At 36.3% G+C, this 144,179-nt stretch overlaps 2 long non-coding RNA genes across 6 annotated transcripts; both read right to left on the reverse strand.

The window, feature by feature from the left end:
- Nucleotides 1–19,668: 19,668 nt before the first annotated feature.
- Nucleotides 19,669–117,956, reverse strand: LOC148007678 (uncharacterized). Of its 5 annotated transcripts, none has more exons than XR_015646441.1 (6): nt 117,866–117,956; nt 113,517–113,607; nt 82,236–82,330; nt 51,520–51,601; nt 51,023–51,113; nt 19,669–19,760 (listed from the first exon to the last, which is right to left on the reverse strand). It is a non-coding gene; the product is annotated as an uncharacterized LOC148007678 (long non-coding RNA). The 5 variants fall into 5 exon arrangements; XR_015646443.1 differs by having other exon boundaries at nt 51,019–51,113; XR_015646442.1 differs by lacking the exons at nt 19,669–19,760; nt 113,517–113,607; nt 117,866–117,956 and adding exons at nt 30,471–30,627; nt 82,737–82,874; nt 86,592–86,682 and having other exon boundaries at nt 51,019–51,113.
- Nucleotides 117,957–123,274: 5,318 nt separating this feature from the next.
- On the reverse strand, nt 123,275–124,452 carry LOC148007679 (uncharacterized). Its single transcript, XR_015646450.1, has 2 exons — nt 124,130–124,452; nt 123,275–123,588 (listed from the first exon to the last, which is right to left on the reverse strand). It is a non-coding gene; the product is annotated as an uncharacterized LOC148007679 (long non-coding RNA).
- Between the last annotated feature and the right edge of the window lie 19,727 nt (nt 124,453–144,179).

Raw genomic sequence — 144,179 nt, forward strand, 5'->3', positions numbered from 1 at the left:
GGAAATGGTGTGTCCCTGTGGGTGTGGACCTTAACTTCCTCATCCTAGTTGCCTGTAAACTAATATTACGCTAGAAGCCTTCAGATGAAGATGTAGAAATATCAGCTCCTCCTGCACTATACCTGCCTGGATGCTGCCATGTTCCTGCCTTAGTGATTATTGACTGAACTTCTGAACCTATAAGCCAGGCCCAACTTTATGTTGCCCTTTTAAGAGTTGCCTTGATCACATCAGGCACTAAGACTGGAACACTAAGAGAGGAACCTTGGTTATTTGTTTTGAAAAGTTAATTTCCTCTTCTCTACCCTCTCACTTGTTCCTCAAATTTACTTTTCACTGAATCACTAGGGATTTGTTTCAGGAAGTGTAACACACAGGGAATGCATGCTACTTTTTTTTTCTTTTTTCTTTTTTTCGGAGCTGGGGACTGAACCCAGGGCCTTGCGCTTGCTAGGCAAGCGCTCTACCACTGAGCTAAATCCCCAATATGCATGCTACTTTTATCTACACCTGTATATCTTAGTGGTTTTGAAAATCTTAATAATCATAAGATTTGTTTTGTACTGTCCTTTCGCTCAGTCCTATAACATGAAGGGATTGCAATTATTTATCTTATGTCTCAAATAAATATTTTTTCCTTAGTCTAATTCTCCCCTGACTTAATATCTTTTCTTTTGTTGTTTTTGGGTAAAGAGTCCAAAGCTGCAGTTTTATATTGACTAGTGTAATCAAGGGGCCTCACACACTGGTTCATCCCTGTCTACGTGGAATTACAAATAAGAATTAACATTGTAACTTCCATCTACTCTTTATTGGTTTCAAAAGTCATGTTTTAAAGTAATTAAAATAATGAAATCCACAGGTAAATAAATGGAACTAGTAACCATTATACTGAATGATGAAACACAGTTCCTAAAAGATAAATATGATATGTATTTGCTTATATGTGGAAAATAGCTACTAAGTCAATGATAAACAAACTCAAATGTGCAAAACCAGATTGGCTGTAGAGTAAGGGACATATAGGAGTGACCGATAGGTCTCCTGACGAAATTGAAATTAAATCAATTGATATGGATGGTCATAATGGGGAATGGAAGTGGAATAACAAGTAGTGAATTTGAAGAAGTGATTAGAGGAGTAAAAATGGGTATAGAGAGATAAAATTAAGGGCCTTTTGAGGATTAGCATGGAAATAAACAGTAGACCCTTCATTAAATATATGCATATATGAATCCAATTTAAATGACAGTGCCAAATAATATGAAAGTCAGAGCTACAATTGAAAAATTCTGTTACTAAATGTGATTTCCATTAAAAAAAAAGGCTTACACAAACAAAACTCATGAAAGAATGAGAAGTTGAGCTCATATCTACGTAGAGCCCACCTCTACCTTCCACCCATGCTCTATGATCTTTGGCTTAAGAATGTACTCTACACACTACTGAATAAAAAATACACACCAAGTAAGCCACAAGTATTGATCTATAATTGTATATCCTGTCTGCATGATATGGTACTGGAATGGTGAAACAAAGCATGTGTCAGTAGCCAATAAATACCTAATTTGAATTAAGAGCCATTTCTTGAGTTAGGAACAAGTACAGAGACATACAATGTTACACATTGTACAGAGTAAAAGTTCTTGGGATGCTCTGCCCTAAAGTTAATGACCCCAGCAAATCCATCCTTTCAGTGATGAGGTAACCCTGAAGAAGAAGAGGTAAAACATGTGTAATAGCCAGAGCACATGGGGAACTACAAGATAACAAGGCTATCTAAAACAATATAATATGAAGTCATACGAACTCTTAGAGTGTCTCCACTTGGTCCTCTGCATAAATACTATGTCTTCCATTTAAGCATTACTGTTGAGTGTTTGAGTGAGTGTGTCTCTTCCTCTTGTGCTTTTCTATCTTGGACTCTTTTTCTTCTGCTCATTTGCTCTGTCCATTTCAATTTAATTTGCATTTGCTTTATCTTACTACAATTTAGTATTTTCATTTTAATTTATTTGTAAACCTTAGACAATTTTATAACAATAGCTTTGCATGTGGGAAGGGACTGGAACTAGTGGAGGGAGAACAACTGTAATTAGATTATATCAATTTTTCATAAAATTATCTAACATTAAGTCCTTTTCCCTCAAATAATTTTAATACTCATGCTCTTTTTTTCCCAATAAGAATGTGAGTGCGTGGAGATTTTCTCCATTCTTATAATTCTAGCACATGATCCAGTAGGTCACACAGACTTCAGATGTTGCCAGTTTTGTCTACACAGTAACTGATGAAACAGACAAACACACAAACAATCCAATCCAAAATAAAAACTAACAATTTTTATCCAGAAATAAGTAAAAGAAACAAACAAAATATTTATTGGTAGATTTAGGATGCAAGTTAAGGAATATAGAAAGAACATCTTCGAAAACATTATGAAGACACTTTACTTGAGGTTGTAATGGAAGTAAGTGCAATTATTAATAAATCAAAGAAACTCACTTTGAATGATTAAATTGCCGTATAATGACTTCATCTTAGTTATTGATGGTATTCACCACATCAAAATTAACTAATAATTTTAAAAATTTTAAATCTATTTTGATATCCAGTATTGAAATATACTGTGATAATATTTTCATTATTATACTCAAAATGTAAGTACAAGCAAATTGGGAATTGTAGGGAGCCGTATTTGATTTGGGCCTGACCACTTTGTAACTGTATAACTCAAGGTGGCTATGTGACTCTGGGCTGTATGGACACAGATGCTCACCCCTAAGATGGCTGCTGTAAGATTATGAGATTGTTGGACAAAAGCGTCTCCCAGGAAGATTCAGGGAACAATCACAGGATGTTTCAGCCTGAGCAAAGCTAGTGTCCTGCCCTGTGCAGATTCCAGAGAAGGGCTCAACCTTTTCAAAGAATATGTCCCTGGAAGACTGTTGCCTCTTTGTATAAGGAGGATATCTTGCAGTTTAGTGATTTGCCTTATATCCTTGGGCACTTCTCAGTACTCCCCCACCCTAAGCTTCCATTCCTGCCTCAGAGCTTTAAATGCTGTACATTCCTCTCAGTAAACGAGACATTGACAACAGAACTTTGCTTGGTCTCCTTCTTTTCTCCCCCCATTGACCCTTAGGTAGCGCCTCTTCGGGACCATGAATAACTGGACCTGCTGGGCGAGTCAGGGAATGGTAAACTGATATGTTCTTAGAGTGTCATAATATGAATTTAGACTTAACAGAATAAAGAAATTTGATACATATAGGCACATATTTTTTGATTTATACATACATATTACTAGAAAAGAAAAAGAGATCTGCACCCAGAGCTGGAGTTTTCCACAACACTCAGACCCAAAACCTTCCTTCAGAGATCTGGTCTGCCATTGGTCACCCTCATAAGCTTAGAGCCCACATGAGTGACACAACTTTCTCTCCATTGAATAATCTGCTGAGAGTACACCATGCTGGGAGCTGTAGGGTGTCATAGGTTAGGATCCATCTAGTCTACATCTGTGCCCAGAGATGGGGATGTCCCACTGCTCTCAGAAACAAAACCTGTCCTGAGAGAACTGGTCACCAAGGAGAACTCTTACTCTTAAGATGACAGGCTGATTGGCTCTCAGGCTCACAGGCTGACATCCCCACAGAATGGACAAATTCCAGTCAGAGACAGCAAGACCACTTAAAATCAGAGATAACCAGATGGCAAGAGGGAAGGACAAGAAACAAAGCAACAGAAACCAAGACTACTTGGCAACATCAGAACCCAGTTCTCCCACAACAGCAAATACTGTATATCCCAACACACCAGAAAAGCAAGAATTGGATTTCAAATCACGTCTCATAATGATGATAGAGCACTTTAAGAATGGCATAAATAAATCCCTAAAGAAATACAGGACAACACAGGAAAAGAAGTAGAGGCTCTTAAAGAGAAAACACCAAAATTCCTTAAATAATTATAGGAAAACACAACCAAACAGGTGAAGGTATTAAAAAGCCTGTTCCCATAGTGACACACTTCTTCAAACCAAGTCACACTTTCTAACACTGCAATTCTCTGTGGGCCAATCATGCATTGAAAACACTACACAGGATTGTTACATGTACCCTTGGCAGTCCGGCATCTACTTCTGACAGCAAACTGGCCCTTAGCTCATAAAGGTCCTCCTGCTTTGTCTCCTGAGAGCTGACATTAAAGGCATGTACTACCACTGTCAAACACTTTTTATTTTATGAAGGCACAGAAAAGATTATCACTTTAAAATGCTAATAATGAAAATGTATACCATTTAAGAGTGATCAGTTTCAGGGCTGCAGAAAGGAATATCTTGTGGAGGCAGAGTATGGTGGATAGGAATGGCTCTCATAGATTCATATATTTGAAAGCTTGTTCTGTAGAGAATTGCATTATTAGTAGGTATGACCTTGTTGGAGTGAATATGGCCTTGTTGAAGTTAATATGTTACTGTGGGGTAAGTTTAAGGACTAAGCCACCTCACTTTCTCATGCTTGTGTATCATGTTGTTGAACTCACAGCTTCTTCTCACTTCCATATCTGCCTGCATGCCAACATTCTTTCTGCCATGTCAATAATGGTGTAAATGTATGAACAGTAAACCAGGCCAAATTCAACATTTTCTTTTATATGTGTTTCCATAGTCACTGTGTCTCTTTACCAACAAGAACATCAGGAATATCGGAGTGAATCTAGCTGGAGGTTCAAAACCCCAACTAAGAGAGAAGTTGTTACCAGGATTTTAGGGTATTCTGTGACAGCACTAACCATTTTTTGAGGAAGATTGTGGAAGATCTTTGGAGATTTGATATTCAAAAGCCTTTGAGTTTTCAGACCTCAATGAGAAGTTTTGGGAAGCTTGAAAGACAAGAATGTCACTGGCAGCATGGAAGAGAGAGTCTAGCTTGTGAACTTTCAGAGTGAGAATTTAAAGATTCCATTACAACAGTTTGCCATTTTGATCTGAGTCTATCATTTTCTTCAGCTGATGATAAAGCATCAGCCAGGATTAATGAGAGCCAAGCAACACTGAATTGAAACTGTTGTATCACTCAGGCAATTTATTTTGGTTAGTTGCAGCTAAGAAATTATCGGTGATTGATGAAGAGGGGAACAGCATCATTTCCTGAAAGCACAGAGAAACTGTGATGCAGTGGTCACCAAATTTGCACCATGTCTTGTCAGCTGGACTTCGTAATCTGTAGAGACACCCTGGAAGTACTGGTTCTGAAGACATGAAACAAGACTTGGAGACATGTAGAGCACCTGTAACTTGACACTGTGAGACACTAGGAGATTGGTAAAAGTGAATACTCAGTCACACTGAAGGCTAGGATTGACATGGTCATGCAAAGAAGGTTGACATGAAGAAGAAACCCTATGAGACATTGGTGAAAGTGTAGCTCAGTGCCAACAAAGGATGCCTGCAGTTTTGAAACTACCTGAATATACCATGGGAAAGCCAGTAAGAAAAGTAGCAACCGTGGAAAGAATCCATCTCAGTTCTAGCAGATAAAGTATGTGCTACACAGAACAGAGTTGTAGAAGTGACACGGGTCTATTGGATGATTTCAGAAGATCCTCAGCAGATACCAGTCACTGGGTTGTTCCAATCTGATTTTGCTATGATTTGACTGTGGATGCCCCGATTTTTACATTTTGAAGTAAGAAAGTATCTTACTGGAGCCCACAACTGAGATTTTTAATTTTAAAAGGCTTTTGATTTTAAAACAGATTTTTAAATGGTACTGATATTTTAATGTGTTTGAATGTATAGAGCATATTAAAGCTCAAATTTGTGGGACATCTAAAATTATTTATGTTTTTTTAATGTGAGATCTTAGGGATGAATGAGAAAGGAATAATTGTGACTTAATAGAGATGTACTTGTGGTTTAAGTAAACAAATGGATAGTTGTACAACCTGTCTTTGTGTATCAATTTGAGACAAAATCATCAAAGGAGAAGCAGTTTAAGTGGAAAGAATGCCTCCCTGAGAGGTAGCTATAAGTTATTTCCACAATAAGTGATTAGTGAGGAATGACCAAGAATATTCTGATTGGTACCCACCAGAGACGGTTTTTGTGGGTTTTATAGGCAAGCAGGCTAAATGGTTGGAAGCAGTCCTCCTCCATGGCCTGGCATCTGCCCTGCTTCCTACTTTTTACTCTGTAGTGTCTTCCTTTGGTGATGAAGAGCAGTGTGGAAGTGTAAGCTAAATAATGCCCTTTCTCTCCCATTTGAGTTTGGCCAGGCCATTTTTTTTGTAGCAATAGGAACCCGAAGACATAAAGATGAAAACTGATGGAGGACGTCCAAGTAGAGTAACAATGGCATATAGAAAAAATCTCTACGTTCAAGTTTCCCTGTGGGCTTTGGTATTATATTACTTTCCACTTTCAGATTAGACTCTTGTTCAAAGACTTTGCATATACATAGAGAATGTATAGTATCTATAAAATTACAAAAAAAGATGTGAAGAGTTTAATACCCTTAAGTATGTCAATAAATAACGTGTTCCCTAAAGGGGTAGGAAGATTCAACAAAAAGATGTTAACCAGCTGATAAGAATAATCATGATGGTAAAGGTAATGATGATTTTACTGAGAAAAGCTTTAAATCAGGATGATGCTAACCATCAGTTCTGATTGATAAATCAAGAATCCTTTAAAACGGAGGTAAAACCCTGTCAAAGCAGATGGAACTAGTTCTTATCACATTAAATTAAAAAGGCAATTACATGTACACAAAAATGTTTCCTTCATCAAGTTGATGTCTTGTCCACAATTATGTGATAATTCTTTTCTGGATGATTGACCATTAGCATGGTAATGTGCATTTACTTGTCCAAGTGAATGGCACTATTTGGAGGTGTGGCCTTGTTGGGGTAGGTGAGTCACTGTGAGCATGGGCTTTAAGCCTATCTGCCTGGAAGTGAATATTCTGCTAGCAGGCTTTGGATGAAGGTGAAGACCTCTCAGTTCCCCCTTTCCTCCTGCATTATGCCCGCCTGAACACTGCCATGTTCCTTCCTTGACGAGTATGGACTAAACCTCTAAATCTGTAAGCCAGCTCCAATCAAATGCTGTCCTTATAAGGGTTGTTTTGGTCATGGTGTCTGTTTACAGCAGATAAAACCTAACTAAGACAAATATACTATAAAAGACCCATGTTTCAGTGGTTAAAAGCATTTGGGTTTTTCTGTTTGTTTGTTTGTTTGTTTCTCAAAGAGTATGGATTTCGGTCCCAGTACTCAGATTATGGTTTACAACAGTTTGTAACTTTAATTACAGGGATTATACAACTTCTCCTGAATTCAATGGGCCCTAGTCCCACATGTAATACAAAAACATGTATAGCTAAGACAATTATATATATATATATATATATATATATATATAATAAACCATATACATTTGGAAATAATTTAGAAATTATTGTTTGGATGAAAAATTCGGTTTGTTTATTTCTTTACCAGTAGATATCTTGTCTTTCTCTAACACACAATGAGAGTATTCCCTACCTGTGTTTGATAAATGCTCTCCAGGATCCATTTCCGTGAAGGTGCAGTTTAATTATCTTGTTCTGCATTTAAGGGTAGAGTTCTAATTAATTTTTATAGTTTTATAGTTATTATAATAACTGTTAACTGTGGAGATGTATATATATATATGTATATCATGACAAACATATAAATAAACTCAATATTTTAAAAAAGAAAAATCATAGGACTCAGAAACATGCATAATTATATACAGCAATATAAGTATATCTATAACAAAACAGCACCATAAATCTAATCTTCGCAATATATTGTATTTCTGATGGTAGCAATCATAGTCACAAGGTTGGGTTTCCTTGTAAATTTCATTCCCCTTCTCCGTTTTTTCTGTCAGAATTATTTTAGGCTTTTTTTAATGAGATAGGATAGTTAATATGAATAAAAGTGTAAGAGTTTATTGAACATGATAGGTCAAATAATCAGAGTAGCAATATTTACTGATTTGTGTAAGAATTTCTTTTCTTTCTCCAAAATTTTCAAATATTGTTCAAGCACTTTCATCCTAAACTGTAAATTTGAGACAAAATAAAAATACTTTACAAATACATGGATTTAAGAATTAGTTTGGGACTATATAATCTACCAGTAGTTAACACTGAGGATATATTTGCAAGGTTCAGGATTAACTTGTCTCTTGAAAGCTTACATTGGTAAATAACACTTTAATAAGATGCCTTCAGGCCATGTCAGAATACTGCATCTATATTTCAATTATCACTGTCTTCCTGCTCCAGCTAGTGAAGACTAGTGACCTTGAATGCTGTAAGTATTTACTAAATGGCCCATTGAAATGGACAAATATATTGATTTGTTAATTATACATTTGTATCATACTTTTCTATGAAAAGGAGAAGTAAATGCAGAACACTGAGTTCAATGGATATGACAAAGTTTAAGGAATAATTGTTGCATAAGTGTCAGAGAAATTATAAAGTAATAGAATATATTAAGTCAGGATATAAAGCTGCCACTACAGGACTTGTTTGAAAATGAAGTGGGGAAATTTCTTTGTTGTAGAAATTATTGAAACCGCAGCCCAGGGTTTCTACCCAAACTTTGGTAACTGAGTTAGCTTCGTACCCCTGGAAAATTACCCACAACTCACACATAGTCTTTATTTTTTCAATAAGTCTTAATTAGCACAAGGGATAGGCAGATATTTCACCCCATCATATTAGATTCCACTTTCCTATTGATAACCCTGAATATGCACTGTTTTATCTGGGTGCTTCTTAGCTTAGGCAGCTCTCATGACCATGCTCTCTTGACTCTTAACCCATGGCTGATTCTCACTTCTCCTCTCCTGCACCTTCACTCCTGTTTTTAATGCTAGAGCTGAATTGCGTCCCTCAGGCAAAATTGGAAAGACAAGGAGAAGAATTGGGGAAAGCATGTATACTCAGGAATTCCTTCTTATCATAAAGGTATGATACTAAATACGTACATTCACATATTTGTGACTTTCCACAATGTCAGAATGTATTGAATGGCAACAAATTTAATGGTTGTTATCTGTTTTTTTAAGGGATTTTTCTGAATAGACCCAATTTCACTCAATAACAGGCAAATTACATAGACAAATATTTGCCTTAGACTTTATTTATTTTTTTAAGATTATGTATTATTGTTTTTTATATGTATGTCTGTGAAGCACTTATGCACAGAGCCTGAAGGTATCAGAAGAATTCTTCAGATTATCTGGGAAATTTTTAAACAGTCACGTGTATTCTGGGAATTGAATAGATGTATTAGGTAAGATCACTCAGTGATCTTAAATACTGAGTCTTCACTGAGGGCACAAGACAGGTTTTTACATTGTCTATCTTAATTACTAGTATTAACCTTCTGCCTCCGTGTGGTCTGCTTTGATCAAAATAAACTCTTTAAAACTTTTATCACCTTCAGATTGTAGTGGAAACAAAATATCTGTGTCAAGAAGTGGAGGGTTGAGTACAATATGCTAGAGATGGATGATATTTAAACTTAGATTGGAGAAGTAATTTCATCATCTGATGAAACAAATATGTAAAAGTGACTACATGGACCATGCCAAACAAGTCTTAGCTCTAGGTGAAAATTATTGACAATATGAAGAAAAACTTCGTATAAAGACAGAAATGTCAAAATGAATTACCAATAATTTTCACACAATATAGTGAGGAATACTAAATCTTTTTCCTTGTCCATAAGCTGTGTTATAATTTAAAGAGAATATAAATGTATGTTACAGTAAATAAATTTAGATTCTGAGTTATTAGCCCAAATTATGTAGAGACATTTCCTTTCCCAGGCTCCACTATTCCATTCCTGTCTCTTATGTTCGTCTAATACTTGAAACATGACATGATACTTTCACATCTCTTGAACACCAGTTTCATAATTTCCAGTGACAAGGAATGTTCAAGTAAAAGATTATTGGCCTCTAATTTGAACTTTTTATGTGATATTGGGAATCAGAGAATATTATTCATTGCTGGAAAAAGAAGATTTAACGGAAAGTGAAGCTATTACTTAAAAAATAGTGCTTTAAATTATTGAAATAAGAGAGGTGTTTACTTATAAATAGTTTAACAAACTTTTCCAAGGCTCTGGAGTTTTATCCACACAAAAATAGAAAAAAAGAAAAAAAAAAACAAACAAAACCAACCAAACAAACAAAATCATATATCCTGATAATGACATACTTTCAATCCTTAGTCAAATTTCATTTAGGATTATTAACTTTTTTAATGATATCTTTACTTTCTACATAATATCATTTTTAATGAAATAATTTTTCAGTGAACAAAGTACCCACCGGCCTCTACACAAATGTATGTTTCTTATCCTTCCCTGTTTTAAAGAGCAAAAGTCTCTTTTGTACTTAGTAATTTTCCATCCACTGCTACTTTACTATAAACAAAGTTTTAGCCACAAACAAAAATCCCAGTAACTTAAGATGTCCTCCCATTCAACAACTATGGTCATATTCCACAAGAATATTGTGTAATTTAAAAAAAATAAGACACAGATACTCAAAATAAATGAGACTACACTCGTGTGTGTGTGTGTGTGTGTGTCTGTGTGTGTGTGTGTGTATAATTGTATGAAAAATAGCATGATAATTTATGAAGAACTATGTGGTAATTATGTAGTAACAAGTAACTAATGTAAAATTTTGTATCTCACTTTTTTGTCAGACACATAATGGTAGAAATAGTACAGAATGCTAGAATTAAAGGCAAAAATTAGTTTCAGACATCCATATTGTATTTAAGGAATGATATCTAAATTGATTTTTTTAAAAAAATACTAACTTTCATACCAATAGAAAATGCAAATATATTCTTTGATTTAAAAAAGCCAAATTGAAATATTAGACAGCTTTTGCAATCAGAGACTTAATGCTAAACTTTTTGTTTCCTTATGTATGAAAGCAGAACTTTTGAAGGACAGGCATGTAAAAGTATATTTAAAGAATGTAGCCCCCGTTGAAGGAATCAGAGAAAGAACTGGAAGAGCTTGAAGGAGCTCGAGACCCCATATGTACAACAATGCAAAGCAACCAGAGCTTCCAGGGACTAAGCCACTACCTAAAGACTATACATGGACTGACCCTGGACTCTGACCTCATAGTTAGCAATGAATATCCTAGTAAGAGCACCAGTGGAAGGGGAAGCCCTGGGTCCTGCTAAGACTGAACCCCCAGTGAACTAGACTATGGGGGGAGGGGGACAATAGGGGGAGGGTTGGGAGGGGAACACCCATAAGGAAGGGGAGGGGGGAGGGGGATGTTTGCCCGGAAACCGGGAAAGGGAATAACACTTGAAATGTATATAAGAAATACTCAAGTTAATAATAAAAAAAATAAAATAAAATAAAATGAAAAAAAAGAAAAAAAAAAGAATGTAGCCCTAATATAAAGAGATGTGTTTTTAAAAATCTGTATCATTGTAAATTCATTATTTAAAAAACAGTTCCTAAAGTTGGAAGTGAAGCAGGTGACAGAGCCTGAGACTGGTCACCCTCTACAAAAAGAAAAGCAGGCCAGAGTTGTAAATGTTTTTCAGCTTGAGAAAATTGTATGCTGAGATGAACATTGCGCTATCTTATTTCCTAATGTTTCCTCTGCAGTCAAGTCCAGTCTGTGACCCAGGATTGTGAGGTTCTTTGTGTTGCCAGTATTGCCAAGAGGAGTTCAACACTGCAATGGGCTTTTAGTGAAGGTGGGCAGGGTATTGCAAAGGATAGTATATACTCAGTTACTCATCTCTAATGTTGGTTGTTGACATTCTGTGTAAATAAACACCCTTCCAATTTTGCTGTGTTCTAAATTCATGCCTCAAAATCATTTGGGAGTAAGATTCTAAAATAATTTTAACACCTAAAATAATATCTACCATAAAAACACTGTCAAGAATTAGTCATGGGTGGAGGAATAATGTATATGAAATATAACACAACAATTTTCAATGAAGCTTACTTGTTTTGATATTTTAAGTTTAGGAGTTTGATAATATCTATGACTTTAACTGTTGCAATGTTGGCACCACTTCAAGGCTATTCTCTGCAAATTGCTGAAACAATGTGTTAATAAAAAGATTCAAAAGTGCAAGTGACACTCCCCTGTCACTGGTTGGAGTGTAAACTTTTATATCATGTTGGAAATTATTTTGGCAGTTGTTCAGAAACCTGGGGATAACTCTACCTCAAGAATCAGCTACATACCCAGTGATATGCCTAGAAAATGCTCCAACATTCCACAGAGACACTTGCTCAACTCTGTTCACAGCAGCTTTATTCACACTAGCCAGAAACTAGAAACATCCTAGATGTCCCTCTGTTGAATGGTGGGCTGTGAAACGTAGCCAGATTACTGTTCAATATCTGTCAGATCCCCAGGGACCATAAGAGACAGTGGGAACATTCCCAGTCTCCCAGGAGATAAGGACCCTTTCATATAGCTACAGCCCCCACATCCCCTTGCAGACAATTTTGAGACACAACAGTCACATAAGGCAATGCCCTAACCCCTCATCCACAGGTACGGATGGGACAACACACAGTCACGTAGGCTCAAGACAGATCAGTCACATAGATGCAGGATCATGGCCCCAAATATGTAGATGCTGTATTCCCAAGCTCTCAGGTAAAAGCAATAGAAATTACCTGCTCTCAGACCCTGACCCACCCTGCAATATATTTAAGATTCCTATCCAGAAGGATTAAAGGTGTGCAGGAATTACTCCATAGTCTGAGAGCTTTCATAGGAGCTATAACACTGTCATGCAGGGAAGAGATCATTCCCTAAAATTGCACCAGAAGATTCAGTGTACCCCTTGCCACCTACTCACACTCAGACTGACTTAGCTGGCTTGAGCAACCGAAGCTGCAGAGGCAAAACTGGAGGGCGAGCAGCAGCAGCAGCATGGCAGCAGAAGCAACCTCCCACGACTTGTCTGAGTTTTCTCCACTTCCTCTGAACCTGTGTATCTAGCTGGACCAGAGATATCTGTGGAAAGGCTCAAGCATGAAGGCCAATATCGCTCAAGTGAAGAATGGATAAAGAAAATGTGTAACATATACAAAATGGAATACTAGCCATCTACTAAAAGCAAAGACATCATGATTTTTGTAATCAAATGAATGGAATTTGACAATATCAGGCTCAGTGAGGTAACCCAGTCCCAAATTGAGAGGAATGAGAAATACTCCCTTAGAAGTGGATATTAGCAATTAAATACATATTCCATGTTACAAACCATAGACCCAAAGAAACTAAACAAGAATGAAGGCCCAAACAGGAAGCTTGAATCTCACTTAGATAGGGGGTAAAATAAATAGAAAAGGCAAATTCAGTGAGGGAACCAAAAATCAGGGTAAATGGGAATGGGATTCAGGACCAGATGTTGGGAAGGTCAGGAGAAGACCATGGAAATGAATGGAAATCTGCAACTGACAGGTAGGAGGAGGTACACATGGAATGAGTGATTTTCCAAGATTCAACACGGGTGACATTAGATGTGACTCACAACACCGATGAAACCAGGAAAGACCCCAGTAGAGCAATAGAGAAAAAAACTAACCTAAAAATTTTCAACCCCAAATTGATCTGATCTCTAAGAAATGAAGGTACTGGGAAGGAAACAATAATAGGGCCAACTTGTGACCAATCCCATGGGCAAGCACCAGTCACTAACACTATTAATTATACTCTGTAATACTTGCAGACAGGACAATGACCTGTGAGAGACTCCACCAAGAAGCTGTCTCAGACAAGTACAGTAAACCACAGCCAAACAATGGATGGAGCTTAGGAACTCTTATGAAAGAATAGGAGGAAGGATTTCAAGCACAGACAGGGTAAGAACTAAAATCAAAGATGAATAGTGTCAACTATTCTGCACCCTTGCTTGTCTTGGAGTCTAAACTAAAAACTGTAACATAAACCATGTGGACCTAGGCCTCATTGCACATTTCAGCTTGGTTGTCATGTGGGTCCCAAAAAACTGGATTCAGGGAGAGATCCAAAGCTCTTTCCTCTGTGTCAGACATGTTCTTCTACTTGGACTGCCTTTTGTACCTTCAGTGGGAGAGGAAGCACCTATCTTTGCTGAGACTTGAATTGCCTGGGTGGCAGGATGCCTAAGCAGCCTCCTCTTGCTGAAAAGAAGACAGGGAGAATGGGGGAAAGTCTGTGGGAAGAGTCATGACTATGGATGGGGGACAGTGAGCAGAATGTAAAGGTAAGAAGTAAAATATAAAATTAAATTTTAAGGGGATAAAAATGATTTTCACATATACATGTTCAAGTTGAAATAAATATGTAAGTCAGGAAAGTAATGCCATGGGTCTCTATTTCATGGGAGGTGAGTGTTTACAAACAATGGTCTATAAAATATTAAGGGAAACTAGTGACAGACTAAGTGTCTTATTTAGGGTTTGACTGCTGTGAATAGAAAACTTGACCATGTCAATTCTGATAAGGATGACATTGAAATGGGGCTGGCGTACAGGTTCATAGATTTAGTCGTTTATCTTCAATGTAGGAGCATGTTAGTGTCCGGGCAGACATGGGGAGGCAAGAGTTGAAAGTTACATCTCTATTATGAAGGCAGCCAGCAGAAGATTGTAAACCAGATAGCTAAGACGAAGAGTATTAAAGCCCACACCAACAGTGACACACCTACTCCAACATTTCCTGACAGTGTCACTACCTAACCCAAGCATATACAATCACTCTGAATTAAGTGGTCATGGTAGTGCAAGCTGAGATTTGAGGAGTGAATAAGAGAAAGGATAAATATCCCTAAAGATATTTTGAAAAAGGTGTACGGAAGCAAACATCTGTAAGAGAGGCTTCACTGCATAAATATGCATATAAATATTTTCCAAATAGGGTTAACTTGTAGTAAGACAATGATTTCTCCACTGGACACTATAACCTAACAAATACATAGTTCAGTCCCATTATTAAGTTGTCTAATTTATATTTACTTTCCAGAAATTTCCCATTCAGTTCAGGCAATTGCAAACATTCTTAGCTAATGTCCAGACAGAATTTGAAAGTAAGACCCTATTGCTGAAGTCAAAACATGGTTCAGTCAAAGAACAGATAAAATTTTATCTAGTATTGATTGATCTATAAGCTGGATTCTACTGTGAATCTTAGTGGATAGCTTTCTTAGTACTAGAATATATGAAGCAGGCTACTGCAAGAGAAATGTAATCAGCTGTTTGTTCAAGCTTAGAAACACTTCATTCCAATGGATTCCATCTGATACAATGATATACTGCCTATCATGAGATTAAGCAACATTTTAAATTTGAATTGTGTCCCAAAATGAAATCTATAATCAGCACTGTCTTAAGGAGTAGGATCCTGCACCTAAACATGGCCTTCATACTACAGGCACATCTACCACTATTACTATGCTAAATCATCTTCATTTAAATCAACCCATAATAACTTATAATCATACCTATGCATTAGTGTACCCATGAAAAATATTCAGAGAATAGAAAATCATGCATAAACATGTATAAAGGAGTAGGCATAGTTTATTATTTATTTGGGAAGGCAGTGATTCTTGTTCATATTATATAAGTTAGTGTATGTAATTTTCGTATTTAGTACATGTAGTTGTTTCTGTGTCAAACTTTGTGGTATAATAATGATATCATCTATTAAGTTGATAGATTCCATAAACCTACGTGGATGGGCCTTTCCATGAATTTATGATCATTTAATAATTAAAACAATGAATACAGAAGAAAATACCATCATGATATACATAAATATCATTTGTGAGCTTATGGGGGAAGTATAAAAGCAAAGGCAATGTGAATAATGCATCATGATTGTAAATTGCTAGCGCCAATATACCATGTAAATTCTATAATGTTTCCCTTGACCCTTTGTGAGCATTCCTAATAGAGTTCATAGGCACATCCAGATCATGTCCAAGACAGAGGTTAATGCTAACAGCAAACCACACTACTGAGAATAGGACCCACTTGGGGCTGAAGGGGCTTGCAACCCTATAAGAACAACAATGCCAACAAACCAGAGCTTCCAGTGACTAAACCACTACGGAAAGACTATACGTGGACTGACTCTGGGCTCCAACTGCATATGTAGGAGAGAATAAACTTGTTGGGGCACCAGGGGAAGAGGAAGCCCTTGATTCTGCGAAGGATGGACTCCAAGTGCAGGGGATATGGGGTGCCAGTAAGGGGGATGGATGGGCGGAATACCCGTATGGGGGAGGGGAAGGGATTGGGGTTTATGGAGGAGAAACCGGGAAAGGGAATAACATTTGAAATGTAAGTAAAGAAATACCTCTAATAAAAAATTAAAAAAGAAAGCAAGTAGTATTGGAATTAATCAATTTGTTGTACTGCAATATTTTTTATGTGGCAGTAAATATTCTCTTAATCCCCTGAGAGTGCTGTGCAATAGTAAATGTAGGTAGAATCAAATTTTTTAACAACTCTAAAATAAGAAAATTTTGATCTTAAGTGCTATGTATGTTTCAGTTTAATCTATGAGTTACATCCTAACTACAGAGTAATCTTAGGAACTAAATTCGCCAATTTTGAATTTTATAATAAGTGCTTTATCATCTGCTTGTGATATGTGGGTGATTGTGGAGGCAGGTTTATACTATGGAGAATCATTTTTCTAAGGAAAATTAAACTGAGACAAAACTAAGGATGAAAAAGAGAGGACAACATCAAAAATCAGTCCTGTAGCTAAATAAAAATTAAGTTTCCATAAATGTTTATATGCTTGTGAGATTCAGAAAAATTTTTGCAATACTCATTTCATGTGTTTTCTAAATATGTAAGAAGTATTATTTTGAATAAGTAGGGAGAGAGTGGGCAGCCTTGTGTAGTCCCTGATTTTAGTAGGGTGAGAATGGGGAGGGGAACCCAGAGAGAAGGGGAGGGGGAGGGGTTATGGGGATGTTGGCCTAGAATCCTGGAAAGGGAATTACAATTGAAATGTAAATAAGAAATGCCAGTATATAGGTATATAGATGTATAGATGGCATATATAGGAAGTTGTAGGAGAGGAAATAAATATTTTAGAATCAGCATTATTTTTATTCTATAAAAGAAAACATGAGTTACCAATGTTGAAGCCCCAGTGAACTAGACTGTTGGGGGGAGGGCGGCAATGGGGGGAGGGTGGGGAGGGGAACACCCATATGGAAGGGGATGGGGGAGGGGGATGTTTGCCCGGAAACCGGGAAAGGGAATAACACTCGAAATGTATATAAGAAATACTCAAGTTAATAAAAAAATAAATAAATAAAGTTACTGGTATGCCAAAAAAAAAAAAAAGAAAGAAAGAAAACTGCACAGCAAAAATCTTTAACATGGAAAGGCAAACAATGCAGATAAATTGTAAATGTGAGATAGAGGTTGTAGCCTTTCTAATGTAATCATCATATAAGGAGGCTTCAGTTGTTGCTTTAACGTGGAACTCATTTGTCCAGTATGCAGGTGAGGAATAAACCTTGGGAGAAATAAACTCTCCTCTTGAGGAACTCTGATGCAGACATTCATTCAGAGGCAAACAAAATCCACTTTTTGGGCTGAATGTTTTTATATCATACAGTGAATCTACACACAGTACAGAGCCAATTTTCTGGCCTTACTGAAAACAAGTCTATTTCTTAGCAGTTATCTGAGAGTAGTAACAGACATAACTGTGAGAATCTGCATCTCCGGCTGTCAAGAGCACTGCCACATGCTTGGATTCTGAGGAAAATAACATGGTCATTCTCACATGGAAATAATGTTTTTTAAAGTGATTTGTCACCGTTATTTAATTAATGATTTTGTTTACATTTCAAATGATATCACCTTTACTTTTTATCCATTCACAATGCCCCAACTAATTAACCCCTCTCTCCATCCCATTTGACTCTGTGAGAGTAGTTCTCCACCCATTTATCCACTCCTGCCTCACCACCCTAACACCATCCTATGTTGGGGCATCAAGCCTTCAGAGTAGCAAGGCCCTTCCCTCCTGTTGATGTCAGATGAGGCCACCCTCTGCCACATATGTATCTAGACCCCTGCAAAACTCCAGTTTTCCTGCTTGGTTGGTGGTTTAGTCTCTGGTAGCTCTGGGTGTTCTGTTTAGTTGATATTGTTCTTGCTATGCTGCTTCAGTCCCCTTTAGCTCCTTTGGTCCTTCTAGGAGCTTTTCCATTGGGGTGTTTAAGGCTCAGTCTGATGATTGGCTGTATCTACATCTATTTTGGTTATGTGCTGGTAGAACACCTCAGGGAAAAACCATACCATGTTCCTGTCTACAAGTGCTTCTGGGCATCAGCAGTAGTATTGGGGTTTGATATCTGTGGACAGAATGGATCCCTACATAGCACAGTCTATGGATGACCTTTCCTTCACTTTCTGTTCCATTTTTTGTCCCTGTCTTTCATTTTGGCAGGAACATTTCTGGATTAAAAATTTTGAGATAGGTTTGTTGTCCCATCCCTCAACTAGGGATTGTGCTGATTTACTGCAGGTGGTATCTACAGATTCTATCTCCCCTTTGTTGGGTATTTCTGCTATTGTCATCCCTCTTGGGTCCCAGGAGCCTCTTGCTTCCCTGGGTTCTGGGAATTTTAGTGACTACCACCAGTTCCTCATTCCCCACTTCTAGTTACTTTTATTCAGTGTCCTGACCATCTGTACTTTACTTCTATCAGTTCCAAAACCTAATCCTGTTGTATCTTTTTCCTTCTCCCTCCTCCCTTCCTTTCAGTTCCCTCCCTTCCCCTATCTCCTGTGATTATTTTGTTCCCTTTTCAATGTAGTATTGAAACATCCACATTTTTGTCTTCCTTCCTCTTAACCCAGGTATTGCTCAACTTTGTGACCATAAACAAGTGATTAAATAATGAAAATATGGTACGTTTACACAATGAAATGTAACTCGCTTGTAGAATAATGGAATCATGCAACCCCTGCTTAAGTGGTTCGAACTAAAAAAAGTCATCCTGAGTGAGAAAAGTCATGGTGAGTGAGGTACTCAGAACGCCGAAGAGAAATATAGTATGTGGCAATTTAAAACTGCTTGTTAGGCTTTAAATCTTACAAATGCACATAAGAATTCTTAAATCCTCAGAGGTAAGATATAGAGTGAGAAACTAGAAAGGACTGAAGTTTTTCCTAAGTAAGTAAAAATATAATTAAATCTGGATGCTTTTGGGCTTATGTTGTTGTGGAATGGGATTATTAAATTGAGAAATGGAAGAAGGTAGACTAAGGGAGAGCAGAATCTATGGACTTTCTGAAGAATGTTATAGAAAAATACCTCAGTAGAAGCTCCTTAATATATTATATGCAAATGAATATTCTTAAAATGCATCACCAAATAATTGGGAGAGTACAACCATATTGCCTTCTCCCACAACCAATCCACCCCCGTCCCCAGTGTCATGTATGAGTTATATCTAACTGAGTTTTAATGACTGAGACTTCACAGAAACTCTCAAACAACTTACATTACTGCCCACACTATTGTCCACTTTACATAAACTGATGGCAAAGTCATATTGATGAGATAACCCTTACCCACCTCCTGAACATGAAGATGTTAAGCTCATGACTGGATGGAGTATTCACTCTTCTTGAAAGTGTTCATGAATTGGCAAGTTTATTCATACTTCCTGAGGAGAATAGTAAAGAAGAACTTAGCTGAAATCCTTCAATTTACAATGGTGGGCTCCGTACAGTGTACGTGTTTCAATATTGGTACAAATGCAATAAGCGTTAGTAACAATTATTGGTTGGATTCAATGCTCAGTCCATGAGGTTCATTCATGACATTGCTCATGTGCCCAAGAAAAGAGAAGTAAGTAAATTGTGGACCAAGGGACATACCCAACACCAGTTTTTTCTGGAAAAGCAATGTAGCGATTTAATGAATCCTAATGATGTTCTGTTATTCCCTTTAATAAGTATATTGCTCAACCATGGTCACAGAAGCTACTATTTGTTATAGATGTTATAGATGGGAACAAACACAGAGACACATATCTGAACAATGTGTAAAGAGTAAGAGAGATTCGATACCTCAGTCTTAAATGAAAATAATCTTCATCAATATTCTCCTTTCACCTCTCATGAATATTTGTGTTGGGAGAAAACTCAGAGCCAGTGCGAATGGAAAGAAAGTAAACAAGAAAACACTGTCTTCTAAATTTAAGAGACCTGACAGATGAAACCATATAGATCATGAAAACATGCATATGGTTTGCATACAATAAATTGAAATGCCTCCCTACTGAGACAAAGAATTAAACATGACCTCCCATCTCCATCCAAGAAGGTATGTCCAATATACAAGTGCTCCTGAAGGAGAAATTAGTTTAATGTGGTGGAGACTCTCTGATTATAGACACCACATTCATGGAAGATTTTCTTCAAAGCAATACACAGTCAAATCATATGAACTTAATGGTATTTTGACAATAATTTTTGATTCATAATGCTTTGTCTCTAGACATCAAAACAGATATCATTGAACAGAAAAGAATGTAGGAAAGACCCTCGGTTAGTCTCACCTGATTTCATGGTAAGATCATGTGTTAATGACACTATATACTTTGTTTCCTGGACATAGAGAACTCATCCTTGAACCATCCAGGAAAGCTATCCCTGGTGGTTATCATTCATAATGATAAAAAACACTAAAAAAATTCAACAGAAAAAAAGACAATGATTTTCTCATCCATTAATTAGCCTTATATGTTATAATAATGATCTGCCTGGTACAGTTCACGAACATTGAAAGTGTGAAAAGAACATTTTGTGCTTAGCTAACCACATTATTAGTTAGAATGGATGTCACTTCCACAGGAGAGAATTCAGGAGTGGTAGTACAAAGTTTGTCAAAAAACTTGGCTAGGGAATTTAAAGACCTTAGCAGAGAACACACTAACATTGTTTTTTCCAATGTCCATTTTGTCAAGTCCCATTTAAATATTTCTGTCATGTCTGTAGGTATGTGTTGATGATAATTTTAGTAGATTATTATCTTAATACTAATGGTATTCTTTGCACAAAAATAAATAACTCTGTGATGGTTTTGGAACATTTCGCCCAGGGAGTGGCACTGTTAGAAGGGGTGGCCTTGTAGAGGAAGTGTTTCACTGCTTAGGTGGGCTTGGAGACCATCCCCCTAGCAACTTGTGGATGCTCAGTTTGTTCCTGGTTTCCTTTAGTTGAAGATGTAGAACTCAGCCCCCCCTATACCATGCCAGCCTGGATGCTGCTATCTGCTATGCTCCTGCATGAACCTCAGAACCAGTAAGCCAACCCCAATTAAATGTTTTTCTTTATAAAACTTACAGTGCTCATGGTGTCTGTTCACAGCAATAAGCCCCTTATACAGACTACAAATAGCACTGTGAATAAGCAACTGAAAGTACTCAGACACAGTTGGGATTTCTAAAGTTCCCCATACTAGGTTAAAGCTCATGGACTGGAAGAAATGCTGTGGAATATCTCTATAAGTGGCCTTGTTACTGAAAACATGGCCTCCTGCAATTATGGTTACATGTTTGTCCTTCACAAGATTATGCACACATGCAGATAAGGAAGAAGGAGGGTGTCTCCATATTCCAACCCCACCTGCACACATTCTTATTGATATAGATGGGTTCTAGTTTAGCAAGTGTTCTGTTTCGTTACAAATGTGGTCTCTATTAAGAATAAACAGAACATATTTCAGAATAATAAAACAAGATACAAAAAACTCAGAGTCAGCATGAGGCTGAAAGGAGAGAAACTCAAAATATTTTCATTAAAATCAACAAGGAAGTTTTTTCTTCTTGTCTTATTCAGTACAGTATTAGGAGATTACTTGGATAGGGTATGCTTTTATGTATAAAAGTTACTAAATATGACAGCAGAAACTTGATAATTATTTTCAAGATTGTAGCAGTATGAACCAGTTAGTACAAAATCATGTCCTGAAATAAATATTTTGAGGAACAAATCATAGGAACAATATCTTTTATAAAATATATATTATATAACATTACATATAACATTGTTATAGGTAATACATGACATATAAAATATTACATATGCATATGTATAAACACCAATCATATCCTTCACAGAAATTAAAAAACAGTGTTGTAAAATTATGTGGAATCAAAAAAGACTCCCTTTAGAATAAACCTGAATAATAAAAAAATGATCCATAGGTATCAGCATGACAGATTTCAATTTACACTATAACACAGGGGAAGTAGCAAAACGGTAACGATTGGTGCCACTCTGTTATTTCTGTCTTCATTAACACCTCTTTAGGAGCAACAAACTTAGCAAACCTTCATACTGCTGTTGGCTTGGATCAACATAGGCTTGTTATTTAGAAACACTTTAAAAACCTTAAACCCAAAAAACATTTTTCGAATAAAAAACAAAATACCACGAGTTAAAGGAAAGTATATTCCTCTGAGGACCACTATGTCTTAAAGACTCTTATTAGTCTGCACTGGTACCTCAGTACACTCAGCTTACTGTTTTAATGGCATTCTTGAGTGCGTTAACAACTGGGAATCTGATTCTTGTTTCTGCTCCTTTTCCTTCTGTTTTATTGCTTTGTCCACCCCCAATATTATGTTCTTTGTTTATCTTATTATATTTTTTTTGGAGACAGAAAGGGAAGAGATCTGGAAGCAAAGAAAGGTGAGGTGAAACTGGGAAGAGTTAAAAAAAAGGAGAACTGTGGTCACGATTTAAACAGAAAAATTAAGAATGGAAATGAAAAACTAGGACAATAAATTTTCCTTAAAAATACACCATTTTATAATGAAAACCAAAAGCAATTGCAAAAAGACAAGAAAACATACAAACAAACAGAAACAAAAGAAAAGACATGCTTTTGTGGGTTTAACTGATGGAGCATGGAAAAAATCCCCCCCCAATCTCCCCCAAAAAAACACATCTGCATTTTTTTGCTTATTTATAAAATTCATCCAAATCAAGGAATAAAATCAAAGTATAGATTATATATCTAAAGATATTTCTTTCCAATCCAACACTTTATTCTTGAATCTGGGCAAAATTTAAAAATAAAAACATATTAACAAATGCCACATACTAAACACGGACTTATTGTCATAACATTCAAATTAGATCACCTATGAGATCACAGAAGAAAACGGTTTAGTACTTTGTAGTACTCTATACACTGTATGTAAGTATGTGTGTGAGTGATTGGCTGTGGGTGTGTATGTATATATGTGGAAGATACATCACATTTCCACATGTTTGCAGTTCACACACCTGTACTCTGCTAACTACTATTTCTTAACACAATTTTGCAAACCCCTTTCATGTATTATAACTACCATAACATAAAAACTCATTCTTATCTGATGCTCTAACCATTCAGAAACTAAGAGATGCAAGTCATCCAGGATCTGCTGTGTGCTTTCCCTCTGAAGATAATCTGTATGTTAACTCTCAAGTGTTTTAATTCCTTCATATCTTTCAGTCTGTGAGAGATACCAAGATACCATTTTAACTTCACTATGGATATTATTCTATGCAAAATACATATACCAAATTAAATGTTCTTTTTCTTTCCTGACTGCCATTACTCCCACACACCAATAATCCACATTATTGTCAGCTATTTGAAATGCTAGTATTCACCCTGTAAGAGAAGTGAGCTAAATTGAAAAGGCAGTTTGCCTGCTCAAGGGGAGGGGCACTGCAGCAAACACAACACAAGACAGGAAATAGGAAGGCAGGTCCTGATCTGATAGCTTTCTGATCTGACTGTTCAAAGTCAAAGAAATGAGTTCTATAGAAAAATCTTCTATCAAAACAAATTTGCCATATTTAGTGTGAAAAAAGTCATGTCTATGAAACAAATTATGGGGATATGAGGGAGCTGACCTTGTTTGCTGCATTGCCTTGCGGACCATTCTTAGGGTGGATGAGACAGGAGACACTGGCTGCCTCTTCTCTGAGCAGGTCCTGCTGCACTGACTTGTCTAATCACACTCCCAACCCCCAGTCTGTGCTAGTGAGCTAGCATAACCCTGCATCACGCATGCGTGCACGGTCGCCAGGCTGCAGAGATCAAAATCTTTTCTAAAGCTAATGTCAAGGCAGGCAGCCATGAGCTTTAAGCTGTCCTATTGCTAATATGACACAGGAGGCTTCATAAACCCCTGCATAAATTGGTCAGGGATAAATTCAAGGTGATTTCTGGCAATGGTGACTACATGATACTGAATTATATTCACATTTAGATCTGTATACAAAGGAAAGAAAGAGTGACTAGGAAAATGTAATAAAATTACGGAATGTACAAAAACACTAGATGCTTATAATATCAGGAGAAATCACTAGGGAATAAAATATGCTACTTTAACAACATTCTGTATTAGTCAGGTTTTACTTGATCAGGTGGATTTTTAAAATATCCTATGTGTTCATGTAAATGAATCACTTAAAATTAACATAATATCTGTTATATCATAAAAAGCATTGGTTTGTCATTCAGTGATTTTTTTTCTGTTTTAAAAATTATTGCTGTGAGATACTTAATTGTTTGTTTTTTAGATAGGGTCTTACTTCTTAGATTTAGCTCGACTGAAAATAAATTTGAAGACCAGGCTGGTATTTAACTGAGAAACTTAGGATCTTATAACTTGAAAGTGCTACAAGTAATCTCATATGCCACTACAATTATTTAGATTTTATTAATGTTATTTATTTGTGTGGTGTTTGTGTATATATATATATATCATACATATATACATATGTATATGAATATATGTATGTATTTCTCTATAACTGAGACGTTGTCTGTTATAAAAGCCTGACCCCATATGTCTGTCTGTCTGTCTGTCTGTCTGCCTCTTCTCTCTCTCTCTCTGTCTCTTTGTTTGTCTCTCTCTGTTCTGTCTCTCTGTCTCTCTCTCTATCTCTTTTTCTCTCTTTGTGTTTGTGTGTGTGTGTGTGTGTGTGTGTGTGTGTGTGTGTATGTAGAGGTATGTAGTTATGTATCTCGAGATCTTCATATATATATATATATATATATATATATATATATATATATATATATATATATATATAGACTTGAGGCTCCTAACATGAGTTCTGGGATATAATTTTTCAGAATAGTATTAGATTTTACAAACAGAAGCATCAGTCAGGCTCTTCTGTGAAACTTTAAGCCTTGGTGATTTTGATCCAAAATGAATATGCAAAGGGAGTACAAACGAAAATGTAGACAGACTCCTAATTTTACAAATTCAAGTATTTTCCAATAAATATAAATATGATATTGACTTAGTAATATTCTTTTCTTCAAGACAATGTCTACAAGGGAAAGGGAAATGCATAAGGAACTACTAAATGTGATTTGAATTTGGACAGTCTGCATTGTGGTCTATAGAGTCGTGGAAGGAAAACATTTGTAAAAATGAAAAGCTGACTTTGATTGAATATGGAAATACTCAGCTTCTTATCCCATAGTAGTAGTTCTATAAGGTATGTCTGAGTGGCTAAATTTGCTTCAATACAGGACTGAGCAGATAATTATGTCAATATATCACTTCATGACTTACCAAAAGCAAGGGGTGACCACCCTTAAACAGGCTGTGCTATTGCAGTTCAATCCCTCTGAACCTTCTGCCAGTGCTGAAGGAGTTTAAAGCTTGCTGAAAAGAAAGTTCTGCAAGATCCTCGAGTTTTAAAGTTACCTTGCAAATACTGATTCATATTAGGAAAAAAGCCTATGAAATTACAATCCTGTAGTGGATTTTTATTTTGCTTGTCAGAGGATACCCGGTATCAAGTACACAATAACTTATATTGATTTATTATCCATAAATACAATATTTGTATCAATAGATTTTTTTCTGGCTAGAAATAATCTGCATAGAATGAATTCGATTTAAACCTACAGTGTTCCATATTTATCTGCCACCGAGAAAGTTAAATACAATGGGTTTTAGTATAAAGGATTTCCTGCCTTCCAGATTTCATACAATACACACCAATGTCAATCTCTCCTGTGAGTCACATACAGAGCATGTCAAATGCAGGGGTGAATGCAAGCAGCAAACCACTGAACATTAAACAGGACCTCCTTTGGAGGAATGTGAGGAAGGATTGAAAGAGCTGAAGGGGCTTGCAATCCCATAAGAATACCAATGCCAATCATCCAGAGCTTCCAGGGAAAAAACCACTACCCAAAGACTATACATGGAGTGACCCAGCACTCTACCTGCATATGTAGTCGAGAATAGCACCAGTGGAAAGGGGAGCCCTTGGTCTTGCCAAGTTTGAACTCTTGGTACAGAGCAATGTCTGAAGGGGGAGGTTATGGGGATAGATGTGGGGAGAACGCCAATAATGGGGAGGGGAAGGGTATAGGGAACTTATGTACAGGAAACCGAGAAAGGGAATAACATTTGAAATGTAAATAAAGAAATATATCTAGTGAAAAAGAGAATAATATTGGGTTTTCTAAACAAGAAAATGCATCCAATAATTTTCCGTCTATACATATACTGCGTGTCAAAGTGTGATTAGGTAACTAAAATATGTAAAGAAATTCCTTTGTTTTAAAATGGTGTTTTTATCATATAAGGACCTAGTAATTGAGGATATACATGTGAAAAGATCAATCTATGGACACTGGGTTGCAGAGTTCTTGGAACGTAGAGTTCTTCACTAGCCAATGTGTTAGTGAAACGTCCCGCGCTAAGGGTCCTCAACCTGAACCCAAGGACAGGTTCACCTATGTCAATTAAATTAATTAAATTAACCCTGCTGAAGGATGAGTGAGGATTGCCTCTCACATGGTTCTACATATCACCAAGTTGGCAGATAGAATTGCCATTTCAATAGTATCTAAGTATAAAATCCTGTATGAGATCTAAACTATGCTATGAAATTCTACACATAATAACCATGCTTTCATAATATGTGGTTGGATCCTAATTCTGGCATTGAGACTGTTGCTTGAGAAGTTTTCGAAATGTCTGTTTACTGTTTATAGTGTCTGTGAAATGAAGAAGATTTGTACAGGTCCACTTCAATGGATACTTAACATGCAGTTTTCCTAACATGCAGTTAGAAGAGTAGTAAAAGTGTTGGATTAGTAGAACTTAAAATTAATATAAGGTATATAAGATACACTATCTGTGAATATAATGAATTCTGTACTTTCTGTTGTTGTCATTTGAATTGTCAGATGTATATTTTGTATCTGCTTAGTTTTCAAAACCCCTCCTTCCACAGCATAGATTTCTAATTTCGAAGTGTTATTCATTTTACTCATGTTTCTCTAATTAGTGGATTCCTCATTTTTCCTCCTCCTCCTCTTCCTCCTTTTTCTCCTCCTCCTTTTCTCTTTTACTTAATTTTGACTGATGTTCAAACCCTTTTAATTTTTGGAACTTGTGAGACAATTTTGCATTCTGTAGAGTAGGTTGGCCTAAAATTTCATTTGAAATTTGAATTTGACTGTGGTCATTAATTACTTTTAGATTTTTTTTTTTGGGAAAAGACCACTAATGTTGGCACATGCCCTTATATCTAACAACATAGAGGTGTAGCCAGAGAGTGTACACTGAGTTTACTTACAGCCAGTATTACATTTTAGAATTTTTTTGTAACAACCCCAAAAATATATTAATAAAATTAAAATTGTGGTTGTAAAAGATTATTTCTTCTCTTTGGTATCTTGAGTGGTAAGCCGCAGGTTGCTGAATAGACAGCTTATATCAAAAACCACGGAGCAGAAGCAGAGAGAGCTAATTAAAATATCTTGAGTTTTTTAAAAGATAGAAAACCATTCCTAGGGATATCTTTGTCCAGTAATAATTGGGAGTCAAATATGTGAAAATTAGAAACCAACAGTGGACATATCATTCAAACTACTGCATTCTACTCCCTGTTACCACAGTCTCACAAACAATTCATAATAAAAATGTATAGTATACAAATTTAAAAGACTCCATTAATTTTCACAGCATGAACATTGTTTAAAAGCTTAAAGTGTCTTCTGAGACTCAAGTCAATACTTTCAATGCTCCCTCAGTAAAGTCAAAAGCAAGTCACATATTTCTAGCATACATTAAATAAAATACACATTACTTTTCCTCTGAAATGAACTCAGGCTGTCCTGAGAAATGCTTAGGATGACCTCAAGCATCATATTTTTCTGCTCCACATCCAGGGTGCTGTTGTTCCTCGTGTGTAAAATATAACCGCATTTGTGATAAATTCAAATTCAAATCTGTTTATGTTAGGCAAGTATACTACCAAACATTGATACCAAGCATATATGTCTGTGAATTTTCAAGCTGCACAGCATTTCCATTTCCAAGTCTTTCACAATCCAAGTTCATCATAAGACTGCAAGTATCATTTGGAAAAAGGTTCCTTTAAAAGTATACTTTCTTACCTCAAGAGAGAAGAAAACGATGATATAAACAGAGAAAAATCAAACCATAATGGTGTTAATGAATTAACATCTTAATAATGGTGATCCATTTAATATTTTCTGGTATTATTGAAGGTCTGGGTAACTTCTCTAGCTCTGCCCTTTGCTGCATATGTGCAGCTGCTCTTCTAGGTTATGGCTCTCTCCACACCATGAATGCTACTGAAATTACTGGTCATCCTATGCTACTTGCATCCACCAAAATGTGGGATGCCTTTCACCAACTGGGCTGCACTTTTACCTGTAGACTCATCTAGCATGTTTCAGGAGACTCATCCCTCCTAGAGAGTGACAAGCCTTAGCTGCTCACTCTCATGTCTTGAAGCCTTCATAACAGTGCCCCTAGGTTGAATCTAGTTCCAAGTGAGTAACAGAGTTATAGTTTATCATTTTTGCAACACAATTTCTGCATGCTGAACCTGAGGCATGACTTTCCAGAATATTCACGTCTATGATGCTAGTCTCTTTTTTATCACAACTGATTGATTGTTTAGACTCAGGTGGCCAGGACTTATTATTCATCCAAAGTATGGTTTTTTAACTTTGTTTGCTCTGGTATTGAAATTTCTTCTTGGGAATTTCCTACAGTACATTCAAGAAACAGGGAAATTGTGGAGGATTCTGGCTAAAAGACTGAGTGTTAAATACAGTGTGCTCCTCTTAATTTCTTTTTTTATTTAGTGTGATGAAACAGAAATAAGCAGAGAAAGAGAGGGGAGGAGGAGAGATATTAAACAAGATAAACCTCAAGGATAAGTAGATTTTGAAAATGTTAGCCAATAGAGGATATAAATCATTTGAGAAGACATTTCTAACAAGGCATCCAAAACATGATGAAGAGAAAGTAAATTCAAGAACGAGACACGTATGAAATCTGATGGCAGCAGAAATTCTGCTTTTATTTACTAATGTTTGTTAGTATGCTGGATAAAAATACTATTCAATAAAATCTCAGAATTTTCAAATTGCTTGTCACCAGGTATACAGTATGGTCATGAAAAAATAAAACAAAAGAAAACAAAGCAAATACTTCATGCTGTTGTTCTGGACAGAGAAAGATGGTCAAACGAATTGAATTATGATTGCCTTGGAATCACAGTACATCAAATTCAGTGCATTACTAATGGGACATCTATTGAATCCTCTCCTCAGCCAACCAGTGGTATTCTGCAGAAGAAATTCAACCTGCATCATGAATTCCAGAATATAGAGTAAATGAGTATATATTAATAAAACATCGGTCTCTTATTTATTATCCTTTTGAATAGTATTATTTCTTTAAAACACAGCATGCCACCTGTTACCCATGTTCTTCTTTACAAGAATTCTGAAACACCAGACATTTTATTCACCATTATAAAACTCCTCATGAGTGAAACCTATATACCTTGTATGTATGAGGTTAAAAGGATTCTTTCCCTAGAATATAAGCAAGGATTGTTTGTCAGGAAATATTGCCAAAAACAATCCCCATCAAAATTCCTACTCAATTCTTCATAGAATTAGCAAGAAGAGTTTGCAAGTTCAATTGGAATAACACATAACCCAGGATAGTGAAAATTATCCTTAACAATAAAAAAAAGAACTTCTTTTGGAAATCACCATCCCTCACCTCAGGCAGTATTACAGAGTAATACTGATAATAACTGTATGATACTGGTATAGAGACAGGCAGGTAGTTCGATGGAATAGTATTGAAGACTCAGAAATGAACCCACTCACCTATGTTCACATGATCTTTGATAAAGGAGCTAAAACCATCCAGTGTACAAAAGATAGCATTTTCATAAAAATTGTGCTGGTTCAAAGGAAGTCCCCATGTAGAAGAATGCAAATTGTTGCAGTCATATCACACTGTACAAAGCTTAAGTCCAAGTGGATTAAGGACCTCCACATCAAACCGGATACACTCAGTCTAATTGAAGAGAAAGTGGATAAGATCCTCGGACATACAGGCACCAGGGAAATTTTCCTGAACCAAATACCAATGGCTTTTGTCTAAGATCAAGAATGGAAAAATGGGACCTCGTAAAACTGCAAAGCTTCTGTAAAGCAAAGGACACTGTCATTAGGACGAGATGGCAACCAACACATTGGGAATAGTTCTTTACCAATCCTACCTCTGATAGAGGGTTAATATTCAAATTATACAAAGAACTCAAGAAGCTAGACTCCAGAGCACCAAATAATCCTATTAAAATGAGGTACAGAGATAAACAAAGAATTCTCAATTGAGGAGTATAAATTGATGAGAAGTACTTAAAGAAATGCTCAAAGTCTTAGTAATCAGGAAACAGCAAATCAAAACAACCCTGAGATTCCACCTCACACCAGTCAAAATAGCTAAGATCAAAATCTCAGATGACAACAGATGCTGGCAGGGATGTGGAGAATCGGGAATACTCCTCTATTGTTTGTGGATTGCTACTGGTATAAGTACACTTGAAATCAGTCTGCAGCTTACTCAGAAAATTGGACATTGCACTACCTGAGGACCCAGCTATACCTTTCTTGGGGATATATTCAAAAGATACCCCAACATGTAACAAAGACACATGCTCCACTATGTTCATAGAAGAGTTATTTTTAATAGTCAGAAGCTGGAAATAAGACAGATGCACTTCAACAGAAGAATGGATACAGAAAATGTGGTACATCTACAAAATGGAGTTCTACTCCACTACGAAAACCAATGACGTCATAATGTTCATAGGCAAATGGATAGAACTAGAAAATATCGTCCTGAGTGAGGTAACCCAATCACAAAACTTAGTACATGTTATGCATTCACTGATCAGTGGATATTAGCCTAAAAGCTTGAAGTACCCAAGATACAATCCACAAACCAAATGAATCTAAAGAAGGAAGACCGAAGTGTGGTTGTTTCAGTTCTTCTTAAAATTGGGAATATATATATATATATATATATATATATATATATATATATATATATATATATGGAGATAGGGAGATAAAGTTTGGCTATTCAGAACCTGCCACACATGGGGATCCATTCCACATACATAAAGCTATCAAACGCAGACAATATTGTGAATGCCAAGCATTGCATGCTGAAAGGAGCCTGACATAACTGTTTCCTGTGATGCTCTGCCAGAGCTTGCCAAATTCAGAGGAAAATGCTCACAGCCAACCATTGAACTGAGATTGGGGTCTGCATTGTAGGGATTGGAGAAAGGATTGAAGGAGCTGAAGGGGTTTTCAATCCTATATCAACCCAGCAGAACTCCAGGGCCTAAACCATCATCCAAAATGTACACATCGAAAAACCCCATAGGTCCAGCTGCATATGTAGCTGGGATGGACTTGTAGGGCAACAATGGGTGTAAAAGTCCTTCATCCTGCCACAGGTGGACACTCAGTATCTGAGAATGTCAGGGTGTGGAGGTGTGAATGGGTGAGTTGTTTGGTCACCGAACACCTTCTTAGAAGGTGGAAGGGCAAGAGGATATGGCTTAGATGGGTTATGAATGGGAATGTGGGAAATGGACTAATATTTGAATTGTAAATAAAAGTATCCAAAAAAAAGCTGCAAGGTGAAAAAAGTATTTTATTGTTTGCTGCAGTATATTAGTGTTTGAATAGTTTTCTATGGAGCACATGTCTAAAGAGGATAGGAGAGTGAGTCTTCATCTCCACTTGCATCACAGATCATCACAAGCAGACATATAGATTATGTTAATTGAACAGAGTTTATCTGTATGAGTAGTTAATAGTTTTAACAGTTGACAAATCCTTTGGAAAGAAGGGAGGTATTTTAATAAAAATGGGAAAAAGTAATATTAAAGTGGCCTGTTTAAAACGTGAGGTAATAATTTGGAATGCTGCTATCATATTCAGAGCATTTTGCTGACTAAGGTATTGTGTTCACAGGTTGAGGATTGACTGCAAGAACCTATAGAGATATGTAATATTTCTACCTAGATAAAAGTACTTTATTTATCACATGACAAGAGTTTATGTATGTCCTACAATTTTTGGTTCCATGAGGAAATTACAGAAATTGAAAAGAATGACATAGTATTCGTACATAAATGTAAGAATGAATTACAGAATATTTCTCAACATTTTTCAACATCCCATGTTATGAGGACTAGGACTTAGTCCTTTCCAATGGACCTACCAGTTGCCTGGCTCTTAAGACTTGTTATAGATCTCAGAATCCTCTGTCATTAATTCAGTGAAATGGAATTTTTAATCAATTTTACATTTAATTTTATTTTACTATGATGAGTTAGGGCAAAACTTGTGTTTGACTATAGAATTCATGAAAAATATTAGGGTTGTTTATTGGAAAGTGGAGATATGTTTGAAAAGAGAAGATCTTCTTTCAGAAAGACCTGAAAAACTTGAATTATTGGAATGACACTGTAAAACACAAGTAGACCATTTTACAAACATGTACAATGCTCTGGAGACAGATCCCTGAAAACATAAGGGGAAACAGTCCTATCAGAAAGAAGAACAAGCAGGTACAACAACATAAAACACTTGTATGTCCAAGAAATGATATTAATTCCTTCCTCAGTCACTATTTATCTAGTGTACAGAATCTTTCATTTACAACATCTGTGTACTTTCACACATGATTAGATTTTAATTAGAACCACTTTTCCATAAGCATATCTATTTCTGCATATCTCTTTGTGTTTTTCATCCCTCATCTTTTCAAGACGATGTCTTATCACTCACATCTTTCTTGACCTACTCTTCCTCAGTACTTAATCGTTTTCCCTCCACTGGTCCTTCACTGCTTCTTCAGGTATAAATGAATTGTCAAGATCCTATGATATACTCTGATACAACAAACATGTCTTCACAAGAAGACTATGTTGAAGTTTCTTTTGACATCAAAACAAACCGCTTTACTGACAGCATAAATAGAGTAATGATTGTTACAAAATAGAAAAAAGGTTCATAAGGTATTGGAGACCACCCGCCCCCATACCCTGTAATTGACATAGTATTTGATGACAAAGTACGTAGCACTGAAACAAATATTTCTCATATAGCGTTGTCTTGTACTTCTGCGCTTAATAATATATTGGAAGATGTATTAACGAACTTCAGAATTTAAAGCATGTCCTGTTTTTACGTCCACATTCCATTTAAAGAATCACATCTAAATTTAGGTTTAATAAAAAAAAGCCTAAGAATTTGCTGAAAATTCCATGAAAAATTTTTCATTTCAAAGCTATGTTTACTGAATCGTGACTTCTCTCATCCCTGAATTAATGCTGAATTCTTCACTTTCTTATTAAAGAAGCAAATATTTTGACCGCATTTCAAGATAAAAAAGAAAAAAAGGGAGACTTGTATTATAAGTAATAATGGCAAAGTCATGATTCAATCAACGAAATCCTGAATGTGACAAAAAGAAAAGCAAAGCACCTTCACGTGTTCTAAAACCACAGGAATTTAATGAAGTGGGTGTCAGTTCTAAACTTTACTCCAGGGGAAGGTGAAAACGGAAAGGAACTCTGGTCCTTGTAGTTTCACCATATTTTCTCTTGCCAGAGTCCAGAACCTGACTTGGAAGGGCAACAGTCTATGGAGTGCTTTTTTGACTTATTTCCTGTAGACAGTCTACTCACTGGATCAGTTTGCTGGAATAGGATATTAGTTAGTGTTGATGGTACTGGAAAGAAAAGGACTTTCTCAGCTTTAATATGGTTTTATACCAGCCAATATCGTCTAGACAGCATCTTTTATGAATTACTGTGCTTCTAAATTCACTTTTCACAATAGCTTAGGAATGAGATTTAAAACTAATTGTTAACAAGGAAACATACCATCCATCCTAATGTATGCTTTCAATTACTTCTCCAGAAGAAATTAAATCGCTGATGGTTTTCTCGCCCAGTCTTGATAACCGGTTTTATTTCTAAGCTTATGATAATTTTTATGCTAACCTACAATGTTCAGTTGACACATCCTTATGTATACTCCCTCCCTCTCTCTCTCTCTCTCTCTCTCTCTCTCTCTCTCTCTCTCTCTCTCTCTCCCTCCCTCTCTCTTTCTCTCTGCCTCTGTATAACAGAATGGAAGAAGTGTGGATCATGGTGAGAGGAGAGATATTGCAGAGAGTTGTGTGGAATTGGAGGAGGGAAATGAGTTGTAATGAATGAGAGAAGAATAAACGGAAAAATAATGATAGAAAATCTTAAAAGGCAGGAAATAGAAATTGAATATAACTAATACTGAAGAACAAGAATTAAAATTTTGGCTTAAGGCCACAGTCTATGTGTGTATACATGAAAGGAAAAAAACGAATTAGGATTAGAATTATGGGGGCTGGAGAAATGGCTCAGTCGTTAAAAGCACTTACTGCGCTTTGAGAAGTCCTGAGTTTAAATCACAGCAACAAGCTGATGGCTCACAAACATCTGTAATGGGATCTGATAGAATCTCTGATGTGTCTGAAGACAACTACAGTGAACTTATTATATATAAATAAATGTTTTTAAAAAAGAAATAGTGTTCTGTTTATCCTAGGAAAGGCCAATCTCCTCAGCTCTTTCAAAGAAGAGTATAACATCAACCAACAAGGTAAGGGGTTCCTTTTAAGTGGTGGTTTACTCTGCTACACCCATGTTGTAGGACCTCAAAAACTGTTTGTAAATACATAAGGGTCTTAATTATGAATTCTAGATCAGTATCACCAATGGTCCATGTCACAGAATGTCAATTAAAAGCACCCAACCACATGTTCAGGGTTTTTATTGTGTTTATAGCAAATTTTGGAAATTTCCATAAGGGTCAGCAGCTTAATATTTTAACAACAGCATTTCTGGTATAGTCTGCAGGAACTGCACAGGGGGAGAGAACTACCCGATGAACAGAATGGTTAAGTTATCTATTTTCTGCAGGATGTCTTAAGACATCTATATGTATCACGATTCTGCTGTTTTACCTTAGTGGCTGGCTGTTGCTAATGAGGATGGATTTCTGTAGGATGTTTGCTTAGGTGAACTTTGTGATCTTCTTCCTAGAATTGGAGTTTAGCCCCTAGTCTCTCAGGAAATGGGGTTTCATCAAAAAAAAATTTGATTGGGCTTTCAACAGGTTGATGATTTTGATTAGAAATCATTTTATGAGTGGTTAAAGAGTGGTTAATTTAAGGAGGAATACTTTTATTCCACATGCAAAACAAATTTATGGTAAATTTGTCCAGTCCTCATGCAGACTTCTGAGTACTACATACATGCAGGTGCAAACAGGAACTACCTGTTAACTCAAGTACTTCTGATCATTCAGAATGAACTTCCTTGCCATCCTCCTCCACAGAGATTTTTGCTCTCCCCTAATTGAAAATAGCACATCTCCTGGGTCAGTTCAGAAGTGGTAATTACCATCACTGAAGGAGGTACCTGCAATTACTGGTGCCAGAAGTACAGCCCCATCCATGGTGGCTGAAGAAGTTAACATGGCAATTCTCACAGTGAAGGGGTATTTTAAAGAATGACCAGCTTCGGGGTTGGGGATTTAGCTCAGTGGTAGAGCGCTTGCCTAGGTAGCACAAGGCCTTTGGTTCGGTCCCCAGCTCCGAAATAAAAGAAAAAAAAAGAATGACCAGGTTCAACATTTTAACTAATAAAGCCATCATTTTAATATAAACTTTAATAAAACTAAAATGAAAATTATGTGGAAGAAAATGCACCTATACAGAATGAAGTATACATATCATATACATAATGGTCGAATAAATCAATTTCCCTTTTTTTATAATTTCACTTTTAATTCTGTGTTTTGAATGTGCTCATGGCAAATATTTCATCCATTTTTAAAGTCAGTCAGCCTCACAGGATTCACGTTGATTTTGAATTCCCATTAATCATTTATGTTAATTTGCACATAATGTAATATGCTACTGAACAGTGTCCTGCAGTATTAGTGTTCTAACTCTGAAGGAGAGTATACCTCAGATGGCCCCTGTAACAGTCAAATATAGGATATTGCTTTGAGATGACTGTTAAATGCTTTAAAGGCAGCACTGTCATTACATATTCTTGGGTCCCTCTGCTTTGTACTCAGAACTTTTGTAAATGTTTACATCAATCTTTTCGTTCTGTCCAAAGATTTATGACACTATGAGCACAGAGGTAATCACTACTTCAAGCATCACGTGGCTTGTGGCTTTAAGGGAATGAATGAAATTGGTGTCTGAGATATAGGAGGGCCAAATAGAGTTTTTCTCCTGAGATTATATGTTTAATGGCAATTTAATTTGCTGTCGGCTCGTTGATTTCTCTGTAACATATAATTTACCCTCTCAGAAATCTGCACATCTTGCCAAGTCTGGACCCATCCAGTGTAGGCAAATGTCAGTGCCGGGAGATGGGAAGGGGGTAGTTGGATTGTGAAACAACCTTATATAAAAAGGTGGAAGGGCAGGGGATATGGGTCTTATGGATTGGAAAGCAGGAGAGTGAATAACATTTGAAATGAAAATAAAACTATCCAATTAAAAAAATCGCCCATGAAACTTAGAACTTTATAATTTTCCCTACCTTACTTATGAACTAGATGTTTCTAAAATTAATTGGCCAAGTTGTATTCATTATGTGACTGTGCTCTTTTATGACAGTTAAAGCACAAAATTGTGTGTATTTACACACAAAGTACACACACTCACTCACAAAAATGTACACATACAAACACACACACACACACACACACACACACACACACACAAACACACACACACCAACACAGTGTGAAATTGGTTAAGGTCTTCCTCTGAAGTATGTCTTAAAGGTTTTAGGTGCCTTATTTCCTGTCGTTTCTTTCTGTATATTAATCCTTACATCGTTCTCTGTATCTCTAATTTCTATGCATTTACCCTCATATCCCTTTTTTATACAAATAAAAATCTCTTCCTCTTATGACCCATAATTGACCATTCAAATGCTTGAGTTATTAAAAGAACAGTTCAACGTTCCTACTAATCAGGAATATGTATATTCAAACCATATTATGATTTTATCATTCACAAACAAGAATGGCCAAAATCAATGAAATAAATGACCGCACATTGTAGAAAGTGTGAAGAGTAATAAGAATCATTATACACTAATAGTGGCAATATACAGTTGTATTTCCTTTTGGAAATCAGTGTGATTTTGCCTTTTAACCCTGGGAATATTACACTGCAGATTAAAAAGAAAAGACCCTATATTCTGTATAGACGAACTTACTTCCCATTGATGGCTGCTATATTCAAATCAGAAAGAAAGAGGATACAGCCTAGCTGTCCAGAAATGGGGAAATGGTTAATGAAAATATGGTACAATACAAAATGGATTATTACTCAGCTGATAAAAAGCAATAGTACTCATAGTTAAGGTAGGAGAAAAAAAACTCATCCTGAGTTACCAGTACCTCAAAACACATATCAGACTATGCCTAAGGCCTTGATCATTCTATACACAATGAGGATGCCCCTTTTCCGGAAAAGGACCCTACATTTCTGTTGAACATAGAGAAGAAAAGCACGTACCTAACTAAAGCTTTTACATACTGAATAGTGTTTGTGGTACTGAAAAGAATTCTGCCTGGCACCTGAGGGGGCATTTAAACCAACTCAACTGTATATTATTTAATCTACCCTGTCAGCTGCTTACATCATACATTGCTACAATAGTTCCAATTCCCTGGGAAAAAGCTACTACTACATGATGAACTAAGATCTACTCACTGAGACAGAAAACATTTCTGTCCTTGTTCCCATGGCAAAATACCTTAGAATATTGCGAATAGCTTGTACCATTGCCTACTTACAATGTGTATCAATAAATGTATTTCTAATAACATTGTTATACTCATAGTGACATGTATTACTGCACCTTCATCATAGAAGCTAACATACACTTTAAATGGGGCCAGATACAGAGACCCATATCTGGATAGTGTGCAGTGTGAAAGACCTTGGGCCGTTCTGTCCATAAATCAATATTGCCATCCAAGCTCCTCCTTCATGATTGAGCAAACCTTGTAGAAGTCATTGTAAAAAGATACTAAGGCCAGTGATGCTGGGAGGAATGCCAGCAAGGAAACATACATTTCAGACATAGTAGGGCTGATGCACATATGAACACATACAGAAAGTAACAACATGCACAGGATCTGCATAGGTCAGTCCATACACTGAGAGCAGGAATGGCATGTGATTTCCCACTCTTCAACAAGTAGCTATTTCATATACATTTACAAATAATTTAGAAAATATTGTTTGGATGAAAAATTTTGATTGTTTGTTTCTTCACCAGTAGATATCTTGTCTTTCTCTAACACACAATGAAAGTATTCCCTATCTGTGTTTGATAAATGCTCTCCAGGATCCATTTCCATGAATGTGCAGTTTATTATTATTGTTCTGCATTTAAGGGTAGAGTTTTAATTAATTTTTATAGTTGTATAGTTATTATAATAACTGTTACCTGTGGGTATATATATATATATATATATATATATATACATATATATATATCATGACAAACATATAATTAAACTCAATATTTCAAAAAATTAAAATCATAGGACTCAGAAATATACAAAATTATATACAGCAATATAAGCATATCTATTAAAAGACAGCACCAAAAATCTAATCTTGGCAATATACTGTCCTTTTGATGGCAGCAATCATAGGCACAAGGGAAAGTTTCCTTGAAAATTTCATTCCCCTTCTCAGTTTTTTTCTGTCAGAATTATTTTAGTCTTCTTTTAAGGAGATAGGATAGTTAATATGAATAAAAGTATAAGAGTTTCTTGAACTTGATAGGTCAAATAATCAGAGTAGCAATATTTACTAATTTGTGTATGAATATCTTTTCTTTCTCCAAAATTCTCAAATATTGTTCGAGCACTTTCATCTTAAACTGTAAATTTGAGACAAATAAAAATACTTAATAAATACATAGCTTGAAGAATTAGTTTGGGACTATACAATCTACCAGTAGTTAACACTGAGGATATATTTGCAAGGTTCAGGATTAACTTGTCTCTTGAAAGCTTACATTGGTAAATAACACTTTAATGAGATGCCTTCAGACCATGTCAGAATACTGCATCTATATTTCAATTATCACTGTCTTCCTGCTCCAGCTAGTGAAGACTAGTGACCTTGAATGCTGTAAGTATTTACTAAATGGCCCATTGAAATGGATAAATATATTGATTTGTTAATTATACATTTGTATCATACTTTTCTATGAAAAGGAGAAGTAAATGCAAAACACTGAGTTCAATGGATATGACAAAGATTCAGGAAAAATTGTGGCATCACTGTCAGAGAAATCATAAAGTAGTAGGCCATATTAAATCAGGATATAAAGCTGCCACCTCAGCACTTGATTGAAAATGAAGTGGGGAAATTTCTTTGTTGTGGAAATATTGAAACCCAGCCCAGGGTTTCTACCCAACCTTTGGTAACAGAGTTAGCTCCCTACCCCCAAAAAATACTCACAATTCACACACAGTCTTTATTTTTACAATAAGCCGTAATTAGCACAAGGGTTGTGCAGATATCTATCTCTATCATATTAGAATCTACTTTCCTATTGATAACCCGTGAATATGTTTTATCTGGGTGGTTCTTAGCTCTTACTAGGCTGCTCTCATGACCATGCTCTCTTGACTCTTTACCCATGGGTTCTCCTCCCTTATCCTCTCCTGCAACTTCACTCCTGTTTTCAATGCTAGAGGTCAATTATTTCCTTAGGCAAAATTGGAAAGACAAGGAGAAGGATAGGGGAAGGCATGTATACTCAGGAATTCCTTTTTATCATAAATGTATGATACTAAATATGTACATTCACATATTTATGACTTGCCACAATGTAAGAATTTATTGAATGGCAACAAATTTAATGGTTGTTTTCAGTTTTTTTAAGGGATTTTTCTGAATAGACCCAATTTCACTCAATAACAGGCAAATTACATAGACAAATACTTTGCCTTAGATTATATTTATTTTTTAAGATTATGTATTATTGTTTTCTATATGTATGTCTGTGAAGCACTTATGCACAGAGCCTGAAGATATCAGAATAATTCCTCAGATTGTCTGGTACATTTTTTAAACAGTCACGTGTGTTCTTGGAATTGAATAGATATATTAAGTAAGATCACTCAGTGCACTTAAATACTGAGTCTTCACTGAGGACACAAGACAGGTTTTTACATTGTCAGTCTTAATTACTAATATTATCCTTCCTTCTCAGTGTGGTATGTTTTGATCAAGATAAACACTTTAAAACCTTTATGTCCTTCAGAGTATAGTGGAAATTAATTATCTGTGTCAAAAATGGAGGGTTGAGTACAGTATGCTATAGATATGATATTTAATCTTAGAGTGGAGAAGTAATTCCATCATCTGATGAAACAAATGTATAAACCGTGGCTACATGGAACATGCCAAACAAGTCTTAACTCTAGGTGAAAATTACTGACAATATAAAGAAAAACTTCTTATAAAGATAGAAATATCAGAATCAATTAACGAAAAGTTTCACACAATATAGTGAGGAATTCTAAATCTTTTTCCTTGTCCATAAGCTGTCTTATAACTTAAAGAGAATATAAATGTAAGAAATGTAAGACCCCCGGAGTGGGGAGACCCTTACTCAAGTCTCGGGATGATGCGACCCCCCAAGAACTCACGTGAGACCATCCTTGCTGTAATAAACATGAGGCTTATTGGTAGGAACCAGTGCACTGGCGTATCCCACGCAGGGGCAGTGGAGTTCGACCCCCAGTAACTAAAACAAGGGAAATTTAAAGGAAGAAACCTCAACCTCAGCGGGTAGGAAGGGCATCATAGGAAAAAGTCGAGAATACCAGTGGAAAAAAATCACAAGGAGGAGCTTCCTGTTTCTCAAGTTTGTTTACTTTATGGTCCATCAGTTCGTGGGAGAAGCTTCAGGCTTCTCAAGATTGTTCTCTAAGGGCCTTATCTTAAGTCCTTTTATCTAGTTCCTGGGAGAGCAGGCTCAAGAAATGTGACCTTTTACCTACATGTAGAGGGCAGGGTCTGGAATTTGAGGTATTTGGGTCTTTTTTAAACTTCTGACTTCTTAGCTGCCTTTTTTATTCTTTCAGTAACAGTAAATAAATATAGATTCTGAACTGTTAGCCTAAATTATGTACAGTGGGACATTTCCTTTCCCAGACTCTATAATTCCATCCCTGTCTCTTATGTTTGTCTAATAATTGAAACATAGCATGATACTTTCACATCTCTTGAACACCAGTTTCATAAATTCCAGTGACAGGGATTGTTCAAGTAAAAGATTATTGACCTCTAATTTGAACTTTTTATGTGCTATTGGGAATCAGAGAATATTATTCCTTGTTGGAAAAAGAAGATTTAAGTGGAAAGTGAAGCTATTATGTAAAAAAATAGTTCTTTAAATTATTGAAATAAGAGAGGTGCTTATGTGTAAATAGTTTAACAAACTTTTCCTAAGCTCTGGAGTTTTATCCATGCAAGAAGAGAAAAAAAGAAAAAAAGCAAACAAACAAACAAACCAAGAAAAAAACAAAATTATATATCCTGATAATGACATACTTTCAATCCTTAGTCAAGTTTCATTCAGGATTATTTACTTTGTTAATGATATCTTTACTTTTTACATAAAATCATTTTAACAAAATAATTTTTCAGTGAACAAAGCACTCACCGGCCTCTACACAAATGTATGTTTCTTATCCCTCCCTGTTTTAAAGATCAAAAGTCTCTTTTATACTTAGTAATTTTCCATCCACTGTTATTTTATTATAAACAAAGTTTTAGCTATTAACAAAATCCCAATAACCTATGATGTCCTCCCATTCAACATCTATAGGCAGATTCCACAAGAATATTGTGTAATTTTTTTTAAATATAAGACACAGATACTCAAAATAAATGACACTACAATCGTGTGTGTGTGTGTGTGTGTGTGTGTGTGTGTGTGTGTGTATTTGTATGAAAAATAGCATGATAACTAATAAAGAACTATGTGGAAATTATGTAGTAACAAGTAACTAATGTAAAATTTTGTATCTCACTTTTTTGTTAGACACATGATGGTAGAAATAGTACAGAATGCTAGAACTAAATGAAAATTTGTTTCGGACATCCATATTGTATTTAAGGAATAATATCTAAATTGATGTTTTTTAAAAACATATATTACCTTCCACACCAATAGAGAAAATGCAAATATATTCTTTGATTAAAAAAAGCCAAAGTGACATATTAGACAGCTTTTGCAATCAGAGAATTAATGCTAAACTTTTTGTTTCCTTATGTATGAAAGCACAACTTTTGAAGGACAGTCATGTAAAAGTATATTTAAAGAATGCAGCCCTAATATGAAGAAATGCGTTTTTAAAAATCTGTATCATTGTAAATTCATTATTTAAAAAACAGTTCCTAAACTTGGAAGTGAAGCAACAAAACATCCCTAGGTCCACAGAGTCTGAGCCTGGTCACCATCTACAAAAGGAAAAGCAGGCTAGAGCTGAAATTTTTTTTGAGCTTGAGGAAAATTGTATGAGGACATGAACTTTGCGCCATGTTATTTCCTAATGTTTCCTCTGCAGTCAAGTCCAGTCTGTGATCCAGGATTGTGAGGTTCTTTTTGTTGCCAGTATTGCCAAGAGGAGTACAACACTGCAATGGGGATTTAGTGAAGGGGTTGGTAACTGCAAAGGAGAGTATGTACTCTGTTACTCATCTTTAACATTGATTTTCAACATTCCATGGAAACAAACACCTTTCCAATTTTACTGTGTTCTAAATCATGCCTAAAAATCATCTAGGAGTAAGATTCTACAATAATTTTAACAGATAAAGATGATATCTACCACAAAGAGAACTGTTAAGAATTAGTCATGGGTGGAGGAATAATGTGGTATATAAAATATAACACAAAAATTTCAATGAAGCTTTCTTATTTTGATATTTTAAGTTTAGGAATTTAATAATTTCTATGACTTTAACAGTTGCAATGTTGGCACCACTTCAAGGCTATTCTCTGCAAATTGCTGAAACAATGTGTTAATAAAAAGATTCAAAAGTGCAAGTGACACTCCTCTGTCACTGGTAGGAGTGTAAACTTTTATATCATGATGGAAATTATGTTGGCAGTTGTTCAGAAACATGGGGATAACTCTACCTCAAAAATCAGCTACATACCCAGTGATATGCCTAGAAAATGCTCCAACATTCCACAGAGATACTTGCTCAACTCTGTTCACAGCAGCTTTATTCACACTAGCCAGAAACTAGAAACATCCTAGATGTCCCTCTGTTGGGTGGTGGGCTGTGAAACGTAGCCAGATTACTGTTCAATATCCGTCAGATCCCCAGGGACCATAAGAGACAGTTGGAACATTCCCAGACTCGCAGAAGATCAGGACACTTTCATGTAGCTACAGCCCCTACACCCCCTTGCAGACAATTTTGAGACACATCAGTCACATAAGGCAATGCCCTAACCCCTCATCCACAGGTGCGGATGGGACCACAGTCATGTAGGCTCAAGACAGATCAGTCACATAGATGCAGGATCATGGCCCCAAATATGTAGATGCTGTATTCCCAAGCTCTCAGGTAAAAGCAATAGAAATTACCTGCTCTCACTCCCTGACCCACCCTGCAAGTATATTTAAGATTCCTATCCAGAAGGATTAAAGGTGTTCAGGAATTACTCCATAGTCTGAGAGCTTTCATAGGAGCTGTAACACTGTCACGAAGGGAAGAGATCTTACCCTAAAATTGCAACAGGAGATTCAGTGTACCCCTTGCCACCTACTCACACTCAGACTGACTTGGCTGGCTTGAGCAACCGAAGCTGCAGAGGCAAAACTGGAGGGCGAGCAGCAGCAGCAGCATGGCAGCAGAAGCAACCTCCCACGACTTGTCTGAGTTTTCTCCACTTCCTCTGAACCTGTGTATCTAGCTGGACCAGAGATATCTGTGGAAAGGCTCAAGCATGAAGGCCAATATCGCTCAAGTAAAGAATGGATAAAGAAAATGTGTAACATATACAAAATGGAATACTAGCCATCTACTAAAAGCAAAGACATCATGAATTTTGTAATCAAATGAATGGAATTTGACAATATCAGGCTCAGTGAGGTAACCCAGTCCCAAATTGAGAGGAATGAGAAATACTCCCTTAGAAGTGGATATTAGCAATTAATTACATATTCCATGTTACAAACCATAGACCCAAAGAAACTAAACAAGAATGAAGGCCCAAACAGGAAGCTTGAATCTCACTTAGATAGGGGGTAAAATAAATAGAAAAGGCAAATTCAGGGAGGGAACCAAAAATCAGGGTAAATGGGAATGGGATTCAGGACCAGATGTTGGGAAGGACAGGAGAAGACCATGAAAATGAATGGAAATCTGCAACTGACAGGTAGGAGGATGTACACATGGAATGAGTGATTTCCCAAGATTCAACACGGGTGACATTAGATGTGACTCACAACACCAATGAAACCAGGAAAAGACCCCAGTAGAGCAATAGAGAAAAAAACAAACCTACAAAATTTTCAACCCCAAATTTATCTGATATATAAGAAAAGAAGGTACTGGGAAGGAAACAATAATAGGGCCAACTTGTGACCAATCCCATGGGCAAGCACCAGTCACTAACACTATTAATTATACTCTGTAATACTTGCAGACAGGACAATGTCCTGTGAGAGACTCCACCAAGCAGCTGTCTCAGACAAGTACAGTAACCCACAGCCAAAGAATGGATGGAGCTGAGGGAGTCTTATGAAAGAATATGTGGAATGATTTCAAGCACTGACAGGGTAAGAACTAAAATCGAAGATGAATAGTGTCAACTAATCTGCACCCTTGCTTGTCTTGGAGTCTAAACTAAAAACTATAACATAAACCATGTGGACCTAGGCCTCATTGCACATTGCAGCTTGGTTGTCATGTGGGTCCCAAAAAACTGGATTCTGGGAGAGATCCAAAGCTCTTTCCTCTGTGTCAGATATGTTCTTCTACTTGGACTGCCTTTTGTACCTTCAGTGGGAGAGGAAGCACCTATCTTTGCTGAGACTTGAATTGCCTGGGTGGCAGGATGCCTAAGCAGCCCCCGATTACTGAAATATTTATTCAAGTTTGAACAAATAGGTAAGTCAGGAAACTAATACTATGTGTCTCTATTTCATGGGAGGTGAGTGTTTACAAACTATGTTCTATAAAATATTAAGGGAAACTAGTGACAGACTAAGTGTCTTATTTAGGGTTTGACTTCTGTGAATAGAAAACTTGACCATGTCAATTCTGATAAGGATGACATTGAAATGGGGCTGGCTTACAGGTTCATAGATTTAGTCGTTTATCTTCAATGTAGGAGCATGTTAGTGTCCGGGCAGACATGGGGAGGCAAGAGTTGAAAGTTACATCTCTATTATGAAGGCAGCCAGCAGAAGATTGTAAGCCAGATACCTAAGACGAAGAGTATTAAAGCCCACACCAACAGTGACACACCTACTCCAACATTTCCTGACAGTGTCACTATGTAACCCAAGCATATACAATCACTCTGAATTAAGTGGTCATGGTAGTGCAAGCTGAGATTTGAGGAGTGAATAAGAGAAAGGATAAATATCCCTAAAGATATTTTGAAAAAGGTGTACGGAAGCAAACATCTGTAAGAGAGGCTTCACTGCATAAATGTACATATAAATATTTAAATAGGGTTAACTTGTAGTGAGACAATGATTTCTCCACTTGACACTATAACCTAACAAATACATACTTCAGTCCCAGTATTGAGTTGTCTAATTTGACTTTACTTTCCAGAAATTTCCCATTCAGTTCAGGCAATTACAAACCTTTTTGGTTTCCAGACAGAATTTGAAAGTAAGACTCCATTGCTGAAGTCAAAACATGGTTCAGTCAAAAAACAGATAAAATTTTACCTAGTATTGATTGATCTATAAGCTTGATTCTACTGTGAATCTTAGTGGATAGCTTTCTTAGTACTAGAATGTATGAAGCAGGCTACTGCAAGAGAAATGTAATCAGCACTTTGTTGAAGCTTAGAAACACTTCATTCCAATGGAATCCCTCTGATACAATGATATATTGCCTATCAGGAGATTAACCAACATTTTAAATTCGAATTGTGTCCCAAAATGAAATCTATAATCAGCACTGTCTTAAGGAGTAGGATCCTGCACATAAACATGGCCTTCATACTACTGGCACATCTACCACTATTACTATACTAAGTCATCTTCATTTAAATCAACCCATAATAACATAATCATTCATATATATTTGTGTACCCATGAAAAATATTCAGAGAATAGAAAATCATGCATAAACATGTATAAAGGAGTAGGCGTAGTTTATTATTTAAATGGGAAGGCAGTGATTCTTGTTTATATTATATAAGTTAATGTATGTAATTTTCGTATTTAGTATATGTAGTTGTTTCTGTGTCAAACTTTGTGGTATAATAATGATATCATCTATTAAGTTGATAGATTCCATAAACCTATGTGGATGGGCCTTTCCATGAATTTATGATCATTTAATAATTAAAACAATGAATAGAGAAGAAAATACCATCATGATATACATAAATATCATTTGTGAGCTTATGGGGGAAGTATAAAGCAAAGGTAATATGAATAATGCATCATGATTGTAAATTGCTAGCGCCAATATACCATGTATATTCTATAATGTTTCCCTTGACCCTTTGTGAGCATTCCTAATAGAGTTCATAGGCACATCCAGATCATGTCCAAGACAGAGGTTAATGCTAACAGCAAACCACACTACTGAGAATAGGACCCACTTGGGGCTGAAGGGGCTTGCAACCCTATAAGAACAACAATGCCAACAAACCAGAGCTTCCAATGACTAAACCACTATGGAAAGACTATACGTGGACTGACTCTGGGCTCCAACTGCGTATGTAGGAGAGAATAAACTTGTTGGGGCACCAGGGGAAGAGGAAGCCCTTGATTCTGTGAAGGCTGGAATCCAAATGCAGGGGATATGGGGTGCCAGTAAGGGGGATGGATGGACAGAATACCCGTATGTGGGAGGGGAAGGGATTGGGGTTTATGGAGGAGAAACCGGGAAAGGGAATAACATTTGAAATGTAAGTAAAGAAATACCTCTAATTAAAAATTAAAAAAGAAAGCAAGTAGTATTGGAATTAATCAATTTGTTGTACTGCAATATTTTTTATGTGGCAGTAAATATTCTCTTAATCCCCTGAGAGTGCTGTGCAATAGTAAATATATGTAGAAACAAATTTTTTAACAACTCTAAAATAAGAAAATTTTGATCTTAGGTGCTATGTATGTTTCAGTTTAATCTATGAGTTACATCCTAACTATAGAGTAATCTTAGGAACTAAATTCGCCAATTTTGAATTTTATAATAAGTGCTTTATCATCTGCTTGTGATATGTGGGTGATTGTGGAGGCAGGTTTATACTATGGAGAATCATTTTTCTAAGGAAAATTAAACTGAGACAAAACTAAGGATGAAAAAGAAGAGGACAACTTCAAAAATCAGTCCTGTAGCTAAATAAAAATTAAGTTTCCATAAATGTTTATACGCTTGTGAGATTCAGAAAAACTTTTGCAATGCTCATTTCCTGTGTTTTCTAAATATTTAAGAAGTATTATTTTGAATAAGTAGGGAGAGAGTAGGCAGCCTTGTGTAGTCCCTGATTTTAGTAGGGGGAGAATGGGGAGGGGAACACCCAGATAGAAGGGGAGGGGGAGGGGTTACGGGGATGTTGGCCTAGAATCCTGGAAAGGGAATTACAATTGAAATGTAAATAAGAAATACCAGTAAATAGGTATATAGATGTATAGATGGCGTATATAGGAAGTTGTAAGAGAGGAAATAAATATTTTAGAATCAGCATTATTTTTATTCTATAAAAGAAAACATGAGTTACCAATGTTGAACCCCCAGTGAACTAGACTTTTGGGGGGAGAGCGGCAATGGGGGGAGGGTGGGGAGGGAACACCCATATGGAAGGGGATGGGGGAGGGGGATGTTTGCCCGGAAACCGGGAAAGGGAATAACACTCGAAATGTATATAAGAAATACTCAAGTTAATAAAAAAATAAATAAATAAAGTTACTGGTATGCCAAAAAAAAAAAAAAAAAGAAAGAAAGAAAACTGCACAGCAAAAATCTTTAACATGGAAAGGCAAACAATGCAAATAAATTGTAAATGTGAGATAGAGGTTGAAGCCTTTCTAATGTAATCATCATATAAGGAGTCTTCAGTTGTTGCTTTAACATGGAAATGATTTGTCCAGTATGCAGGTGAGGAATAAACCTTGGGAGAAATAAACTCTCCTCTTGAGGAACTCTGATGCAGACATTCATTCAGAGGCAAACAAAATCCACTTTTTGGGCTGAATGTTTTTATATCATACAGTGAATCTACACACAGTACAGAGCCAATTTTCTGGCCGTACTGAAAACAAGTCTATTTCTTAGCAGTTATCTGAGAGTAGTAACAGACATAACTGTGAGAATCTGCATCTCCGGCTGGCTGTCAAGAGCACTGCCACATGCTTGAATTCTGAGGAAAATAACATGGTCATTCTCACATGGAAATAATGTTTTTTAAAGTGATTTGTCACCATTATTTAATTAATGATTTTGTTTACATTTCAAATGATATCACCTTTACTTTTTATCCATTCACAATGCCCCAACTAATTAACCCCTCTCTCCATCCCATTTGACTCTGTGAGAGTAGTTCTCCACCCATTTATCCACTCCTGCCTCACCGCCCTAACACCATCCTATGTTGGGGCATCAAGCCTTCAGAGTACCAAGGCCCTTCCCTCCTGTTGATGTCAGATGAGGCCACCCTCTGCCACATATGTATCTAGAGCCCTGCAAAACTCCAGTTATCCTGCTTGGTTGGTGGTTTAGTCTCTGGTAGCTCTGGGTGTTCTGTTTAGTTGATATTGTTCTTGCTATGCTGCTTCAGTCCCCTTTAGCTCCTTTGGTCCTTCTAGGAGCTTTTCCATTGGGGTGTTTAAGGCTCAGTCTGATGATTGGCTGTATCTACATCTATTTTGGTTATGTGCTGGTAGAACACCTCAGGGAAAAACCATACCATGTTCCTGTCTACAAGTGCTTCTGGGCATCAGCAGTAGTATTGGGGTTTGATATCTGTGGACAGAATGGATCCCTACATAGCACAGTCTATGGATGACCTTTCCTTCACTTTCTGTTCCATTTTTTGTCCCTGTCTTTCATTTTGGCAGGAACATTTCTGGATTAAAAATTTTGAGATAGGTGTGTAGTCCCATCCCTCAACTTGGGGTTCTGCCTATTTACTGCAGGTGGTATCTACAGATTCTATCTCCCCTTTGTTGGGTATTTCTGCTATTGTCATCCCTCTTGGGTCCCAGGAGCCTCTTGCTTCCCTGGGTTCTGGGAATTTTAGTGACTACCACCAGTTCCTCATTCCCCACTTCTAGTTACTTTTATTCAGTGTCCTGACCATCTGTACTTTACTTCTATCAGTTCCAAAACCTAATCCTGTTGTATCTTTTTCCTTCTCCCTCCTCCCTTCCTTTCAGTTCCCTCCCTTCCCCTATCTCCTGTGATTATTTTGTTCCCTTTTCAATGTAGTATTGAAACATCCACATTTTTGTCTTCCTTCCTCTTAACCCAGGTATTGCTCAACTTTGTGACCATAAACAAGTGATTAAATAATGAAAATATGGTACGTTTACACAATGAAATGTAACTCGCTTGTAGAATAATGGAATCATGCAACCCCTGCTTAAGTGGTTCGAACTAAAAAAAGTCATCCTGAGTGAGAAAAGTCATGGTGAGTGAGGTACTCAGAACGCCGAAGAGAAATATAGTATGTGGCAATTTAAAACTGCTTGTTAGGCTTTAAATCTTACAAATGCACATAAGAATTCTTAAATCCTCAGAGGTAAGATATAGAGTGAGAAACTAGAAAGGACTGAAGTTTTTCCTAAGTAAGTAAAAATATAATTAAATCTGGATGCTTTTGGGCTTATGTTGTTGTGGAATGGGATTATTAAATTGAGAAATGGAAGAAGGTAGACTAAGGGAGAGCAGAATCTATGGACTTTCTGAAGAATGTTATAGAAAAATACCTCAGTAGAAGCTCCTTAATATATTATATGCAAATGAATATTCTTAAAATGCATCACCAAATAATTGGGAGAGTACAACCATATTGCCTTCTCCCACAACCAATCCACCCCCGTCCCCAGTGTCACGTATGAGTTATATCTAACTGAGTTTTAATGACTGAGACTTCACAGAAACTCTCAAACAACTTACATTACTGCCCACACTATTGTCCACTTTACATAAACTGATGGCAAAGTCATATTGATGAGATAACACTTACCTACCTCCTGAACATGAAGATGTTAAGCTCATGACCGGATGGAGTATTCACTCTTCTTCAAAGTGTTCATGAATTGGAAAGTTTATTCATAATTCCTGAGGAGAATAGTAAAGAAGTACTTAGCTGAAATCCTTCAATTTACAATGGTGGGCTCCGTACAGTTTACGTGTTTCAGTATTGGTACAAATGCAATAAGCGTTAGTAACAATTATTGGTTGGATTCAATGCTCAGTCCATGAGGTTCATTCATGACATTGCTCATGTGCCCAAGAAAAGAGAAGTAAGTAAATTGTGGACCAAGGGACATACCCAACACCAGTTTTTTCTGGAAAAGCAATGTAGCGATTTAATGAATCCTAATGATGTTCTGTTATTCCCTTTAATAAGTATATTGCTCAACCATGGTCACAGAAGCTACTATTTGTTATAGATGTTATAGATGGGAATAAACACAGAGACACATATCTTAACAATGTGTAAAGAGTAAGAGAGATTCGATACCTCAGTCATAAATGAAAATAATCTTCATCAATATTCTCCTTTCACCTCTCATGAATATTTGTGTTGGGAGAAATCTCAGAGCCTGTGCGAATGGAAAGAAAGTAAACAAGGAAACACTCTCTTCCAAATTTAAGAGACCTGACAGATGAAACCATATAGATCATGAAAACATGCATATGGTTTGCATACAATAAATTGAAATGGCTCCCTACTGAGACAAAGAATTAAACATGACCTCCCATCTCCATCCAAGAAGTTATGTCCAATATACAAGTGCTCCTGAAGGAGAAATTAGTTTAATGTGGTGGAGACTCTCTGATTATAGACACCACATTCATGGAAGATTTTCTTCAAAGCAGTACACAGTCAAATCATATGAACTTAATGGTATTTTGACAATAATTTTTGATTCATAATGCTTTGTCTCTAGACATCAAAACAGATATCATTGAACAGAAAAGAATGTAGGAAAGAGCCTCAGTTAGTCTCAACTGATTTCATGGTAAGATCATGTGTTAATGACACTATATACTTTGTTTCCTGGACATAGAGAACTCAACCTTGAACCATCCAAGAAAGCTATCCCTGGTGGTTATCATTCATAATGATAAAAAACACTAAAAAAAATAAAACAGAGAAAAAGACAATGATTTTCTCATCCATTAATTAGCCTTATATGTTATAATAATGATCTGCCTGGTACAGTTCATGAACATTGAAATTGTGAAAAAACATTTTGTGCTTAGCTAACCACATTATTAGTTAGAATGGATGTCACGTCCACAGGAGAGAATTCAGGAGTGGTAGTACAAACTTTGTCAAAAAACTTGGCTAGGGAATTTAAAGACCTTAGCAGAGAACACACTAACATTGTTTTTTCCAATGTCCATTTTGTCAAGTCCCATTTTAAATATTTCTGTTATGTCTGTAGGTATGTGTTGACGATTATTTCAGTAGATAATTATCTTAATACTAATGGTATTCTTTGCACAAAAATAAATAACTCTGTGATGGTTTGGGAACATTTCTCCCAGGGAGTGGCACTGTTAGAAGGGGTGGCCTTGTTAGAGGAAGTGTGTCACTATTTAGGTGGGCTTGGAGACCATCCCCCTAGCAACTTGTGGATGCTCAGTTTGTTCCTGGTTTCCTTTAGTTGAAGATGTAGTACTCAGCACCCCCTATACCATGCCAGCCTGGATGCTGCTATCTGCTATGCTCCTGCATGAACCTCAGAACCAGTAAGCCAACCCCAATTAAATGTTGTTCTTTCTAAAACTTACACTGCTCATGGTGTCTGTTCACAGCAATAAGCCCCTTATACAGACTACAAAAAGCACTGTGAATAAGCAACTGAAAGTACTCAGACACAGTTGGGAATTCTAAAGTTCCCCATACTAGGTTAAAGCTCATGGACTGGAAGAAATGCTGTGGAATATCTCTATAAGTGGCCTTGTTACTGAAAACATGGCCTCCTGCAATTATGGTTACATGTGTGTCCTTCACAAGATTATGCACAAATGCAAATAAGGAAGAAGGAGGGTGTCTCCATATTCCAACCCCACCTGCACACATTCTTATTGATATAGATGGCTTCTAGTTTAGCATGTGTTCTGTTTCCTTATAAATGTGGTCACTATTAAGAATAAACAGAACATATTTCAGAATAATAAAACAAGATACAACAAACTCAGAGCCAGCATGATGCTGAAAGGAGAGAAACTCAAAAATTTTCATTAAAATCAGAAACCCAACAAGGAAGTTTTTTCTTCTTGTCTTATTCAGTACAGTATTAGGAGATTACTTGGATAGGGTATGCTTTTATGTATAAAAGTTACTAAATATGACAGCAGAAACTTGATAATTATTTTCAAGATTGTAGCAGTATGAACCAGTTAGTACAAAATCATGTCCTGAAATAAATATTTTGAGGAACAAATCATAGGAACAATATCTTTTATAAAATATATATTATATAACATTACATATAACATTGTTATAGGTAATACATGACATATAAAATATTACATATGCATATGTATAAACACCAATCATATCCTTCACAGAAATTAAAAAACAGTGTTGTAAAATTATGTGGAATCAAAAAAGACTCCCTTTAGAATAAACCTGAATAATAAAAAAATGATCCATAGGTATCAGCATGACAGATTTCAATTTACACTATAACACAGGGGAAGTAGCAAAACGGTAACGATTGGTGCCACTCTGTTATTTCTGTCTTCATTAACACCTCTTTAGGAGCAACAAACTTAGCAAACCTTCATACTGCTGTTGGCTTGGATCAACATAGGCTTGTTATTTAGAAACACTTTAAAAACCTTAAACCCAAAAAACATTTTTCGAATAAAAAACAAAATACCACGAGTTAAAGGAAAGTATATTCCTCTGAGGACCACTATGTCTTAAAGACTCTTATTAGTCTGCACTGGTACCTCAGTACACTCAGCTTACTGTTTTAATGGCATTCTTGAGTGCGTTAACAACTGGGAATCTGATTCTTGTTTCTGCTCCTTTTCCTTCTGTTTTATTGCTTTGTCCACCCCCAATATTATGTTCTTTGTTTATCTTATTATATTTTTTTTGGAGACAGAAAGGGAAGAGATATGGAAGCAAAGAAAGGTGAGGTGAAACTGGGAAGAGTTAAAAAAAAGGAAAACTGTGGTCACGATTTAAATAGAAAAATTAAGAATGGAAATGAAAAACTAGGACAATAAATTTTCCTTAAAAATACACCATTTTATAATGAAAACCAAAAACAATTGCAAAAAGACAAGAAAACAAACAAACAAACAGAAACAAAAGAAAAGACATGCTTTTGTGGGTTTAACTGATGGAGCATGGAAAAAATCCCCCCCCCCAATCTCCCCAAAAAAAACACATCTGCATTTTTTTGCTTATTTATAAAATTCATCCAAATCAAGGAATAAAATCAAAGTATAGATTATATATCTAAAGATATTTCTTTCCAATCCAACACTTTATTCTTGAATCTGGGCAAAATTTAAAAATAAAAACATATTAACAAATGCCACATACTAAACACGGACTTATTGTCATAACATTCAAATTAGATCACCTATGAGATCACAGAAGAAAACGGTTTAGTACTTTGTAGTACTCTATACACTGTATGTAAGTATGTGTGTGAGTGATTGGCTGTGGGTGTGTATGTATATATGTGGAAGATACATCACATTTCCACATGTTTGCAGTTCACACACCTGTACTCTGCTAACTACTATTTCTTAACACAATTTTGCAAACCCCTTTCATGTATTATAACTACCATAACATAAAAACTCATTCTTATCTGATGCTCTAACCATTCAGAAACTAAGAGATGCAAGTCATCCAGGATCTGCTGTGTGCTTTCCCTCTGAAGATAATCTGTATGTTAACTCTCAAGTGTTTTAATTCCTTCATATCTTTCAGTCTGTGAGAGATACCAAGATACCATTTTAACATCACTATGGATATTATTCTATGCAACATACATATACCAAATTAAATGTTCTTTTTCTTTCCTGACTGCCATTACTCCCACACACCAATAATCCACATTATTGTCAGCTATTTGAAATGCTAGTATTCACCCTGTAAGAGAAGTGAGCTAAATTGAAAAGGCAGTTTGCCTGCTCAAGGGGAGGGGCACTGCAGCAAACACAACACAAGACAGGAAATAGGAAGGCAGGTCCTGATCTGATAGCTTTCTGATCTGACTGTTCAAAGTCAAAGAAATGAGTTCTATAGAAAAATCTTCTATCAAAACAAATTTGCCATATTTAGTGTGAAAAAAGTCATGTCTATGAAACAAATTATGGGGATATGAGGGAGCTGACCTTGTTTGCTGCATTGCCTTGCGGACCATTCTTAGGGTGGATGAGACAGGAGACACTGGCTGCCTCTTCTCTGAGCAGGTCCTGCTGCACTGACTTGTCTAATCACACTCCCAACCCCCAGTCTGTGCTAGTGAGCTAGCATAACCCTGCATCACGCATGCGTGCACGGTCGCCAGGCTGCAGAGATCAAAATCTTTTCTAAAGCTAATGTCAAGGCAGGCAGCCATGAGCTTTAAGCTGTCCTATTGCTAATATGACACAGGAGGCTTCATAAACCCCTGCATAAATTGGTCAGGGATAAATTCAAGGTGATTTCTGGCAATGGTGACTACATGATACTGAATTATATTCACATTTAGATCTGTATACAAAGGAAAGAAAGAGTGACTAGGAAAATGTAATAAAATTACGGAATGTACAAAAACACTAGATGCTTATAATATCAGGAGAAATCACTAGGGAATAAAATATGCTACTTTAACAACATTCTGTATTAGTCAGGTTTTACTTGATCAGGTGGATTTTTAAAATATCCTATGTGTTCATGTAAATGAATCACTTAAAATTAACATAATATCTGTTATATCATAAAAAGCATTGGTTTGTCATTCAGTGATTTTTTTTCTGTTTTAAAAATTATTGCTGTGAGATACTTAATTGTTTGTTTTTTAGATAGGGTCTTACTTCTTAGATTTAGCTCGACTGAAAATAAATTTGAAGACCAGGCTGGTATTTAACTGAGAAACTTAGGATCTTATAACTTGAAAGTGCTACAAGTAATCTCATATGCCACTACAATTATTTAGATTTTATTAATGTTATTTATTTGTGTGGTGTTTGTGTATATATATATATATATCATACATATATACATATGTATATGAATATATGTATGTATTTCTCTATAACTGAGACGTTGTCTGTTATAAAAGCCTGACCCCGTATGTCTGTCTGTCTGTCTGTCTCTTCTCTCTCTCTCTCTGTCTCTTTGTCTGTCTCTCTCTGTCTCTGTCTCTCTGTCTCTCTCTCTATCTCTTTCTCTCTTTGTGTTTGTGTGTGTGTGTGTGTGTGTATGTAGAGGTATGTAGTTATGTATCTCGAGATCTTCAGATATATATATATATATATATATATATATATATATATATATATATACTTGAGGCTCCTAACATGAGTTCTGGGATATAATTTTTCAGAATAGTATTAGATTTTACAAACAGAAGCATCAGTCAGGCTTCTTGTGAAACTTTAAGCCTTGGTGATTTTGATCCAAAATGAATATGCAAAGGGAGTTCAAACGAAAATGTAGACAGACTCCTAATTTTACAAATTCAAGTATTTTCCAATAAATATAAATATGATATTGACTTAGTAATATTCTTTTCTTCAAGACAATGTCTACAAGGGAAAGGGAAATGCATAAGGAACTACTAAATGTGATTTGAATTTGGACAGTCTGCATTGTGGTCTATAGAGTCGTGGAAGGAAAACATTTGTAAAAATGAAAAGCTGACTTTGAATGAATATGGAAATACTCAGCTTCTTATCCCATAGTAGTAGTTCTATAAGGTATGTCTGAGTGGCTAAATTTGCTTCAATACAGGACTGAGCAGATAATTATGTCAATATATCACTTCATGACTTACCAAAAGCAAGGGGTGACCACCCTTAAACAGGCTGTGCTATTGCAGTTCACTCCCTCTGAACCTTCTGCCAGTGCTGAAGGAGTTTAAAGCTTGCTGAAAAGAAAGTTCTGCAAGATCCTCGAGTTTTAAAGTTACCTTGCAAATACTGATTCATATTAGGAAAAAAGCCTATGAAATTACAATCCTGTAGTGGATTTTTATTTTGCTTGTCAGAGGATACCTGGTATCAAGTACACAATAACTTATATTGATTTATTATCCATAAATACAATATTTGTATCAATAGATTTTTTTTCTGGCTAGTAATAATCTGCATAGAATGAATTCGATTTAAACCTACAGTGTTACATATTTATCTGCCACCGAGAAAGTTAAATACAATGGGTTTTAGTATAAAGGATTTCCTGCCTTCCAGATTTCATACAATACACACCAATGTCAATCTCTCCTGTGAGTCACATACAGAGCATGTCAAATGCAGGGGTGAATGCAAGCAGCAAACCACTGAACATTAAACAGGACCTCCTTTGGAGGAATGTGAGGAAGGATTGAAAGAGCTGAAGGGGCTTGCAATCCCATAAGAATATCAATGCCAATCATCCAGAGCTTCCAGGGAAAAAAACCACTACCCAAAGACTATATATGGAGTTACCCAGCACTCTACCTGCATATGTAGTCGAGAATAGCACCAGTGGAAAGGGGAGCCCTTGGTCTTGCCAAGTTTGAACTCTTGGTACAGAGCAATGTCTGAAGGGGGAGGTTATGGGGATAGATGTGGGGAGAACGCCAATAATGGGGAGGGGAAGGGTATAGGGAACTTATGTACAGGAAACCGAGAAAGGGAATAACATTAGAAATGTAAATAAAGAAATATATCTAGTGAAAAGAGAATAATATTGGGTTTTCTAAACAAGAAAATGCATCCAATAATTTTCCGTCTATACATATACTGTGTGTCAAAGTGTGATTAGGTAACTAAAATATGTAAAGAAATTCCTTTGTTTTAAAATAGTGTTTTTATCATATAAGGACCTAGTAATTGAGGATATACATGTAAAAAGATCAATCTATGGACACTGGGTTGCAGAGTTCTTGGAACGTAGAGTTCTTCACTAGCCAATGTGTTAGTGAAACGTCCCGCGCTAAGGGTCCTCAACCTGAACCCAAGGACAGGTTCACCTATGTCAATTAAATTAATTAAATTAACCCTGCTGAAGGATGAGTGAGGCTTGCCTCTCACATGGTTCTACATATCACCAAGTTGGCAGATAGAATTGCCATTTCAATAGTATCTAAGTATAAAATCCTGTATGAGATCTAAACTATGCTATGAAATTCTACAGATAATAACCATGCTTTCATAATATATGGTTGGATCCTAATTCTGGCATTGAGACTGTTGCTTGAGAAGTTTTCGAAATGTCTGTTTACTGTTTATAGTGTCTGTGAAATGAAGAAGATTTGTACAGGTCCACTTCAATGGATACTTAACATGCAGTTTTCCTAACATGCAGTTAGAAGAGTAGTAAAAGTGTTGGATTAGTAGAACTTAAAATTAATATAAGGTATATAAGATAATCTATCTGGGAATATAATGAATTCTGTACTTTCTGTTGTTGTCATTTGAATTGTCAGATGTATGTTTTGTATCTGCTTAGTTTTCAAAACCCCTCCTTCCACAGCATAGATTTCTAATTTCGAAGTGTTATTCATTTTACTAATGTTTCTCTAATTAGTGGATTCCTCATTTTTCCTCCTCCTCCTCTTCCTCCTTTTTCTCCTCCTCCTTTTCTCTTTTACTTAATTTTGACTGATGTTCAAACCCTTTTAATTTTTGGAACTTGTGAGACAATTTTGCATTCTGTAGAGTAGGTTGGCCTAAAATTTCATTTGAAATTTGAATTTGACTGTGGTCATTAATTACTTTTAGATTTTTTTTTTTTTGGGAAAAGACCACTAATGTTGGCACATGCCCTTATATCTAACAACATAGAGGTGTAGCCAGAGAGTGTACACTGAGTTTACTTACAGCCAGTATTACATTTTAGAATTTTTTTGTAACAACCCCAAAAATATATTAATAAAATTAAAATTGTGGTTGTAAAAGATTATTTCTTCTCTTTGGTATCTTGAGTGGTAAGCCGCAGGTTGCTGAATAGACAGCTTATATCAAAAACCACGGAGCAGAAGCAGAGAGAGCTAATTAAAGTATCTTGAGTTTTTTAAAAGATAGAAAACCATTCCTAGGGATATCTTTGTCCAGTAATAATTGGGAGTCAAATATGTGAAAATTAGAAACCAACAGTGGACATATCATTCAAACTACTGCATTCTACTCCCTGTTACCACAGTCTCACAAACAATTCATAATAAAAATGTATAGTATACAAATTTAAAAGACTCCATTAATTTTCACAGCATGAACATTGTTTAAAAGCTTAAAGTGTCTTCTGAGACTCAAGTCAATACTTTCAATGCTCCCTCAGTAAAGTCAAAAGCAAGTCACATATTTCTAGCATACATTAAATAAAATACACATTACTTTTCCTCTGAAATGAACTCAGGCTGTCCTGAGAAATGCTTAGGATGACCTCAAGCATCATATTTTTCTGCTCCACATCCAGGGTGCTGTTGTTCCTCGTGTGTAAAATATAACCGCATTTGTGATAAATTCAAATTCAAATCTGTTTATGTTAGGCAAGTATACTACCAAACATTGATACCAAGCATATATGTCTGTGAATTTTCAAGCTGCACAGCATTTCCATTTCCAAGTCTTTCACAATCCAAGTTCATCATAAGACTGCAAGTATCATTTGGAAAAAGGTTCCTTTAAAAGTATACTTTCTTACCTCAAGAGAGAAGAAAACGATGATATAAACAGAAAAATCAAACCATAATGGTGTTAATGAATTAACATCTTAATAATGGTGATCCATTTAATATTTTCTGGTATTATTGAAGGTCTGGGTAACTTCTCTAGCTCTGCCCTTTGCTGCATATGTGCAGCTGCTCTTCTAGGTTATGGCTCTCTCCACACCATGAATGCTACTGAAATTACTGGTCATCCTATGCTACTTGCATCCACCAAAATGTGGGATGCCTTTCACCAACTGGGCTTCACTTTTACCTGTAGACTCATCTAGCATGTTTCAGGAGACTCATCCCTCCTAGAGAGTGACAAGCCTTAGCTGCTAACTCTCATGTCTTGAAGCCTTCATAACAGTGCCCCTAGGTTGAATCTAGTTCCAAGTGAGTAACAGAGTTATAGTTCATCATTTTTGCAACACAATTTCTGCATGCTGAACCTGAGGCATGACTTTCCAGAATATTCACGTCTATGATGCTAGTCTCTTTTTTATCACAACTGATTGATTGTTTAGACTCAGGTGGCCAGGACTTATTATTCATCCAAAGTATGTTTTCTTCACTTTGTTTGCTCTGGTATTGAAATTTCTTCTTTGAAATTTCCTACAGTACATTCAAGAAACAGGGAAATTGTGGAGGATTCTGGCTAAAAGACTGAGTGTTAAATACAGTGTGCTCCTCTTAATTTCTTTTTTTATTTAGTGTGATGAAACAGAAATAAGGAGAGAAAGAGAGGGGAGGAGGAGAGATATTAAACAAGATAAACCTCAAGGATAAGTAGATTTTGAAAATGTTAGCCAATAGAGGATATAAATCATTTGAGAAGACATTTCTCACAAGGCATCCAAAACACGATGAAGAGAAAGTAAATTCAAGAACGAGACACGTATGAAATCTGATGGCAGCAGAAATTCTGCTTTTATTTACTAATGTTTGTTAGCATGCTGGATAAAAATACTATTCAATAAAATCTCAGAATTTTCAAATTGCTTGTCACCAGGTATACAGTATGGTCATGAAAAAATAAAACAAAAGAAAACAAAGCAAATACTTCATGCTGTTGTTCTGGACAGAGAAAGATGGTCAAACGAATTGAATTATGATTGCCTTGGAATCACAGTACATCAAATTCAGTGCATTACTAATGGGACATCTATTGAATCCTCTCCTCAGCCAACCAGTGGTATTCTTCTGCAGAAGAAATTCAACCTGCATCATGAATTCCAGAATATACAGTAAATGAGTATATATTAATAAAACATCGGTCTCTTATTTATTATCCTTTTGAATAGTATTATTTCTTTAAAACACAGCATGACACCTGTTACCCATGTTCCTCTTTACAAGAATTCTGAAACACCAGACATTTTATTCACCATTATAAAACTCCTCATGAGTGAAACCTATATTCCCTGTATGTATGAGGTTAAAAGGATTCTTTCCCTAGAATATAAGCAAGGATTGTTTGTCAGGAAATATTGCCAAAAACAATCCCCATCAAAATTCCTACTCAATTCTTCATAGAATTAGCAAGAAGAGTTTGCAAGTTCAATTGGAATAACACATAACCCAGGATAGTGAAAATTATCCTTAACAATAAAAAAAAGAACTTCTTTTGGAAATCACCATCCCTCACCTCAGGCAGTATTACAGAGTAATACTGATAATAACTGTATGATACTGGTATAGAGACAGGCAGGTAGTTTGATGGAATAGTATTGAAGACTCAGAAATGAACCCACTCACCTATATTCACATGATCTTTGATAAAGGAGCTAAAACCATCCAGTGTACAAAAGATAGCATTTTCATAAAAATTGTGCTGGTTCAAAGGAAGTCCCCATGTAGAAGAATGCAAATTGTTGCAGTCATATCACACTGTACAAAGCTTAAGTCCAAGTGGATTAAGGACCTCCACATCAAACCGGATACACTCAATCTAATTGAAGAGAAAGTGGATAAGATCCTCCGACATACAGGCACCAGGGAAATTTTCCTGAACCAAATACCAATGGCTTTTGTCTAAGATCAAGAATGGAAAAATGGGACCTCGTAAAACTGCAAAGCTTCTGTAAAGCAAAGGACACTGTCATTAGGACGAAATGGCAACCAACACATTGGGAATAGTTCTTTACCAATCCTACTTCTGATAGAGGGTTAATATTCAAATTATAAAAAGAACTCAAGAAGCTAGACTCCAGAGCACCAAATAATCCTATGAAAATGAGGTACAGAGATAAACAAAGAATTCTCAATTGAGGAGCATAAAATTGATGAGAAGTACTTAAAGAAATGCTCAAAGTCCTTAGTAATCAGGAAACAGCAAATCAAAACAACCCTGAGATTCCACCTCACACCAGTCAAAATAGCTAAGATCAAAATCTCAGATGACAACAGATGCTGGCAGGGATGTGGAGAATCGGGAATACTCCTCTATTGTTTGTGGATTGCTACTGGTATAAGTACACTTGAAATCAGTCTGCAGCTTACTCAGAAAATTGGACATTGCACTACCTGAGGACCCAGCTATACCTTTCTTGGGGATATATTCAATAGATACCCCAACATGTAACAAAGACAAATGCTCCACTATGTTCATAGAAGAGTTATTTTTAATAGTCAGAAGCTGGAAATAAGACAGATGCACTTCAACAGAAGAATGGATACAGAAAATGTGGTACATCTACAAAATGGAGTTCTACTCCACTACGAAAACCAATGACGTCATAATGTTCATAGGCAAATGGATAGAACTAGAAAGTATCGTCCTGAGTGAGGTAACCCAATCACAAAACTTAGTACATGTTATGCATTCACTGATCAGTGGATATTAGCCTAAAAGCTTGAACTACCCAAGATACAATCCACAAAACAAATGAATCTAAAGAAGGAAGACCGAAGTGTGGTTGTTTCAGTTCTTCTTAAAATTGGGAACAAATATATATATATGGAGATAGGGAGATAAAGTTTGGCTATTCAGAACCTGCCACACATGGGGATCCATTCCACATACATAAAGCTATCAAACGCAGACAATATTGTGAATGCCAAGAATTGCATGCTGAAAGGAGCCTGACATAACTGTTTCCTGTGATGCTCTGCCAGAGCTTGCCAAATTCAGAGGCAATTGCTCACAGCCAACCATTGAACTGAGATTGGGGTCTGCATTGTAGGGATTGGAGAAAGGATTGAAGGAGCTGAAGGGGTTTTCAATCCTATATCAACCCAGCAGAACTACAGGGCCTAAACCATCATCCAGAATGTACACATCGAAAAACCCCATAGGTCCAGCTGCATATGTAGCTGGGATGGACTTGTAGGGCAACAATGGGTGTAAAAGTCCTTCATCCTGCCACAGGTGGACACTCAGTATCTGAGAATGTCAGGGTGTGGAGGTGTGAATGGGTGAGTTGTTTGGTCACCGAACACCTTCTTAGAAGGTGGAAGGGCAAGAGGATATGGCTTAGATGGGTTATGAATGGGAATGTGGGAAATGGACTGATATTTGAATTGTAAATAAAAGTATCCAAAAAAAAGCTGCAAGGTGAAAAAAGTATTTTATTGTTTGCTGCAGTATATTAGTGTTTGAATAGTTTTCTATGGAGCACATGTCTAAAGAGGATAGGAGAGTGAGTCTTCATCTCCACTGGCATCACAGATCATCACAAGCAGACATATAGATTATGTTAATTGAACAGAGTTTATCTGTATGAGTAGTTAATAGTTTTAACAGTTGACAAATCATTTGGAAAGAAGGGAGGTATTTTAATAAAAATGGGAAAAAGTAATATTAAAGTGGCCTGTTTAAAACGTGTGGTAAAAATTTGGAAAGCTGCTATCATATTCAGAGCATTTTGCTGACTAAGATATTGTGTCCACAGGTTGAGGATTGACTGCAAGAACCTATAGAGATATGTAATATTTCTACCTAGATAAAAGTACTTTATTTATCATATGACAACAGTTTATGTAAGTATGTCCTACAATTTTTGGTTCCATGAGGAAATTACAGAAATTGAAAAGAATGACATACTATTCATACATAAATGTAAGAATTAATTACAGAATATTTCTCAACATTTTTCAACATCCCATGTTATGAGGACTAGGACATAGTCCTTTCCAATGGACCTACCAGTTGCCTGGCTCTTAAGACTTGTTATAGATCTCAGAATCCTCTGTCATTAATTCAGTGAAATGGAATTTTTAATCAATTTTACATTTAATTTTATTTTACTATGATGAGTTAGGGCAAAACTTGTGTTTGACTATAGAATTCATGAAAAATATTAGGGTTGTTTATTGGAAAGTGGAGATATGTTTGAAAAGAGAAGATCTTCTTTCTGAAAGACCTGAAAAACTTGAATTATTGGAATGACATTGTAAAACACAAGTAGACCATTTTACAAACATGTAAAATGCTCTGGAGACAGATCCCTGAAAACATAAGGGGAAACAGTCCTATCAGAAAGAAGAACAAGCAGGTCCAACAACATAAAAACACTTGTATGTCCAAGAAATGATATTAATTCCTTCCTCAGTCACTATTTATCTAGTGTACAGAATCTTTCATTTACAACATCTGTGTACTTTCACATATGATTAGATTTTAATAAGAACCACTTTTCCATAAGCATATCTATGTCTGTATATCTCTTTGTGTTTTTCATTCCTCATCTTTTCAAGACGATGTCTTATCACTCACATCTTTCTTGACCTACTCTTCCTCAGTACTTAATCATTTTCCCTCCACTGGTCCTTCACTGCTTCTTCAGGTATAAATGAATTGTCAAGATCCTATGATATACTCTGATACAACAAACATGTCTTCACAAGAAGACTGTGTTGAAGTTTCTTTTGACATCAAAACAAACCGCTTTACTGACAGCATAAATAGAGTAATGATTGTTAAAAAATAGAAAAAAGTTGCGTAAGGTATTGGAGACCACCCGCCCCCATACCCTGTAATTGACATAGTATTTGATGACAAAGTATGTAGCACTGAAGCAAATATTTCTCATATAGCGTTGTCTTGTACTTCTGCGCTTAATAATATATTGGAAGATGTATTAACGAACTTCAGAATTTAAAGCATGTCCTGTTTTTACGTCCACATTCCATTTAAAGAATCACATCTAAATTTAGGTTTAATAAAAAAAAAAAAACGAAGAATTTGCTGAAAATTCCATGAAAAATTTTTCATTTCAAAGCTATGTTTACTGAATCGTGACTTCTCTCATCCCTGAATTAATGCTGAATTCTTCACTTTCTTATTAAAGAAGCAAATATTTTGACCGCATTTCAAGATAAAAAAAGAATAAAAGGGAGACTTGTATTATAAGTAATAATGGCAAAGTCATGATTCAATCAACGAAATCCTGCATGTGACAAAAAGAAAAGTAAATCACCTTCACGTGTTCTAAAACCACAGGAATTTAATGAAGTGGGTGTCAGTTCTAAACTTTACTCCAGGGGAAGTTGAAAACGGAAAGGAACTCTGGTCCTTGTAGGTTCACCATATTTTCTCTTGCCAGAGTCCAGAACCTGACTTGGAAGGGCAACAGTCTATGGAGTGCTTTTTTGACTTATGTCCTGTAGACAGTCTACTCACTGGATCAGTTTGCTGGAATAGGATATTAGTTAGTGTTGATGGTGCTGGAAAGAAAAGGACTTTCTCAGCTTTAATATGGTTTTATACCAGCCAATATCGTCTAGACAGCATCTTTTATGAATTACTGTGCTTCTAAATTCACTTTTCACAATAGCTTAGGAATGAGATTTAAAACTTATTGTTAACAAGGAAACATACCATCCATCCTAATGTATGCTTTCAGTTACGTCTCCAGAAGAAATTAAATCGCTGATGGTTTTCTCGCCCAGTCTTGGTAACCGGTTTTATTTCTAAGCTTATGATAATTTTTATGCTAACGTACAATGTTCAGTTGACACATCCTTATGTAAACTCTCTCTCTCTCTCTCTCTCTCTCTCTCCCTCTCTCTCTCTCACTCTCTCTCCCTTTCTCTCTGCCTCTGTATAACAGAATGGAAGAAGTGTGGATCATGGTGAGAGGAGAGATATTGCGGAGAGTTGTGTGGAATTGGAGGAGGGAAATGAGTTGTAATGAATGAGAGAAGAATAAACGGAAGAATAATGATAGAAAATCTTAAAAGGCAGGAAATAGAAATTGAATATAACTAATACTGAAGAACAAGAATTAAAATTTTGGCTTAAGGCCACAGTCTATGTGGGTATACATGAAAGGAAAAAAACGAATTAGGATTAGAATTATGGGGGCTGGAGAAATGGCTCAGTCGTTAAAAGCACTTACTGCGCTTTGAGAAGTCCTGAGTTTAAATCACAGCAACAAGCTGATGGCTCACAAACATCTGTAATGGGATCTGATAGAATCTCTGATGTGTCTGAAGACAACTACAGTGAACTTATTGTACATAAATAAATGTTTTTAAAAAAGAAATAGTGTTCTGTTTATCCTAGGAAAGGCCAATCTCCTCAGCTCTTTCAAAGAAGAGTATAACATCAACCAACAAGGTAAGGGGTTCCTTTTAAGTGGTGGTTTACTCTGCTACACCCATGTTGTAGGACCTCAAAAACTGTTTGTAAATACATAAGGGTCTTAATTATGAATTCTAGATCAGTATCACCAATGGTCCATGTCACAGAATGTCAATTAAAAGCACCCAACCACATGTTCAGGGTTTTTATTGTGTTTATAGCAAATTTTGGAAATTTCCATAAGGCTCAGCAGCTTAATATTTTAACAACAGCATTTCTGGTATAGTCTGCAGGAACTGCACAGGGGGAGAGAACTACCCGATGAACAGAATGGTTAAGTTATCTATTTTCTGCAGGATGTCTTAAGACATCTATATGTATCACGATTCTGCTGTTTTACCTTTGTGGCTGGCTGTTGCTAATGAGGATGGATTTCTGTAGGATGTTTGCTTAGGTGAACTTTATGATCTTCTTCCTAGAATTGGAGTTTAGCCCCTAGTCTCTCAGAAAATGGGGTTTCGTCAAAAACAGATTTGATTGGGCTTTCAACAGGTTGATGATTTTGATTAGAAATCATTTTATGAGTGGTTAAAGAGTGGTTAATTTAAGGAGGAATACTTTTATTCCACATCCAAAACAAATTTATGGTAAATTTGTCCAGTCCTCATGCAGACTTCTGAGTACTACATACATGCAGATGCAAACAGAAACTACCTGTTAACTCAAGTACTTCTGATCATTCAGAACAAACTTCCTTGCCATCCTCCTCCACAGAGATTTTTGCTCTCCCCTAATTGAAAATAGCACATCTCCTGGGTCAGTCCAGAAGTGGTAATTACCATCACTGAAGGAGGTACCTGCAATTACTGGTGCCAGAAGTACAGCACAATCCATGGTGGCTGAAGAAGTTAAACATGGCAATTCTCACAGTGAAGGGGTATTTTAAAGAATGACCAGCTTCGGGGTTGGGGATTTAGCTCAGTGGTAGAGCGCTTGCCTAGCTAGCACAAGGCCCTGGGTTCGGTCCCCAGCTCCGAAATAAAAGAAAAAAAAAAGAATGACCAGGTTCAACATTTTAACTAATAAAGCCATCATTTTAATATAAACTTTAATAAAACTAAAATGAAAGTTATGTGGAAGAAAATGCACCTATACAGAATGAAGTATACATATCATATACATAATGGTCGAATGAATCAATTTCCCTTTTTTTATAATTTCACTTTTAATTCTGTGTTTTGAATGTGCTCATGGCAAATATTTCATCCATTTTTAAAGTCAGTCAGCCTCACAGGCTTCACGTTGATTTTGAATTCCCATTAATCATTTATGTTAATTTGCACATAATGTAATATGCTACTGAACAGTGTCCTGCAGTATTAGTGTTCTAACTCTGAAGGAGAGCATACCTTAGATGGCCCCTGTAACAGTCAAATATAGGATATTGCTTTGAGATGACTGTTAAATGCTTTAAAGACAGCACTGTCATTTCATATTCTTGGGTCCCTCTGCTTTGTACTCAGAACTTTTGTAAATGTTTACATCAATCTTTTCGTTCTGTCCAAAGATTTATGACACTATGAGCACAGAGGTAATCACTACTTCAAGCATCACGTGGCTTGTGGCTTTAAGGGAATGAATGAAATTGGTGTCTGAGATCTAGGAGGGCCAAATAGAGTTTTTCTCCTGAGATTATATGTTTAATGGCAATTTAATTTGCTGTCGGCTCGTTGATTTCTCTGTAACATATAATTTACCCTCTCAGAAATCTGCACATCTTGCCAAGGCTGGACCCATCCAGTGTAGGCAAATGTTAGTGCCGGGAGATGGGAAGGGGGTAGTTGGATTGTGAAACAACCTTATATAAAAAGGTGGAAGGGCAGGGGATATGGATCTTATGGATTGGAAAGCAGGAGAGTGAATAACATTTGAAATGAAAATAAAACTATCCAATTAAAAATTGGCCAAGTTGTATTCATTATGTGACTGTGCTCTTTTATGACAGTTAAAGCACAAAATTGTGTGTATTTACACACAAAGTACACACACTCACTTACAAAAATGTACACATACAAACACACACACACACACACACACACACAAACACACACACACCAACACAGTGTGAAATTGGTTAAGGTCTTCCTCTGAAGTATGTCTTAAAGGTTTTAGGTGCCTTATTTCCTGTGGTTTCTTTCTGTATATTAATCCTTACATCGTTCTCTGTATCTCTAATTTCTATGCATTTACCCTCATATCCCTTTTTTATACAAATAAAAATCTCTTCCTCTTATGACCCATAATTGACCATTCAAATGCTTGAGTTATTAAAAGAACAGTTCAACGTTCCTACTAATCAGGAATATGTATATTCAAACCATATTATGATTTTATCATGCACAAACAAGAATGGCCAAAATCTATGAATTAAATGACCGCACATTGTAGAAAGTGTGAAGAGTAATAAGAATCATTATACACTAATAGTGGCAATATACAGTTGTATTTCCTTTTGGAAATCAGTGTGATTTTGCCTTTGAACCCTGGGAATATTACACCGCAGATTAAAAAGAAAAGACCCTATATTCTGTATAGAGGAACTTACTTCCCATTGATGGCTGCTATATTCAAATCAGTAAGAAAGAGGATACAGCCTAGCTGTCCAGAAATGGGGAAATGGTTAATGAAAATATGGTACAATACAAAATGGATTATTACTCAGCTGATAAAAAGCAATAGTACTCATAGTTAAGGAAGGAGAAAAAAACTCATCCTGAGTTACCAGTACCTCAAAACACATATCAGACTATGCCTAAGGCCTTGATCATTCTATACACACTGAGGATGCCCCTTTTCCGGAAAAGGACCCTACATTTCTGTTGAACATAGAGAAGAAAAGCACGTACCTAACTAAAGCTTTTACATACTGAATAGTGTTTGTGGTACTGAAAAGAATTCTGCCTGGCACCTGAGGGGGCATTTAAACCAACTCAAATGTATATTATTTAATCTACCCTGTCAGCTGCTTACATCATACATTGCTACAATAGTTCCAATTCCCTGGGAAAAAGCTACTACTACATGATGAACTAAGATCTACTCACTGAGACAGAAAACATTTCTGTCCTTGTTCCCATGGCAAAATACCTTAGAATATTGCGAATAGCTTGTACCATTGCCTACTTACAATGTGTATCAATAAATGTATTTCTAATAACATGGTTATACTCATAGTGACATGTATTACTGCACCTTCATCATAGAAGCTAACATACACTTTAAATGGGGCCAGATAAAGAGACCCATATCTGGATAGTGTGCAGTGTGAAAGACCTTGGGCCGTTCTGTCCATAAATCAATATTGCCATCCAAGCTCCTCCTTCATGATTGAGCAAACCTTGTAGAAGTCATTGTAAAAAGATACTAAGGCCAGTGATGCTGGGAGGAATGCCAGCAAGGAAACATACATTTCAGACATAGTAGGGCTGATGCACATATGAACACATACAGAAAGTAACAACATGCACAGTATCTGCATAGGTCAGTCCATACACTGAGAGCAGGAATGGCATGTGATTTCCCACTCTTCAACAAGTAGCTATTTCATATACATTTACAAATAATTTAGAAAATATTGTTTGGATGAAAAATTTTGATTGTTTGTTTCTTCACCAGTAGATATCTTGTCTTTCTCTAACACACAATGAAAGTATTCCCTATCTGTGTTTGATAAATGCTCTCCAGGATCCATTTCCATGAATGTGCAGTTTATTATTATTGTTCTGCATTTAAGGGTAGAGTTTTAATTAATTTTTATAGTTGTATAGTTATTATAATAACTGTTACCTGTGGGTATATATATATATATATATATATATACACATATATATATATATATCATGACAAACATATAATTAAACTCAATATTTCAAAAAATTAAAATCATAGGACTCAGAAATATACAAAATTATATACAGCAATATAAGCATATCTATTAAAAGACAGCACCAAAAATCTAATCTTGGCAATATACTGTCCTTTTGATGGCAGCAATCATAGGCACAAGGGAAAGTTTCCTTGAAAATTTCATTCCCCTTCTCAGTTTTTTTCTGTCAGAATTATTTTAGTCTTCTTTTAAGGAGATAGGATAGTTAATATGAATAAAAGTATAAGAGTTTCTTGAACTTGATAGGTCAAATAATCAGAGTAGCAATATTTACTAATTTGTGTATGAATATCTTTTCTTTCTCCAATATTCTCAAATATTGTTCGAGCACTTTCATCTTAAACTGTAAATTTGAGACAAATAAAAATACTTAATAAATACATAGCTTGAAGAATTAGTTTGGGACTATATAATCTACCAGTAGTTAACACTGAGGATATATTTGCAAGGTTCAGGATTAACTTGTCTCTTGAAAGCTTACATTGGTAAATAACACTTTAATAAGATGCCTTCAGACCATTTCAGAATACTGCATCTATATTTCAATTATCACTGTCTTCCTGCTCCAGCTAGTGAAGACTAGTGACCTTGAATGCTGTAAGAATTTACTAAATGGCCCATTGAAATGGATAAATATATTGATTTGTTAATTATACATTTGTATCATACTTTTCTATGAAAAGGAGAAGTAAATGCAAAACACTGAGTTCAATGGATATGACAAAGATTCAGGAAAAATTGTGGCATCACTGTCAGAGAAATCATAAAGTAGTAGGCCATATTAAATCAGGATATAAAGCTGCCACCTCAGCACTTGATTGAAAATGAAGTGGGGAAATTTCTTTGTTGTGGAAATATTGAAACCCAGCCCAGGGTTTCTACCCAACCTTTGGTAACAGAGTTAGCTCCCTACCCCCAAAAAATACTCACAATTCACACACAGTCTTTATTTTTACAATAAGCCGTAATTAGCACAAGGGTTGTGCAGATATCTATCTCTATCATATTAGAATCTACTTTCCTATTGATAACCCGTGAATATGTTTTATCTGGGTGGTTCTTAGCTCTTACTAGGCTGCTCTCATGACCATGCTCTCTTGACTCTTTACCCATGGGTTCTCCTCCCTTATCCTCTCCTGCAACTTCACTCCTGTTTTCAATGCTAGAGGTCAATTATTTCCTTAGGCAAAATTGGAAAGACAAGGAGAAGGATAGGGGAAGGCATGTATACTCAGGAATTCCTTTTTATCATAAATGTATGATACTAAATATGTACATTCACATATTTATGACTTGCCACAATGTAAGAATTTATTGAATGGCAACAAATTTAATGGTTGTTTTCAGTTTTTTTAAGGGATTTTTCTGAATAGACCCAATTTCACTCAATAACAGGCAAATTACATAGACAAATACTTTGCCTTAGATTATATTTATTTTTTAAGATTATGTATTATTGTTTTCTATATGTATGTCTGTGAAGCACTTATGCACAGAGCCTGAAGATATCAGAATAATTCCTCAGATTGTCTGGTACATTTTTTAAACAGTCACGTGTGTTCTTGGAATTGAATAGATATATTAAGTAAGATCACTCAGTGCACTTAAATACTGAGTCTTCACTGAGGACACAAGACAGGTTTTTACATTGTCAGTCTTAATTACTAATATTATCCTTCCTTCTCAGTGTGGTATGTTTTGATCAAGATAAACACTTTAAAACCTTTATGTCCTTCAGAGTATAGTGGAAATTAATTATCTGTGTCAAAAATGGAGGGTTGAGTACAGTATGCTATAGATATGATATTTAATCTTAGAGTGGAGAAGTAATTCCATCATCTGATGAAACAAATGTATAAACCGTGGCTACATGGAACATGCCAAACAAGTCTTAACTCTAGGTGAAAATTACTGACAATATAAAGAAAAACTTCTTATAAAGATAGAAATATCAGAATCAATTAACGAAAAGTTTCACACAATATAGTGAGGAATTCTAAATCTTTTTCCTTGTCCATAAGCTGTCTTATAACTTAAAGAGAATATAAATGTAAGAAATGTAAGACCCCCGGAGTGGGGAGACCCTTACTCAAGTCTCGGGATGATGCGACCCCCCAAGAACTCACGTGAGACCATCCTTGCTGTAATAAACATGAGGTTTATTGATAGGAACCAGTGCACTGGCGTATCCCACGCAGGGGCAGTGGAGTTCGACCCCCAGTAACTAAAACAAGGGAAATTTAAAGGAAGAAACCTCAACCTCAGCGGGTAGGAAGGGCATCATAGGAAAAAGTCGAGAATACCAGTGGAAAAAAATCACAAGGAGGAGCTTCCTGTTTCTCAAGTTTGTTTACTTTATGGTCCATCAGTTCGTGGGAGAAGCTTCAGGCTTCTCAAGATTGTTCTCTAAGGGCCTTATCTTAAGTCCTTTTATCTAGTTCCTGGGAGAGCAGGCTCAAGAAATGTGACCTTTTACCTACATGTAGAGGGCAGGGTCTGGAATTTGAGGTATTTGGGTCTTTTTTAAACTTCTGACTTCTTAGCTGCATTTTTTATTCTTTCAGTAACAGTAAATAAATATAGATTCTGAACTATTAGCCTAAATTATGTACAGTGGGACATTTCCTTTCCCAGGCTCTATAATTCCATCCCTGTCTCTTATGTTTGTCTAATAATTGAAACATAGCATGATACTTTCACATCTCTTGAACACCAGTTTCATAAATTCCAGTGACAGGGATTGTTCAAGTAAAAGATTATTGACCTCTAATTTGAACTTTTTATGTGCTATTGGGAATCAGAGAATATTATTCCTTGTTGGAAAAAGAAGATTTAAGTGGAAAGTGAAGCTATTATGTAAAAAAATAGTTCTTTAAATTATTGAAATAAGAGAGGTGCTTATGTGTAAATAGTTTAACAAACTTTTCCTAAGCTCTGGAGTTTTATCCATGCAAGAAGAGAAAAAAAGAAAAAAAGCAAACAAACAAACAAACCAAGAAAAAAACAAAATTATATATCCTGATAATGACATACTTTCAATCCTTAGTCAAGTTTCATTCAGGATTATTAACTTTGTTAATGATATCTTTCCTTTTAACATAAAATCATTTTAACAAAATAATTTTTCAGTGAACAAAGCACTCACCGGCCTCTACACAAATGTATGTTTCTTATCCCTCCCTGTTTTAAAGATCAAAAGTCTCTTTTATACTTAGTAATTTTCCATCCACTGTTATTTTATTATAAACAAAGTTTTAGCTATTAACAAAATCCCAATAACCTATGATGTCCTCCCATTCAACATCTATAGGCAGATTCCACAAGAATATTGTGTAATTTTTTTTAAATATAAGACACAGATACTCAAAATAAATGACACTACAATCGTGTGTGTGTGTGTGTGTGTGTGTGTGTGTGTGTGTATTTGTATGAAAAATAGCATGATAACTAATAAAGAACTATGTGGAAATTATGTAGTAACAAGTAACTAATGTAAAATTTTGTATCTCACTTTTTTGTTAGACACATGATGGTAGAAATAGTACAGAATGCTAGAACTAAATGAAAATTTGTTTCGGACATCCATATTGTATTTAAGGAATAATATCTAAATTGATGTTTTTTAAAAACATATATTACCTTCCACACCAATAGAGAAAATGCAAATATATTCTTTGATTAAAAAAAGCCAAAGTGACATATTAGACAGCTTTTGCAATCAGAGAATTAATGCTAAACTTTTTGTTTCCTTATGTATGAAAGCACAACTTTTGAAGGACAGTCATGTAAAAGTATATTTAAAGAATGCAGCCCTAATATGAAGAAATGCGTTTTTAAAAATCTGTATCATTGTAAATTCATTATTTAAAAAACAGTTCCTAAACTTGGAAGTGAAGCAACAAATCATCCCTAGGTCCACAGAGTCTGAGCCTGGTCACCATCTACAAAAGGAAAAGCAGGCTAGAGCTGAAATTTTTTTTGAGCTTGAGGAAATTTGTATGAGGACATGAACTTTGCGCCATGTTATTTCCTAATGTTTCCTCTGCAGTCAAGTCCAGTCTGTGATCCAGGATTGTGAGGTTCTTTTTGTTGCCAGTATTGCCAAGAGGAGTACAACACTGCAATGGGGATTTAGTGAAGGGGTTGGTAACTGCAAAGGAGAGTATGTACTCTGTTACTCATCTTTAACATTGATTTTCAACATTCCATGGAAACAAACACCTTTCCAATTTTACTGTGTTCTAAATCATGCCTAAAAATCATCTAGGAGTAAGATTCTACAATAATTTTAACAGATAAAGATGATATCTACCACAAAGAGAACTGTTAAGAATTAGTCATGGGTGGAGGAATAATGTGGTATATAAAATATAACACAAAAATTTCAATGAAGCTTTCTTATTTTGATATTTTAAGTTTAGGAATTTAATAATTTCTATGACTTTAACAGTTGCAATGTTGGCACCACTTCAAGGCTATTCTCTGCAAATTGCTGAAACAATGTGTTAATAAAAAGATTCAAAAGTGCAAGTGACACTCCTCTGTCACTGGTAGGAGTGTAAACTTTTATATCATGATGGAAATTATGTTGGCAGTTGTTCAGAAACATGGGGATAACTCTACCTCAAAAATCAGCTACATACCCAGTGATATGCCTAGAAAATGCTCCAACATTCCACAGAGATACTTGCTCAACTCTGTTCACAGCAGCTTTATTCACACTAGCCAGAAACTAGAAACATCCTAGATGTCCCTCTGTTGGGTGGTGGGCTGTGAAACGTAGCCAGATTACTGTTCAATATCCGTCAGATCCCCAGGGACCATAAGAGACAGTTGGAACATTCCCAGACTCGCAGAAGATCAGGACACTTTCATGTAGCTACAGCCCCTACACCCCCTTGCAGACAATTTTGAGACACATCAGTCACATAAGGCAATGCCCTAACCCCTCATCCACAGGTGCGGATGGGACCACAGTCATGTAGGCTCAAGACAGATCAGTCACATAGATGCAGGATCATGGCCCCAAATATGTAGATGCTGTATTCCCAAGCTCTCAGGTAAAAGCAATAGAAATTACCTGCTCTCACTCCCTGACCCACCCTGCAAGTATATTTAAGATTCCTATCCAGAAGGATTAAAGGTGTTCAGGAATTACTCCATAGTCTGAGAGCTTTCATAGGAGCTGTAACACTGTCACGTAGGGAAGAGATCTTACCCTAAAATTGCAACAGGAGATTCAGTGTACCCCTTGCCACCTACTCACACTCAGACTGACTTGGCTGGCTTGAGCAACCGAAGCTGCAGAGGCAAAACTGGAGGGCGAGCAGCAGCAGCAGCATGGCAGCTGAAGCAACCTCCCACGACTTGTCTGAGTTTTCTCCACTTCCTCTGAACCTGTGTATCTAGCTGGACCAGAGATATCTGTGGAAAGGCTCAAGCATGAAGGCCAATATCGCTCAAGTAAAGAATGGATAAAGAAAATGTGTAACATATACAAAATGGAATACTAGCCATCTACTAAAAGCAAAGACATCATGAATTTTGTAATCAAATGAATGGAATTTGACAATATCAGGCTCAGTGAGGTAACCCAGTCCCAAATTGAGAGGAATGAGAAATACTCCCTTAGAAGTGGATATTAGCAATTAATTACATATTCCATGTTACAAACCATAGACCCAAAGAAACTAAACAAGAATGAAGGCCCAAACAGGAAGCTTGAATCTCACTTAGATAGGGGGTAAAATAAATAGAAAAGGCAAATTCAGGGAGGGAACCAAAAATCAGGGTAAATGGGAATGGGATTCAGGACCAGATGTTGGGAAGGACAGGAGAAGACCATGAAAATGAATGGAAATCTGCAACTGACAGGTAGGAGGATGTACACATGGAATGAGTGATTTCCCAAGATTCAACACGGGTGACATTAGATGTGACTCACAACACCAATGAAACCAGGAAAAGACCCCAGTAGAGCAATAGAGAAAAAAACAAACCTACAAAATTTTCAACCCCAAATTTATCTGATATATAAGAAAAGAAGGTACTGGGAAGGAAACAATAATAGGGCCAACTTGTGACCAATCCCATGGGCAAGCACCAGTCACTAACACTATTAATTATACTCTGTAATACTTGCAGACAGGACAATGTCCTGTGAGAGACTCCACCAAGCAGCTGTCTCAGACAAGTACAGTAACCCACAGCCAAAGAATGGATGGAGCTGAGGGAGTCTTATGAAAGAATATGTGGAATGATTTCAAGCACTGACAGGGTAAGAACTAAAATCGAAGATGAATAGTGTCAACTAATCTGCACCCTTGCTTGTCTTGGAGTCTAAACTAAAAACTATAACATAAACCATGTGGACCTAGGCCTCATTGCACATTGCAGCTTGGTTGTCATGTGGGTCCCAAAAAACTGGATTCTGGGAGAGATCCAAAGCTCTTTCCTCTGTGTCAGATATGTTCTTCTACTTGGACTGCCTTTTGTACCTTCAGTGGGAGAGGAAGCACCTATCTTTGCTGAGACTTGAATTGCCTGGGTGGCAGGATGCCTAAGCAGCCCCCGATTACTGAAATATTTATTCAAGTTTGAACAAATAGGTAAGTCAGGAAACTAATACTATGTGTCTCTATTTCATGGGAGGTGAGTGTTTACAAACTATGTTCTATAAAATATTAAGGGAAACTAGTGACAGACTAAGTGTCTTATTTAGGGTTTGACTTCTGTGAATAGAAAACTTGACCATGTCAATTCTGATAAGGATGACATTGAAATGGGGCTGGCTTACAGGTTCATAGATTTAGTCGTTTATCTTCAATGTAGGAGCATGTTAGTGTCCGGGCAGACATGGGGAGGCAAGAGTTGAAAGTTACATCTCTATTATGAAGGCAGCCAGCAGAAGATTGTAAGCCAGATACCTAAGACGAAGAGTATTAAAGCCCACACCAACAGTGACACACCTACTCCAACATTTCCTGACAGTGTCACTATGTAACCCAAGCATATACAATCACTCTGAATTAAGTGGTCATGGTAGTGCAAGGTGAGATTTGAGGAGTGAATAAGAGAAAGGATAAATATCCCTAAAGATATTTTGAAAAAGGTGTATGGAAGCAAACATCTGTAAGAGAGGCTTCACTGCATAAATGTACATATAAATATTTAAATAGGGTTAACTTGTAGTGAGACAATGATTTCTCCACTTGACACTATAACCTAACAAATACATACTTCAGTCCCAGTATTGAGTTGTCTAATTTGACTTTACTTTCCAGAGATTTCCCATTCAGTTCAGGCAATTACAAACCTTTTTGGTTTCCAGACAGAATTTGAAAGTAAGACTCCATTGCTGAAGTCAAAACATGGTTCAGTCAAAAAACAGATAAAATTTTACCTAGTATTGATTGATCTATAAGCTTGATTCTACTGTGAATCTTAGTGGATAGCTTTCTTAGTACTAGAATGTATGAAGCAGGCTACTGCAAGAGAAATGTAATCAGCACTTTGTTGAAGCTTAGAAACACTTCATTCCAATGGAATCACTCTGATACAATGATATACTGCCTATCAGGAGATTAACCAACATTTTAAATTCGAATTGTGTCCCAAAATGAAATCTATAATCAGCACTGTCTTAAGGAGTAGGATCCTGCACCTAAACATGGCCTTCATACTACTGGCACATCTACCACTATTACTATACTAAGTCATCTTCATTTAAATCAACCCATAATAACTTATAATCATTCCTATATATTTGTGTACCCATGAAAAATATTCAGAGAATAGAAAATCATGCATAAACATGTATAAAGGAGTAGGTGTAGTTTATTATTTAAATGGGAAGGCAGTGATTCTTGTTTATATTATATAAGTTAATGTATGTAATTTTCGTATTTAGTATATGTAGTTGTTTCTGTGTCAAACTTTGTGGTATAATAATGATATCATCTATTAAGTTGATAGATTCCATAAACCTACGTGGATGGGCCTTTCCATGAATTTATGATCATTTAATAATTAAAACAATGAATACAGAAGAAAATACCATCATGATATACATAAATATCATTTGTGAGCTTATGGGGGAAGTATAAAAGCAAAGGCAATGTGAATAATGCATCATGATTGTAAATTGCTAGCGCCAATATACCATGTAAATTCTATAATGTTTCCCTTGACCCTTTGTGAGCATTCCTAATAGAGTTCATAGGCACTTCCAGATCATGTCCAAGACAGAGGTTAATGCTAACAGCAAACCACACTACTGAGAATAGGACCCACTTGGGGCTGAAGGGGCTTGCAACCCTATAAGAACAACAATGCCAACAAATCAGAGCTTCCAATGACTAAACCACTATGGAAAGACTATACGTGGACTGACTCTGGGCTCCAACTGCGTATGTAGGAGAGAATAAACTTGTTGGGGCACCAGGGGAAGAGGAAGCCTTTGATTCTGTGAAGGATGGAATCCAAGTGCAGGGGATATGGGGTGCCAGTAAGGGGGATGGATGGACAGAATACCCGTATGTGGGAGGGGAAGGGATTGGGGTTTATGGAGGAGAAACCGGGAAAGGGAATAACATTTGAAATGTAAGTAAAGAAATACCTCTAATTAAAAATTAAAAAAGAAAGCAAGTAGTATTGGAATTAATCAATTTGTTGTACTGCAATATTTTTTATGTGGCAGTAAATATTCTCTTAATCCCCTGAGAGTGCTGTGCAATAGTAAATATATGTAGAAACAAATTTTTTAACAACTCTAAAATAAGAAAATTTTGATCTTAGGTGCTATGTATGTTTCAGTTTAATCTATGAGTTACATCCTAACTACAGAGTAATCTTAGGAACTAAATTCGCCAAATTTGAATTTTATGAAAGGTGCTTTATCATCCGCTTGTGATATGTGGGTGATTGTGGAGGCAGGTTTATACTATGGAGAATCATTTTTCTAAGGAAAATTAAACTGAGACAAAACTAAGGATGAAAAAGAAGAGGACAACTTCAAAAATCAGTCCTGTAGCTAAATAAAAATTAAGTTTCCATAAATGTTTATACGCTTGTGAGATTCAGAAAAACTTTTGCAATGCTCATTTCCTGTGTTTTCTAAATATTTAAGAAGTATTATTTTGAATAAGTAGGGAGAGAGTAGGCAGCCTTGTGTAGTCCCTGATTTTAGTAGGGGGAGAATGGGGAGGGGAACACCCAGATAGAAGGGGAGAGGGAGGGGTTACGGGGATGTTGGCCTAGAATCCTGGAAAGGGAATTACAATTGAAATGTAAATAAGAAATACCAGTAAATAGGTATATAGATGTATAGATGGCGTATATAGGAAGTTGTAAGAGAGGAAATAAATATTTTAGAATCAGCATTATTTTTATTCTATAAAAGAAAACATGAGTTACCAATGTTGAACCCCCAGTGAACTAGACTGTTGGGGGGAGAGCGGCAATGGGGGGAGGGTGGGGAGGGGAACACCCATATGGAAGGGGATGGGGGAGGGGGATGTTTGCCCGGAAACCGGGAAAGGGAATAACACTCGAAATGTATATAAGAAATACTCAAGTTAATAAAAAAATAAATAAATAAAGTTACTGGTATGCCAAAAAAAAAAAAAAAAAGAAAGAAAGAAAGAAAACTGCACAGCAAAAATCTTTAACATGGAAAGGCAAACAATGCAAATAAATTGTAAATGTGAGATAGAGGTTGAAGCCTTTCTAATGTAATCATCATATAAGGAGTCTTCAGTTGTTGCTTTAACGTGGAACTGATTTGTCCAGTATGCAGGTGAGGAATAAACCTTGGGAGAAATAAACTCTCCTCTTGAGGAACTCTGATGCAGACATTCATTCAGAGGCAAACAAAATCCACTTTTTGGGCTGAATGTTTTTATATCATACAGTGAATCTACACACAGTACAGAGCCAATTTTCTGGCCGTACTGAAAACAAGTCTATTTCTTAGCAGTTATCTGAGAGTAGTAACAGACATAACTGTGAGAATCTGCATCTCCGGCTGGCTGTCAAGAGCACTGCCACATGCTTGAATTCTGAGGAAAATAACATGGTCATTCTCACATGGAAATAATGTTTTTTAAAGTGATTTGTCACCATTATTTAATTAATGATTTTGTTTACATTTCAAATGATATCACCTTTACTTTTTATCCATTCACAATGCCCCAACTAATTAACCCCTCTCTCCATCCCATTTGACTCTGTGAGAGTAGTTCTCCACCCATTTATCCACTCCTGCCTCACCGCCCTAACACCATCCTATGTTGGGGCATCAAGCCTTCAGAGTACCAAGGCCCTTCCCTCCTGTTGATGTCAGATGAGGCCACCCTCTGCCACATATGTATCTAGAGCCCTGCAAAACTCCAGTTATCCTGCTTGGTTGGTGGTTTAGTCTCTGGTAGCTCTGGGTGTTCTGTTTAGTTGATATTGTTCTTGCTATGCTGCTTCAGTCCCCTTTAGCTCCTTTGGTCCTTCTAGGAGCTTTTCCATTGGGGTGTTTAAGGCTCAGTCTGATGATTGGCTGTATCTACATCTATTTTGGTTATGTGCTGGTAGAACACCTCAGGGAAAAACCATACCATGTTCCTGTCTACAAGTGCTTCTGGGCATCAGCAGTAGTATTGGGGTTTGATATCTGTGGACAGAATGGATCCCTACATAGCACAGTCTATGGATGACCTTTCCTTCACTTTCTGTTCCATTTTTTGTCCCTGTCTTTCATTTTGGCAGGAACATGTCTGGATTAAAAATTTTGAGATAGGTGTGTAGTCCCATCCCTCAACTTGGGGTTCTGCCTATTTACTGCAGGTGGTATCTACAGATTCTATCTCCCCTTTGTTGGGTATTTCTGCTATTGTCATCCCTCTTGGGTCCCAGGAGCCTCTTGCTTCCCTGGTTTCTGGGAATTTTAGTGACTACCACCAGTTCCTCATTCCTCACTTCTAGTTACTTTTATTCAGTGACCTGACCATCTGTACTTTACTTCTATCAGTTCCAAAACCTAATCCTGTTGTATCTTTTTCCTTCTCCCTCCTCCCTTCCTTTCAGTTCCCTCCCTTCCTCTATCTCCTGTGATTATTTTGTTCCCTTTTCAATGTAGTATTGAAACATCCACATTTTTGTCTTCCTTCCTCTTAACCCAGGTATTGCTCAACTTTGTGACCATAAACAAGTGATTAAATAATGAAAATATGGTACGTTTACACAATGAAATGTAACTCGCTTGTAGAATAATGGAATCATGCAACCCCTGCTTAAGTGGTTCGAACTAAAAAAAGTCATCCTGAGTGAGAAAAGTCATGGTGAGTGAGGTACTCAGAACGCTGAAGAGAAATATAGTATGTGGCAATTTAAAACTGCTTGTTAGGCTTTAAATCTTACAAATGCACATAAGAATCCTTAAATCCTCAGAGGTAAGATATAGAGTGAGAAACTAGAAAGGACTGAAGTTTTTCCTAAGTAAGTAAAAATATAATTAAATCTGGATGCTTTTGGGCTTATGTTGTTGTGGAATGGGATTATTAAATTGAGAAATGGAAGAAGGTAGACTAAGGGAGAGCAGAATCTATGGACTTTCTGAAGAATGTTATAGAAAAATACCTCAGTAGAAGCTCCTTAATATATTATATGCAAATGAATATTCTTAAAATGCATCACCAAATAATTGGGAGAGTACAACCATATTGCCTTCTCCCACAACCAATCCACCCCCGTCCCCAGTGTCACGTATGAGTTATATCTAACTGAGTTTTAATGACTGAGACTTCACAGAAACTCTCAAACAACTTACATTACTGCCCACACTATTGTCCACTTTACATAAACTGATGGCAAAGTCATATTGATTTGATAACACTTACCTACCTCCTGAACATGAAGATGTTAAGCTCATGACCGGATGGAGTATTCACTCTTCTTCAAAGTGTTCATGAATTGGAAAGTTTATTCATAATTCCTGAGGAGAATAGTAAAGAAGTACTTAGCTGAAATCCTTCAATTTACAATGGTGGGCTCCGTACAGTTTACGTGTTTCAGTATTGATACAAATGCAATAAGCGTTAGTAACAATTATTGGTTGGATTCAATGCTCAGTCCATGAGGTTCATTCATGACATTGCTCATGTGCCCAAGAAAAGAGAAGTAAGTAAATTGTGGACCAAGGGACATACCCAACACCAGTTTTTTCTGGAAAAGCAATGTAGCGATTTAATGAATCCTAATGATGTTCTGTTATTCCCTTTAATAAGTATATTGCTCAACCATGGTCACAGAAGCTACTATTTGTTATAGATGTTATAGATGGGAATAAACACAGAGACACATATCTTAACAATGTGTAAAGAGTAAGAGAGATTCGATACCTCAGTCATAAATGAAAATAATCTTCATCAATATTCTCCTTTCACCTCTCATGAATATTTGTGTTGGGAGAAATCTCAGAGCCAGTGCGAATGGAAAGAAAGTAAACAAGGAAACACTGTCTTCCAAATTTAAGAGACCTGACAGATGAAACCATATAGATCATGAAAACATGCATATGGTTTGCATACAATAAATTGAAATGCCTCCCTACTGAGACAAAGAATTAAACATGACCTCCGATCTCCATCCAAGAAGGTATGTCCAATATACAAGTGCTCCTGAAGGAGAAATTAGTTTAATGTGGTGGAGACTCTCTGATTATAGACACCACATTCATGGAAGATTTTCTTCAAAGCAGTACACAGTCAAATCATATGAACTTAATGGTATTTTGACAATAATTTTTGATTCATAATGCTTTGTCTCTAGACATCAAAACAGATATCATTGAACAGAAAAGAATGTAGGAAAGAGCCTCAGTTAGTCTCAACTGATTTCATGGTAAGATCATGTGTTAATGACACTATATACTTTGTTTCCTGGACATAGAGAACTCAACCTTGAACCATCCAAGAAAGCTATCCCTGGTGGTTATCATTCATAATGATAAAAAACACTAAAAAAATAAAACAGAGAAAAAGACAATGATTTTCTCATCCATTAATTAGCCTTATATGTTATAATAATGATCTGCCTGGTACAGTTCATGAACATTGAAATTGTGAAAAAACATTTTGTGCTTAGCTAACCACATTATTAGTTAGAATGGATGTCACGTCCACAGGAGAGAATTCAGGAGTGGTAGTACAAACTTTGTCAAAAAACTTGGCTAGGGAATTTAAAGACCTTAGCAGAGAACACACTAACATTGTTTTTTCCAATGTCCATTTTGTCAAGTCCCCTTTTAAATATTTCTGTTATGTCTGTAGGTATGTGTTGACGATTATTTCAGTAGATAATTATCTTAATACTAATGGTATTCTTTGCACAAAAATAAATAACTCTGTGATGGTTTGGGAACATTTCGCCCAGGGAGTAGCACTGTTAGAAGGGGTGGCCTTGTTAGAGGAAGTGTGTCACTATTTAGGTGGGCTTGGAGACCATCCCCCTAGCAACTTGTGGATGCTCAGTTTGTTCCTGGTTTCCTTTAGTTGAAGATGTAGTACTCAGCACCCCATATACCATGCCAGCCTGGATGCTGCTATCTGCTATGCTCGTGCATGAACCTCAGAACCAGTAAGCCAACCCCAATTAAATGTTGTTCTTTATAAAACTTACACTGCTCATGGTGTCTGTTCACAGCAACAAGCCCCTTATACAGACTACAAAAAGCACTGTGAATAAGCAACTGAAAGTACTCAGACACAGTTGGGAATTCTAAAGTTCCCCATACTAGGTTAAAGCTCATGGACTGGAAGAAATGCTGTGGAATATCTCTATAAGTGGCCTTGTTACTGAAAACATGGCCTCCTGCAATTATGGTTACATGTGTGTCCTTCACAAGATTATGCACACATGCAAATAAGGAAGAAGGAGGGTGTCTCCATATTCCAACCCCACCTGCACACATTCTTATTGATATAGATGGCTTCTAGTTTAGCATGTGTTCTGTTTCCTTATAAATGTGGTCACTATTAAGAATAAACAGAACATATTTCAGAATAATAAAACAAGATACAACAAACTCAGAGCCAGCATGATGCTGAAAGGAGAGAAACTAAAAATTTTCATTAAAATCAGAAACCCAACAAGGAAGTTTTTTCTTCTTGTCTTATTCAGTACAGTATTAGGAGATCACTTGAATAGGGTATGCTTTTATGTATAAAAGTTACTAAATGTGACAGCAGAAACTTGATAATTATTTTCAACATTGTAGCAGTATGATCCAGTTAGTACAAAATCATGTCCTGAAATAAATATTTTGAGGAACAAATCATAGGAACAATATCTTTTATAAAATATATATTATATAACATTACATATAACATTGTTATAGGTAATACACGACATATAAAATATTACATATGCATATGTATAAACACCAATCATATCCTTCATAGAAATTAAAAAACTGTGTTGTAAAATTATGTGGAATCAAAAAAGACTCCCTTTAGAATAAACCTGAATAATAAAAAAATGATCCATAGGTATCAGCATGACAGATTTCAATTTACACTATAACACAGGGGAAGTAGCAAAACGGTAACGATTGGTGCCACTCTGTTATTTCTGTCTTCATTAACACCTCTTTAGGAGCAACAAACTTAGCAAACCCTCACACTGCTGTTGGCTTGGATCAACATAGGCTTGTTATTTAGAAACACTTTAAAAACCTTAAACCCAAAAAACATTTTTCAAATAAAAAAACAAAATACCACGAGTTAAAGGAAAGTATGTTTCTCTGAGGACCACTATGTCTTAAAGACTCTTATTAGTCTGCACTGGTACCTCAGTACACTCAGCTTACTGTTTTAATGGCATTCTTGAGTGCGTTAACAACTGGGAATCTGATTCTTGTTTCTGCTCCTTTTCCTTCTGTTTTATTGCTTTGTCCACCCCCAATATTATGTTCTTTGTTTATCTTATTATATTTTTTTTGGAGACAGAAAGGGAAGAGATCTGGAAGCAAAGAAAGGTGAGGTGAAACTGGGAAGAGTTAAAAAAAAGGAAAACTGTGGTCACGATTTAAATAGAAAAATTAAGAATGGAAATGAAAAACTAGGACAATAAATTTTCCTTAAAAATACACCATTTTATAATGAAAACCAAAAACAATTGCAAAAAGACAAGAAAATAAACAAACAAACAGAAACAAAAGAAAAGACATGCTTTTGTGGGTTTAACTGATGGAGCATGGATAAAATCCCCCCCCCACAAACTCCCCAAAAAAACACATCTGCATTTTTTGCTTATTTATAAAATTCATCCAAATCAAGGAATAAAATCAAAGTATAGATCATATATCTAAAGGTATTTCTTTCCAATCCAACTCTTTATTCTTGAATCTGGGCAAAATTTAAAAATAAAAACATATTAACAAATGCCACATACTAAACACGGACGTATTGTCATAACATTCAAATTAGATCACCTATGAGATCACAGAAGAAAACGGTTTAGTATTTTGTAGTACTCTATACACTGTATGTAAGTATGTGTGTAAGTGAATGGCTGTGGGTGTGTATGTATATATGTGGAAGATACATCACATTTCCACATGTTTGCAGTTCACACACCTGTACTCTGCTAACTACTATTTCTTAACACAATTTTGCAAACCCCTTTCATGTATTATAACTACCATAACATAAAAACTAATTCTTATCTGATGCTCTAACCATTCAGAAACTAAGAGATGCAAATCATCCAGGATCTGCTGTGTGCTTTCCCTCTGAAGATAATCTGTATGTTAACTCTCAAGTGTTTTAATTCCTTCATATCTTTCAGTCTGTGAGAGATACCAAGATACCATTTTAACTTCACTATGGATATTATTCTATGCAACATACATATACCAAATTAAATGTTCTTTTTCTTTCCTGACTGCCATTACTCCCACACACCAATAATCCACATTATTGTCAGCTATTTGAAATGCTAGTATTCACCCTGTAAGAGAAGTGAGCTAAATTGAAAAGGCAGTTTGCCTGCTCAAGGGGAGGGGCACTGCAGCAAACACAACACAAGACAGGAAATAGGAAGGCAGGTCCTGATCTGATAGCTTTCTGATCTGACTGTTCAAAGTCAAAGAAATGAGTTCTATAGAAAAATCTTCTATCAAAACAAATTTGCCATATTTAGTGTGAAAAAAGTCATGTCTATGAAACAAATTATGGGGATATGAGGGAGCTGACCTTGTTTGCTGCATTGCCTTGCGGACCATTCTTAGGGTGGATGAGACAGGAGACACTGGCTGCCTCTTCTCTGAGCAGGTCCTGCTGCACTGACTTGTCTAATCACACTCCCAACCCCCAGTCTGTGCTAGTGAGCTAGCATAACCCTGCATCACACATGCGTGCACGGTCGCCAGGCTGCAGAGATCAAAATCTTTTCTAAAGCTAATGTCAAGGCAGGCAGCCATGAGCTTTAAGCTGTCCTATTGCTAATATGACACAGGAGGCTTCATAAACCCCTGCATAAATTGGTCAGGGATAAATTCAAGGTGATTTCTGGCAATGGTGACTACATGATACTGAATTATATTCACATTTAGATCTGTATACAAAGCAAAGAAAGAGTGACTAGGAAAATGTAATAAAATTACGGAATGTACAAAAACTCCAGATGCTTATAATATCAGGAGAAATCACTAGGGAATAAAATATGCTACTTTAACAACATTCTGTATTAGTCAGGTTTTACTTGATCAGGTGGATTTTTAAAATATCCTATGTGTTCATGTAAATGAATCACTTAAAATTAACATAATATCTGTTATATCATAAAAAGCATTGGTTTGTCATTCAGTGATTTTTTTTTCTGTTTTAAAAATTATTGCTGTGAGATATTTAATTGTTTTTTTGATAGGGTCTTACTTCTTAGATTTAGCTCGACTGAAAATAAATTTGAAGACCAGGCTGGTATTTAACTGAGAAACTTATGATCTTCTAACTTGTAAGTGCTACAAGTAATCTCATATGCCACTACAATTTTTTAGATTTTATTAATGTTATTTATTTGTGTGGTGTTTGTGTATATATATATATATCATACATATACATACATATATATAAATATATGTATGTATTTCTCTATAACTGAGACTTTGTCTGTTATAAAAGCCTGACCCCGTATGTCTGTCTGTCTTTCTGTCTCTTCTCTCTCTCTCTCTGTCTCTTTGTCTGTCTCTCTCTGTCTCTGTCTCTCTGTCTCTGTCTCTCTCTCCATCTCTCTCTTTGTGTTTGTGTGTGTGTTTGTGTGTATATATATATATGTAGAGGTATGTAGTTATGTATCTCGAGATCTTCACATATATATATATATATACTTGAGGCTCCTAACATGAGTTCTGGGATATAATTTTTCAGAATAGTATTAGATTTTACAAACAGAAGCATCAGTCAGGCTCCTCTCTGAAACTTTAAGCCTTGGTGATTTTGATGCAAAATGAATATGCAAAGGGAGTACAAATGAAAATGTAGACAGATTCCTAATTTTACAAATTCAAGTATTTTCCAATAAATATAAATATGATATTGACTCAGTAATATTCTTTTCTGCAAGAGAATGTCTACAAGGGAAAGGGAAATGCATAAGGAGCTACTAAATGTTATTTGAATTTGGACAGTCTGCATTTTGGTCTATAGAGTCATGGAAGGAAAACATTTGTAAAAATGAAAAGCTGACTTTGAATGAATATGGAAATACTCAGCTTCTTATCCCATAGTAGTAGTTCTGTAAGGTATGTCTGCGTGGCTAAATTTGCTTCAATACAGGACTGAGCAGTTAATCATGTCAATATATCACTTCATGACTTACCAAAAGCAAGGGGTGACCACCCTTAAACAGGCTGTGCTACTGCATTTCAGTCCCTCTGAACCTTCTGCCAATGCTGAAGGAGTTTAAAGCTTGCTGAAAAGAAAGTTCTGCAAGATCCTTGAGTTTTAAAGTTACCTTGCAAATACTGATTCATATTAGGAAAAAAGCCTATGAAATTACAATCCTGTAGTGGATTTTTATTATACTTGTCCGAGGATACCCGGTATCAAGTACACAATAACTTATATTGATTTATTATCCATAAATACAATATTTGTATCAATAGATTTTTTCTGGCTAGTAATAATCTGCGTAGAATGAATTCGATTTAAACCTACAGTGTTCCATATTTATCTGCCACCTAGCATGTTAAATACAACGGGTTTGATATAAAGGATTTCCTGCCTTCCAGATTTTATACAATAAACACCAATGTCAATCTCTCCTGTGAGACACATACAGAGCATGTCAAATGCAGGGGTGAATTCTAGCAGCAAACCACTGAACATTAAACAGGACCTCCTTTGAAGGAATGTGAGGAAGGACTGAAAGAGCTGAAGAGGCTTGCAACCCCATAAGAATATCAATGCCAATCATCCAGAGCTTCCAGGGAAAAAACCACTACCCAAAGACTATACATGGAGTGACCCAGCACTCTACCTGCATATGTAGTCGAGAATAGCAAAAGTGGAAAGGGGAGCCCTTGGTCTTGCCAAGTTTGAACTCTTGGTACAGAGCAATGTCTGAAGGGGGAGGTTATGGGGATAGATGTGGGGAGAACACCAATAATGGGGACTGGAAGGGTATACGGAACTTATGTACAGGAAACTGAGAAAGGGAATAACATTTGAAATGTAAATAAAGAAATATATCTAGTGAAAAGAGAATAATATTGGGTTTTCTAAACAAGAAAATGCATCCAATAATTTTCCGTCTATACATATACTGTGTGTCAAAGTGTGATTAGGTCACTAAAAATATGTAAAGAAATTCCTTTGTTTTAAAATGATGTTTTTATCATATAAGGACCTAGTAATTGAGGATATACATGTAAATAGATCAATCTATGGACACTGGGTTGCAGAGTTCTTGGAATGTAGAGTTCTTCACTAGCCAATGTGTTAGTGAAACGTCCCGCGCTAAGGTCCTCAACCTGAACCCAAGGACAGGTTCACCTATGTCAATTAAATTAATTACATTAACCCTGCTGAAGGATGAGTGAGGCTTGCCTCTCACATGGTTCTACGTATCACCAAGTTGGCAGATAGAATTGCCATTTCAATAGTATCTAAGAATAAAAACCTGTATGAGATCTAAACTATGCTATGAAATTCTACAGATAATAACCATGCTTTCATAATATGTGCTTGGATCCTAATTCTGGCATTGAGACTGTTGCTTGGGAAGTTTTCGAAATGTCTGTTTACTGTTTATAGTGTCTGTGAAATGAAGAAGATTTGTACAGGTCCACTTCAATGGATACTTAACATGCAGTTTTCCTAACATGCAGTTAGAAGAGTAGTAAAAGTGTTGGATTAGTAGAACTTAAAATTAATATAAGGTATATAAGATACACTATCTGTGAATATAATGAATTCTGTACTTTCTGTTGTTGTCATTTGAATTGTCAGATGTATATTTTGTATCTGCTTAGTTTTCAAAACCCCTCCTTCCACAGCATAGATTTCTAATTTCGAAGTGTTATTCATTTTACTCATGTTTCTCTAATTAGTGGATTCCTCATTTTTCCTCCTCCTCCTCTTCCTCCTTTTTCTCCTCCTCCTTTTCTCTTTTACTTAATTTTGACTGATGTTCAAACCCTTTTAATTTTTGGAACTTGTGAGACAATTTTGCATTCTGTAGAGTAGGTTGGCCTAAAATTTCATTTGAAATTTGAATTTGACTGTGGTCATTAATTACTTTTAGATTTTTTTTTTTTGGGAAAAGACCACTAATGTTGGCACATGCCCTTATATCTAACAACATAGAGGTGTAGCCAGAGTGTACACTGAGTTTACTTACAGCCAGTATTACATTTTAGAATTTTTTTGTAACAACCCCAAAAATATATTAATAAAATTAAAATTGTGGTTGTAAAAGATTATTTCTTCTCTTTGGTATCTTGAGTGGTAAGCCGCAGGTTGCTGAACAGACAGCTTATATCTAAAACCACAGAGCAGAAGCAGAGAGAGCTAATTAAAATATCTTGAGTTTTTTAAAAGATAGAAAACCATTCCTAGGGATATCTTTGTCCAGTAATAATTGGGAGTCAAATATGTGAAAATTAGAAACCAACAGTGGACATATCATTCAAACTACTGCATTCTACTCCCTGTTACCACAGTCTCACAAACAATTCATAATAAAAATGTATAGTATACAAATTTAAAAGACTCCATTAATTTTCACAGCATGAACATTGTTTAAAAGCTTAAAGTGTCTTCTGAGACTCAAGTCAATACTTTCAATGCTCCCTCAGTAAAGTCAAAAGCAAGTCACATATTTCTAGCATACATTAAATAAAATACACATTACTTTTCCTCTGAAATGAACTCAGGCTGTCCTGAGAAATGCTTAGGATGACCGCAAGCATCATATTTTTCTGCTCAACATCCAGGGTGCTGTTGTTCCTCGTGTGTAAAATATAACCGCATTTGTGATAAATTCAAATTCAAATCTGTTTATGTTAGGCAAGTATACTACCAAACACTGATACCAAGCATATATGTCTGTGAATTTTCAAGCTGCACAGCATTTCCATTTCCAAGTCTTTCACAATCCAAGTTCATCATAAGACTGCAAGTATCATTTGGAAAAAGGTTCCTTTAAAAGTATACTTTCTTACCTCAAGAGAGAAGAAAACGATGATATAAACAGAGAAAAATCAAACCATAATGGTGTTAATGAATTAACATCTTAATAATGGTGATCCATTTAATATTTTCTGGTATTATTGAAGGTCTGGGTAACTTCTCTAGCTCTGCCCTTTGCTGCATATGTGCAGCTGCTCTTCTAGGTTATGGCTCTCTCCACACCATGAATGCTACTGAAATTACTGGTCATCCTATGCTACTTGCATCCACCAAAATGTGGGATGCCTTTCACCAACTGGGCTGCACTTTTACCTGTAGACTCATCTAGCATGTTTCAGGAGACTCATCCCTCCTAGAGAGTGACAAGCCTTAGCTGCTCACTCTCATGTCTTGAAGCCTTCATAACAGTGCCCCTAGGTTGAATCTAGTTCCAAGTGAGTAACAGAGTTATAGTTCATCATTTTTGCAACACAATTTCTGCATGCTGAACCTGAGGCATGACTTTCCAGAATATTCACGTCTATGATGCTAGTCTCTTTTTTATCACAACTGATTGATTGTTTAGACTCACGTGGCCAGGACTTATTATTCATCCAAAGTATGGTTTCTTCACTTTGTTTGCTCTGGTATTGAAATTTCTTCTTTGGAATTTCCTACAGTACATTCAAGAAACAGGGAAATTGTGGAGGATTCTGGCTAAAAGACTGAGTGTTAAATACAGTGTGCTCCTCTTAATTTCTTTTTTTATTTAGTGTGATGAAACAGAAATAAGGAGAGAAAGAGAGGGGAGGAGGAGAGATATTAAACAAGATAAACCTCAAGGATAAGTAGATTTTGAAAATGTTAGCCAATAGAGGATATAAATCATTTGAGAAGACATTTCTCACAAGGCATCCAAAACATGATGAAGAGAAAGTAAATTCAAGAACGAGACACGTATGAAATCTGATGGCAGCAGAAATTCTGCTTTTATTTACTAATGTTTGTTAGTATGCTGGATAAAAATACTATTCAATAAAATCTCAGAATTTTCAAATTGCTTGTCACCAGGTATACAGTATGGTCATGAAAAAATAAAACAAAAGAAAACAAAGCAAATACTTCATGCTGTTGTTCTGGACAGAGAAAGATGGTCAAACGAATTGAATTATGATTGCCTTGGAATCACAGTACATCAAATTCAGTGCATTACTAATGGGACATCTATTGAATCCTCTCCTCAGCCAACCAGTGGTATTCTTCTGCAGAAGAAATTCACCTGCATCATGAATTCCAGAATATACAGTAAATGAGTATATATTAATAAAACATCGGTCTCTTATTTATTATCCTTTTGAATAGTATTATTTCTTTAAAACACAGCATGCCACCTGTTACCCATGTTCCTCTTTACAAGAATTCTGAAACACCAGACATTTTATTCACCATTATAAAACTCCTCATGAGTGAAACCTATATACCTTGTATGTATGAGGTTAAAAGGATTCTTTCCCTAGAATATAAGCAAGGATTGTTTGTCAGGAAATATTGCCAAAAACAATCCCCATCAAAATTCCTACTCAATTCTTCATAGAATTAGCAAGAAGAGTTTGCAAGTTCAATTGGAATAACACATAACCCAGGATAGTGAAAATTATCCTTAACAATAAAAAAAAGAACTTCTTTTGGAAATCACCATCCCTCACCTCAGGCAGTATTACAGAGTAATACTGATAATAACTGTATGATACTGGTATAGAGACAGGCAGGTAGTTCGATGGAATAGTATTGAAGACTCAGAAATGAACCCACTCACCTATGTTCACATGATCTTTGATAAAGGAGCTAAAACCATCCAGTGTACAAAAGATAGCATTTTCATAAAAATTGTGCTGGTTCAAAGGAAGTCCCCATGTAGAAGAATGCAAATTGTTGCAGTCATATCACACTGTACAAAGCTTAAGTCCAAGTGGATTAAGGACCTCCACATCAAACCGGATACACTCAATCTAATTGAAGAGAAAGTGGATAAGATCCTCCGACATACAGGCACCAGGGAAATTTTCCTGAACCAAATACCAATGGCTTTTGTCTAAGATCAAGAATGGAAAAATGGGACCTCGTAAAACTGCAAAGCTTCTGTAAAGCAAAGGACACTGTCATTAGGATGAAATGGCAACCAACACATTGGGAATAGTTCTTTACCAATCCTACCTCTGATAGAGGGTTAATATTCAAATTATACAAAGAACTCAAGAAGCTAGACTCCAGAGCACCAAATAATCCTATTAAAATGAGGTACAGAGATAAACAAAGAATTCTCAATTGAGGAGTATAAATTGATGAGAAGTACTTAAAGAAATGCTCAAAGTCTTAGTAATCAGGAAACAGCAAATCAAAACAACCCTGAGATTCCACCTCACACCAGTCAAAATAGCTAAGATCAAAATCTCAGATGACAACAGATGCTGGCAGGGATGTGGAGAATCGGGAATACTCCTCTATTGTTTGTGGATTGCTACTGGTATAAGTACACTTGAAATCAGTCTGCAGCTTACTCAGAAAATTGGACATTGCACTACCTGAGGACCCAGCTATACCTTTCTTGGGGATATATTCAAAAGATACCCCAACATGTAACAAAGACACATGCTCCACTATGTTCATAGAAGAGTTATTTTTAATAGTCAGAAGCTGGAAATAAGACAGATGCACTTCAACAGAAGAATGGATACAGAAAATGTGGTACATCTACAAAATGGAGTTCTACTCCACTACGAAAACCAATGACGTCATAATGTTCATAGGCAAATGGATAGAACTAGAAAATATCGTCCTGAGTGAGGTAACCCAATCACAAAACTTAGTACATGTTATGCATTCACTGATCAGTGGATATTAGCCTAAAAGCTTGAACTACCCAAGTTACAATCCACAAACCAAATGAATCTAAAGAAGGAAGACCAAAGTGTGGTTGTTTCAGTTCTTCTTAAAATTGGGAACAAATATATATATATAGGAGGAGATAGAGGGATAAAGTTTGGCTATTCAGAACCTGCCACACCTGGGGATCCATTCCACATACATAAAGCTATCAAACGCAGACAATATTGTGAATGCCAAGAATTGCATGCTGAAAGGAGCCTGACATAGCTGTTTCCTGTGATGCTCTGCCAGAGCTTGCCAAATTCAGAGGCAAATGCTCACAGCCAACCATTGAACTGAGATTAGGGTCTGCATTGTAGGGATTGGAGAAAGGATTGAAGGAGCTGAAGGGGTTTTCAATCCCATATCAACCCAGCAGAACTCCAGGGCCTAAACCATCATCCAAAATGTACACATCGAAAAACCCCATAGGTCCAGCTGCATATGTAGCTGGGATGGACTTGTAGGGCACCAATGGGTGTAAAAGTCCTTCATCCTGCCACAGGTGGACACTCAGTATCTGAGAATGTCAGGGTGTGGAGGTGTGAATGGGTGAGTTGTTTGGTCACCAAACACCTTCTTAGAAGGTGGAAGGGCAAGAGGATATGGCTTAGATGGGTTATGAATGGGAATGTGGGAAATGGACTGATATTTGAATTGTAAATAAAAGTATCCAAAAAAAGCTGCAAGGTGAAAAAAGTATTTTATTGTTTGCTGCAGTATATTAGTGTTTGAATAGTTTTCTATGGAGCACATGTCTAAAGAGGATAGGAGAGTGAGTCTTCATCTCCACTTGCATCACAGATCATCACAAGCAGACATATAGATTATGTTAATTGAACAGAGTTTATCTGTATGAGTAGTTAATAGTTTTAACAGTTGACAAATCCTTTGGAAAGAAGGGAGGTATTTTAATAAAAATGGGAAAAAGTAATATTAAAGTGGCCTGTTTAAAACGTGAGGTAAAAATTTGGAATGCTGCTATCATATTCAGAGCATTTTGCTGACTAAGGTATTGTGTTCACAGGTTGAGGATTGACTGCAAGAACCTATAGAGATATGTAATATTTCTACCTAGATAAAAGTACTTTATTTATCACATGACAAGAGTTTATGTATGTCCTACAATTTTTGGTTCCATGAGGAAATTACAGAAATTGAAAAGAATGACATAGTATTCGTACATAAATGTAAGAATGAATTACAGAATATTTCTCAACATTTTTCAACATCCCATGTTATGAGGACTAGGACTTAGTCCTTTCCAATGGACCTACCAGTTGCCTGGCTCTTAAGACTTGTTATAGATCTCAGAATCCTCTGTCATTAATTCAGTGAAATGGAATTTTTAATCAATTTTACATTTAATTTTATTTTACTATGATGAGTTAGGGCAAAACTTGTGTTTGACTATCGAATTCATGAAAAATATTAGGGTTGTTTATTGGAAAGTGGAGATATGTTTGAAAAGAGAAGATCTTCTTTCGGAAAGACCTGAAAAACTTGAATTATTGGAATGACACTGTAAAACACAAGTAGACCATTTTACAAACATGTACAATGCTCTGGAGACAGATCCCTGAAAACATAAGGGGAAACAGTCCTATCAGAAAGAAGAACAAGCAGGTACAACAACATAAAACACTTGTATGTCCAAGAAATGATATTAATTCCTTCCTCAGTCACTATTTATCTAGTGTACAGAATCTTTCATTTACAACATCTGTGTACTTTCACACATGATTAGATTTTAATTAGAACCACTTTTCCATAAGCATATCTATGTCTGCATATCTCTTTGTGTTTTTCATCCCTCATCTTTTCAAGACGATGTCTTATCACTCACATCTTTCTTGACCTACTCTTCCTCAGTACTTAATCGTTTTCCCTCCACTGGTCCTTCACTGCTTCTTCAGGTATAAATGAATTGTCAAGATCCTATGATATACTCTGATACAACAAACATGTCTTCACAAGAAGACTATGTTGAAGTTTCTTTTGACATCAAAACAAACCGCTTTACTGACAGCATAAATAGAGTAATGATTGTTACAAAATAGAAAAAAGGTTCATAAGGTATTGGAGACCACCCGCCCCCATACCCTGTAATTGACATAGTATTTGATGACAAAGTACGTAGCACAGAAACAAATATTTCTCATATACCGTTGTCTTGTACTTCTGCGCTTAATAATATATTGGAAGATGTATTAACAAACTTCAGAATTTAAAGCATGTCCTGTTTTGACGTCCACATTCCATTTAAAGAATCGCATCTAAATTTAGGTTTAATAAAAAAAAGCCTAAGAATTTGCTGAAAATTCCATGAAAAATTTTTCATTTCAAAGCTATGTTTACTGAATCGTGACTTCTCTCATCCCTGAATTAATGCTGAATTCTTCACTTTCTTATTAAAGAAGCAAATATTTTGACCGCATTTCAAGATAAAAAAAGAAAAAAAGGGAGACTTGTATTATAAGTAATAATGGCAAAGTCATGATTCAATCAACGAAATCCTGAATGTGACAAAAAGAAAAGCAAAGCACCTTCACGTGTTCTAAAACCACAGGAATTTAATGAAGTGGGTGTCAGTTCTAAACTTTACTCCAGGGGAAGTTGAAAACGGAAAGGAACTCTGGTCCTTGTAGTTTCACCATATTTTCTCTTGCCAGAGTCCAGAACCTGACTTGGAAGGGCAACAGTCTATGGAGTGCTTTTTTGACTTATTTCCTGTAGATAGTCTACTCACTGGATCAGTTTGCTGGAATAGGATATTAGTTAGTGTTGATGGTACTGGAAAGAAAAGGACTTTCTCAGCTTTAATATGGTTTTATACCAGCCAATATCGTCTAGACAGCATCTTTTATGAATTACTGTGCTTCTAAATTCACTTTTCACAATAGCTTAGGAATGAGATTTAAAACTAATTGTTAACAAGGAAACATACCATCCATCCTAATGTATGCTTTCAGTTACTTCTCCAGAAGAAATTAAATCGCTGATGGTTTTCTCGCCCAGTCTTGATAACCGGTTTTATTTCTAAGCTTATGATAATTTTTATGCTAACCTACAATGTTCAGTTGACACATCCTTATGTAAACTCTCTCTCTCTCTCTCTCTGTCTCTCTCTCTCTCTCTCTCTCCCTCTCTCTCTCCCTCTCCCTCTCTCTCTCTTTCTCTCTCTTTCTCTCTGCCTCTGTATAACAGAATGGAAGAAGTGTGGATCATGGTGAGAGGAGAGATATTGCGGAGAGTTGTGTGGAATTGGAGGAGGTAAATGAGTTGTAATGAATGAGAGAAGAATAAACGGAAGAATAATGATAGAAAATCTTAAAAGGCAGGAAATAGAAATTGAATATAACTAATACTGAAGAACAAGAATTAAAATTTTGGCTTAAGGCCACAGTCTATGTGTGTATACATGAAAGGAAAAAAACGAATTAGGATTAGAATTATGGGGGCTGGAGAAATGGCTCAGTCGTTAAGAGCACTTACTGCGCTTTGAGAAGTCCTGAGTTTAAATCACAGCAGCAAGCTGATGGCTCACAAACATCTGTAATGGGATCTGATAGACTCTCTGGTGTGTCTGAAGACAACTACAGTGAACTTATTATATATAAATAAATGTTTTTAAAAAAGAAATAGTGTTCTGTTTATCCTAGGAAAGGCCAATCTCCTCAGCTCTTTCAAAGAAGAGTATAACATCAACCAACAAGGTAAGGGGTTCTATTTAAGTGGTGGTTTACTCTGCTACACCCATGTTTTAGGACCTCAAAAACTGTTTGTAAATACATAAGGGTCTTAATTATGAATTCTAGATCAATATCACCAATGGTCCATGTCACAGAATGTCAATTAAAAGCACCCAACCACATGTTCAATGTTTTTATTGTGTTTATAGCAAATTTTGGAAATTTCCATAAGGCTCAGCAGCTTAATATTTTAACAACAGCATTTCTGGTATAGTCTGCAGGAACTGCACAGGGGGAGAGAACTACCCGATGAACAGAATGGTTAAGTTATCTATTTTCTGCAGGATGTCTTAAGACATCTATATGTATCACGATTCTGCTGTTTTACCTTAGTGGCTGGCTGTTGCTAATGAGGATGGATTTCTGTAGGATGTTTGCTTAGGTGAACTTTGTGATCTTCTTCCTAGAATTGGAGTTTAGCCCCTAGTCTCTCAGAAAATGGGCTTTCGTCAAAAACAGATTTGATTGGGCTTTCAACAGGTTGATGATTTTGATTAGAAATCATTTTATGAGTGGTTAAAGAGTGGTTAATTTAAGGAGGAATACTTTTATTCCACATGCAAAACAAATTTATGGTAAATTTGTCCAGTCCTCATGCAGACTTCTGAGTACTACACACATGCAGATGCAAACAGGAACTACCTGTTAACTCAAGTACTTCTGATCATTCAGAACAAACTTCCTTGCCATCCTCCTCCACAGAGATTTTTGCTCTCCCCTAATTGAAAATAGCACATCTCCTGGGTCAGTCCAGAAGTGGTAATTACCATCACTGAAGGAGGTACCTGCAATTACTGGTGCCAGAAGTACAGCACAATCCATGGTGGCTGAAGAAGTTAAACATGGCAATTCTCACAGTAAAGGGGTATTTTAAAGAATGACCAGCTTCGGGGTTGGGGATTTAGCTCAGTGGTAGAGCGCTTGCCTAGCTAGCACAAGGCCCTGGGTTCGGTCACCAACTCCGAATTAAAAGAAAAAAAAAAGAATGACCAGGTTCAATATTTTAACTAATAAAGCCATCATTTTAATATAAACTTTAATAAAACTGAAATGAAAATTATGTGGAAGAAAATGCACCTATACAGAATGAAGTATACATATCATATACATAATGGTCTAATAAATCAATTTCCATTTTTTTATAATTTCACTTTTAATTCTGTGTTTTGAATGTGCTCATGGCAAATATTTCATCCATTTTTAAAGTCAGTCAGCCTCACAGCATTCACGTTGATTTTGAATTCCCATTAATCTTTTATGTTAATTTGCACATAATGTAATATGCTACTGAACAGTGTCCTGCAGTATTAGTGTTCTAACTCTGAAGGAGAGCATACCTCAGATGGCCCCTGTAACAGTCAAATATAGGATATTGCTTTGAGATGACTGTTAAATGCTTTAAAGACAGCACTGTCATTTCATATTCTTGGGTCCCTCTGCTTTGTACTCAGAACTTTTGCAAATGTTTACATCAATCTTTTTGTTCTGTCCAAAGATTTATGACACTATGAGCATAGAGGTAATCACTACTTCAAGCATCATGTGGCTTGTGGCTTTAAGGGAAAGAATGAAATTGATGTCTGAGATCTAGGAGGGCCAAATAGAGTTTTTCTCCTGAGATTATATGTTTAATGGCAATTTAATTTGCTGTTGGCTCGTTGATTTCCCTGTAACATATAATTTACCCTCTCAGAAATCTGCACATCTTGCCAAGGCTGGACCCATCCAGTGTAGGCAAATGTCAGTGCCGGGAGATGGGAAGGGGGTAGTTGGATTGTGAAACAACCTTATATAAAAAGGTGGAAGGGCAGGGGATATGGGTCTTATGGATTGGAAAGCAGGAGAGTGAATAGCATTTGAAATGAAAATAAAACTATCCAATTAAAAAAATCGCCCATGAAACTTAGAGCTTTATAATTTTCCCTACCTTACTTATGAACTAGATGTTTCTAAAATTAATTGGCCAAGTTGTATTCATTATGTGACTGTGCTCTTTTATGATGGTTAAAGCACAAAATTGTGTGTATTTACACACAAAATACACACACTCACTCACACAAATGTACACATAAACACACACACACACACACACACACACACACACATACACGAACACACACACACCAACACAGAGTGAAATTGGTTAAGGTCGTCCTCTGAAGTATGACTTAAAGGTTTTAGGTGACTTATTTCCTGTGGTTTCTTTCTGTATATTAATCCTTACATCGTTCTCTGTATCTCTAATTTCTATGCATTTACCCTCATATCCCTTTTTTGTACAAATAAAAATCTCTTCCTCTTATGACCCATAATGACCATTCAAATGCTTGAGTTATTAAAAGAACAGTTCAACGTTCCTACTAATCAGGAATATGTATATTCAAACCCTACTATGATTTTATCATTCACAAATAAGAATGGCCAAAATCAATGAAATAAATGACCGCACTTTGTAGAAAGTGTGAAGAGTAATAAGAATCATTATACACTAATAGTGGCAATATACAGTTGTATTTCCTTTTGGAAATCAGTGTGATTTGGCCTTTGAACCCTGGGAATATTACACCGCAGATTAAAAAGAAAAGACCCTATATTCTGTATAGAGGAACTTACTTCTCATTGATGGCTGCTATATTCAATTCAGTAAGAAAGAGGATACAGCCTAGCTGTCCAGAAATGGGGAAATGGTTAATGAAAATATGGTACAATACAAAATGGATTATTACTCCGCTGATAAAAAGCAATAGTACTCATAGTTAAGGAAGGAGAAAAAAAACTCATCCTGAGTTACCAGTACCTCAAAACACATATCAGACTATGCCTAAGGCCTTGATCATTCTATACACACTGAGGATGGCCCTTTTCCGGAAAAGGACCCTACATTTCTGTTGAACATAGAGAAGAAAAGCAGGTACCTAACTAAAGCTTTTACATACTGAATAGTGTTTGTGGTACTGAAAAGAATTCTGCCTGGCACCTGAGGGGGCATTTAAACCAACTCAACTGTATATTATTTAATCTACCCTGTCAGCTGCTTACATCATACATTGCTACAATAGTTCCACTTCCCTGGAAAAAAGCTACTACTACATGATGAACTAAGATCTACTCACTGAGACAGAAAACATTTCTGTCCTTGTTCCCATGGCAAAATACCTTAGAATATTGCGAATAGCTTGTACCATTGCCTACTTACAATGTGTATCAATAAATGTATTTCTAATAACATTGTTATACTCATAGTGACATGTATTACTGCACCTTCATCATAGAAGCTAACATACACTTTAAATGGGGCCAGATACAGAGACCCATATCTGGATAGTGTGCAGTGTGAAAGACCTTGGGCCGTTCTGTGCATAAATCAATATTGCCATCCAAGCTCCTCCTTCATGATTGAGCAAACCTTGTAGAAGCCATTGTAAAAAGATACTAAGGCCAGTGATGCTGGGAGGAATGCCAGCAAGGCAACATACATTTCAGACATAGTAGGGCTGATGCACATATGAACACATACACAAAGTAACAACATGCACAGGATCTGCATAGGTCAGTCCATACACTGAGAGCAGGAATGGCATGTGATTCCCCACTCTTCAACAAGTAGCTATTTCATATACATTTACAAATAATTTAGAAAATATTGTTTGGATGAAAAATTCTGTTTGTTTGTTTCTTCACCGGTAGATAGCTTGTCTTTCTCTAACACACAATGAAAGTATTCCCTATCTGTGTTTGATAAATGCTCTCCAGGATCCATTTCCATGAATGTGCAGTTTATTATTATTGTTCTGCATTTAAGGGTAGAGTTTTAATTAATTTTTATAGTTGTATAGTTATTATAATAACTGTTACCTGTGGGTATATATATATATATATATATATACATACATATATATATATATCATGACAAACATATAATTAAACTCAATATTTCAAAAAATTAAAATCATAGGACTCAGAAATATACAAAATTATATACAGCAATATAAGCATATCTATTAAAAGACAGCACCAAAAATCTAATCTTGGCAATATACTGTCCTTTTGATGGCAGCAATCATAGGCACAAGGGAAAGTTTCCTTGAAAATTTCATTCCCCTTCTCAGTTTTTTTCTGTCAGAATTATTTTAGTCTTCTTTTAAGGAGATAGGATAGTTAATATGAATAAAAGTATAAGAGTTTCTTGAACTTGATAGGTCAAATAATCAGAGTAGCAATATTTACTAATTTGTGTATGAATATCTTTTCTTTCTCCAAAATTCTCAAATATTGTTCGAGCACTTTCATCTTAAACTGTAAATTTGAGACAAATAAAAATACTTAATAAATACATAGCTTGAAGAATTAGTTTGGGACTATATAATCTACCAGTAGTTAACACTGAGGATATATTTGCAAGGTTCAGGATTAACTTGTCTCTTGAAAGCTTACATTGGTAAATAACACTTTAATGAGATGCCTTCAGACCATGTCAGAATACTGCATCTATATTTCAAATATCACTGTCTTCCTGCTCCAGCTAGTGAAGACTAGTGTCCTTGAATGCTCTAAGTATTTACTAAATGGCCCATTGAAATGGATAAATATATTGATTTGTTAATTATACATTTGTATCATACTTTTCTATGAAAAGGAGAAGTAAATGCAAAACACTGAGTTCAATGGATATGACAAAGATCAGGAAAAAATGTGGCATTACTGTCAGAGAAATCTTAAAGTAGTAGGCCATATTAAATCAGGATATAAAGCTGCCACCTCAGCACTTGATTGAAAATGAAGTGGGGAAATTTCTTTGTTGTAGAAATTATTGAAACCCCAGCCCAGGGTTTCTACCCAACCTTTGGTAACAGAGTTAGTTCCCTACCCCCAAAAAATACCCACAATTCACACACAGTATTTATTTTTACAATAAGCCGTAATTAGCACAGGGGTTGGGCAGATATCTATCCCTATCATATTAGAATCTACTTTCCTATTGATAACCCTGAATATGTTTTATCTGGGTGGTTCTTAGCTCTTACTAGGCTGCTCTCATGACCATGCTCTCTTGACTCTTTACCCATGGGTGCTCCTCCATTATCCTCTCCTGCAACTTCACTCCTGTTTTCAATGCTAGAGGTCAATTATTTCCTTAGGCAAAATTGGAAAGACAAGGAGAAGAATAGGGGAAGGCATGTATACTCAGGAATTCCTTTTTATCATAAATATATGATACTAAATATGTACATTCACATATTTGTGACTTTCCACAATGTAAGAATTTATTGAATGGCAACAAATTTAATGGTTGTTTTCAGTTTTTTTAAGGGATTTTTCTGAATAGACCCAAGTTCACTCAATAACAGGCAAATTACATAGACAAATACTTTGCCTTAGATTATATTTATTTTTTTAAGATTATGTATTATTGTTTTCTATATGTATGTCTGTGAAGCACTTATGCACAGAGCCTGAAGATATCAGAATAATTCTTCAGATTGTCTGGTACATTTTTTAAACAGTCACGTGTGTTCTTGGAATTGAATAGATATATTAAGTAAGATCACTCAGTGCACTTAAATACTGAGTCTTCACTGAGGACACAAGACAGGTTTTTACATTGTCAGTCTTAATTACTAATATTATCCTTCCTTCTCAGTGTGGTATGTTTTGATCAAGATAAACACTTTAAAACCTTTATGTCCTTCAGAGTATAGTGGAAATTAATTATCTGTGTCAAAAATGGAGGGTTGAGTACAGTATGCTATAGATATGATATTTAATCTTAGAGTGGAGAAGTAATTCCATCATCTGATGAAACAAATGTATAAACCGTGGCTACATGGAACATGCCAAACAAGTCTTAACTCTAGGTGAAAATTACTGACAATATAAAGAAAAACTTCTTATAAAGATAGAAATATCAGAATCAATTAGCGAAAAGTTTCACTCAATATAGTGAGGAAATCTAAATCTTTTTCCTTGTCCATAAGCTGTCTTATAACTTAAAGAGAATATAAATGTAAGAAATGTAAGACCCCCCGGAGCGGGGAGACCCTCACTCAAGTCTCGGGATGATGCGACCCCCCAAGAACTCACGTGAGACCATCCTTGCTGTAATAAACATGAGGTTTATTGATAGGAACCAGTGCACTGGCGTATCCCACGCAGGGGCAGTGGAGTTCGACCCCCAGTAACTAAAACAAGGGAAATTTAAAGGAAGAAACCTCAACCCCAGCGGGTAGGAAGGGCATCATAGGAAAAAGTCGAGAATACCAGTGGAAAAAATCACAAGGAGGAGCTTCCTGTTTCTCAAGTTTGTTTACTTTATGGTCCATCAGTTCGTGGAAGAAGCTTTAGGCTTCTCAAGATTGTTCTCTAAGGGCATTATCTTAAGTCCTTTTATCTAGTTCCTGGGAGAGCAGGCTCAAGAAATGTGGCCTTTTACCTACAGGTAGAGGGCAGGGTCTGGAATTTGAGGTATTTGGGTCTTTTTTAAACTTCTGACTTCTTAGCTGCATTTTTTATTCTTTCAGTAACAGTAAATAAATATAGATTCTGAACTATTAGCCTAAATTATGTACAGTGGGACATTTCCTTTCCCAGGCTCTATAATTCCATCCCTGTCTCTTATGTTTGTCTAATAATTGAAACATAGCATGATACTTTCACATCTCTTGAACACCAGTTTCATAAATTCCAGTGACAGGGATTGTTCAAGTAAAAGATTATTGACCTCTAATTTGAACTTTTTATGTGCTATTGGGAATCAGAGAATATTATTCATTGTTGGAAAAAGAAGATTTAAGTGGAAAGTGAAGCTATTATGTAAAAAAATAGTTCTTTAAATTATTGAAATAAGAGAGGTGCTTATGTGTAAATAGTTTAACAAACTTTTCCTGAGCTCTGGAGTTTTATCCATGCAAGAAGAGAAAAAAAGAAAAAAAGCAAACAAACAAACAAACCAAGAAAAAAACAAAATTATATATCCTGATAATGACATACTTTCAATCCTTAGTCAAGTTTCATTCAGGATTATTTACTTTGTTAATGATATCTTTACTTTTTACATAAAATCATTTTAACAAAATAATTTTTCAGTGAACAAAGCACTCACCGGCCTCTACACAAATGTATGTTTCTTATCCCTCCCTGTTTTAAAGATCAAAAATCTCTTTTATACTTAGTAATTTTCCATCCACTGTTATTTTATTATAAACAAAGTTTTAGCTATTAACAAAATCCCAATAACCTATGATGTCCTCCCATTCAACATCTATAGGCAGATTCCACAAGAATATTGTGTAATTTTTTTTAAATATAAGACACATATACTCAAAATAAATTTCACTACAATCATGTGTGTGTGTGTGTGTGTGTGTGTGTGTGTGTATAATTGTATGAAAAATAGCATGATAACTAATAAAGAAGTATGTGGAAATTATGTAGTAACAAGTAACTAATGTAAAATTTTGTATCTCACTTTTTTGTTAGACACATGATGGTAGAAATAGTACAGAATGCTAGAACTAAATGAAAATTTGTTTCGGACATCCATATTGTATTTAAGGAATAATATCTAAATTGATGTTTTTTTAAAAACATATATTACCTTTCACACCAATAGAGAAAATGCAAATATATTCTTTGATTAAAAAAAGCCAAAGTGACATATTAGACAGCTTTTGCAATCAGAGAATTAATGCTAAACTTTTTGTTTCCTTATGTATGAAAGCACAACTTTTGAAGGACAGTCATGTAAAAGTATATTTAAAGAATGCAGCCCTAATATGAAGAAATGCGTTTTTAAAAATCTGTATCATTGTAAATTCATTAGTTAAAAAACAGTTCCTAAACTTGGAAGTGAAGCAACAAAACATCCCTAGGTCCACAGAGTCTGAGCCTGGTCACCATCTACAAAAGGAAAAGCAGGCTAGGGCTGAAATTTTTTTTGAGCTTGAGGAAAATTGTATGAGGACATGAACTTTGCGCCATGTTATTTCCTAATGTTTCCTCTGCAGTCAAGTCCAGTCTGTGATCCAGGATTGTGAGGTTCTTTTTGTTGCCAGTATTGCCAAGAGGAGTACAACACTGCAATGGGGATTTAGTGAAGGGGTTGGTAACTGCAAAGGAGAGTATGTACTCTGTTACTCATCTTTAACATTGATTTTCAACATTCCATGGAAACAAACACCTTTCCAATTTTACTGTGTTCTAAATCATGCCTAAAAATCATCTAGGAGTAAGATTCTACAATAATTTTAACAGATAAAGATGATATCTACCACAAAGAGAACTGTTAAGAATTAGTCATGGGTGGAGGAATAATGTGGTATATAAAATATAACACAAAAATTTCAATGAAGCCTTCTTATTTTGATATTTTAAGTTTAGGAATTTAATAATTTCTATGACTTTAACAGTTGCAATGTTGGCACCACTTCAAGGCTATTCTCTGCAAATTGCTGAAACAATGTGTTAATAAAAAGATTCAAAAGTGCAAGTGACACTCCTCTGTCACTGGTAGGAGTGTAAACTTTTATATCATGATGGAAATTATGTTGGCAGTTGTTCAGAAACTTGGGGATAACTCTACCTCAAAAATCAGCTACATACCCAGTGATATGCCTAGAAAATGCTCCAACATTCCACAGAGACACTTGCTCAACTCTGTTCACAGCAGCTTTATTCACACTAGCTAGAAACTAGAAACATCCTAGATGTCCGTCTGTTGGGTGGTGGGCTGTGAAACGTAGCCAGATTACTGTTCAATATCCGTCAGATCCCCAGGGACCATAAGAGACAGTTGGAACATTCCCAGTCTCGCAGAAGATCAGGACACTTTCATGTAGCTACAGCCCCCACACCCCCTTGCAGACAATTTTGAGACACATCAGTCACATAAGGCAATGCCCTAACCCCTTATCCACAGGTGCGGATGGGACCACAGTCATGTAGGCTCAAGACAGATCAGTCACATAGATGCAGGATCATGGCCCCAAATATGTAGATGCTGTATTCCCAAGCTCTCAGGTCAAAGCAATAGAAATTACCTGCTCTTAGACCCTGACCCACCCTGCAATATATTTAAGATTCCTATCCAGAAGGATTAAAGGTGTGCAGGAATTACTCCATAGTCTGAGAGCTTTCATAGGAGCTGTAACACTGTCATGCAGGGAAGAGATCGTTCCCTAAAATTGCACCAGAAGATTCAGTGTACCCCTTGCCACCTACTCACACTCAGACTGACTTAGCTGGCTTGAGCAACCGAAGCTGCAGCGGCAAAACTGGAGGGCGAGCAGCAGCAGCAGCATGGCAGCAGAAGCAACCTCCCACGACTTGTCTGAGTTTTCTCCACTTCCTCTGAACCTGTGTATCTAGCTGGACCAGAGATATCTGTGGAAAGGCTCAAGCATGAAGGCCAATATCGCTCAAATAAAGAATGGATAAAGAAAATGTGTAACATATACAAAATGGAATATTAGCCATCTACTAAAAACAAAGACATCATGAATTTTGTAATCAAATGAATGGAATTTGACAATATCAGGCTCAGTGAGGTAACCCAGTCCCAAATTGAGAGGAATGAGAAATACTCTCTTAGAAGTGGATATTAGCAATTAAATACATATTCCATGTTACAAACCATAGACCCAAAGAAACTAAACAAGAATGAAGGCCCAAACAGGAAGCTTGAATCTCACTTAGATAGGGGGTAAAATAAATAGAAAAGGCAAATTCAGGGAGGGAACCAAAAATCAGGGTAAATGGGAATGGGATTCAGGACCAGATGTTGGGAAGGTCAGGAGAAGACCATGAAAATGAATGGAAATCTGCAACTGACAGGTAGGAGGAGGTACACATGGAATGAGTGATTTCCCAAGATTCAACACGGGTGACATTAGATGTGAGTCACAACACCGATGAAACCAGGAAAAGACCCCAGTAGAGCAATAGAGAAAAAAACAAACCTACAAAATTTTCAACCCCAAATTTATCTGATATATAAGAAAAGAAGGTACTGGGAAGGAAACAATTATAGGGCCAACTTGTGACCAATCCCATGGGCAAGCACCAGTCACTAACACTATTAATTATACTCTGTAATACTTGCAGACAGGACAATGTCCTGTGAGAGACTCCACCAAGCAGCTGTCTCAGACAAGTACAGTAACCCACAGCCAAAGACTGGATGGAGCTGAGGGAGTCTTATGAAAGAATATGTGGAAGGATTTCAAGCACTGACAGGATAAGAACTAAAGTCAAAGATGAATAGTGTCAACTATTCTGCACCCTTGCTTGTCTTGGAGTCTAAACTAAAAACTATAACATAAACCATGTGGACCTAGGCCTCATTGCACATTGCAGCTTGGTTGTCATGAGGGTCCCAAAACACTGGATTCTGGGAGAGATCCAAAGCTCTCTTCTCTGTGTCAGACATGTTCTTCTACTTGGACTGCCTTTTGTACCTTCAGTGGGAGAGGAAGCACCTATCTTTGCTGAGACTTGAATTGCCTGGGTGGCAGGATGCCTAAGCAGCCCCCTCTTGCTGAAATATTTATTCAAGTTTGAACAAATATGTAAGTCAGGAAACTAATACTATGTGTCTCTGTTTCATGGGAGGTGAGTGTTTACAAACCATGTTCTATAAAATATTAAGGGAAACTAGTGACAGACTAAGTGTCTTACTTAGGGTTTTACTTCTGTGAATAGAAATCTTGACCAAGCCAATTCTTAAAAGGATGACATTGAAATGGGGCTGGCTTACAGGTTCATAGATTTAGTCGTTTATCTTCAATGTAGGAGCATGTTAGTGTCTGGGCAGACATGGGGAGGCAAGAGTTGAAAGTTACATCTCTATTATGAAGGCAGCCAGCAGAAGATTGTAAGCCAGATAGCTAAGACGAAGAGTATTAAAGCCCACACCAACAGTGACACACCTACTCCAACATTTCCTGACAGTGTCACTATGTAACCTAAGCATATACAATCACTCTGAATTAAGTGGTCATGGTAGTGCAAGCTGAGATTTGAGGAGTGAATAAGACAAAGGATAAATATCCCTAAAGATATTTTGAAAAAGGTGTACGGAAGCAAACATCTGTAAGAGAGGCTTCACTGCATAAATGTACATATAAATATTTAAATAGGGTTAACTTGTAGTGAGACAATGATTTCTCCACTTGACACTATAACCTAACAAATACATACTTCAGTCCCAGTATTGAGTTGTCTAATTTGACTTTACTTTCCAGAGATTTCCCATTCAGTTCAGGCAATTACAAACCTTTTTGGTTTCCAGACAGAATTTGAAAGTAAGACTCTATTGCTGAAGTCAAAACATGGTTCAGTCAAAAAACAGATAAAATTTTACCTAGTATCGATTGATCTATAAGCTTGATTCTACTGTGAATCTTAGTGGATAGCTTTCTTAGTACTAGAATGTATGAAGCAGGCTACTGCAAGAGAAATGTAATCAGCACTTTGTTGAAGCTTAGAAACACTTCATTCCAATGGAATCCCTCTGATACAATGATATACTGCCTATCAGGAGATTAACCAACATTTTAAATCCGAATTGTGTCCCAAAATGAAATCTATAATCAGCACTGTCTTAAGGAGTAGGATCCTGCACCTAAACATGGCCTTCATACTACTGGCACATCTACCACTATTACTATACTAAGTCATCTTCATTTAAATCAACCCATAATAACTTATAATCATTCCTATATATTAGTGTACCCATGAAAAATATTCAGAGAATAGAAAATCATGCATAAACATGTATAAAGGAGTAGGCATAGTTTATTATTTAAATGGGAAGGCAGTGATTCTTGTTCATATTATATAAGTTAATGTATGTAATTTACGTATTTAGTATATGTAGTTGTTTCTGTGTCAAACTTTGTGGTATAATAATGATATCATCTATTAAGTTGATAGATTCCATAAACCTACGTGGATGGGCCTTTCCATGAATTTATGATCATTTAATAATTAAAACAATGAATACAGAAGAAAATACCTTCATGATATACATAAATATCATTTGTGAGCTTATGGGGGAAGTATAAAAGCAAAGGCAATGTGAATAATGCATCATGATTGTAAATTGCTAGCGCCAATATACCATGTAAATTCTATAATGTTTCCCTTGACCCTTTGTGAGCATTCCTAATAGAGTTCATAGGCACATCCAGATCATGTCCAAGACAGAGGTTAATGCTAACAGCAAACCACACTACTGAGAATAGGACCCACTTGGGGCTGAAGGGGCTTGCAACCCTATAAGAACAACAATGCCAACAAATCAGAGCTTCCAATGACTAAACCACTATGGAAAGACTATACGTGGACTGACTCTGGGCTCCAACTGCGTATGTAGGAGAGAATAAACTTGTTGGGGCACCAGGGGAAGAGGAAGCCTTTGATTCTGTGAAGGATGGAATCCAAGTGCAGGGGATATGGGGTGCCAGTAAGGGGGATGGATGGACAGAATACCCGTATGTGGGAGGGGAAGGGATTGGGGTTTATGGAGGAGAAACCGGGAAAGGGAATAACATTTGAAATGTAAGTAAAGAAATACCTCTAATTAAAAATTAAAAAAGAAAGCAAGTAGTATTGGAATTAATCAATTTGTTGTACTGCAATATTTTTTATGTGGCAGTAAATATTCTCTTAATCCCCTGAGAGTGCTGTGCAATAGTAAATATATGTAGAAACAAATTTTTTAACAACTCTAAAATAAGAAAATTTTGATCTTAGGTGCTATGTATGTTTCAGTTTAATCTATGAGTTACATCCTAACTACAGAGTAATCTTAGGAACTAAATTCGCCAAATTTGAATTTTATGAAAGGTGCTTTATCATCCGCTTGTGATATGTGGGTGATTGTGGAGGCAGGTTTATACTATGGAGAATCATTTTTCTAAGGAAAATTAAACTGAGACAAAACTAAGGATGAAAAAGAAGAGGACAACTTCAAAAAATCAGTCCTGTAGCTAAATAAAAAATTAGTTTCCATAAATGTTTATATGCTTGTGAGATTCAGAAAAACTTTTGCAATGCTCATTTCCTGTGTTTTCTAAATATTTTAGAAGTATTATTTTGAATAAGTAGGGAGAGAGTGGGCAGCCTTGTGTAGTCCCTGATTTTAGTAGGGGGAGAATGGGGAGGGGAACACCCAGATAGAAGGGGAGAGGGAGGGGTTACGGGGATGTTGGCCTAGAATCCTGGAAAGGGAATTACAATTGAAATGTAAATAAGAAATACCAGTAAATAGGTATATAGATGTATAGATGGCGTATGTATGAAGTTGTAAGAGAGGAAATAAATACTTTAGAATCAGCATTATTTTTATTCTAAAAGAAAACATGAGTTACCAATGTTGAACCCCCAGTGAACTAGACTGTTGGGGGGAGGGCGGCAATGGGGGGAGGGTGGGGAGGGAACACCCATATGGAAGGGGATGGGGGAGGGGGATGTTTGCCCGGAAACCGGGAAAGGGAATAACACTCGAAAAGTATATAAGAAATACTCAAGTTAATAAAAATAAATAAATAAATAAAGTTACTGGTATGCCAAAAAAAAAAAAAAGAAAGAAAACTGCACAGCAAAAATCTTTAACATGGAAAGGCAAACAATGCAGATAAATTTAAAATGTGAGATAGAGGTTGAAGCCTTTCTAATGTAATCATCATATAAGGAGGCTTCAGTTGTTGCTTTAACGTGGACCTGATTTGTCCAGTATGCAGGTGAGGAATAAACCTTGGGAGAAATAAACTATCCTCTTGAGGAACTCTGATGCAGACATTCATTCAGAGGCAAAGAAAATCCACTTTCCGGGCTGAATGTTTTTATATCATACAGTGAATCTACACACAGTACAGAGCCAATTTTCTGGCCGTACTGAAAACAAGTCTATTTCTTAGCAGTTATCTGAGAGTAGTAACAGACATAACTGTGAGAATCTACATCTCCGGCTGGCTGTCAAGAGCACTGCCACAAGCTTGGATTCTGAGGAAAATAACATGGTTATTCTCACATGGAAATAATGTTTTTTAAAGTGATTTGTCACCATTATTTAATTAATGATTTTGTTTACATTTCAAATGATATCACCTTTACCTTTTATCCATTCACAATGCCCCAACTAATTAACCCCTCTCTCCATCCCATTTGACTCTGTGAGAGTAGTTCTCCACCCATTTATCCACTCCTGCCTCACCGCCCTAACATCATCCTATGTTGGGGCATCAAGCCTTCAGAGTACCAAGGCCCTTCCCTCCTGCTGATGTCAGATGAGGCCACCCTCTGCCACATATGTATCTAGACCCCTGCAAAACTCCAGTTATCCTGCTTGGTTGGTGGTTTAGTCTCTGGTAGCTCTGGGTGTTCTGTTTAGTTGATATTGTTCTTGCTATGCTGCTTCAGTCCCCTTTAGCTCCTTTGGTCCTTCTAGGAGCTTTTCCATTGGGGTGTTTAAGGCTCAGTCTGATGATTGGCTGTATCTACATCTATTTTGGTTATGTGCTGGTAGAACACCTCAGGGAAAAACCATACCATGTTCCTGTCTACAAGTGCTTCTGGGCATCAGCAGTAGTATTGGGGTTTGATATCTGTGGACAGAATGGATCCCTACATAGCACAGTCTATGGATGACCTTTCCTTCACTTTCTTTTCGATTTTTTGTCCCTGTCTTTCATTTTGGCAGGAACATTTCTGGATTAAAAATTTTGAGATAGGTTTGTAGTCCCATCCCTCAACTAGGGATTCTGCCTATTTACTGCAGGTGGTATCTACAGGTTCTATCTCCCCTTTGTTGGGTATTTCTGCTTTTGTCATCCCTCTTGGGTCCCAGGAGCCTCTTGCTTCCCTGGGTTCTGGGAATTTTAGTGACTACCACCAGTTCCTCATTCCTCACTTCTAGTTACTTTTATTCAGTGTCCTGACCATCTGTACTTTACTTCTATCAGTTCCAAAACCTAATCCTGTTGTATCTTTTTCCTTCTCCCTCCTCCCTTCCTTTCAGTTCCCTCCCTTCCTCTATCTCCTGTGATTATTTTGTTCCCTTTTCAATGTAGTATTGAAACATCCACATTTTTGTCTTCCTTCCTCTTAACCCAGGTATTGCTCAACTTTGTGACCATAAACAAGTGATTAAATAATGAAAATATGGTACGTTTACACAATGAAATGTAACTCGCTTGTAGAATAATGGAATCATGCAACCCCTGCTTAAGTGGTTCGAACTAAAAAAAGTCATCCTGAGTGAGAAAAGTCATGGTGAGTGAGGTACTCAGAACGCCGAAGAGAAATATAGTATGTGGCAATTTAAAACTGCTTGTTAGGCTTTAAATCTTACAAATGCACATAAGAATCCTTAAATCCTCAGAGGTAAGATATAGAGTGAGAAACTAGAAAGGACTGAAGTTTTTCCTAAGTAAGTAAAAATATAATTAAATCTGGATGCTTTTGGGCTTATGTTGTTGTGGAATGGGATTATTAAATTGAGAAATGGAAGAAGGTAGACTAAGGGAGAGCAGAATCTATGGACTTTCTGAAAAATGTTATAGAAAAATACCTCAGTAGAAGCTCCTTAATATATTATATGCAAATGAATATTCTTAAAATGCATCACCAAATAATTGGGAGAGTACAACCATATTGCCTTCTCCCACAACCAATCCACCCCCGTCCCCAGTGTCACGTATGAGTTATATCTAACTGAGTTTTAATGACTGAGACTTCACAGAAACTCTCAAACAACTTACATTACTGCCCACACTATTGTCCACTTTACATAAACTGATGGCAAAGTCATATTGATGAGATAACACTTACCTACCTCCTGAACATGAAGATGTTAAGCTCATGACCGGATGGAGTATTCACTCTTCTTGAAAGTGTTCATGAATTGGCAAGTTTATTCATACTTCCTGAGGAGAATAGTAAAGAAGAACTTAGCTGAAATCCTTCAATTTACAATGGTGGGCTCCGTACAGTGTACGTGTTTCAATATTGGTACAAATGCAATAAGCGTTAGTAACAATTATTGGTTGGATTCAATGCTCAGTCCATGAGGTTCATTCATGACATTGCTCATGTGCCCAAGAAAAGAGAAGTAAGTAAATTGTGGACCAAGGGACATACCCAACACCAGTTTTTTCTGGAAAAGCAATGTAGCGATTTAATGAATCCTAATGATGTTCTGTTATTCCCTTTAATAAGTATATTGCTCAACCATGGTCACAGAAGCTACTATTTGTTATAGATGTTATAGATGGGAACAAACAGAGAGACACATATCTGAACAATGTGTAAAGAGTAAGAGAGATTCGATACCTCAGTCATAAATGAAAATAATCTTCATCAATATTCTCCTTTCACCTCTCATGAATATTTGTGTTGGGAGAAATCTCAGAGCCAGTGCGAATGGAAAGAAAGTGAACAAGGAAACACTGTCTTCCAAATTTAAGAGACCTGACAGATGAAACCATATAGATCATGAAAACATGCATATGGTTTGCATACAATAAATTGAAATGCCTCCCTACTGAGACAAAGAATTAAACATGACCTCCCATCTCCATCCAAGAAGGTATGTCCAATATACAAGTGCTCCTGAAGGAGAAATTAGTTTAATGTGGTGGAGACTCTCTGATTATAGACACCACATTCATGGAAGATTTTCTTCAAAGCAGTACACAGTCAAATCATATGAACTTAATGGTATTTTGACAATAATTATTGATTCATAATGCTTTGTCTCTAGACATCAAAACAGATATCATTGAACAGAAAAGAATGTAGGAAAGAGCCTCAGTTAGTCTCACCTGATTTCATGGTAAGATCATGTGTTAATGACACTATATACTTTGTTTCCTGGACATAGAGAACTCAACCTTGAACCATCCAAGAAAGCTATCCCTGGTGGTTATCATTCATAATGATAAAAAACAATAAAAAAAAACAGAAAAAAAGACAATGATTTTCTCATCCATTAATTAGCCTTATATGTTATAATAATGATTTGCCTGGTACAATTCACGAACATTGAAATTGTGAAAAGAACATTTTGTGCTTAGCTAACCACATTATTAGTTAGAATGGATGTCACTTCCACAGGAGAGAATTCAGGAGTGGTAGTACAAAGTTTGTCAAAAAACTTGGCTAGGGAATTTAAAGACCTTAGCAGAGAACACACTAACATTGTTTTTTCCAATGTCCATTTTGTCAAGTCCCCTTTTAAATATTTCTGTTATGTCTGTAGGTATGTGTTGATGATTATTTCAGTAGATAATTATCTTAATACTAATGGTATTCTTTGCACAAAAATAAATAACTCTGTGATGGTTTGGGAACATTTCGCCCAGGGAGTGGCACTGTTAGAAGGGGTGGCCTTGTTAGAGGAAGTGTGTCACTGTTTAGGTGGTCTTGGAAACCATCCCCCTAGCAACTTGTGGATGCTCAGTTTGTTCCTGGTTTCCTTTAGTTGAAGATGTAGAACTCAGCACCCCCTATACCATGCCAGCCTGGATGCTGCTATCTGCTATGCTCCTGCATGAACCTCAGAACCAGTAAGCCAACCCCAATTAAATGTTGTTCTTTATAAAACTTACAATGCTCATGGTGTCTGTTCACAGCAATAAGCCCCTTATACAGACTACAAAAAGCACTGTGAATAAGCAACTGAAAGTACTCAGACACAGTTGGGAATTCTAAAGTTCCCCATACTAGGTTAAAGCTCATGGACTGGAAGAAATGCTGTGGAATATCTCTATAAGTGGCCTTGTTACTGTAAACATGGCCTCCTGATTTTATGGTTACATGTGTGTCCTTCACAAGATTATGCACACATGCAGATAAGGAAGAAGGAGGGTGTCTCCATATTCCAACCCCACCTGCACACATTCTTATTGATATAGATGGGTTCTCGTTTAGCAAGTGTTCTGTTTCCTTAGAAATGTGGTCACTATTAAAAATAAACAGAACATATTTCAGAATAATAAAACAAGATACAACAATCTCAGAGCCAGCATGATCCTGAAAGGAGAGAAACTCAAAATATTTTCATTAAAATCAGAAACCCAACAAGGAAGTTTTTTCTTCTTGTCTTATTCAGTACAGTATTAGGAGATTACTTGAATAGGGTATGCTTTTATGTATAAAAGTTACTAAATATGACAGCAGAAACTTGATAATTTTTTTCAAGATTGTAGCAGTATGAACCAGTTAGTACAAAATCATGTCCTGAAATAAATATTTTGAGGAACAAATCATAGGAACAATATCTTTTATAAAATATATATTATATAACATTACATATAACATTGTTATAGGTAATACATGATATATAAAATATTACATATGCATATGTATAAACACCAATCATATCCTTCACAGAAATTAAAAAACAGTGTTGTAATATTATGTGGAATCAAAAAAGACTCCCTTTAGAATAAACCTGAATAATAAAAAAATGATCCATAGGTATCAGCATGACAGATTTCAATTTACACTATAACACAGGGGAAGTAGCAAAACGGTAACGATTGGTGCCCCTCTGTTATTTCTGTCTTCATTAACACCTCTTTAGGAGCAACAAACTTAGCAAACCCTCACACTGCTGTTGGCTTGGATCAACATAGGCTTGTTATTTAGAAACACTTTAAAAACCTTAAACCCAAAAAACATTTTTCAAATAAAAAAACAAAATACCACGAGTTAAAGGAAAGTATGTTTCTCTGAGGACCACTATGTCTTAAAGACTCTTATTAGTCTGCACTGGTACCTCAGTACACTCAGCTTACTGTTTTAATGGCATTCTTGAGTGCGTTAACAACTGGGAATCTGATTCTTGTTTCTGCTCCTTTTCCTTCTGTTTTATTGCTTTGTCCACCCCAATATTATGTTCTTTGTTTATCTTATTATATTTTTTTTGGAGACAGAAAGGGAAGAGATCTGGAAGCAAAGAAAGGTGAGGTGAAACTGGGAAGAGTTAAAAAAAAGGAGAACTGTGGTCACGATTTAAACAGAAAAATTAAGAATGGAAATGAAAAACTAGGACAATAAATTTTCCTTAAAAATACACCATTTTATAATGAAAACCAAAAGCAATTGCAAAAAGACAAGAAAACATACAAACAAACAGAAACAAAAGAAAAGACATGCTTTTGTGGGTTTAACTGATGGAGCATGGAAAAAATCCCCCCCCAATCTCCCCAAAAAAACACATCTGCATTTTTTTGCTTATTTATAAAATTCATCCAAATCAAGGAATAAAATCAAAGTATAGATTATATATCTAAAGATATTTCTTTCCAATCCAACACTTTATTCTTGAATCTGGGCAAAATTTAAAAATAAAAACATATTAACAAATGCCACATACTAAACACAGACTTATTGTCATAACATTCAAATTAGATCACCTATGAGATCACAGAAGAAAACGGTTTAGTACTTTGTAGTACTCTATACACTGTATGTAAGTATGTGTGTGAGTGATTGGCTGTGGGTGTGTATGTATATATGTGGAAGATACATCACATTTCCACATGTTTGCAGTTCACACACCTGTACTCTGCTAACTACTATTTCTTAACACAATTTTGCAAACCCCTTTCATGTATTATAACTACCATAACATAAAAACTCATTCTTATCTGATGCTCTAACCATTCAGAAACTAAGAGATGCAAGTCATCCAGGATCTGCTGTGTGCTTTCCCTCTGAAGATAATCTGTATGTTAACTCTCAAGTGTTTTAATTCCTTCATATCTTTCAGTCTGTGAGAGATACCAAGATACCATTTTAACTTCACTATGGATATTATTCTATGCAACATACATATACCAAATTAAATGTTCTTTTTCTTTCCTGACTGCCATTACTCCCACACACCAATAATCCACATTATTGTCAGCTATTTGAAATGCTAGTATTCACCCTGTAAGAGAAGTGAGCTAAATTGAAAAGGCAGTTTGCCTGCTCAAGGGGAGGGGCACTGCAGCAAACACAACACAAGACAGGAAATAGGAAGGCAGGTCCTGATCTGATAGCTTTCTGATCTGACTGTTCAAAGTCAAAGAAATGAGTTCTATAGAAAAATCTTCTATCAAAACAAATTTGCCATATTTAGTGTGAAAAAAGTCATGTCTATGAAACAAATTATGGGGATATGAGGGAGCTGACCTTGTTTGCTGCATTGCCTTGCGGACCATTCTTAGGGTGGATGAGACAGGAGACACTGGCTGCCTCTTCTCTGAGCAGGTCCTGCTGCACTGACTTGTCTAATCACACTCCCAACCCCCAGTCTGTGCTAGTGAGCTAGCATAACCCTGCATCACGCATGCGTGCACGGTCGCCAGGCTGCAGAGATCAAAATCTTTTCTAAAGCTAATGTCAAGGCAGGCAGCCATGAGCTTTAAGCTGTCCTATTGCTAATATGACACAGGAGGCTTCATAAACCCCTGCATAAATTGGTCAGGGATAAATTCAAGGTGATTTCTGGCAATGGTGACTACATGATACTGAATTATATTCACATTTAGATCTGTATACAAAGGAAAGAAAGAGTGACTAGGAAAATGTAATAAAATTACGGAATGTACAAAAACACTAGATGCTTATAATATCAGGAGAAATCACTAGGGAATAAAATATGCTACTTTAACAACATTCTGTATTAGTCAGGTTTTACTTGATCAGGTGGATTTTTAAAATATCCTATGTGTTCATGTAAATGAATCACTTAAAATTAACATAATATCTGTTATATCATAAAAAGCATTGGTTTGTCATTCAGTGATTTTTTTTCTGTTTTAAAAATTATTGCTGTGAGATACTTAATTGTTTGTTTTTTAGATAGGGTCTTACTTCTTAGATTTAGCTCGACTGAAAATAAATTTGAAGACCAGGCTGGTATTTAACTGAGAAACTTAGGATCTTATAACTTGAAAGTGCTACAAGTAATCTCATATGCCACTACAATTATTTAGATTTTATTAATGTTATTTATTTGTGTGGTGTTTGTGTATATATATATATATCATACATATATACATATGTATATGAATATATGTATGTATTTCTCTATAACTGAGACGTTGTCTGTTATAAAAGCCTGACCCCGTATGTCTGTCTGTCTGTCTGTCTCTTCTCTCTCTCTCTCTGTCTCTTTGTCTGTCTCTCTCTGTCTCTGTCTCTCTGTCTCTCTCTCTATCTCTTTCTCTCTTTGTGTTTGTGTGTGTGTGTGTGTGTGTATGTAGAGGTATGTAGTTATGTATCTCGAGATCTTCAGATATATATATATATATATATATATATATATATATATATATATACTTGAGGCTCCTAACATGAGTTCTGTGATATAATTTTTCAGAATAGTATTAGATTTTACAAACGGAAGCATCAGTCAGGCTCTTCTGTGAAACTTTATGCCTTGGTGATTTTGATCCAAAATGAATATGCAAAGGGAGTACAAACGAAAATGTAGACAGACTCCTAATTTTACAAATTCAAGTATTTTCCAATAAATATAAATATGATATTGACTTAGTAATATTCTTTTCTTCAAGACAATGTCTACAAGGGAAAGGGAAATGCATAAGGAACTACTAAATGTGATTTGAATTTGGACAGTCTGCATTGTGGTCTATAGAGTCGTGGAAGGAAAACATTTGTAAAAATGAAAAGCTGACTTTGATTGAATATGGAAATACTCAGCTTCTTATCCCATAGTAGTAGTTCTATAAGGTATGTCTGAGTGGCTAAATTTGCTTCAATACAGGACTGAGCAGATAATTATGTCAATATATCACTTCATGACTTACCAAAAGCAAGGGGTGACCACCCTTAAACAGGCTGTGCTATTGCAGTTCAATCCCTCTGAACCTTCTGCCAGTGCTGAAGGAGTTTAAAGCTTGCTGAAAAGAAAGTTCTGCAAGATCCTCGAGTTTTAAAGTTACCTTGCAAATACTGATTCATATTAGGAAAAAAGCCTATGAAATTACAATCCTGTAGTGGATTTTTATTTTGCTTGTCAGAGGATACCCGGTATCAAGTACACAATAACTTATATTGATTTATTATCCATAAATACAATATTTGTATCAATAGATTTTTTTCTGGCTAGTAATAATCTGCATAGAATGAATTCGATTTAAACCTACAGTGTTCCATATTTATCTGCCACCGAGAAAGTTAAATACAATGGGTTTTAGTATAAAGGATTTCCTGCCTTCCAGATTTCATACAATACACACCAATGTCAATCTCTCCTGTGAGTCACATACAGAGCATGTCAAATGCAGGGGTGAATGCAAGCAGCAAACCACTGAACATTAAACAGGACCTCCTTTGGAGGAATGTGAGGAAGGATTGAAAGAGCTGAAGGGGCTTGCAATCCCATAAGATTACCAATGCCAATCATCCAGAGCTTCCAGGGAAAAAACCACTACCCAAAGACTATACATGGAGTGACCCAGCACTCTACCTGCATATGTAGTCGAGAATAGCACCAGTGGAAAGGGGAGCCCTTGGTCTTGCCAAGTTTGAACTCTTGGTACAGAGCAATGTCTGAAGGGGGAGGTTATGGGGATAGATGTGGGGAGAACACCAATAATGGGGAGGGGAAGGGTATAGGGAACTTATGTACAGGAAACTGAGAAAGGGAATAACATTTGAAATGTAAATAAAGAAATATATCTAGCGAAAAAGAGAATAATACTGGGTTTTCTAAACAAGAAAATGCATCCAATAATTTTCCGTCTATACATATACTGCATGTCAAAGTGTGATTAGGTAACTAAAATATGTAAAGAAATTCCTTTGTTTTAAAATAGTGTTTTTATCATATAAGGACCTAGTAATTGAGGATATACATGTAAAAAGATCAATCTATGGACACTGGGTTGCAGAGTTCTTGGAACGTAGAGTTCTTCACTAGCCAATGTGTTAGTGAAACGTCCCGCGCTAAGGGTCCTCAACCTGAACCCAAGGACAGGTTCACCTATGTCAATTAAATTAATTAAATTAACCCTGCTGAAGGATGAGTGAGGCTTGCCTCTCACATGATTCTACATATCACCAAGTTGGCAGATAGAATTGCCATTTCAATAGTATCTAAGTATAAAATCCTGTATGAGATCTAAACTATGCTATGAAATTCTACAGATAATAACCATGCTTTCATAATATGTGGTTGGATCCTAATTCTGGCTTTGAGACTGTTGCTTGAGAAGTTTTCGAAATGTCTGTTTACTGTTTATAGTGTCTGTGAAATGAAGAAGATTTGTACAGGTCCACTTCAATGGATACTTAACATGCAGTTTTCCTAACATGCAGTTAGAAGAGTAGTAAAAGTGTTGGATTAGTAGAACTTAAAATTAATATAAGGTATATAAGATACACTATCTGTGAATATAATGAATTCTGTACTTTCTGTTGTTGTCATTTGAATTGTCAGATGTATATTTTGTATCTGCTTAGTTTTCAAAACCCCTCCTTCCACAGCATAGATTTCTAATTTCGAAGTGTTATTCATTTTACTCATGTTTCTCTAATTAGTGGATTCCTCATTTTTCCTCCTCCTCCTCTTCCTCCTTTTTCTCCTCCTCCTTTTCTCTTTTACTTAATTTTGACTGATGTTCAAACCCTTTTAATTTTTGGAACTTGTGAGACAATTTTGCATTCTGTAGAGTAGGTTGGCCTAAAATTTCATTTGAAATTTGAATTTGACTGTGGTCATTAATTACTTTTAGATTTTTTTTGGGGGGGAAAAGACCACTAATGTTGGCACATGCCCTTATATCTAACAACATAGAGGTGTAGCCAGAGAGTGTACACTGAGTTTACTTACAGCCAGTATTACATTTTAGAATTTTTTTGTAACAACCCCAAAAATATATTAATAAAATTAAAATTGTGGTTGTAAAAGATTATTTCTTCTCTTTGGTACCTTGAGTGGTAAGCCGCAGGTTGCTGAATAGACAGCTTATATCAAAAACCACGGAGCAGAAGCAGAGAGAGCTAATTAAAGTATCTTGAGTTTTTTAAAAGATAGAAAACCATTCCTAGGGATATCTTTGTCCAGTAATAATTGGGAGTCAAATATGTGAAAATTAGAAACCAACAGTGGACATATCATTCAAACTACTGCATTCTACTCCCTGTTACCACAGTCTCACAAACAATTCATAATAAAAATGTATAGTATACAAATTTAAAAGACTCCATTAATTTTCACAGCATGAACATTGTTTAAAAGCTTAAAGTGTCTTCTGAGACTCAAGTCAATACTTTCAATGCTCCCTCAGTAAAGTCAAAAGCAAGTCACATATTTCTAGCATACATTAAATAAAATACACATTACTTTTCCTCTGAAATGAACTCAGGCTGTCCTGAGAAATGCTTAGGATGACCGCAAGCATCATATTTTTCTGCTCCACATCCAGGGTGCTGTTGTTCCTCGTGTGTAAAATATAACCGCATTTGTAATAAATTCAAATTCAAATCTGTTTATGTTAGGCAAGTATACTACCAAACATTGATACCAAGCATATATGTCTGTGAATTTTCAAGCTGCACAGCATTTCCATTTCCAAGTCTTTCACAATCCAAGTTCATCATAAGACTGCAAGTATCATTTGGAAAAAGGTTCCTTTAAAAGGATACTTTCTTACCTCAAGAGAGAAGAAAACGATGATATAAACAGAGAAAAATCAAACCATAATGGTGTTAATGAATTAACATCTTAATAATGGTGATCCATTTAATATTTTCTGGTATTATTGAAGGTCTGGGTAACTTCTCTAGCTCTGCCCTTTGCTGCATATGTGCAGCTGTTCTTCTAGGTTATGGCTCTCTCCACACCATGAATGCTACTGAAATTACTGGTCATCCTATGCTACTTGCATCCACCAAAATGTGGGATGCCTTTCACCAACTGGGCTGCACTTTTACCTGTAGACTCATCTAGCATGTTTCAGGAGACTCATCCCTCCTAGAGAGTGACAAGCCTTAGCTGCTCACTCTCATGTCTTGAAGCCTTCATAACAGTGCCCCTAGGTTGAATCTAGTTCCAAGTGAGTAACAGAGTTATAGTTCATCATTTTTGCAATACAATTTCTGCATGCTGAACCTGAGGCATGACTTTCCAGAATATTCACGTCTATGATGCTAGTCTCTTTTTTATCACAACTGATTGATTGTTTAGACTCAGGTGGCCAGGACTTATTATTCATCCAAAGTATGGTTTCTTCACTTTGTTTGCTCTGGTATTGAAATTTCTTCTTTGAAATTTCCTACAGTACATTCAAGAAACAGGGAAATTGTGGAGGATTCTGGCTAAAAGACTGAGTGTTAAATACAGTGTGCTCCTATTAATTTCTTTTTTTTTTATTTAGTGTGATGAAACAGAAATAAGGAGAGAAAGAGAGGGGAGGAGGAGAGATATTAAACAAAAAAACCTCAAGGATAAGTAGATTTTGAAAATGTTAGCCAATAGAGGATATAAATCATTTGAGAAGACATTTCTCACAAGGCATCCAAAACACGATGAAGAGAAAGTAAATTCAAGAACGAGACACGTATGAAATCTGATGGCAGCAGAAATTCTGCTTTTATTTACTAATGTTTGTTAGAATGCTGGATAAAAATACTATTCAATAAAATCTCAGAATTTTCACATTGCTTGTCACCAGGTATACAGTATGGTCATGAAAAAATAAAACAAAAGAAAACAAAGCAAATACTTCATGCTGTTGTTCTGGACAGAGAAAGATGGTCAAACGAAATGAATTATGAAATGCCTTGGAATCACAGTACATCAAATTCAGTGCATTACTAATGGGACATCTATTGAATCCTCTCCTCAGCCAACCAGTGGTATTCTTCTGCAGAAGAAATTCAACCTGCATCATGAATTCCAGAATATACAGTAAATGAGTATATATTAATAAAACATCAGTCTCTTATTTATAATCCTTTTGAATAGTATTATTTCTTTAAAACACAGTATGATACCTGTTCCCCATGTTCCTCTTTACAAGAATTCTGAAACACCAGACATTTTATTCACCATTAGAAAACTCCTCATGAGTGAAACCTATATACCTTGTATGTATGAAGTTAAAAGGATTCTTTCCCTAGAATATAAGCAAGGATTGTTTGTCAGGAAATATTGCCAAAAACAATCCCCATCAAAATTCCTACTCAATTCTTCATAGAATTAGCAAGAAGAGTTTGCAAGTTCAATTGGAATAACACATAACCCAGGATAGTGAAAATTATCCTTAACAATAAAAAAAAAAAAGAACTTCTTTTGGAAATCACCATCCCTCACCTCAGGCAGTATTACAGAGTAATACTGATAGTAACTGTATGATACTGGTATAGAGACAGGCAGGTAGTTCGATGGAATAGTATTGAAGACTCAGAAATGAACCCACTCACCTGTGTTCACATGATCTTTGACAAAGGAGCTAAAACCATCCAGTGTACAAAAGATAGCATTTTCATCAAACTTGTGCTGGTTCAAAGGAAGTCCCCATGTAGAAGAATGCAAATTGTTGCAGTCATATCACACTGTACAAAGCTTAAGTCCAAGTAGATTAAGTACCTCCACATCAAACCGGATACACTCAATGTAATTGAAGAGAAAGTAGATAAGATCCTCGGACATACAGGCACCAGGGAAATTTTCCTGAACCAAATACCAATGGCTTTTGTCTAAGATCAAGAATGGAAAAATGGGACCTCGTAAAACTGCAAAGCTTCTGTAAAACAAAGGACACTGTCATTAGGACGAGATGGCAACCAACACATTGGGAATAGTTCTTTACCAATCCTACATCTGATAGAGGGTTAATATTCAAATTATGAAAAGAACTCAAGAAGCTAGACTCCAGAGCACGAAATAATCCTATTAAAATGGGGTACAGAGATAAACAAAGAATTCTCAATTGAGGAGTATAGAATTGATGAGAAGTACATAAAGAAATGCTCAAAGTCCTTAGTAATCAGGGAACAGCAAATCAAAACAACCCTGAGATTCCACCTCACACCAGTCAAAATAGCTAAGATCAAAATCTCAGATGACAACAGATGCTGGCAGGGATGTGGAGAATCGGGAATACTCCTCTATTGTTTGTGGATTGCTACTGGTATAAGTACACTTGAAATCAGTCTGCAGCTTACTCAGAAAATTGGACATTGCACTACCTGAGGACCCAGCTATACCTTTCTTGGGGATATATTCAAAAGATACCCCAACATGGAACAAAGACACATGCTCCACTATGTTCATAGAAGAGTTATTTTTAATAGTTAGAAGCTGGAAATAAGACAGATGCACTTCAACAGAAGAATGGATACAGAAAATGTGGTACATCTACAAAATGGAGTTCTACTCCAATACGAAAACCAATGACGTCATAATGTTCATAGGCAAATGGATAGAACTAGAAAATATCGTCCTGCGTGAGGTAACCCAATCACAAAACTTAGTACATGTTATGCATTCACTGATCAGTGGATATTAGCCTAAAAGCTTGAAGTACCCAAGATACAATCCACAAACCAAATGAATCTAAAGAAGGAAGACCGAAGTGTGGTTGTTTCAGTTCTTCTTAAAATTGGGAACATATATATATATATATATATATATATATATATATATATATATATATATATATATATATATATATATATATGGAGATAGGGAGATAAAGTTTGGCTATTCAGAACCTGCCACACATGGGGATCCATTCCACATACATAAAGCTATCAAATGCAGACAATATTGTGAATGCCAAGAATTGCATGCTGAAAGGAGCCTGACATAACTGTTTCCTGTGATGCTCTGCCAGAGCTTGCCAAATTCAGAGGAAAATGCTCACAGCCAACCATTGAACTGAGATTGGGGTCTGCATTGTAGGGATTGGAGAAAGGATTGAAGGAGCTGAAGGGGTTTTCAATCCTATATCAACCCAGCAGAACTCCAGGGCCTAAACCATCATCCAAAATGTACACATCGAAAAACCCCATAGGTCCAGCTGCATATGTAGCTGGGATGGACTTGTAGGGCAACAATGGGTGTAAAAGTCCTTCATCCTGCCACAGGTGGACACTCAGTATCTGAGAATGTCAGGGTGTGGAGGTGTGAATGGGTGAGTTGTTTGGTCACCGAACACCTTCTTAGAAGGTGGAACGGCAAGAAGATATGGCTTAGATGGGTTATGAATGGGAATGTGGGAAATGGACTAATATTTGAATTGTAAATAAAAGTATCCAAAAAAAGCTGCAAGGTGAAAAAAGTATTTTATTGTTTGCTGCAGTATATTAGTGTTTGAATAGTTTTCTATGGAGCACATGTCTAACTAGGATAGGAGAGTGAGTCTTCATCTCCACTTGCATCACAGATCATCACAAGCAGACATATAGATTATGTTAATTGAACAGAGTTTATCTGTATGAGTAGTTAATAGTTTTAACAGTTGACAAATCCTTTGGAAAGAAGGGAGGTATTTTAATAAAAATGGGAAAAAGTAATATTAAAGTGGCCTGTTTAAAACGTGAGGTAAAAATTTGGAATGCTGCTATCATATTCAGAGCATTTTGCTGACTAAGGTATTGTGTTCACAGGTTGAGGATTGACTGCAAGAACCTATAGAGATATGTAATATTTCTACCTAGATAAAAGTACTTTATTTATCACATGACAAGAGTTTATGTATGTCCTACAATTTTTGGTTCCTTGAGGAAATTACAGAAATTGAAAAGAATGACATAGTATTCGTACATAAATGTAAGAATGAATTACAGAATATTTCTCAACATTTTTCAACATCCCATGTTATGAGGACTAGGACTTAGTCCTTTCCAATGGACCTACCAGTTGCCTGGCTCTTAAGACTTGTTATAGATCTCAGAATCCTCTGTCATTAATTCAGTGAAATGGAATTTTTAATCAATTTTACATTTAATTTTATTTTACTATGATGAGTTAGGGCAAAACTTGTGTTTGACTATCGAATTCATGAAAAATATTAGGGTTGTTTATTGGAAAGTGGAGATATGTTTGAAAAGAGAAGATCTTCTTTCGGAAAGACCTGAAAAACTTGAATTATTGGAATGACACTGTAAAACACAAGTAGACCATTTTACAAACATGTACAATGCTCTGGAGACAGATCCCTGAAAACATAAGGGGAAACAGTCCTATCAGAAAGAAGAACAAGCAGGTACAACAACATAAAACACTTGTATGTCCAAGAAATGATATTAATTCCTTCCTCAGTCACTATTTATCTAGTGTACAGAATCTTTCATTTACAACATCTGTGTACTTTCACACATGATTAGATTTTAATTAGAACCACTTTTCCATAAGCATATCTATGTCTGCATATCTCTTTGTGTTTTTCATCCCTCATCTTTTCAAGACGATGTCTTATCACTCACATCTTTCTTGACCTACTCTTCCTCAGTACTTAATCGTTTTCCCTCCACTGGTCCTTCACTGCTTCTTCAGGTATAAATGAATTGTCAAGATCCTATGATATACTCTGATACAACAAACATGTCTTCACAAGAAGACTATGTTGAAGTTTCTTTTGACATCAAAACAAACCGCTTTACTGACAGCATAAATAGAGTAATGATTGTTACAAAATAGAAAAAAGGTTCGTAAGGTATTGGAGACCACCCGCCCCCATACCCTGTAATTGACATAGTATTTGATGACAAAGTACGTAGCACAGAAACAAATATTTCTCATATAGCGTTGTCTTGTACTTCTGCGCTTAATAATATATTGGAAGATGTATTAACGAACTTCAGAATTTAAAGCATGTCCTGTTTTGACGTCACATTCCATTTAAAGAATCACATCTAAATTTAGGTTTAATAAAAAAAAGCCTAAGAATTTGCTGACAATTCCATGAAAAATTTTTCATTTCAAAGCTATGTTTACTGAATCGTGACTTCTCTCATCCCTGAATTAATGCTGAATTCTTCACTTTCTTATTAAAGAAGCAAATATTTTGACCGCATTTCAAGATAAAAAAAGAAAAAAAGGGAGACTTGTATTATAAGTAATAATGGCAAAGTCATGATTCAATCAACGAAATCCTGAATGTGACAAAAAGAAAAGCAAAGCACCTTCACGTGTTCTAAAACCACAGGAATTTAATGAAGTGGGTGTCAGTTCTAAACTTTACTCCAGGGGAAGTTGAAAACGGAAAGGAACTCTGGTCCTTGTAGTTTCACCATATTTTCTCTTGCCAGAGTCCAGATCCTGACTTGGAAGGGCAACAGTCTATGGAGTGCTTTTTTGACTTATTTCCTGTAGACAGTCTACTCACTGGATCAGTTTGCTGGAATAGGATATTAGTTAGTGTTGATGGTACTGGAAAGAAAAGGACTTTCTCAGCTTTAATATGGTTTTATACCAGCCAATATCGTCTAGACAGCATCTTTTATGAATTACTGTGCTTCTAAATTCACTTTTCACAATAGCTTAGGAATGAGATTTAAAACTAATTGTTAACAAGGAAACATACCATCCATCCTAATGTATGCTTTCAATTACTTCTCCAGAAGAAATTAAATCGCTGATGGTTTTCTCGCCCAGTCTTGATAACCGGTTTTATTTCTAAGCTTATGATAATTTTTATGCTAACCTACAATGTTCAGTTGACACATCCTTATGTATACTCACTCTCTCTCTCTCTCTCTCTCTCTCTCTCTCTCTCTCCCTCGCTCTCTCTTTCTCTCTGCCTCTGTATAACAGAATGGAAGAAGTGTGGATCATGGTGAGAGGAGAGATATTGCAGAGAGTTGTGTGGAATTGGAGGAGGGAAATGAGTTGTAATGAATGAGAGAAGAATAAACGGAAAAATAATGATAGAAAATCTTAAAAGGCAGGAAATAGAAATTGAATATAACTAATACTGAAGAACAAGAATTAAAATTTTGGCTTAAGGCCACAGTCTATGTGTGTATACATGAAAGGAAAAAAACGAATTAGGATTAGAATTATGGGGGCTGGAGAAATGGCTCAGTCGTTAAAAGCACTTACTGCGCTTTGAGAAGTCCTGAGTTTAAATCACAGCAACAAGCTGATGGCTCACAAACATCTGTAATGGGATCTGATAGAATCTCTGATGTGTCTGAAGACAACTACAGTGAACTTATTATATATAAATAGATGTTTTTAAAAAAGAAATAGTGTTCTGTTTATCCTAGGAAAGGCCAATCTCCTCAGCTCTTTCAAAGAAGAGTATAACATCAACCAACAAGGTAAGGGGTTCCTTTTAAGTGGTGGTTTACTCTGCTACACCCATGTTGTAGGACCTCAAAAACTGTTTGTAAATACATAAGGGTCTTAATTATGAATTCTAGATCAGTATCACCAATGGTCCATGTCACAGAATGTCAATTAAAAGCACCCAACCACATGTTCAGGGTTTTTATTGTGTTTATAGCAAATTTTGGAAATTTCCATAAGGCTCAGCAGCTTAATATTTTAACAACAGCATTTCTGGTATAGTCTGCAGGAACTGCACAGGGGGAGAGAACTACCCGATGAACAGAATGGTTAAGTTATCTATTTTCTGCAGGATGTCTTAAGACATCTATATGTATCACGATTCTGCTGTTTTACCTTAGTGGCTGGCTGTTGCTAATGAGGATGGATTTCTGTAGGATGTTTGCTTAGGTGAACTTTGTGATCTTCTTCCTAGAATTGGAGTTTAGCCCCTAGTCTCTCAGGAAATGGGGTTTCATCAAAAAAAGATTTGATTGGGCTTTCAACAGGTTGATGATTTTGATTAGAAATCATTTTATGAGTGGTTAAAGAGCGGTTAATTTAAGGAGGAATACTTTTATTCCACATGCAAAACAAATTTATGGTAAATTTGTCCAGTCCTCATGCAGACTTCTGAGTACTACACACATGCAGATGCAAACAGGAACTACCTGTTAACTCAAGTACTTCTGATCATTCAGAATGAACTTCCTTGCCATCCTCCTCCACAGAGATTTTTGCTCTCCCCTAATTGAAAATAGCACATCTCCTGGGTCAGTCCAGAAGTGGTAATTACCATCACTGAAGGAGGTACCTGCAATTACTGGTGCCAGAAGTACAGCCCCATCCATGGTGGCTGAAGAAGTTAACATGGCAATTCTCACAGTGAAGGGGTATTTTAAAGAATGACCAGCTTCGGGGTTGGGGATTTAGCTCAGTGGTAGAGCGCTTGCCTAGGTAGCACAAGGCCTTTGGTTCGGTCCCCAGCTCCGAAATAAAAGAAAAAAAAAGAATGACCAGGTTCAACATTTTAACTAATAAAGCCATCATTTTAATATAAACTTTAATAAAACTAAAATGAAAATTATGTGGAAGAAAATGCACCTATACAGAATGAAGTATACATATCATATACATAATGGTCGAATAAATCAATTTCCCTTTTTTTATAATTTCACTTTTAATTCTGTGTTTTGAATGTGCTCATGGCAAATATTTCATCCATTTTTAAAGTCAGTCAGCCTCACAGGATTCACGTTGATTTTGAATTCCCATTAATCATTTAAGTTAATTTGCACATAATGTAATATGCTACTGAACAGTGTCCTGCAGTATTAGTGTTCTAACTCTGAAGGAGAGCATACCTCAGATGGCCCCTGTAACAGTCAAATATAGGATATTGCTTTGAGATGACTGTTAAATGCTTTAAAGACAGCACTGTCATTTCATATTCTTGGGTTCCTCTGCTTTGTACTCAGAACTTTTGTAAATGTTTACATCAATCTTTTCGTTCTGTCCAAAGATTTATGACACTATGAGCACAGAGGTAATCACTACTTCAAGCATCACGTGGCTTGTGGCTTTAAGGGAATGAATGAAATTGGTGTCTGAGATATAGGAGGGCCAAATAGAGTTTTTCTCCTGAGATTATATGTTTAATGGCAATTTAATTTGCTGTCGGCTCGTTGATTTCTCTGTAACATATAATTTACCCTCTCAGAAATCTGCACATCTTGCCAAGGCTGGACCCATCCAGTGTAGGCAAATGTCAGTGCCGGGAGATGGGAAGGGGGTAGTTGGATTGTGAAACAACCTTATATAAAAAGGTGGAAGGGCAGGGGATATGGGTCTTATGGTTTGGAAAGCAGGAGAGTGAATAACATTTGAAATGAAAATAAAACTATCCAATTAAAAAAATCGCCCATGAAACTTAGAACTTTATAATTTTCCCTACCTTACTTATGAACTAGATGTTTCTAAAATTAATTGGCCAAGTTGTATTCATTATGTGACTGTGCTCTTTTATGACAGTTAAAGCACAAAATTGTGTGTATTTACACACAAAGTACACACACTCACTCACAAAAATGTACACATACAAACACACACACACACACACACAAACACACACACACCAACACAGTGTGAAATTGGTTAAGGTCTTCCTCTGAAGTATGTCTTAAAGGTTTTAGGTGCCTTATTTCCTGTGGTTTCTTTCTGTATATTAATCCTTACATCGTTCTCTGTATCTCTAATTTCTATGCATTTACCCTCATATCCCTTTTTTATACAAATAAAAATCTCTTCCTCTTATGACCCATAATTGACCATTCAAATGCTTGAGTTATTAAAAGAACAGTTCAACGTTCCTACTAATCAGGAATATGTATATTCAAACCATATTATGATTTTATCATTCACAAACAAGAATGGCCAAAATCAATGAAATAAATGACCGCACATTGTAGAAAGTGTGAAGAGTAATAAGAATCATTATACACTAATAGTGGCAATATACAGTTGTATTTCCTTTTGGAAATCAGTGTGATTTTGCCTTTTAACCCTGGGAATATTACACTGCAGATTAAAAGGAAAGACCCTATATTCTGTATAGAGGAACATACTTCCCATTGATGGCTGCTATATTCAAATCAGAAGAAAGAGGATACAGCCTAGCTGTCCAGAAATGGGGAAATGGTTAATGAAAATATGGTACAATACAAAATGGATTATTACTCAGCTGATAAAAAGCAATAGTACTCATAGTTAAGGAAGGAGAAAAAAAAACTCATCCTGAGTTACCAGTACCTCAAAACACATATCAGACTATGCCTAAGGCCTTGATCATTCTATACACACTGAGGATGCCCCTTTTCCGGAAAAGGACCCTACATTTCTGTTGAACATAGAGAAGAAAAGCAGGTACCTAACTAAAGCTTTTACATACTGAATAGTGTTTGTGGTACTGAAAAGAATTCTGCCTGGCACCTGAGGGGGCATTTAAACCAACTCAACTGTATATTATTTAATCTACCCTGTCAGCTGCTTACATCATACATTGCTACAATAGTTCCAATTCCCTGGGAAAAAGCTACTACTACATGATGAACTAAGATCTACTCACTGAGATAGAAAACATTTTTGTCCTTTTTCCCATGGCAAAATACCTTAGAATATTGCGAATAGCTTGTACCATTGCCTACTTACAATGTGTATCAATAAATGTATTTCTAATAACATTGTTATACTCATAGTGACATGTATTACTGCACCTTCATCATAGAAGCTAACATACACTTTAAATGGGGCCAGATACAGAGACCCATATCTGGATAGTGTGCAGTGTGAAAGACCTTGGGCCGTTCTGTCCATAAATCAATATTGCCATCCAAGCTCCTCCTTCATGATTGAGCAAACCTTGTAGAAGTCATTGTAAAAAGATACTAAGGCCAGTGATGCTGGGAGGAATGCCAGCAAGGAAACATACATTTCAGACATAGTAGGGCTGATGCACATATGAACACATACAGAAAGTAACAACATGCACAGGATCTGCATAGGTCAGTCCATACATTGAGAGCAGGAATGGCATGTGATTTCCCACTCTTCAACAAGTAGCTATTTCATATACATTTACAAATAATTTAGAAAATATTGTTTGGATGAAAAATTTTGATTGTTTGTTTCTTCACCAGTAGATATCTTGTCTTTCTCTAACACACAATGAAAGTATTCCCTATCTGTGTTTGATAAATGCTCTCCAGGATCCATTTCCATGAATGTGCAGTTTATTATTATTGTTCTGCATTTAAGGGTAGAGTTTTAATTAATTTTTATAGTTGTATAGTTATTATAATAACTGTTACCTGTGGGTATATATATATATATATATATATATATATATATATATATATATATATATACACATACATATATATATATCATGACAAACATATAATTAAACTCAATATTTCAAAAAATTAAAATCATAGGACTCAGAAATATACAAAATTATATACAGCAATATAAGCATATCTATTAAAAGACAGCACCAAAAATCTAATCTTGGCAATATACTGTCCTTTTGATGGCAGCAATCATAGGCACAAGGGAAAGTTTCCTTGAAAATTTCATTCCCCTTCTCAGTTTTTTTCTGTCAGAATTATTTTAGTCTTCTTTTAAGGAGATAGGATAGTTAATATGAATAAAAGTATAAGAGTTTCTTGAACTTGATAGGTCAAATAATCAGAGTAGCAATATTTACTAATTTGTGTATGAATATCTTTTCTTTCTCCAAAATTCTCAAATATTGTTCGAGCACTTTCATCTTAAACTGTAAATTTGAGACAAATAAAAATACTTAATAAATACATAGCTTGAAGAATTAGTTTGGGACTATATAATCTACCAGTAGTTAACACTGAGGATATATTTGCAAGGTTCAGGATTAACTTGTCTCTTGAAAGCTTACATTGGTAAATAACACTTTAATGAGATGCCTTCAGACCATGTCAGAATACTGCATCTATATTTCAAATATCACTGTCTTCCTGCTCCAGCTAGTGAAGACTAGTGTCCTTGAATGCTCTAAGTATTTACTAAATGGCCCATTGAAATGGATAAATATATTGATTTGTTAATTATACATTTGTATCATACTTTTCTATGAAAAGGAGAAGTAAATGCAAAACACTGAGTTCAATGGATATGACAAAGATCAGGAAAAAATGTGGCATTACTGTCAGAGAAATCATAAAGTAGTAGGCCATATTAAATCAGGATATAAAGCTGCCACCTCAGCACTTGATTGAAAATGAAGTGGGGAAATTTCTTTGTTGTAGAAATTATTGAAACCCCAGCCCAGGGTTTCTACCCAACCTTTGGTAACAGAGTTAGTTCCCTACCCCCCAAAAATACCCACAATTCACACACAGTATTTATTTTTACAATAAGCCGTAATTAGCACAAGGGTTGGGCAGATATCTATCCCTATCATATTAGAATCTACTTTCCTATTGATAACCCTGAATATGTTTTATCTGGGTGGTTCTTAGCTCTTACTAGGCTGCTCTCATGACCATGCTCTCTTGACTCTTTACCCATGGGTGCTCCTCCCTTATCCTCTCCTGCAACTTCACTCCTGTTTTAAATGCTAGAGGTCAATTATTTCCTTAGGCAAAATTGGAAAGACAAGGAGAAGAATAGGGGAAGGCATGTATACTCAGGAATTCCTTTTTATCATAAATATATGATACTAAATATGTACATTCACATATTTGTGACTTTCCACAATGTAAGAATTTATTGAATGGCAACAAATTTAATGGTTGTTTTCAGTTTTTTTAAGGGATTTTTCTGAATAGACCCAAGTTCACTCAATAACAGGCAAATTACATAGACAAATACTTTGCCTTAGATTATATTTATTTTTTTAAGATTATGTATTATTGTTTTCTATATGTATGTCTGTGAAGCACTTATGCACAGAGCCTGAAGATATCAGAATAATTCTTCAGATTGTCTGGTACATTTTTTAAACAGTCACGTGTGTTCTTGGAATTGAATAGATATATTAAGTAAGATCACTCAGTGCACTTAAATACTGAGTCTTCACTGAGGACACAAGACAGGTTTTTACATTGTCAGTCTTAATTACTAATATTATCCTTCCTTCTCAGTGTGGTATGTTTTGATCAAGATAAACACTTTAAAACCTTTATGTCCTTCAGAGTATAGTGGAAATTAATTATCTGTGTCAAAAATGGAGGTTTGAGTACAGTATGCTATAGATATGATATTTAATCTTAGAGTGGAGAAGTAATTCCATCATCTGATGAAACAAATGTATAAACCGTGGCTACATGGAACATGCCAAACAAGTCTTAACTCTAGGTGAAAATTACTGACAATATAAAGAAAAACTTCTTATAAAGATAGAAATATCAGAATCAATTAACGAAAAGTTTCACACAATACAGTGAGGAATTTTAAATCTTTTTCCTTGTCCATAATCTGTCTTATAACTTAAAGAGAATATAAATGTAAGAAATGTAAGACCCCCGGAGTGGGGAGACCCTCACTCAAGTCTCGGGATGATGTGATCCTCCAAGAACTCACTTGACACCATCCTTGCTGTAATAAACATGAGGTTTATTGATAGGAACCAGTGCACTGGGGTCGAGACTCCATGGAGGGGGAGTGGAGTTCGACCCCCAGTAACTAAGACAAGGGGAATTTAAAGGAAGAAACCTCAACCCCAGCGGGTAGGGAGGGCATCATTGGAAAATGTCAAGAATACCAGTGAAAAATCACAAGGAGGAGCTTCCTGTTTCTCAAGATTGTTTACTTTATGGTCCATCAGTTCGTGGGAGAAGCTTCAGGCTTCTCAAGATTGTTCTCTAAGGGCCTTATCTTAAGTCCTTTTATCTAATTCCTGGGAGAGCAGGCTCAAGAAATGTGACTTTTACCTACAGGTAGAGGGCAGGGTCTGGAATTTGAGGTATTTGGGGCTTTTTTAAACTTCTGACTTCTTAGCTGCATTTTTTTATTCTTTCATTCCCTACTTCTTCTAGTGGCTAGTTCTAATCATAGAACTAATTTTTTGTATCTTTATAATATTGGCTTTCTTGTCCTCCTAAAGCATGATACTGTTGGCATAACATCAAAATCTGAACAGTACTCACTCTTTCTCTAATGAAGGTAATTAGTTTCTTTAACACACATGGACGTATAATCAGAAGCAGAAGCAAAACTAAGAAGGGTTCCATAAGGGAAGATATCAGAATAGTCCCTCAAGTATATCTACTAAACCAGCTTTCGAACCATCCCTGATGCGCTTCTCTGTCTCTCTGTCTTTTGTCTAACCTTTCTCTAAGTTTATTCATGGAGTCTTTAATTACTCCTGAATGGTCTACATAGAAGCAACATTCTTTCAGTGTAGCACACAGACTCCTTCTTTAAGGAATATCAGGTCTAATCTTCTACTATTCTGAAGGACTACCTCTGAGAGGGAGGTTAGGTATTCTTGGAGGTCAGCTAAAAAGTCTTTTTCACTTTTTTTTATATCTGAGTCAATGGAAGTTTTGAATTCTCCATAATCCTTGTGTTGCAGGGCAATATCAGATGTCCTTGTAGTTGCCCTTGCACCTAAGATAGCCCTAAGTAATTCTCAACTCTCTTTTGTGTCTTACTAATTCTTTAGCATCAGGATTCCAATCTGGACACTATCTGAACCTATACACCAAGGTCATGACTGTCTTTTAGAACTTCTAAACTTATACAGATTGTGATCCCTGAGGCACAGTCCCAAGAAATGTTAGGAGTACTAACATATGCAATGTTACATCATTTGCAATAGAAATCAAGCCTATCCCCACACCTATCCCGATGGAACCCAGGGCAAACATGAAATTCTTGTTTCTAAAGTACACTCCTCAAGTGAGCATTATAGCAACCTCGCAGTCACGTCTCTGATGTATCCACTTATCTGATGTGCAAGTCTAGGGAGCTTTTTGAAGATCTGAGTGTCCCTCTAGGTCCCAGCTCTCAGCCCCAACAGCTAGTATGCTGCTGGTGAGGGCTGAGACTTGATGGCTGTCAGGGTGGTCAGCAGCACCAGGTACAGTCCTTTCAGGTGAGACTCGAATGTCTGGGCTCTGTATCGTTGTATGTAACTGCAGTCTCTGACCTGGAACTGATGAGATGTCTCGGGGGTCCCCAGGGCATAGGCTGCTGCCAGCTGTGAGCAGATTTCTTTCTGTATCACCTGTAAGTCTTGCAGCCTGACATACAAATCATTATTACTATGACATGTTGGTTCAGTAACATCATCTAATACAGTCAGAGGAGCTGAGGCCTCATATAAGACTCAAAGGGGGTTAGGCTGAATCTGAAGGGATATTTCTTGCTCTGAAGAGAGCAAGAGGGAAGGAGTGCCACCCAGTCTGCGCCAGTCTCCATGGTCAATTTGGTCAGGGTCTCTTTTAGAGTTTTATTTATTTCCTCTACCTGTCCTGAACTTTGAGGTCTGTAAATACAACGTAATTTCCAATCAACCTCTAAATACTTGGCCACACCCTGGCTTACCTTGGCAACGAAAGTAGGGCCATTGTCTGACCTGATTACCTTGGGCACTCCAGACCTGGGGAAGATTTCTTCCAGTATCTTCTTCATGACTGCCGAGGCTGTCTCTTGCTTGGTGAGGAAAGCTTCTATCTATTCCTGGAAAGGTATCTACAAGCACTAGGAGATACTTGTGATCATATTTTTTCTGCTTTTATCTCAGTGAAGTTCACTTCGACTTTTCAATAACTCTCAAGGTCTCTTTTCCCTGTTTGATTGCTAAGCATTCACTTACTGACATAACTTATATTTTTTTTACTGCCTCTCTGGCTAGAATCTTAAAGTCTATTACATACACCTTAAGTATTTGGACAAGCTTCTTATCTAAGTGAGTCCATTTCAGTATTTGGCAAAGTGAGATTTTTGTTTGTTCTCTGAGGAATATAGTTTTCCCTCAAGTGTGCTATTGTCTTTTTTTTCATTTAAGCAATTTGGGCCTTTTCTTCTGTTGTACATTCTAAGTGAGGCCATCCCTTAGTCCAATACCAGTTCCCAGGGGCTGTCTATTGCAGGCCTGTAACCAGGATAGGTTCCTGCATAGCCATTTCCCGAGCCACTTTATCTGCTTTGTTACTGCCCCATGCCACTGAATCTCTTCCTTCCTGATGTCCTGGGCAATGAATAATACTCACAGTTGCTGGCTTCATCAGGGCATCCAAGAGATGGCAAAGACATCTGCTGCGCTGATGTGCTGGGGTTTGGGGTTCAGCCATTCCAGATGACATTGTATTGTCCACCACAGCAGCACCCAGTTATCTCTGACCTTCATGAAGAGAACTGCTCCCGTGTGTGGACAAGGTAGCCTCGGCTTTCAGCAGGGGTCAATCAGCCAGTTGCAGTGGTCTTTCCTCCACCCATGGGCTTCTGCCAGTGCTTGACACTCATGTTGCAGTGGCTCCAGGTCAGGATTGGGCAAAAGGTGACCAGATTGTCCCCAACCAGTGGAGAATCTAGTCCATGGCAGCTGACTAGTGGTCCCATCTTTTGGTACGTTCTATTCAAAGGCAAAACATGAGCCACTTTATCACAGTTTAAGTCCTGGACTGGGTGATAATTTTCAGTGCCCGGCTAGCAGGAACGGTGTGTTCCAGGCAGAACCGCACTAAGCCACACATCTCCAGCATCAGGTACTGGTGTACTGAGACAGGTCTTAAGCTCCACATACACAGTCTGAAGATATGCATACACATGGCCTCACCCAGCCATTTCAGCCCACGCAAGCCATTTTGGAGAGCAAATTTCTCATGAGCAAGGGATAGGGCAGCCAGCAGAAGATTGTAAGCCAGATAGCTAAGATGAAGAGTATTAAAGCCCACACCAACAGTGACACACCTACTCCAACATTTCCTGATAGTGTCACTACATAAGCCAAGCATATACAATCACACTGAATTAAATGGTCATGGTAGTGCAAGCTGAGATTTGAAAAGTGAATATGAGAAAGGGATATGTTCCCTAACGATATTTTAAAAAAGGTGTACAGAAGCAAACATCTGTAAGAGAGGCTTCACTGCACAAATATACATATAAATATTATCCAAATAGTGTTAACTTGTAGTAAGACAATGATTTCTCCACTGGACACTATAACCTAAAAAATACATAGTTCAGTCCCATTATTGAATTGTCTAATTTGAATTTACTTTCCAGAAATTTCCCATTCAGTTCAGGCAATTGCAAACATTCTTAGTTTCCAGACAGAATTTGAAAGTAAGACCCTATTGCTGAAGTCAAAACATGGTTCAGTCAAAAAAACAGATAAAATTTTATCTAGTATTGATTGATCTATAAGCTTGATTCTACTGTGTATCTTAGTGGATAGCTTTCTTAGTACTAGAATATATGAAGCAGGCTACTGCAAGAGAAATGTAATCAGCACTTTGTTCAAGCTTAGAAACACTTCATTCCAATGGGTTCCATCTGATACAATGATATACTGCCTACCAGGAGATTAACCAACATTTTAAATTCGAATTGTGTTCCAAAATGAAATCTATAATCAGCACTGTCTTAAGGAGTAGGATCCTGCACCTAAACATGGCCTTCATGCAACTGGCACACTTACCAGTATTACTATGCTAAGTCATCTTCATTTAAATCAACCCATAATAACTTATAATCATACCTATGTATTAGTGTACCCATGAAAAATATTCAGAGAATAGAAAATCATGCATAAACATGTATAAATGTGTAGGAATAGTTTATTATTTAAATGGGAAGGCAGTGATTCTTGTTTATATTATATAAGTTAATGTATGCAATTTTTGTATTTAGCATATGTAATAGTTTCTGGGTAAAACTTTGTGGCATAATAATGATATACACTCATAGATGATAGATTCCATAAACCTACGTGGACGGGCCTTTCCATTAATTCATGATCATTACATAATTAAAACAATGCACACAGAGGAAAATACAATCATGATATACATAAATATCATTTGTGAGCTTATGGGGGAAGGATAACAGCAAAGGAAATGCGAATAATGCATCATGATTGCAAATTTCTAGCACCAATATACTATGTAAATTCTATAATGTTAACCTTGACTCTTTGTGAGCATTCCTAATAGAGTTCATAGGCACATCCAGATCATGTCCAAGACAGAGGTTAATGCTAACAGCAAACCACACTACTGAGAATAGGACCCACTTGGGGCTGAAGGGGCTTGCAACCCTATAAGAACAACAATGCCAACAAACCAGAGTTTCCAGTGACTAAACCACTACGGAAAGACTATACATGGACTGACTCTGGGCTCCAACTGCATATGTAGGAAAGAATAAACTTGTTGGGGCACCAGGGGAAGAGGAAGCCCTTGATTCTGCGAAGGATGGACTCCAAGTGCAGGGGATATGGGGTGCCAGTAAGGGGCATGGATGGGCGGAATACCCGTATGGGGGAGGGGAAGGGATTGGGGTTTATGGAGAAGAAACCGGGAAAGGGAATAACATTTGAAATGTAAGTAAAGAAATACCTCTAATAAAAAATTAAAAAAGAAAGCAAGTAGTATTGGAATTAATCAATTTGTTGTACTGCAGTATTTTTTTATGTGGTAGTAAATATTCTCTTAATCCCCTGAGAGTTCTGTGCAATAGTAAATATAGGTAGAATCAATTTTTTTAACAACTCTAACATAAGAAAATATTGATCTTAGGTGTTATGTAAATTTCAGTTTAACCTATGAGTTTTATCCTTACTAGAGAGCAATCTTAGGAACTAAATTCTCCAAATTTGAATATTATAAAAAATGCTTTATCATCCACTTGTGATAAAATTAAGTTTCCGTAAATGTTTATAAGCTTGTGGTATTCAGAAAAACTCTTGCAATACTTATTTCATGTGTTTCCTAAACATTTAAGAAGTATTATTTTGAATAAGTAGGGAGAGAGTGGGCAGCCTTGTCTAGTCCCTGATTTTAGTAGGGGAAGAATGGGGAGGGGAACACCCAGATAGAAGGGGAGGGGGAGGGGTTACTGGGATCTTGGCCTGGAATCCTGGAAAGAGAATAACAACTGAAATGTAAATAAGAAATACCAGTATTTAGATATATAGATGTATAGATGACATATATAGGAAGTTGTAAGAAGGAAATAAATACTTTAGAATCAGCATTATTTTTATTCTATAAAAGAAAACATGAGTTACCAATGTTGAACCCCCAGTGAACTAGACTGTTGGGGGGAGGGCGGCAATGGGGGGAGGGTGGGGAGGGAACACCCATATGGAAGGGGATGGGGGAGGGGCATGTTTGCCCAGAAACCGGGAAAGGGAATAACACTCGAAATGTATATAAGAAATACTCAAGTTAATAAAAAAAAATAAATAAATAAAGTTACTGGTATGCCAAAAAAAAAAAAAAAAGAAAAGAAAACTGCACAGCAAAAATCTTTAACATGGAAAGGCAAACAATGCAGATAAATTGTAAATGTGAGATAGAGGTTGAAGCCTTTCTAATGTAATCATCATATAAGGAGGCTTCAGTTGTTGCTTTAACATGGAAATGATTTGTCCAGTATGCAGGTGAGGAATAAACCTTGGGAGAAATAAACTCTCCTCTTGAGGAACTCTGATGCAGACATTCATTCAGAGGCAAACAAAATCCACTTTTTGGGCTGAATGTTTTTATATCATACAGTGAATCTACACACAGTACAGAGCCAATTTTCTGGCCGTACTGAAAACAAGTCTATTTCTTAGCAGTTATCTGAGAGTAGTAACAGACATAACTGTGAGAATCTACATCTCCGGCTGGCTGTCAAGAGCACTGCCACATGCTTGGATTCTGAGGAAAATAACATGGTCATTCTCACATGGAAATAATGTTTTTTAAAGTGATTTGTCACCGTTATTTAATTAATGATTTTGTTTACATTTCAAATGATATCACCTTTACTTTTTATCCATTCACAATGCCCCAACTAATTAACCCCTCTCTCCATACCATTTGACTCTGTGAGAGTAGTTCTCTACCCATTTATCCACTCCTGCCTCACCACCCTAACATCATCCTATGTTGGGGCATCAAGCCTTCAGAGTACCAAGGCCCTTCCCTCCTGTTGATGTCAGATGAGGCCACCCTCTGCCACATATGTATCTAGACCCCTGCAAAACTCCAGTTATCCTGCTTGGTTGGTGGTTAAGTCTCTGGTAGCTCTGGGTGTTCTGTTTAGTTGATATTGTTCTTGCTATGCTGCTTCAATCCCCTTTAGCTCCTTTGGTCTTTCTAGGAGCTTTTCCATTGGGGTGTTTAAGGCTCAGTCTGATGAATGGCTGTATCTACATCTATTTTGGTTATGTGCTGGTAGAACACCTCAGGGAAAAACCATACCATGTTCCTGTCTACAAGTGCTTCTGGGCATCAGCAGTAGTATTGGGGTTTGATATCTGTGGACAGAATAGATCCCTACATAGCACAGTCTATGGATGACCTTTCCTTCACTTTCTGTTCCATTTTTTGTCCCTGTCTTTCACTTTGGCAGGAACATTTCTGGATTAAAAATTTTGAGATAGGTTTGTAGTCCCATCCCTCAACTAGGGATTGTGCCGATTTACTGCAGGTGGTATCTACAGATTCTATCTCCCTTTTGTTGGGTATTTCTGCTATTGTCATCCCTCTTGGGTCCCAGGAGCCTCTTGCTTCCCTGGGTTCTGGGAATTTTAGTGACTACCACCAGTTCCTCATTCCCCACTGCTAGTTACATTTATTCAGTGTCCTGATATTCTGTACTTCACTTCTAACCACTCCAATACCTAATCTGGTTGCATCTATTTCCCTCTCCCTCCTCCCTTCCTTTCAGTTCCCTCCCTTCCTCTATCTCCTGTGATTATTTTGTTCCCTTTTCAATGTAGTATTGAAACATCCACATTTTTGTGCTCCTTCTTCTTAACCCAGGTATTGCTCAACTTTGTGACCATAATCAAGTGATTAAATAATGAAAATGTGGTACGTTTACACAATGAAATGTAACTCACGTGTAGAAATAATGAAATCATACAACACCTGCTTAAGCGGATCGAACTAGAAAAAGTCATCCTGAGTGAGAAAAGTCATGGTGAGTGGCATACTCAGAACGCTAAAGAGAAATATCTTATGAGACAACTTAAAACTTCTTGTTAGTCTTTAAACCTTACAAATGCACATGAGAATCCTTAAATCCTCAGAGGTAAGATATAGAGTGAGGAACTAGAAAGACTGAAGTTTTTCTTTAGTAAGTAAAAATATAATTAAATCTGGATGCTTTTGGGCTTATGTTGTTGTGCAGTGGGATTATTAAATGGAGAAATGGAAGAAGGTAGACTAAGGGTCAGCAGAATCTGTGGACCTTCTGAAGAATGCTAGAGAAAAATACCTCAGTAGAAACTCCTTAATATATAATATGTAAATGAATATTCTTAAAATGCATCACCAAATAATGGCGAGAGTACAACTTAGTTGACTTCTCTCACAACCAACATCCCCCCCAGTGCCATGTATGGGTTATATCGAACTAGTTTTAATGACTGAGACTTCACAGAAACTCACAAACAACTTACATTACTGCCCACATTATTGGCCACTTTACATAAACTGACGGCAAAGTCATATTGATGAGATAACACTTACCTAGCTCCTGAACATGAAGTCGTTAAGCTCATTACTGGCTGGAGTGCTCACTGTTCTTGATAGTGTTCATGGATTGGAAAGTTTATTCATAATTCCTGAGGAGAATAGTAAAGATGAACTTAGCTGACATCCTTCAATTTACAGTGGTGGGCTCTGTACAGTGTACATGTTTCAATGTTGGTAAAAATGTAATAAGTGTTAGTAACAATTATTGGTTGGATTCAATTCCCAGTCCATGAGGTTCATTCATGACATTGCTCATGTGCCCAAGAAAAGGGAAGTAAGTAACCTGTGGACCAAGGGACATACCCAACACCAGTTTCTCTGGAAAAGCAATGTAGCGATTTAATGAATCCTAATGACGTTCTGTTATTCCCTTTAATAAGTATATTGCTCAACTATGGTCACAGAAGCTACTATTTGTTATAGATGGGAACAAAGGCAGAGACACAAATCTGAACAATGTGTAAAGGGTAAGAGAGATTCGATACCTCAGTCATAAATGAAAATAATCTTTATTAATATTCTCCCTTTACCTCTCATGTATCCTTGTGTTGGGAGAAATCTCAGAGCCATTGCGAATGGAAAGAAAATAAACAAGGAAACACTGTTTTCCAAATTTAAGAGACCTGACAGATGAAATCATATAGATCATGAAAACATGCATATGGTTTGCATACAATAAATTGAAATGGGGGTTGGGGATTTAGCTCAGTGGTAGAGCGCTTGCCTAGGAAGCGCAAGGCCCTGGGTTCGATCCCCAGCTCCAAAAAAAAAAAAAAAGAACCAAAAAAAAATTGAAATGGCTCCCTACTGAGACAAAGAATTTAACATGACCTCCCATCTCCATCCAAGAAGGTATGTCCAATATAGAAATGCTCCTAAAGAAGAAATTATTTTAATGCGGTGGAGACTCTCTGATTATAGACACCACATTCATGGAATGTTTTCTTCAAAGCAG

The sequence above is a fragment of the Rattus norvegicus genome, chromosome 1 (assembly GCF_021556685.1).
Source record: "Rattus norvegicus strain SHRSP/BbbUtx chromosome 1, alternate assembly SHRSP_T2T, whole genome shotgun sequence".
Taxonomy (NCBI): Eukaryota; Metazoa; Chordata; class Mammalia; order Rodentia; family Muridae; genus Rattus; species Rattus norvegicus.